The sequence below is a fragment of the Lissotriton vulgaris genome, chromosome 12 (assembly GCF_964263255.1).
Source record: "Lissotriton vulgaris chromosome 12, aLisVul1.2, whole genome shotgun sequence".
In the NCBI taxonomy this organism is placed as follows: domain Eukaryota; kingdom Metazoa; phylum Chordata; class Amphibia; order Caudata; family Salamandridae; genus Lissotriton; species Lissotriton vulgaris.
In genome coordinates this window covers 725267348-725411526 of record NC_141700.1, presented here as the reverse complement: position 1 = coordinate 725411526, position 144179 = coordinate 725267348, and the positions used below count along the sequence as shown (strand labels likewise).

The 144179-nt window shown below is 44.7% G+C and overlaps 1 protein-coding gene across 2 annotated transcripts; it reads left to right on the top strand.

Moving 5' to 3' along the window:
• Positions 1-32715: 32715 nt before the first annotated feature.
• Positions 32716-142347, top strand: LOC147678388 (beta-galactoside alpha-2,6-sialyltransferase 1-like). 2 transcript variants are annotated; one of them, XM_086945984.1, is made up of 7 exons: positions 32716-32954; positions 76521-76618; positions 88828-89678; positions 90411-90508; positions 112789-112890; positions 113891-114065; positions 121364-121856. In XM_086945984.1, exons 3-7 carry the CDS (start codon positions 88865-88867, stop codon positions 121366-121368), a joined length of 1194 nt encoding a protein of 397 aa, XP_086802110.1. In that variant the 5' UTR covers positions 32716-32954; positions 76521-76618; positions 88828-88864; the 3' UTR covers positions 121369-121856. The 2 variants fall into 2 exon arrangements, with proteins under 2 accessions (XP_086802110.1, XP_086802109.1); XM_086945983.1 differs by lacking the exon at positions 121364-121856 and adding an exon at positions 141575-142347 and having other exon boundaries at positions 32824-32954.
• The last annotated feature ends 1832 nt before the right edge of the window (positions 142348-144179 follow it).

The window sequence follows — 144179 nt, the reverse complement described above, 5'->3', positions numbered from 1 at the left end:
TTTGCATTGCTGTATTTTGTATTGGTATTTCAAACTTTGTAATTCTTTCTTGTTGTAATTCTTACTTGTCCGCGTTCTATTCCCGACGGCGCTGCTGTCCCTGTAGCCCCAACCCCTTCCTCAGCCAATCCCGCCTCCCAGCTGATCTCCCTCCCCCCTCTCCTTCTTAATGGCGGCCGCTGAGGGGGAGCGCGAGTAAGTCCCCTCACCCTGGTCGAGGACACACTCTCTCCCCAGCAGCTCCGCGCCAAGTTCTCTGCCGCTGAGCTTCCTCTCCCCCTCCTGTGAGGGTTCGAGTCTTGCCTGCTCCTCCGTTGCTCCCTTGCTGACTTCCACTGCCTGGATCGAATTCTTCTATCCCTTCCTGGGTATTGCTGCTTTTGTATTTTGCATTGCTGTATTTTGTATTGGTACTTCAGCCTTTGTAGTTCTTACTTGTAATTCTTACTTGTCCGTGTTCTTTTCCCGCCGCCGCTGCTGCCCCTGTTGTCCGACCCCCTCCTCAGCCTTCTTCACCGAAACCTGGAACAACGCCACCTCCGGCACTGGCATCGCCACTGCCACTACTAACGGATACATGATCCAGAGGAAAGACTGTCCCCACCACCCAGGCGAAGGACTCGCCATCGCACATAAGACCTCCCTTCGACTCTCCACCTCCAGCACGAGTGACCCCCACTCCAAAACAGAACAACCCCCACTTCCAGATCCAGACCAACCCCAGGACTACACTACGCGGAACCCTCGCCTACAGACCCCTAGGACCCCGCACCCATTCCGCAACCACCATCACCGACCTTGTTGCACCCCACGCCATTACCTCCACAGACTAAATTCTTCTCGGAGACCTCAACTTTCACCTCGACAAACGCAGTGACCCCGACTCCACTACCCTCCTCAAAAACCTCGCCAACCTCAGACTGAAGCAGCTCGTCACCACCCCCACTCACAGAGCAGGACACACCCTCAACCCCATCTTTGCAGGGGGGTCAAACGTCCACTTCAGCCACACCTCACGGCCCCTCTGGACGGACCACTACTGCATACACTTCACCTTCCACACCTCCACCACACCCAACCCGCCCCGCGCCTGCCACGAAAAAACTGGAGCAAGGTCACAGAGGAGCACCTCAACACCACACTCCTCCTAGACCCACCCTGTGCCGTGATGAATACCAACTCCGCAGCCAAGGAATTTCATCGCTGGATCTCCAGCTGCACCGACAAGCTCGCACCCCTCTGCCACCCTGGCAAACAACGCCCCCTGAAAGCAGCCTGGTTCACCACCTAACTCCAAGAAGTCAGGCAATCCTGCAGAGGCCTCGAGAAAACCTGGTGGAACCGCAAAACCATGGAAGACTTCAACATCTACAGTAACACCCTGAAATACTACCACCAACGCATAAGAAACACCAAGCGGGCCTTCATCAAGAACAGGATACACACCAACGCAACCAACGCCAAAGAACTTTTCAACGTCCTACAGCAATTCACCAAACCCCCCAGCGAAACCACGGACATCACCCCCTCCCAGGAACTCTGCAACCAGCTCAGCGCCTACTTCCATCTGAAAATCAAGGCCCTCTACGACAACTTCAGCGAAATGGCGCCGAACACCACGTCCCACCCACCACCGATGGAGAGCCGTCCATCACTACCTGGAATCCTGCCACCATCGAACTCACCTTAGCAGCCATGAGGAACACCCACTCAGGAGCCCCCACGGACCCCTGCCATTAACACATCTACAACAGGGCAGCCGCCACGATCGCACCCAAACTAGGATGGACCATCAACGACTCCTTTGAATCCGGCACTTTTCCTGATGACAGGAAGCGGGCGAAAGTCAAACCCCTCCTCAAGAAGCCCACGGCTGACGTGACAGACCTGAAGAACTACTGGCCTATCTCCTTTCTCCCCTTCCCGGCCAAAGTCATGAGAGACTCGTGAACACCCAACTGACCTCCTTCATCGAGGAAAACGCCATCCTGTACGCCTCCCAATCCGGTTTCCAAAGAAACCACAGCACCGAGACCGCCCTCCTCGCCGTCACCGACGACATATGCATGCTACTCGACCAGGGTCACACCGCGGCCTTCATCCTACTAGAGCTTTCGGCCGCTTTCAACACCATCTCACACACCGCATCCTAGCTGCCAGAATTGACAGCGCCGGGATACGAGGAACCGCCCTCTCCTGGATCCACTCCTTCCTCTCCAGCAGAACCCAAAAGGATAAGACTCCCCACTTTCATCTCCAAACCCACAGAGATCAACTGCGGAGTACCCCAAGGATCATCACACAGCCCCCATGCTCTTCAACATCTACATGGCCCCCCTCGCCGCCATCAACCGACAGCACAGGCTCAGCATAGTATCTTACACTGATGACACACAGCTCATTCTCTCCCTCACGAGGAACACAGAAGCTACCAAACTCTGTTTCCAGGAAGGAATGAAGGACGTCGCCAACTGGATAAAAACAGCTGCCTAAAACTCAACTCAGAGAAGACTGAAGCCCTCATCCTCGAACCTTCCACCTCCGGACAACACCTGGTGGCCCTCTGCCCTCAGGAGCCCGCCCACTCCAACAGACCACGCATGCAACCTCGCCATCAGCCTGGAGTCCTCCCTCACCATGACCCGCCAGATCAACTCCATCGCCTCCACCAGCTTCAACTGCTTACGGGTCCTTCGCAAGACCTTCAAATGGATACCCCCCGAATGCAGGAAAACCGTCACCAATGCACTCAAAACCAGCAGACTGGACTACGGCAATGCCCTCTACGCAGGAATCAACAATACTCACCTACACAAACTCCAAACCATCCAAAACGAGTCAGGGAGACTTGTCCTCGGAACCCCACGGCATGAACACATGTTCCAACACCTACGAGACCTCCACTGGCTCCCCATCGAAAAGAGAGTAACCTTCAAGCAGCTCTCCCATGCCTACAAATCACCTCAACGAGAGAGTCTCCTTCCATGCACCCAGGAGGAACCTCAGCTCCGCCGACCTTGCACTCACAGACCCACGCTGGATTCACAAAGCCCGAGCTGGAGGAAGAGCTTTCTTCTACGTCATAGCCAAAGCCTGAAACGAGCTACCAGTTAACATCAGACACTCGCCCACCCTGCACACCTTCAGGAGGAACCTCAAGACATGGCTCTTCGCCTGAACCGGAGCTGCACCCCCCCTCCCCCCAGCCCTTGGGACCCTCACGGGTGAGTAGCACGCTTTATAAACTCCCTGATTGATCGATTGATTGATTGATTGAATTGATGGAGCCAGATAAGTACTTTACTCACTGGAACTCCTAGTTTTACAGTTATATATCATAATAGTTGTTAATACATCAAGCTTTGTGATGGAACGTTTTACCGAGCAGACAGCTCACATTTCTTTTGAACAAGCCACTGCTCATGGCTAGCATCCTTTTTATATTAGTTGGGCCCGGGCTGTTCTGGCCAAAAGGTCACGTCTGTGTACCGTAATGTCGGATATCAACCCATCCAGGTTATCGCTACTTTTTTGGTGTGTTTTGTGAGCACGTTTCCAAGCACCCCTTAGGGACGGAGGCCCTTATTATCATTTTCACAATCCTGAAAAGAATTAGTATCTCTGTTGCTGTGCAATAAAAGTTCTCCCTGACCTATGACCCAGCCATATGCAAATCAGTCTTCACCCTGTTCCCCATAGGAACAGTCCAGCCCGCAACTGCCTGGCCTGGTCCTCCCTGGACCGGAAAACAAGCATCCTTGGACCAGTTTAAGGATATCACCCCTCATAAGCCAGGCTAGCTTGAATCCAGCTTCATAGTGAGCTCGAGACCTGTATCTGGACATACTCTTCCTACTTAGGTCGACTATAGCAACATAAAATGAAGATGTATTGAATGCTGAACATTGTCAAACATGCACCACTAGTCACAGATCTGGGTTAAATCTATCATTTTGTCGAGCACCATGCCACCCCAGTTCAGACTCAGCCATATAAAAATCAGCCTTGACCCTGCTCCACATGGCAACAGTCCAGCCCAAATTGCCAGGTCAGGCCATCCCTAGAAAGTAAAACAAGCATCCTGGGAATGGTTTCTGGGTATCACCTCTCATCACCCAGGCTAGCTTGAATTCAGGATAGTGAGAACGGGACCCATGACTGGGCACACCCTTACCACTTAGGGAAACTATAGAAACACAAAAAACTGATGGATCATTGCTGAACATTGTCAAACATTCACCCAGAGTCACAGATCTGGATAAATCCATCATTTGTTTGCTCACCATGCCCCCGAATTTGGACCCAGCCATATGCAAATCAGTCTTGACCCTGCTCCCGGATCTCTGTACTTGGGATGAAAATGTTCCAATGTTCAGCATTCCGTCCATCTACTTTTGTGTTGCCTCCTTGATCTGAAGTCTGTGGTCTTAGCCCTCCAGGCTCCTGTCCTCCTCTCCACTGGCTCCTGGATCTGGTCCTCTTTGGTCTGTCTACTTGGGTCTGCTACTCCTAAGTCTAGTTGTCCTCGTCCCTCTGGTTCTCTTCAGGGCGTACAGGTCGTCATAGCCCTGCTCGTCGTTAGAGTCCAGGGCATTATATTCCTTCTACTTCGGGTCAATCTGTTCCTTCTGGCCCTCACCCACTGAGTCCAAATCCCCTTGCTCCACATCCTCCAGGCCCTCCTAATCCTTCTCACCCTGGCCCTGGTATATTTAGTGCTATTATTTTCTGTCCTGTTTGTCATCTTCTATTTGTTTCTGGTCCCCTCTGGCATTGGCAACTCTGCTCCTCATAAATTAGGTCTCTCTTGGTCTCGTCCTTCTTGTCCTGGTCCTCTTGGCTCTGGTCATCCTAACCCCTCTAGTGATTCACCTCTTGGCCCTTATTCTCCTACTTTTCATCCTCCTACTGCTACCTTCAGCAACCACTCTACACAATACCTTTGATCAGGTCAGCCTCCCGGCCTGTAACACAGATTGTTAATATTTATTTTTTTGGGCTCCCGATTTCTTTTTCTGAGACAGCACATCAACATCCGAAATGAATGCCCAGTAGAGATAGGACCTTACACTTCTTAACATATTAAAATTAAAAAATAATACATTACCTGTATGCACTGTGCAGATGATCATAATGTCAGTCAGGTTGAAGGGGGCATTTATGACATGGGACCAATACGCATCAATGCCCTAAACCTACTCTGCTGGGTGAATAATATGAAAAAGTGTGTTTATTTATATGCAGCAGAGTCAACTCCTCCTGTGAATTACTTACCTGTCTCCTGATTTCACTTCTCCTTTTTTACAGAAGCCCCATTACAGTGCCTCACTCAATTTACCTCCTGCAAGTGCCCCAAAGCACTGTCACCCAAAACACCAATCGCCTAATATACGTGTTCCTCCCCCTGGAACCCAGATACCACCTATAGTATCTGTATGCATTCCCTGTTTGCTGCTGCTTGATGAATGCTACTGTGTTTCCAGATTTGAAATACTAAAACAAATGCAATCCCCCTTAGACAGAAGCCTATAGCTAACACAAGACCTTCCATTAGAAGCCTAAAAAGAGCCCAGCCCTCGAAAATCACCAAAAGGTACATCATGAACACTAACACGAGTAACAAGTAAATAACACATTTATGAAACATGCTTTAAAACCCTACTCAGTATTCTTTGTTGGCAGGTAAATACTCCCCAACTGAAGCACAAAATATATGTGTGCCAAATCTTGAAGCTTATTTTTAATTTCTGTCTTATTTGAATATTAAAATAATATAAATGTTTTTATTCAAAATAAATGTAGTTTTTTCATCTGTGAACAGCTTAGCTTAATTCATGCACTTACTGTTTTACAAACTATTGTACATTTGTATATGCACTTACTTTCAAATACTTCACACATGTTGCATTCCCAATTTGCGTCCCCATTTCAAGATGGCCACCACACTACCAATGCTAGGTGTCACTTTTACTTTATGAACGGCTAAATAAAGACTTCCTTCATACTATTTATCTGGTTGCTGGTCAAATTGTATATCTCTCTACTATTTACTCTACGGGTGGCTAAACAACAAATATTATGTACTATCTTTCCGGCCACTCGGTAAATGGCAGAGATTCTTATACTATTTGCCGGTGGCAGGTAAACAGACATTTCATTTAATTGCATGAGTAATCCGAGCTAGCAAGTGGTGGCTACCGTGGCAGAGTTTCCCCAGCTGCTTTATGGGCCGGAGCGGGAACAAAATAGCTAGGACATTGCTTGTGATAGTGGTGGGAAATGGAGATAGACTGGCTGCCGGTATTACTTAGCATCCCCTCAGTGGGATAGCAAGTTTTCTGGAGTAGGGTATGTTATTCTAATCTACGCCATCCTTTTATGGGGATTTCTAAGAAGGATTTCACAGTTTCTTTTTCTGTCTTTTTATAATACCAGCTAAATATGGCTGCCTCGCAGCTATTACCATGGTATATTGGCAGAGAAACTTGATCCAAGGCACCTGGTTAAGAGCGTGTTTTCATGGATTACTCTATGCAGAAAAAGTGGCATGGATAGCATCCTTAGGCAGCAGGCAAGCCTGGAGTGCCCATCCCATGTCATTGCATGTCCTGTGATAGAAGTGCTCAGTATCAGTTTCATGCCCAGCCCCCTAATCTTCCATCCACACCTTAGTTTCCTACTGATGTCTTCTTGTGGCTGGAGACTGCTGTATGGCACACCCCTTGCATTAAGCAAGGGGGGCGTCGCTTACTTTCATGTTTTTTTTTTAAACTTTATTTTTCAATTTTGCAAAAATACAAGGTAAAAAACTCCCCCCCCCAAGGCACCGTTAAAAACATTTGTATACAGATCGACAGACTCATTATGGCTAAGCATGGGCGTAAAATCCGTTCCGCTCGCGGATTTTGCGGATTTTCGGTAAATCCGCAATCCGCGAGATTCGCCAATTTCCCGCAAAATCCGCAAATCCGCGAGCAGCGGATTTTATGGCTTGCTCGCACTGTTCGCGTGAGTTCGCGGCTTCCCAGTTCAACTTCGCGCCCCGCGAATAAGCGCTAAATTGCAGAAATACGATCTTAGCAAAACTGAAACTACTTACCAGGTTCAAAAGTTCAAGCTCATCATTAGTAGCCATTTCCTGTAGTGCTTCCTGAGGGGCCCCTCCAGAGTTCAGTTGCCTACTTGCAACTATTATGTGACCCTGCTCTGACCCTCAGATTAGTTACACAAAGGTCCTGAATTACAGCTAAGGCAGACAAGCAGGAGCCAGGCTGGAAGTTCAAATCCAGTGACACATTAATCAGCCCCTAATTCATTATTGCATTATTGTCAGTTGGGGCAGGGCAGGTGTTGTAACTAATTTTGCAACAATGAAAGCACTTAGCAAGTGCAAAAGATCACTAATCAGGAAGCACTAAGGAAGCAGGTGCCAGCTAAAAAAATTCGCGGATTTTGCGGATTGCGAGTTCGCAAATCCGCAAAATTCGCGAACGCGAGATTCGCAAAATTCGCCCATGCTTAATTATGGCACATCACGGATTAGGACAACATCTGAAAGCACGTAAGCTCATGTGGTACAGCATAATAGCAAGCAGATAACAAATAACATTGTAAGGAACACAGGCCAGTCCCAGCTCCATGCACTGTTCGGGTAACCCCTCAGCCTCCGATTCTTGCGCTGAAAATAATTCGCCACTAGTCCCCTCAGAGTCACTGTGTGACGAGTGCCCTTCCATAGCCAATCCTGTCATACACATGGTTCGCCACGCCAGCAGGTCTTCTTGCAGTTTTACATCTCTTCTAGTATTCTGCATGTGTGTTTCCTCTGCAAGTGTCCATTCCCTCACATCCTTAAGCCATGTGTCTAGATCGGGGGACTTACTTTCATGTTGAAAAGGTTTCACTTCCCTTCCCTTATTAGATGCATGTGGAGCTCCCGCAACAAAACACAACTTGCACGTGAAAAACGTTACATCTAATAATCCCCAGCTAACATAGTGGTCTTTTCTTTCTCTGTCACCTTTCTCTCTGAAGCCCTTCTCCTTCAGAAGGGCCCTCTTCAAAGTAAAGAAGACTGTGAGCTGAAAAGAAAGCCTGCCTGACGCCTGATGGGACACTCTACAAGCAAAGGCAGACTGGATGAAGACAAGAACCCCTCAGACCACACAGACGCAGTCTGCAAGCGAAGAGGACTGGGAGCAGGCAAGAAACCATCAGATCTATCAGACGCAGTCTACAAACAAAGATGAACTGGGAGCAGGCAAAAAGTCTATAAGTGACTATGGACTGGGAACAGGTAAGAAACCAACCCTCAGATATCAAAGCAGTCTGCAAACGAAACTGAACTGAGAGCAGGCAAGAAACCCTCAGATAGGCCATGAGCCAGGACCCCAAATTTAGGTCATTGGTACCACTCGAGAGGATGGGTTCTAACATGATTTTTTTGCAAGGATTGGATGCCTAGTGATGGAAAATATATGATAGCAAGTCATCACTCTTTGCCTTTAGCCTGACATTATTGGATTAGCAACCATAGCTGAAAAATAATTATGGTTTTAATATTTTTAATAAATAGCATAGAAATTCATCATAATACGTGGAAAAATAAATCTAATTCCACCAGGTTAGTTAAATTCAATGTTATTTAAAAATAATTATGATTATTAATTGTAATAATAACAATACAGGCCTTACAATAAAAACAATACAACTTAACTGTATTCCTCATATATTAATATATATTATATGCATCATTTTCAGTTACAATTTCAAATAATAATAGTTGTTACATCTTACTTAGGCTATGTATGTCATGAGTGAACATAAACACAATGTTATCGTTCACCATCATCATCTTCTTCTGAATAGGTGCAATTATTCTCTGTTTCTGCTTGATTTTCACAGGCGGGAAGTCTGCACATGTCAGTGCACTTGAGGTCATGTAGACAGAAGACACATGTTGGAAGTTTGCAGTTCCTAATGCAGTTGCAAGCTATTAGATCTAACACAGCCTATGGTGCTGGCTGCCCCTCCCTTGCGTCTACTACTAGTTGCTCTGCTCCCTTGTGTTTTTCCAACTTCCACCCTCTCCCAATTGGACCAGGTATCTGTGGATCATTCAGAAGACATCTCTTGCTAATAACAGGTTGGTAATTTGCATGTTCGGCATGTTTCTTCAGATAGTCCATTCAAGGTGGAAGTTGGTGACTGTCTATCTCACTCTTCTTTGTGCAGAATAGGTGGTAGCTCAAGTCATTCATGTGATGAACCGAAAATTTTATGCAAACAGCATACACAAGAATTGCTCCAATGTGTCTATTAGTTTTTCAGAGAGATCCCATTTGTCTCTGAGCTGTGTATGTCTTCTGGCAGACAGGATTTTGAATGCACATACATTTCCCGCAATTGCGCTTACTGTGTCAAATTTTGTAAACGTAGGGAGACTTATCATTGCTCGACAAACTTTATCAGCAAAAGTTGAAGCTATTTTCCCAAAGTCAAAGACTCTTATGCGTATTTTCGTACCACATTTCAAAAAAATGTTGCCTTGATTCTGTCATGGAATCCCAAACACATAATAAACACATTGGTGTCATCTGAGCTTATCACTACTGCCTCATAGCCCTCATTAGCAGTGTGTGCAGCATCTTCTTCTTTGTGTGTACTGTTGAGATCGGTACTTTGTGGCTCTCTTCAGATGTGATTTTGTAGAATTTATCTTCAGCCTTCATGAACATTGTTTTGTTCTCAAGTTTTACTAAATACTCTGGTTTCCTATATTTGTTAACTAGAAATGTGATGAGAGCTGTTTTATTCCTTACGTGGCTTAGGAATTTCCTCTACTGTCTGACAATCTGGGAAGGTGAGATGCGCTGTAACTGGTGCCCGAGGTAGTCCCCTGTGATTGTCCTTTTGCGCTTCCAAATAAAACGTCTCATTGTATGTATCAAACATAACATCGATTCTTTGACTTCTATTTCCTTCCCACAAAGTCATGGACAAGACAGACATAGCCACCTCACCAAATGTCTGGGATTATGTGGAGGCTGTCACCGAACTTTGAGTCCAATTTTCTTCTAATTTGTTTCTTGGTTGAATAAGCTATTCCCTGTATTCCTCTGCATGTCATGAGGGTTTCAAGCCTTTTAGTAAGAGTCTTTGGGCCAGATTTAGGAGCCCTAATACCGGTCGGAAACGGCCAATTTCGGCCGTTTCCGACCGGTATTAGGCTTTTCAGATGTAGGGGGCCTACCGAATCGGTAATTTTACTGATTCGGTAAATATACAGATTCGGTAAAATACTGAATCGATATATTTACCGAATCGGTAAATCCATATGTAGCTGACACTCCTAAGAGTGCCACAGGCCCTTAAGAGTCGGTATTTTACCACACAATCCTATTTTGTGGTAAAATACCGAATTCAGGTGTGCATGCACATCTGTGCATGCACACCTGTGCCATGTGACACACAGACATGCCCTTAGGGCATGTATGTGTGCCACATGTCATACAAACATGTACTTGGGGTGCTAGAGGGTGTCAAAGTGACACCCCTTGCACCCTTGCAGGATTCGGTATTTACCGATTTGGTAAATACCGAATCGGTATTTCCCATTGATTCCTATGGGCTTCAAGGCCCATAGGAATCAATGGGCAATACCGATTCGGTATTTACCGAATAGGTAAATACAGAATCTTACAGATTCGGTATTCTTAAATTCGGAATTACCTAAATCTGCCCCCTTCCCATTTACAGACTCTTAAATACCGATTCCGTAAAATTCGGTATTTAAGAGTCTGTAAATGGGAATTACCCACATCTAGCCCTTTGTACTTAATGCATCTTTGTTAGGAATAATCACAGTTCTAATGTATTGAAATAGCTCATCTTATGCTACATCTCATATTTTTGTAGTGATCATCGGTTTGAATGCTAGGTGCATGATCTTCCTCCTTTGCTTTAACCCTTGTGTAGTTCCTATAACAAGATGCATGATAATGGGCTTCTGCAGCCACTATGCCCCTCCTACAAACTGCAAAGATCTTTGAATCACAATTAATGGTTGCACACTCTCAAAGCCTTTTGTCAACTCTAAGCTCTGTGGCATTGAATAATTTCTCATGCCATGATGTTCCCTTGTAACATCTTATCTTTCCACAAAATATACATTCTTCAGCATACACATTTGACTTTAATTATGTTCTTCTGTTTAAGCATTTACACGTACACTCACTCATTCCAGCATCATCACTGACTCTTGCTTCAGCTTTTCGCTTAATAGTCTTTAAATCTCTCTTCATAGTAAACAGGCTCCTGCACTTCCTGTGGTAAAATACTTGGGGAACCATGTTGCCACCCACATTTCTCGCAATGCTTAACAGTGGAATGTGATTCCTTACTTGAGCTGCCTCTAACAAAGTTATCCATGATGAGTAGCCCTGCGGGCTTGTCAGTTTAATTCCATGTTGGAAATTTGACCATAAAGGAATGATGCACTGGGGATTCAAGGGAAAGGGTGTGCTTGTTTCAATCTTCCTCGTGGTGCTGCACGGTCATTTAGCACAAGCTCTGAAAAAAGACATTATTTAAAACATTTCTAAATTTGCACTACTGGAGTACCTCTAATTGTATTGTTGAGCATGGCAAGGCAGATCCATCTTCACTGAAGCTTCTAATATTTGAAGAGCTGGGGAGACCTATATATAGAGATACAGAATTGCATACTACTATGTTGACAGGCCTGGGATCCTATGACTTGCCTGACCTACAGGCGCTGGGGCAAATAAGCTGTTTTGTCCCCAAAAATCTTTTTTGCAATGCGTTTACTACCAAGCAGTGGATCTCAGATCAGTAACAAGCTGTAAAATACAACCATACAGACTTAGTAATTGACACTTATACTGCACAGAAGCAAGAATATTTAGGTCTAACTCTCCCTGGCCATGTAAAAAGAAAATTTCTAAGATTCAGAATATTTTACATTCCGATCTGGGAGTTCGAAGGGAAATGGAACCCGGTTCTTAAAAGCAGTACAGCCTGTCGTCTCTGTAGCTCTACAGTTGAATCTCTTATACACATTATATGTATCTGCCCAAAACTGTTGTTTTTACGGAATATATAGTTAGGCTCCCTGTTTAAAATGTTTAAAATAAGATCAACGACCAGGCCCGGCCCGTGCAGGGCGTTATACCGGGGCGGTGACGTCAGGCGGGGGAGGGGCAGGGTGGGGGGTTGTAAAATGCGGGATATGGACCATTACAGGAAAGTAACGGAAAAAAAAATACAACGAATTTCGTTGCCTGCGCTGCATCACATTTGGCCTGTCAACAACGGATGCTGTTTAATACTGTTTAAGGCTGAGGGAAGGCAGTGCAATAATAATGATGAAAACTTTTTAGATCAGACCCATGAAGCATTTTCTGCGAAATTGTCTGTATACAATGTGACGCAAGACAGATTTTATTCAACAGAGCATTGGAACTTTATTTAGAGACAAAGGAGCAGCTGCACAATTGCAATGAATTGTGTGCAGTTTTGCACATGGGGCACGTTAGCACTTTAGTATATTAGTGAAAGTAAAAGACTGATCTACAAAAAGATCAGTAATGTAGTGGCAGATGTTTGAACAATATATGTCAATTACTGTAAAAGTTGGAATACAAACTGCATTTAATTGTAGGAGGTGTATGTACTGAATCTGTTTGCTGGAAGCAAGATGCATTTACCTTGCACATTTGGCACATAACTTTCTTATTATAAGGTAATAGGCTGAACTAAAGATGATGGTAATGCAGTTGAATAATGTATGTAGATCATTGCATAAGTCGGGAACAGATAGAATCTTATACTTTGAAGTGTTTATACTGAACTTGATTGTTGTAAGTTAGACTTGTAAGTTTTAATTGCAGAATTTCTTATACTAGTAGATACTTTTTATACTATTAGATAATGCTATGTTTTACATTTTTATTGTAATCAATTGAGTAATACAATAAACTCTTTTTACTACTAATAGAAATTATGAAAAAATGTCCATTTACATCAAGGTATCTTGGTAGTGGATGGGTAACACACTTATTTGAACCCATCCCCCAAGTGGTACCGATAATATGGTTGGATCAAGGCCTAAGACCTGTCATAAGTAGTTTACAAGTGACTATGGACAAGGAGCAGGTAAGAAACCCTCAGACATCTCAGAAGCAGTCTCAAGCATAGATGAACAGGGAGCAAGCAAGAAACCAGCAGACCTCTCAGAAGCAGTCTACAATCAAAGATTAACAGAGAGAAAACAAGAAACCATTAGATCACTCAGAAGCATTCATCAACTGAAGATGGACCAGGAGTAGGGAAGAAACCCTCAGACTCCAAAGAAGCAGGCTACAAGCAAAATGGAACTTGGAGCAGGCAAGAAACCTTAAGAGCTCACAGAAACACTCTACAAGCAAATGCAGACTGTGAGCTGGTAAAAACCCTGAGACCTCAGACATGCAGAAGGAATAGGAAGAGCAGTGACCAAACCCTGAGAGCTCAGAGTGTCTCTTTACAGGGGAAGACAGACTGTGAACGGGTAAGAAGTACTGTGGTGTCACAATTGCACTCAATTAGTGAACGCGGACTGGGAGCAGGTGCCCTCTCCTTTCTGTAATGCTACTGCTAGGATATTAAAGCTTTTCACCAAAGATTGTGTGGTGTATGTGCATAGATTGGAGAACCTGACCTTACGGGCCAGGCGGCGCAGGGCAAGCCTAAGATCTCCGGGTTCACCTGCTTTGGCAGACAGAGACTCGTGACACTCTGTTAGGCGTAGAAAAACAGATTTATTAGCTGCAGCTAAGCACAGTGGTCCTGTAAGTACACAAACTGGTAGGTTATAATTAGACTGCCACTTCATTCCGTGGCGCACAGAGTATTATAGTACACAAGTTTACAATGCCAACTCCCAAAACATACAAAACTGACAAAGAGGAATAGTTCGAAAACAAGTTATCGAATGTCTAAAACACACCCTCCTTTCAGACCCTGTGTGCTCTCCTCCCTTCAAGTTAATCAACACTAGTGCCCGTAATTCAATTTGCAGGTGGTAGAACATGTTGAATACTACAAAGGACAGTCTATGTAACAAGAGAACACACGAAGAGAATAGCGAAGGCCAGTTAAATAAGATAAAGTCAAGAAGAATGGTGGGTCCAAAACAGTGGAGTAAGACATGGATTAATCAGTCTAGACATGGATTTACGAAACTCTGGAGACCCTGACATCGCTTTCATAAACATAGGCAGAAGTTATTCTTTAACAGGAAGGACCCGTAGCAGCTGCAAAAGCAAAAACATTGCGTTCACCACGTCCGCCGTCCTGCCTGAGTGAGGCAACACAAAATGGCGGTTAAATACAAAATAGCGGTGGGACACGAAGCGAAGTCGAAAACCACGTAACCTCAAGATTCTTGCCCTTAATGCCAGATTCGTAGTTGCAAAAGTATTTTTATTGTTGAATTTCGTTTTTTTAGCTCGATCCTGCAGGCAACGCATATGCACTGCTGTCGTTGGTGACCTATTATATCTAAAAAAAAAAAAAAACTTTTAGCCCAACCATCCGTTGGCATGATTATCACTTCTCTTAACTGCCTTCTAATTCGGCAGCATGTCCCAGGCATCAATTCCTGCATCACTTCCATTCTTCTGTGTGGCGCATGGACAAAATACAAAATGATGTCTCTTAATTAGTGTCCGTCCACTGATCATGCTGTGATCGAGGTACAATTTCTTCTTTATTTCACATTTTATAGCGCAAACTCGACTTGACATGACCCGAAGGTATTACAGCGGTTTACATGAGCACAAGTTACATTACACAAGGTCACACTCAATTTGTTTAAAGTGTGGTGTTGGGGGCAGAGTTCAGGGACATCATAGTTGACAGCAATTGTGCAAGGATGACCCCTTGTGTGTGCTTTTGCTTTGTCCTTCTCTCCAAGCCACTCCTCTTTGCTCCACTCTAATCCACTCCACTCTAGTCAACTCCTCTCCAACCCACTTTAATCCACTCTATTCCATTGGACTCTATGCCACTACAATCCACTCCAGTACACTCCAAACCACTGTAATCCAATCCCCTTCAATCCACTCCAATCCACACCACTCTAATCCGCTCCACTTCACTCTAATCTGCTCCACTCAGCTCCACTCCAATCCAATCTAATTCACTTTAATTCACTCCAATCCTATCCACTCCACTCTAATCTTCTCCACTCTAATCTACACCAGTCCAATCCACTGTAATCCACTCCAAATTAAATCCACTCTAATACACTCCACTCTAATCCAATCCACACTACTGTAATACACTCACTCTAATTCAATCCACTCCAACCCAATCCACTCCACTTGAATCAAATCCATTCCACTCCACACCACTGTAATCCACTCCAATCCACTCCAATTCACTCCACTCTGCTTTCATCCACTCCAATCTGCGTCTGTCCATTCTAGTCCACTTTAATCCACTCCACTCTAATTTACTCCAATGTTATCCGCTACACTTTAATCCACTCCAGTCCACTCCACTCGAATCCACTCCACTCTAGTCCACTCCACTCAAATCCACTTCAATCCAGTCCACTGTAATCCACTGCACTCCCCTCCAATACACCTTAATCCACCCCTCTCTTTTCCATTGCCATTGCACTATTGCACTCTAATTCACTTCAATCCACTGCAATCCAGTTAAATCCAATCCAATCCCCTCCAATCCACACCACTCCACTTTGACCTAATCTACTCTACTCCAATCCACACCACTCTAATCCCCTCCTCTTCAATCTAATATTTGCCATTCCAATCCACTCTAATCCTCTCCAGTCTAATCTGCACCACTCCAATCCACTATAATTCACACCACTCTAATCCACTCCACACGAATCCAATCCACTCTAGTCAACTTTACTCCACTCCAATCCACTCCAATCCACCCCAATCAACTCTAATCTACTCCACTCCAATCCACTCCACTCTAATCAACTCCAATCCACTCCACCCAAATCAACTCTAATCCACTCTAATTTACTCCAATCCACTCCATGCCACTCTAATCCACTGCAATCCACTCTAATACACTCCACTCTACTTTACTCCGCTCCAACCCACTCCACTCTAATTCACTCCCCTCTAATCCACTCCACTCTAATCCACTCTAATTCACTCCACTCTAATCCACTCTAATCCACTCCATTCTAATCCACTCCAATCGACTCTTTCCACTCTAATCCACTTCAATCCACTCCAATTCACTCAAATATATTTCACTCTAATCCACTAATCCACTCCACTGTAATCCACTCCATTCTAATCCACTCCATTCTAATCTACTCCAATCGACTCATTCCACTCTAATCCACTTCAATCCACTCCAATTCACTCAAATACATTTCACTCTAATCCACTCTACTGTAATCCACCTCACTCCAATCTACTCCAATCCATTCTAATTCACTCCAATCCATTTAAATCCACTCTAATCAACTCCATGCCACTCCACTTCACTCTAAGCCACTTTATTCTACGGCACTTCACTATACGACACTCAACTTTATGTCACTACACTCTACTCCACTTTACACCACTCTACTTCACTCTGTTACTCCACTCTATGACACTCCACTCCACTCTACGACACTCCACTTTACGACAGTCTATGGCACTCTACATGACTCCACTGTACTCCGCTGAACTAACTTTGGGACATGCTGAACAGCAGCCCCATTGGTGTTCAACAAGGCTAAAACACATTGCCAAAGCCAACAGTTCTTGCATTGATGAGACCTCTTGGCTGTGCTAGTGCCTCTTTCCCACTGAGTCTGGAGGAACACATTTCTCTGGATTAACCAAGGTCTTTTCTGTCAATTTTGCCAGCACAGAGTTCAGTTTCATAGCATGGGCAAAGCCCTCTCATCACCTTTGAACATATCCACCTCCAGCATGAACCTTAGTGCTATACGATGATCTGCATCTTTCCATTCCCTCAGACTCATTGAGCAAATCTTTTCCTGTGAAGGAAGCACAGGACCTGATGGCGAATCATACTGTAGAAAAGGCGAATGAGATTCCCCATGCAGAACATCCATGGCAGGGAAATGCAGGTTCTTTCTTAAATGGGAATACATTTGGTCCATCTCCTCTCTCCATATATATTTCCCTTCATAAAATAGACCTGCCTCTTCTGAAGAGGAGAAACAGGAACAGTTATAATTATCACCTTTTCAAGGATGGTCGTCTTTTCTCCTTTTCTTCTACCTTTCTGACTCCAAACCCTTAGAGTCAGCTCCCTCTATGAGGTGTTGAACCTCTCATTGAAAACTGCAGGAATCTTGTAGGTGGGGATCTCCTGGATCGACTGCGCCTCTGTCGCCCCCTCAACATAAGAAAACATCTCCTGCCGCCTTAACTTTTCTCCTCCATGGCTTTTACACAAATAAGACTTCAAACAGAACCTTCTTGTTCAAAGAGCTCCTGTATCATCGCGCGGCACAAAATGTGGAGTCCCATAGGCGGTTACAATTAACCAATCCTCAGGGTATTCCGAAATAAATGTCCCTCTTGGATTGGACACACACATTTACTGTCTTCACACTGCGTGATTGACATACCCTCATACATGTACCGCTCTCCTACCTGGACTAATGTTGGCGTTCCAGATTCCTCCAACACTTCTTTCCCCAAGAGTCCTTCTTGGAACTATAGCACAGCCTTGATGCCGCTGCACCATCCAATCAGCTAAGGCAGAGACAAGGATGCAACCTACATGTGCCATATTGATAAAAATAAAAATAAAAAATACAAATAAAAATAAAAATAGGACTGGGGTCTGCACCCTTTAAACAAGGCTAGCTATGAATGCTGGGTTGGTGTTGGCTTAGAGTAGTACATGTTGTCACTGAGTGGTTTTTAGGTTGAGCCTAGAGGTAGCGCGCATGCGCTGCTATGCGTGAACATGCCGAAACATGCCCAACGCTTTTTCATTGGTTGCTTGGTCTGCCTTTACAAATTCCATTGCTTTTGTTGGTGAATAGTGTATATTTGGCCCACCTTGTGGCTGTTTTGTTACCGCCCTGGCTACTGCCCTGGCTACAAGTATCCTTTCGTTAGTGGCCATATGTTTTCTTTGCGAGTACTACTTTTTTTTTCTTTCCGCCCGCTCCTCGCTTCCCGCCGGCACACTACACTGCTTCATGTTCACTTAATCTCCCTGTGCCTTCACCCCCCACAACACCTTCAACCCCTTGCTGCTTGTTTGGTTAATGTCGTACACACAAAACTCAGGTAGCTCCTCTTTCATCATTTACTAGGTTGCTTTTTCAGAATTGGCATTTACAGGGATCAAACGCGGCTATTTATAGGCTTGTTTCATGTTTTTAACTGACTGTGCCACCTGTGATCGTTTGTTCGTCTTTTAGACTTTATTAGTTTTCCCTTCGCTAGCTACAGGGAGTTTTTTTAATTTGTTTAGAAATGCCTCTTCTCTGTTCAATCATTTAATAAAAATTCACTGTTTTATGGGCATTTCAACACAGACAGTTAATGGAGACTTAGGGCCAGATGTACGACAAGCAAAATTGTGCCTTGCAAATTGCAACTCATTTGCAAGTCGCAATTTGCGAGGCTCGATATGCCATGTACAACAGTGTGGAACACACTGTTTGCGATTTCCAATGGAGTAGCAAATCGCGAGGTTTATTAATATTAATACTAATAAGCCTCTCCCAATTTGTGAGCCCATTGGGAATGACAGGCCCTCCCAGGTATGGTGGCCTGCTGGGCTCAGCAGACCACCATGTCTGGGACTGCTTTTAAATAAAACAGTTTTTTTTTTAATGCAGCCTGTTTTCCTTTAAGGAATGTTTCATTTTTTAAGGGCAGGTAGTGGTCCCTGGGGCCACTGCCTGCCCTTAAAAAATATTTCCAGACACAGTCACAAAGTGGAAGGGGTCCCCTGAGGTCCCCTTCCAAATTGCTACTGCATTACCGCCCTCTTGAAGAGGGTGGTAATTTGGGAGTGTTTTGCGACCGCAATTGTGGTCACAAAACATTCATACATTGAATTGCAGACGCTATTAGGAAGGGAAAGTCCCTTCCTAATAGTGACTCGCAATTCCTAAATAGTGAATCGCAAATAAATTGCGGCTCACTATTTAGGAATTGCACACAGGGCCATTTTGCATGCGCAAACAAGTCGCAAACCCGTTTGCGCATGCAATTTAGGGTTGCACATCTGGCCCTTACTCCCATGGCTTTCGGTGTGTTTTTCTTTTTTCATTTTCGTTTAGATACATATGCCCCTTTACCTTCTCACGTACTTTTTCTATTTTCATGGTAAGTGATCATGTTGGCTACGTTTACAAGAAACATGTGATTTGGCATTCAAACCTTTACTTCCCTAAAACGAGGTGCGAGGTGCAAGCTTACAGCACACCATTGCGGACACGGTTAGTGGATTTGGGCTAAATATATCTTTGTCATGCACCAATTATATGGGGTGATCTCATAGCTTGAGAGTTTGTCATGATTGTTCATTCACACTCGAAGCGTGTTAGGCTGTGACCTTTTAAATTCATACAGGGAATCGTGTTAGCAATCTCTTTGTTTTCGCTGTTTTGAACTCTTTTTTTCATTAAGTGTAGGACACACCGACACCTCATACCAACACTTCGACACTTCCTGTATTTCTGGAGTTGTATTTTTCCATTCACCTGTGGCTATATATATATATATCTTTTTAACATTCAATAATGAGCAGAGCCCTCAAGGGAAGTTGCCACATAATTTTCTTATATGCTCTATTATCTTAATCTAGCCATGCTTCATGTGTAGGTCAGGTGCACATTGAGGGAGCAGAAAAGCAACTTCTCTTTCCAGAACGTTATGTTTTTCTGTGCCCCCTCTTAAAAAAAAGTCACTACCTCACAGAGCGCATCCACATATATTGAAATTCTGCAATATTTGCAATGGTAAATGGTTAATGTGCTGCATGGCACAACACTTATAAGGTCCCAAAGACGAGGCCTATTGGCTATGACAATGCTTCTTTGTTTTCTGGAAAGTGGAGTGCTTTTGAACTGTGTTGGATGTGTGTGCATTGTTTTGGGTACTATTTTCCTTTGGGATTTGAGATTGTTTCTCAATACAAATTTTATAGAGCTCAGCTGGGATGGAATCTTCCCCCGAGGCTTTCCCCAAGGGTACGGTAAGAATGGCTTGCCGTATCTCTAGCTCAGTAATATCATCCGATAAATGTGCTAAGCCAGGCATATTGGATTTTTCTTTAATATTATTTTCCAAATATTCTAAGATGTCTGATGCGGAAGGATGGCTCTCAGGACTTTTCTTTTTAATAACTCAAGCAATTGTGGTAACCGGGAAAGCACCAAAATCTTGGAATATTGCGAAAATGATCTTCTTTCTTAAAAACGACAAGCCAGCAGAGGAGTGTGGGTCATATAGACCCACTTCGTTGATAAAAACAGATGCTAAAGTCTTTGCCAAGATTCTGGCAAATAGGCTAATCCCGATTATCCCAGAAATTGTTAATGTGCAAAAACATGGCTTTGTTTTAGGTAGGGATACAACAACTCACATCAACACTGCTATTACGGCTTTTGATATAACTGAGACAGAAACCTCCCCACTCGGCATGATCTTATTATATGCCGAAAAGGCTTTTCACTGAGTGGGGTGGGCCTATCTTTGGTCTGTGCTGTCTTTTATTGGCTTCAGGGGTAAAACTGTTAGCTGGATTTGGGCTTTATATGGCCAACCCACAGCAAAAAATAGCTACGCTGGCTTGTCATCTTCCAGTTTTGCAATTTCTCGGGGCACTCGGCAGGGGTGCCCGTTGTCACCATTACTTTTTGCTCTTTCTATGGAGCCATTTCTTTCAGCACTTCAGGCCCAGCCATTTCGCTCTGGGCTACAATATCTAAAAATTACCGCATATGCGGATGATATTGCGATATATTCCACCGATGTCGCAATGGCTTTGGAGGGAATTATGATCGAAGCCGGAAGATTTGGTAATATTTCTGGCTATAACCTCAATGTGAACAAAACCCAAATAGTGGTTAATTATAAGCCTCTGGCTGTAGTTCAAGGTATCTGTAGGGCCGCTAAATATTTAGGGGTGAAAATGTCATAAAAAATCAGGGACATAATTCATATTAACTATGATGTGCTGGTCAAATCGACTGAGATATTATTTAAAAAATGGCATAAACTCCCCATAAATATTATTAGCCGAATTAACTTGATTAAGATGAAAATCCTCCCAAAATTTCTTTATTTATTTCGTTCTATTCCTTTGGCACTGAGGGCCCAATGTAGGTCGCCAAATACCGGTCGGTAACGGCCGATTTCGGCCGTTACCGACCGGTATTTGGCTTTTGACATGTAGGTGGCTCGGAATTTACAGAATCGGTATATTTACTGATTCGGTAAATTTACCGCTTCAGTATTTTTCCGAATCTGTAAATATACCGGTTCTGTAAATCCATATGTAAGTGGCACAGTTTGCAGTGCCACATGCCCTTAGGAATTTCTAATTTACCACCCAATCCTATAGGGTGGTAAAATACCGAATTCCAGTGTACATGCACATCTGTGCATGTACACCTATGCCATGTGACACACAGACATGCCCTTATGGCATGTATGTGTGCCACATGGCACACAAGCCTGCAATTGGGGTGCTACAGGGTGTCAAAGTGACACCCCGTTCCCCCTGCCAGGATTCGGTATTTACCGTTTCGGTAAATACCGAATCAGTATTTCCCATTGATTTCTATGGCCTTCAAGGCCCATAGGAATCAATGGGAAATACCGATTCGGTATTTACCGAATCGGTAAATACCAAATCTTACAGAATCGGTAATTGTAAAATAAAAATTACCTACATCTGCCTACTTCCAATTTACCTACTCTTAAATACCGAATTGGTATGATTCGGTATTTAGGAGTAGGTACATCGAAATTACCTACATCGGGCTCTTAATAATGTTTTTTTCAAGAAGCTCGACGGAATTTTAAGCAGCTTTATCTGGGGTTACCGGAAAGTCTGCAAGTCTCTGTCAGCACTTAAAGGATCCCGGACTCAGGCGGACTTAATTTCCCAGACTTCAAACTGTATTTTTGGTCCACGTTTACTGGCCGCCTCCGTTCCTTGCTTAGCTCGGACTCGCAAATTTTTTTCCATACCCTTATGTTGAATTTAGATGCTAGAATGTTTTTGTTCAGATTAAATGACCCAAATTATTACATACGAGTTAAATTCAAGACTGCACGAGACATAGCTAAAATTTGGTTTAATATTTTGGTTTTTTGTAAAACCTCCGTTTTTCACTCAAGACTACGACTCTGGAGTAATCCGGGACTCCCTGGGATATTTAACGATGGCCGGGCTAATGTTTGGTCTACTTGCGGTATCATAGTACTAGGCGATCTTTATGGGACTAATGGTTTTTTAGATTTTGAGGCACTAAAGAACATATATCATCTGACCGAACCCATGAGGTATAAATACATTCAAATACACGACTTTTTGATACGTCGGATGAAAGTTCTAACGATTTCAGATTCGGACATTTGGGAATGCCTATACTCGTCTACAACGAAATCAGCAATAAGTGCTGGGTATAGTTGTTTAACTTCTTATATAAAACAAGACTGTTCCAAATTAGCAGAGAAGTGGAGCTCTAAATTGGGTTTATCAATCTATCCAGATCAGATTGCCCACTCTCTGACAAGAATTAATAATTTGGTACAATCGGCAAGCTTAAGACTGCAACAATTTAAAACCTCTTGTTTAATATATCATACCCCGGAAGTGATTCTTAAATGGGCCCCAAATGCTTTGTATAATGAACGTACTAAATGTCCTAAATGTGACACCGTTGGAGCCAATATAGTACATATGTTATAAAACAACACAAATCAAAACCTATCATTTGGTGTACTTAGATTCTGGAACTTGATTACTCAGATGTGTACAACACTATGTCTAATATATTATAACATAGTTCCCAGTTGGAGGGTGCACCCAGAGGCATGCATGGCCCACTCCCGAACCACTAGGCCCAATGTGCCCCGGGTGACACATGCCACTATTCCCTTAAGAGGTCACAGCGGAAATCAAAAAATTAAATAATTACAACGCCCAGTACAACGATGTTTGTTTATCTGCAGGAAAGGTCACCTTCCTGCACAATAAGCAATTAATGGTGTTTTGCTGTCTCTAAGTGTGCTGCACACATGGAAAGAGCAAAAACTGGATGAAAATAAACTTCTATCCTCGTTGTGCAAGGGTAAAAGGGGAACACCCACCACAACACCTATTGCCTGTCCGCTTCACGCTAAGTATAGCCTGAAAGGATGCCTTTTTCACAAGGCGACGTTAAGTGACTTAACGCCGCCTTGTGAATAAGGCAAAGCCCCTATCGCCACCACACTGTCAAGATAAAGTGATGCTGTGGTGGCAATATGGGGCAATGTGTCCCTTAATTTGTAGTCACAATATAATCATGTGTTGTTGCAAGGTTGTCTCATACTCCACAATCCTGCATTGGTCATGTGTTGTGAGTCAGAAAGTCACTTCACATCCCTTCATGTAGGCAACATGAACCGAGACATGAATGTAATAGTTTCAAATTTGTATGTAGATGACTTCAATAGTGAACATGACTCAGGTGCCACCTCATGACTGATAAATACTCATTTTTCTTGTGTCACAGCAGGACGACCACTATTCACTCAAGGTGACATTGATGCCTTCTGGGACCCCCAAGCTACTGGTGAGTGCCTTAGTCCATGTATGTTGCTTGCCAAAAAGAGATTGATTTTGATGACTGTCCGGTATGTTGTGAAACACACTCTGGGTGTGCATGACATGGATATCACCTCTACCATGACGAGGCATCATCATGAGAAGACTTTGGGTTATAAATATGATGAAGTGATGGAGTGCAGCTTTAGCCTTCTTGGCTTAACGCTGCGCATCCCAAGTTCGGAAATGCACCCCTGCACCATACTTATAACACTACAGCTCAGTTCAGTACTTGGCCCTGCACTGGTGCAAAAATAGCTGCCTCCTGACAATGCACTGGTAGCAAACTGACGTGTATTATGGTTTGAGATAATTGAAGCGTCTTGAATTGATCGTGCCTTCCCACAACATTAAAGTAAAGATATGAATCAAAACCATTAAATTTTTCACAAAGAATCTGTCCCTCTCTGACCATGGAGCCTGCGGGCCCTTCATTGTTATTTTTCTCCACCACATGCCCTGGTGGACTTAGGGTGCCCCCCACGGTCCTCCTGATGAAGACCCTTCTGTAAGATCCAGAATTCCCTACACAAACCTTGGGCCGAAACGTCGACAGCTCTATGTTTTATTTACCAAATATAGATACAGCGATAGACTCACCGTGGCTTTTCAAACATTATAGTTGTGTAAATAATTTAGCCTTGGTTAAGGCTGGATGGGCCTTTTATGTTTTGGATGTTTATACTGTTCACTGCCCTCCCTCTCTCACTTACCCTCACTTTTGCACATTGTTGCGCAATTCCCCTCCTTCCCCTTTGGGGCACATCTGCACAATTTTATTGACAAATGTGCTGCCTTTTAAAAATGACAATATTTGTTCAACCATGATTGAATATGTTCAACAGGATAAGCATTGATTGTGATTTGTTTAACAGGTGAAGTTGATCTTCATTTGATATTGTTTTTCCACTGGGACCAACCCCTTTTTTGTACCGTATCCTACCCAGGTCCCAGTGATGTGTCTGGTCAACCCCATTGTTTTGTAACTCCTGACAATGTAGGAACTCTTGCCCCATTGTGCAAGGGTGCCTGCGTTGGTGATAGGCAGCTAAATATGGTACTGTTTTCTTGGGAAACTGTTGGGTGCCCCTGAATATGGCACATTCCTTGCTTCCGTGCATTTTCTACACATTGGAGCAGATTGTGAACCAATTTTAAATGACATCTCCTACACCAGTCTTCTCAAAGGGTGCCCCCATACATACATTCTTTGAATTTGATGTTCCGTACCACAGTATCCATTGGGTCCATTCTTCAACTTTGCAATTGAGGCTGTTACATGTTTGTGCTTCTACAGACATTAATACTGTGTGAAGTTGTTACACCATGTACCTGCAATGCGCGTAGTGCTGTGTAGTCAACTGCAACTTCTTTTTCACCTCCCTAAGGGAACATGGCTTCTTAGTACTGTAGCATGTGTACACGGGAGCATTATACATGTACATTAGTACATGTTGTATGGCTACAGAAAAAATAACCATGGTGTAGGCTGTGGTGACTCTATGAGTATGTGAATCTCGGGAAGTTCCTGTCGCACTTTCACCCTGCCCATAAGGGCAAATTGTATATGTTACTTCAGCTGGTGCATCTGTGTTTAACAGTGTACATAGAGCAGGGGTCTCCAAACCGGTCTTGGAGGGCCGGATCCATGGCAGATTTTTTGGACATCCCCATTGAGATACATGTAGTTATTTTAAAAATCTGGCATGGATACGGCCCTCTAGGAACGGTTTGGAGACCTCTGACATAGAGACAACAATATGTTGCAGGGATGTTGGTGATGTGTATGACCAGACATGGAATCCATGTAAACACTGGCATAATGTAGCAGTCACTGAGGATCAGAGCATTGGTGCGACTCTTATCAGTGGCAAGTATCATTACAATAAGGCAGCCTCATACACAAGATGGGATCTGGTGTGCGAGACAATGTTGGATAAGTGGTCTAACCCATACCTACATCTGGCTGGAATAATAAGTAAATACAAGGTTGATACATTGTGATGTGCCCAACAACACTTTCAACCACTGCTCCCTTTCTTCCAATGTACACAATATATTACATTTTGGGTCAGATGTAGGTAGCCCAATACCGGTCGGTAAAGACCGAAATTACCGAATTTCGGCCATTACCGACCGGTATTAGGCTATTGAGATGTAGGTGGCTACAATTCAGATTCAGTAATTTAGCGAATTGGTAATTTAAGGAATCAGTAAATTACTGATTCCTTAAAATACTGAATCAGTAAATTACTGAATCTGAAATGTAGGGAGCACTCAAATGAGTGCATTGCATAGTTTAAGATTCAGTGTTTACCACCAAATAAAAGTTGGTGATAAATATTGAAAACCTTTGAAAAAGCAAATTTGTGCTTTTTCAGAAGTGCCATGTGTCAGACATACATGCCCTTAAGGCATGTATGTGTGCCACATGTGCACCCATGCACTATTCAGGGTTGCAACATTAACACCCTGCCACCCTTGAGAATGTTCCCCCTTTTACCGATTCGGTATTTACCGAATCGGTAACACTGAATGGCTTCCCATTCATTCCTATGGGCCTCCAGGCCCATAGGAATGAATGGGAATTACCGGATTGGTAAATGCCAAATCAGTAATACCGAATATTACCGATTCGGTAAAATATACCGAATACTTACCTACATACCATTTACCGTTTTTGAAATACCGAATCAGTAAAATTCGGTATTTTAGAATCGGTAAATGGAACTTACCTACATCTGGCCCATAGCGTTTGAAATAGTTGTGACATAAGAGTACTCAGATGCTTAAAGTAGATGTATACAGCATGAGTCCTTGCTGTGTAGCTGTGGAGATGCATCCAAATATGTAGGGGTTGGAGAATGTATGATTTGGGTGACTGTTGTGTAAGAGTAACACGTTGGTGCTTAGTGGCCTGCCACTATTACAACCAGTGCATCCTATGTCTTTGGGTAAATGTCATGCCCTGGGTCTGCAAAGGACCTGTAAATCAGTCTTCTTGGGTGCATTCCCCTGGTAGACTCTCTCTGAGTTTGTTTCAATGTCATCATTCAACTTAGCTAACCTTCCACTGATGCTCTTGGACCCTGCCAATGCTATGTGCCATACCATACATTACCATGACGGTATAAATGTCAGGTTGTGAAAAGAGTTTTGCTTAACATGTGACTTGCCAGATGATGCTTGAAGTAGCAAACAGATGATAAGAGTGTAAAGTTCCTGTTGTTGTGCACTTGAGTGTGGAAGATACTTGCTGGACCTTAGTCCTGGTTCTTATATCTTATCATGTGTGTCTTTCATTACAGACACCATGTCACCGGAGGCAGCCAGGATATTTAAGCAGTGTAAGGACCGATACAAGCATATCCGCTGAGTTGCAAAGGGGTACCATGCAATGGAGAAGAGGTACAATGAGGAGAGGGCAACAGGACGGTAGAAAGCCATTCCCCAGGGTGCCCCAAGACCCACAAACCAGAGTGGTGTGCTGCCTGCCGCTTGGAGGTACCAGAGTGACAGTGAAAACCTTCCCAACACTTCGGGCATATAATATGTAACCCCACAATCAGTGCCATCTGCAGGTCAACAACATGCAGCACCTGCCCCACCTGACACACAAACGTCAGCTCCTCAACCGGCTGCACCAGCACCTCCCGCCCTGCCAACTACAGCTACTCAACCAGCTGCAACAACAACACCTGCCCCACCAACTGCTGCTGCCCAACTGGCTGCAGGAGCACCACCGGCCACACGGAGACAGGCTACCCCTCATACCATAGGGTTCTGCAGGTTATTGTTGGACCTAAATGTTAGGGTGGCATCAGTTGAAAGAGACATGGCGGAGGTGTTAACCCACCTTCCTTTTCCATTGGGTGGGGGGTTAATGTTTTTGTACTTGTTTGATAAAAAATAAAGACAAAAAATATATATATGTTTAGGAAATATGTTTAGTTACTGTATGTTTAGGTTAAGTTGTCTTTCTCCTGTCTCCACATGTACCTTAAGGGGGGAAGGAGGGTTGATATTTCATATATGTTGTTATGTGTATAAGTTAAGCTAAGGTATGTAGGTTAGTGTTTAGTATAATTAGCATAAGTTAGAATAGTGTAGGTCAGGATAGTTTTTTACATGTAGGTTTAGCATAGGTACCTAATTTGGCGCCCGAACAGGTACCCCCCCCCCCTTCCCCACTCGCCGGTGGTGCACCGCAGCCCTTGACCCTTTCTGCAGCTGTGACGGAACCAGTGCACTCCTGTAGGTAATGTAGGCATTGAGATCTCACGGCATTGTTTCCCTGATGTAGGGCTATTGGGTGGTACTTAGTTGCCTGTGTCTTGAACTATGTAAATCACTACATTTGACTCTCCCAACTAAATAAGTTAATCACAGTTTGACATTTTTTGACATTGCACTTTGGGTTGGACTGGTTTGTGTATATACTTTGATGAGACATTGACAGTTCATCAATGTAGTGTACCACTATTTATTTAGGTCAATGTATGTGAGCCATTTGTGCATATTTACAACTACAGTGGTGTAGGCCAGCATTAGGGCAAGAAGGCTAACACTGCGTTCTCTCACTATGGAAGCACAGGCTATGCCGTAGTTTTGACATGTACTGCATTTGGATGTGTGTAATATATTGATGCATAGTGCAAAATGCAGGCACATTTGCACCATAATGCAAGTGTGCCTGCGTATGGGAGATGTTGGATCATCCATTGTGAGGTGCCTCTTCCTGCACAGACACTCATGGCGTTTTGCTGCCTGGATGTATCCAGAAAAATACTGCACAACTATGTAAATAAACAAACAAACATTTTATTTACACTGCATTTTTCCTCGTTCTACAACATTTGTACTTCATGCATTTGGTGAAGGATCTTTCTTAAAATGTGTTTCGGCTGGACACCCATCGTCCACCACATTGACACTAAGTATAGAGTCCAAGTGTGCCTCGTTAGCAAGGCAAGGTTAAGCCACTTCAAGTGGCTCTACACTGAAATGATCAGTGATCCAAGGCCCTATCAACAATGAACATTGGGAAAAGTGACGTTCCAGTGGCAATGCTACCTTTGAAATTTGACCCATTGCGTCATTCACACATGTTCTGTCATCTCACTGCCTATCAGGGACACAGACTCAGCAGGCACCATTTTCAGGAATCTCCTCTGTATTTGTTGAATATTATCTTAATTATTTGAATGCAGAGTGACATATTCTTTTTGGTCCTGAAGAATGCCCAATATAAAAGCGTTCCTTTTATCTGTCCTACTTTCCTCCCTCAGTTCCCCCATCATCTTCGGCTCTGATGAAATGTTTTCCTTCTGACTTTGACCTGAAATATGTATCTGATTTTCTCTCCCTGTAGGAATCTTTCTCTTAGCCTGCCTGGAAATAAATCAGTCTATCTATCTATCTATCTATCTATCTATCTATCTATCTATCTATCTATCTATCTATCTATCTATCTATCTGCCTGCCTGCTGCCTGCCTGCCTGCCTACCTGTCTATTTTACTCTCTGACTGTCTGTCCTGCTTCTTGTTTATCTGTCTTTTGGTTTGTCCATCCACCTGCCCCTCTGTGTCTGTCATACATATATGTGTGTGACAGGGTGTATACAGATGTCCTCTGATTATCCTTGCCTGCCGCTCACTCCTGTTTACCTAATTCTATCTCCCTTGTACCCCACCTCACAGCCCCTCAATTATATTGTCCTTCCTCTCCTCCTCATTTCCTCTTCTAAGGTCTCCTCCTTCATAACGTAACATCTTCTCCCCATCATTTTGCCTCCTTCCCACTAGTAATAGATTCTCGTGCATGAAGGATTCTCACGGTTTCACCCAGGCACTCTCACCTGCTCACCTCGCCATACGCACCCTGAGTGATGCAGGCCCCGTCTCCTACCTCCGCCACCTCTCTTGCTCTATAACTCCCCACAGCATGTACCACCTCAGTGATGGAGCTCTTCTACCATGGGTGAATCGTACTTGAGGGCGAGATGGGCATTGCCCTGCCATCATGGAGAGGAGGAATGAGATTATAGCAGCGGACCCTACGATGCCGCACCTAAAACCCAGTTCCAAAAAGTCTGTAAAGTTTTGTGCCGCCAACCCCGAAGTCAGCTGCTAATTGGCGTCGCTGTGCTTTCCAGATCAAAAAGTACTTTGTTTGGTTTTCTATGGGGCGCACCAGGAAAAAGTCCAGAAAGATAGTTGCTGTGTATGTAGAAAAGTTCTTTATTTATTATTGTTCATTTTTTTAAAAGTAATCACCGTGCACTTTACAAATAAATCAGCCAACGCGTTTCACTCCCTACCAGGGAGTTTCTTCAGGGCGACTAAAATTTTCACAGGAAGCGCACGCATGGATCCTCTAGATTTATAGACCGAGTTTGTGTTTCTTGTTCCTGACGGTTGAATTTTCTACTTGTCCTTGGAATTGAATATAGGGGGATTCGTTTTCGTTTTTGGAGTTTTAAAAGTCTTCAAACAGACCTGATGGTAGGGACAATATGGAATCCCCTATTAGTGATGTCTCACGTTCCGGTGCTTAGAATTTCTGGTAAGGGAAGTCGGGTCGCTTCCTCCTCCCACAGTCGTTTGTAGGTTCCAAAGTCGTGAACCTGGAGAGGTTTCTTCGGTCGTCTCGCCGCAACGGCATGGATAGTCCCAAGCAAGGAAAGTAGAGCCCTGCAAATGTCCCTCTATGAAGGCACAAGCCAGGTCAGTGACATCACAGTGACGGGCGAGGCTAGGTTCAGCAGTGATGAATCGGTTTCCATTTGGGCTTTTACTGATGTGGCCCAGGGTGGGGTTAGCATACCACCTTTCAAGCAAAGGGCCAGGGTGAGGCAGACCGAGCAGGTGGTGACCAGCTTAGTGAGGGCTCCGCCTCCTCCACTATCACCCACCGTTGGTTTCCATTTTAAAGCTAAAAGTGGCAGGCTGCGGAAAGAGACCGGCATTCTGATCCTTGGTTTCTATTTTATTTAGTTAGAATTATTGAAGATCAAGCGCGTTGTCGGTTGAGAAACAGGTCTTCCTCTTTCCCCAGCTCAGCCGATTCTATTGAGTGGTTTTATTATTACGTTATTTACTTCCCAAACTGTCTCCTCTGAACAGGCAAGTGTCTTCATCGTGCACTGCTAGTTCAGTAAAAGTAAACCGTCCGAGACTTCAGCAACAACAACCGACAGTTGATTGACGTTTTGTTGTTGCTGCAGTCCCGTACTTTGAATGAAAAACATGCACACACGTTTCTAGCAGGGGCATAGTTTCGGGGGGCTGTTTGGGGTGTTAATACCCCCCAATAAATGCAGTGCTTAATTTGTAAAATATTAAGTACCAGGGCTCGGACCAGGAGGCCCTGCAGCATGCACCACCCTTTGCCCTTGTCATCGCTGCCAAAACAGCTACTAACCATCTCTCTCGCATGTAAATGCGACAATCAGATTTTTCCAGGTCCCCAAAGCTAAAGGAATGGCTGGGGAGGCAGGTATGAGCCATTTTAATGTATATTGTATTCCTAAACAACCATTGTTCTGCTCATCTCTAAATTAGTTGAGCAGCGCCACCATGTGGTGGACTGCTCTAAGTATGGTGTTGACAATTAGGTGCAGGTGCCAAGCACAGGATACCAATTAAGTGCTGGTGCCGAGCACCAGAAAGCACCGGCTCAAATTAAGCACCGAACAAGTGTATTCTCTAGTAAATAATTGAGTGCAGGTGCTTTCAGTTGGGTATGGTGAGGTGGCTGTCGGATTTAACCTAGGATTTTTACATTCACACACAAACAGACAAAATATACATACATACACTCGCTGTCCTCTCTGTTTTGAAGTTCTTATAACTGTTGGTTATTTTACAACATATTGTCTTTCAAGTAACCCTAACAATCCGCACTGCTTTCCCTTCCCACTGCCCCTTAAGCCCCCTCATGTTTTGCTTCTCAAATAATCTATTTTACCAGAATATGCCAGGGTTATTGTTGAAAGGGAAGGTCACCCCCCCCCCCCACTCCTCTCCACACATTAATGAGGGAAATATAGGCTGCAACTGTTTTTACCAAGCTTACTGTTTTCATCAAGTTAGGCAGATGTGGAAACATGAAATCAGGTGCCTAGCTTCGGGGGTGGGAGGGTGTTTGGGGTGTTACACCCCTTAATGTATTTTCTGTTGAATGGGTGGGTAGAGGTGCTTTAAGTCTGGTATGGTGAGGTGACTGTTGGATTTGACCTGGGATTTTTACATACACACAGACAGAAACGCACACACACTCTTTCTCACCTCTTTGTTTTGAAAGTCCTCAAAAATGTTGTTTACATTGCAAATGAATGGTTTACTCTCCCTTAGTTCTTCTAACAATCCACCTTTCTCTCCCATTCCATTGCCACTTAAGCCCATCTTCTGCGCCCTGCTTGTTTTATAAGGTATATATTAACATGATGTGTTGAAAAATCTGACTCTCATCCCCACCCCCCCCCCCCCACATCCCCCCTACCCCGTCCACCATCTCACTACCCCGAAAGCGCAGCTGCATTTCTGTTTTTCAGTCCTAAATGAGAAATCCGAGCACAGATAAAAACAGATTCTGAAAAGATGTGCATGTTTTCCGCTTGAAGTACATCTTGAAGCTCTGGCCCTACCACCTTCAAATTTCACCAGCCGCCACCTCATCACCTCCCTCATCCTTATCGCCCTGCCTCACTGGTCCTCGCTCCATCCTTGCCTCCCGTAGTCCTCCTCTCTGCATTGATACCGCTGGTCACGTGACGATGCTGCGGTGGCTGCTTCCTGCTCCTCCCAGCATCTGATGTTCCTTATTCTCGGCCCCGTCTGCTGTTTAGCATTCCCCGACCGTCTCTCTCTCTCACACACACCCTCGGGCCGTCTCTCCTCCCCGGCTTCTCTCGGTGTCCTCGCGGCACCCGTCAGCACAGCTCTTATCTTCCGCCCCGCCCACAGCCCCATTGGCTGCCGATGCCTTGTGATTGATTCCCTGAGCACCTCGTCTGCGTCACTCACTCAGCAGCATGCCCCCTCAGGAATTCGTCTGCTGGCAATACGGGAGTCGGGCGCTGGGGCAGGTGAGTGAGTACACGCGCGAGCCCCTGCTCTTCCCTGGCCCCCGTCCGCGCACTCCCCTTGGTCCGCGTCCCCTCTCCATCCCGACCCGCGCTTCCTTGACCACGAGTTCACCTTCCTTTGTCCTTCATCTCTGCGTTTACGTCTCGCGCACCTCGCAGAGCATTAATTAGCCTCTCTATTGTGTGAATGGGCTGGCGTTGCTGCAGCCGCGCTGCACCTGTTCGTGTGTTTTATGGATATCTTGCATTGACACCGCTGTGCTGCACCTGTTCTGTGTGTTTTAAAGGGATCTTGCATTGATACAGCTGTGCTGCACCTGTTCTGTGTGATTTAAGGGGTTCTTGCATTGCTGCAGCTGTGCTGTACCTGTTCTTGTGTTTTATGGATATCTTGCATTGCTGCAGCTGTGATGCACCTATTTTGTGTGTTTTGAGTATATCTTGAATTGACACAGCTGTGCTGCACCTGTTCTTTGTGTTTTAAGGGAAGCTTGCGTTGCTGCAGCCATGTTGTACTTGCTCTTTGTTTTAAGGGCTTCTTGTATTGCTGCAGCCATACTGCACCTATTCTGTGTGTTTTAAAGGGATCTTGCATTGACACAGCTGTGCTGCACCTGTTCTTTGTGTTTTAATGGAAGCTTGCATTGCTGCAGCTGTGCTGCACCTGTTCTGTGTGTTTTAAGGATATCTAGCTTTGACACAGCTGTGCTGCACCTGTTCTGTGTGTTTTAAGGGCTTCTTGCGTTGCTGCAGCCATGCCACACCTGTTCTGTGTGTTTTAAAGGGATCTTGCATTGACACAGCTGTGCTGCACCTGTTCTGTGTGTTTTAAGGCTATCTTGCATTGAGACAGCTGTGCTGCACCTGTTCTGTGTGTTTTAAGGCTATCTTGCATTGATACAGCTGTGCTGCACCTGTTCTGTGTGTTTTAAGGCTATCTTGCATTGATACAGCTGTGCTGCACCTGTTCTGTGTGTTTTAAGGGCTTCTTGCGTTGCTGCAGCTGTGCTGCACCTGTTCTGTGTGTTTTAAGGCTATCTTGCATTGATACAGCTGTGCTGCACCTGTTCTGTGTGTTTTAAGGCTATCTTGCATTGATACAGCTGTGCTGCACCTGTTCTGTGTGTTTTAAGGGCTTCTTGCGTTGCTGCAGCTGTGCTGCACCTGTTCTGTGTGTTTTAAGGCTATCTTGCATTGATACAGCTGTGCTGCACCTGTTCTGTGTGTTTTAAGGGCTTCTTGCGTTGCTGCAGCCATGCTGTACTTGCTCTTTGTTTTGAGGGCATCTCGTATTGCTGCAGCCATGCCACACCTGTGCTGTGTGTTTTAAGGATATCTTGCATTGATACAGCTGTGCTGCACCTGTTCTGTGTGTTTTAAGGGCTTCCTGCGTTGCTGCAGCTGTGATGTATCTGTTCTTTGTATTTTAAGGGAAGCTTGTATTGCTGCAGCCATGCCACACCTGTTCTGTGTGTTTTAAAGGGATCTTGCATTGACACAGCTGTGCTGCACCTGTTCTGTGTGTTTTAAGGCTATCTTGCATTGAGACAGCTGTGCTGCACCTGTTCTGTGTGTTTTAAGGCTATCTTGCATTGATACAGCTGTGCTGCACCTGTTCTGTGTGTTTTAAGGCTATCTTGCATTGATACAGCTGTGCTGCACCTGTTCTGTGTGTTTTAAGGGCTTCTTGCGTTGCTGCAGCTGTGCTGCACCTGTTCTGTGTGTTTTAAGGCTATCTTGCATTGATACAGCTGTGCTGCACCTGTTCTGTGTGTTTTAAGGGCTTCTTGCGTTGCTGCAGCCATGCTGTACTTGCTCTTTGTTTTGAGGGCATCTCGTATTGCTGCAGCCATGCCACACCTGTGCTGTGTGTTTTAAGGATATCTTGCATTGATACAGCTGTGCTGCACCTGTTCTGTGTGTTTTAAGGGCTTCCTGCGTTGCTGCAGCTGTGATGTATCTGTTCTTTGTATTTTAAGGGAAGCTTGTATTGCTACAGCCATGCCACACCTGTTCTGTGTGTTTTAAAGGGATCTTGCATTGACACAGCTGTGCTGCACCTGTTCTGTGTGTTTTAAGGCTATCTTGCATTGAGACAGCTGTGCTGCACCTGTTCTGTGTGTTTTAAGGCTATCTTGCATTGATACAGCTGTGCTGCACCTGTTCTGTGTGTTTTAAGGCTATCTTGCATTGATACAGCTGTGCTGCACCTGTTCTGTGTGTTTTAAGGGCTTCTTGCGTTGCTGCAGCTGTGCTGCACCTGTTCTGTGTGTTTTAAGGCTATCTTGCATTGATACAGCTGTGCTGCACCTGTTCTGTGTGTTTTAAGGGCTTCTTGCGTTGCTGCAGCCATGCTGTACTTGCTCTTTGTTTTGAGGGCATCTCGTATTGCTGCAGCCATGCGACACCTGTTCTGTGTGTTTTAAGGATATCTTGCATTGATACAGCTGTGCTGCACCTGTTCTGTGTGTTTTAAGGGCTTCCTGCGTTGCTGCAGCTGTGATGTATCTGTTCTTTGTATTTTAAGGGAAGCTTGTATTGCTGCAGCCATGCTGTACCTGTTTTGTGTGTTTTAAGGGCTTCTTGCGTTGCTGCAGCTGTGATGTATCTGTTCTTTGTATTTTAAGGGAAGCTTGTATTGCTGCAGCCATGCTGTACCTGTTTTGTGTGTTTTAAGGGCTTCTTGCGTTGCTGCAGCCATGCTGTACTTGCTCTTTCTTTTAATGGTATCTTGTATTGCTGCAGCCATACCACACCTGTTCTGTGTGTTTTAAGGATATCTTGCATTGATACAGCTGTGCTGCACCTGTTCTGTGTGTTTTAAGGGCTTCCTGCGTTGCTGCAGCTGTGATGTATCTGTTCTTTGTATTTTAAGGGAAGCTTGTATTGCTGCAGCCATGCTGTACCTGTTTTGTGTGTTTTAAGGGCTTCTTGCGTTGCTGCAGCCATGCTGTACTTGCTCTTTGTTTTAAGGGCATCTTGTATTCCTGCAGCCATGCCACACCTGTTCTATGTGTTTTAAGGATATCTTGCATTGATACAGCTGTGCTGCACCTGTTGAGTGTGATTTAAGGGCTTCTTGCTTTGCTGCAGTCACGCAGTCCCTGTTCTGTGTGTTTTAAGGGCTTCTTGCATTGCTGCCGCTATGCGGTACCTGTTCTTGGCATTTTAAAGGAAGCTTGCATTGCTGCAACTGTGATACACCTGTTCTTTGTGTTTTAAGGGTTTCTTGCATTGCTGCAACTGTGATGTGCCTGTTCTTTGTGTTTTAAGGGTTTCTTGCATTGCTGCAGCTGTGATACACCTGTTCTTTGTGTTTTAAGGGTTTCTTGCATTGCTGCAACTGTGATGTGCCTGTTCTTTGTGTTTTAAGGGTTTCTTGCATTGCTGCAGCTGTGATACACCTGTTCTTTGTGTTTTAAGGGTTTCTTGCATTGCTGCAACTGTGATGTGCCTGTTCTTTGTGTTTTAAGGGTTTCTTGCATTGCTGCAGCTATGCAGTACCCGTTCTTGGTGTTTTAAAGGAAGCTTGCATTGTTGCATCTGTGATGTGTCTGTTCATTGTGTTTTAAGGGTTTCTTGCATTTATGCAGCAATGCTGTACCTGTTCTTTATGTTTTAAGGGAAGCTTGCATTGCTGCCGCTGTGATGTATCTGTTCTTTGTATTTTAAGGGTTTCTTGCATTGCTGCAGCTATGCGGTACCTGTTCTTTGTGTTTTAAAGGAAGTTTGCATTGCTGCAGCTGTGATGCACCTGTTCTTTGTGTTTTAAGGGTTTCTCACATTGTTGCAGCTATGCTGTACCCGTTGTTTGTGTTTTAAAGGAAGCTTGCACTGCTGCAGCTGTGATACACCTGTTCTTTGTGTTCAAGGAAAGCTTGCATTACTGTAGCTGTAATGCACCTGTTCTTTGTGTTTTAAGGGTTTCTTGCATTGCTGCAGCTGTGATACACCTGTTCTTTGTGTTTTAAGGGTTTCAAGCATTGCTGCAGCCATACTGCAACTGTTCTGTGTGTTTAACGGAAGCTTGAATTGCGGCAAACCCTGCTGTGTCTATTGTGCATTTCTGAGGTATGTCTGCACTGCTTCTGCCTGGAGTCCGTACCTTCTTCGTTTCTTTGAAGAATGCTCACAAGGCTGCTAGTCTTACTACAGAGGCAAGCTTGCATTGTTGATGGCTGATGTGCACCGGTTATGTACACAAGATTACATGCCACACTGAAACGACTCTTGCAGTACATGTGCGTGAAAGGGAAGCTTGCATTGCGAAAGCCCTGCCCAGCTGTTTTGTACTGACTGCCCTGATACACGTCTTTCGCTCTGGCGTCCCCTCCCCACTTGTTTTGTGCATGAGGGAAGCTTGCATTGCTGCTGTTTATGGCTCACAGGGTTGTAAAGGCAGACAGCTGTACTGTTGACCATACTGTCCCTACTTTACCTCTGAAGTATGCTCACACTGCTGCGAGTCTTACCACAGAGGCAAGCTTGCATTGTTGATGGCTGCTGTGCGCCCGTTATATACACATGATTGATGCTTACCCTGACACAACTCTTGCAGTACATGTGTGTGAAAGGGAATCTTGCATTGCTGATGGCCATTTCTACTTTTTTGTGCTGGTGTGCCCGCCTGACCTGTTTAGCGCTGGCGTCGCTAGCACTCCTGTTTTGTACACGAGGGAAGCTTGCATTGCGGCTGCTTATGGCTCACATGTTTGTGGAGGGCCTGCAGATATACTGTTGTCCGTACTGTACCTACTTTACCTTTGAGGAAGCTTGCACTGCCGCTGCTTACGGCTCACATGTTTGTGGAGGGCAGGCAGCTATACTGTTGTCCATACTGTACCTACTTTACCTTTGAAGGAAGCTTGTATTGCCGCTGCTTATGGCTCACATGTGTGTGGAGGACAGGCATCTGTACTGTTGTCCATACTGTACCTACTTTACCTTTGAGGAAGCTTGCACTGCCGCTGCTTACGGCTCACATGTTTGTGGAGGGAAGGCAGCTATACTGTTGTCCGTACTGTACCTACTTTACCTTTGAAGGAAGCTTGCACTGCTGCTGTTAATGGCTCACATGTGTGTGGAGGGCAGGCAGCTGTACTGTTGCCCATACTGTACCTAAATTGTTACCCATACTGTACCTTCTTTACCTTTGAAGGAAGCTTGCATTGCAGCTGCTTACAGCTCGCATGTCTGTGGAGGGCAGGCAGCTCTACTGTTGCCAGTACTGTACCTACTTTTCCTGTGAAGTAAGCTTGCACTGCAGCTCCTTACAGCTCACATGTGTTTGGAGGGCAGGTAGCTCTACTGTTGTCCGTACTGTACCTTCTTTACCTTTGAAGGAAGCTTGCACTGCTGTTGCTTACTGCTCACATGTTGGTGGAGGGCAGGCAACTTTACTGTTGCCCGTTCTGTGCCTACTTTACCTCTGAAGGAAGCTTGCACTGCTGCTGCTTACGGCTCACATGTTTGTGGAGGACAGGCAGCTCTACTGTTGCCCACACTACCTACGTTACCTCTGAAGGAAGCTTGCATTGCAGCTGCTTATGGCTCACATGTATGTGGAGGGCAGGCAGCTTTACTGTTGCCCCTACTATACCTACTTTAACTTTGAAAGAAGCTTGCATTGCTGCTGCTTACGCCTCACATGTATGTGGAGGGCAGGCAGCTCTACTGTTGTCCATGCTGTACCTACTTTACCTTTGAAGGAAGCTTGCATTGCTGCTGCTTACGCCTCACATGTATGTGGAGGGCAGGCATCTCTACTGTTGTCCATACTATACCTACTTTACCTTTGAAGGAAGCTTGCATTGCCGCTGCTTAGGGGTCACATGTGTGTGGAGGGCAGGCAGCTGTACTGTTGCCCATACTGTACACATACTGTTGCCCATAGTGTACCTACTTTACCTCTGAAAGAAGCTTGCACTGCAGCTGCTTACGGCTCACATGTTTGTGGAGGGCAGTCAGCTCTAATGTTGTCCGTACTGTACCTTTGAAGGAAGCTTGCATTGACGCTGCTTATGGCTCACGTGTGTGGAGGCAGGCAGCTCTACTGTTGGCCATACTGTACCTACTTTACCTTTGAAGGAAGCTTGCATTGATGCTGCTTATGGCTCACATGTGTGGAGGCAGGCAGCTCTACTGTTGGCCATTCTGTCCCTACTTTATTTTTAGGTTGAGTCCAGCATTGCTGCATGCATTCAGTATTCAGTATAGCGTGGAAGCTCCGCCTTCTCTCCGCCCATCTTTTTCATTGGCTTGTGTATTAAATGCTGCCTTCCAATTGGTTGTAGGCTTGGGAGTCTCTCCTTATGCGGGCCATGTCTCCGCCTTCTCTCCGCCCATCTTTTTCATTGGCTTGTGTATTAAATGCTGCCTTCCAATTGGTTGTAGGCTTGTGAGTCTCTCCTTATGCGGGCCATGTCGTCATTTGTGTCCTTCCATGGCTACTAGCCCCTTTACTGCACAGACTACTTTCTTACCGTGCCCTCCCTCATGCCTTCTTTCTTCCTCATGAGTAAACAAACTTTGGTAGGTTATTGTGCATGGAATTCAATATCTTATGATAACAGCCCTGTGTGCTGCGGAGGAAGCACCCACAAACATACAACGAGGAGGTATAAAAGTCTAGATTTAGAAAAATTACTTATGAAGGTTGGCCATCCCATACTGGATATCTGTGGGTATTACACTGTGGAAAATCCAGCACTAACCTGTCCTCATCTCACGTACGGAGTTTCACTCAGACGGAGGAGCTTGCAGAGTCCTGTACACGTCTTCACTGCACCCAGAGGCCCGAGCGGAGCTGAGCAGAGCAGAGCGCTGCCGCCTTGCCGAGAGCCGTGCAGAGAATGGCGAGAGGAGAACGCGGCCCAAGACTGCGCAGGGCGGGGTGTGGGAGGAAGCTGCGGGCAGTGTGGCAGCGTGTGAGCAGTGCCGCCGCCGCACCGAGCCGCACTGAGCCACGCTGAGAGCAGATGCAGGCCAAGGCAAGGCAAGGCGGGGCACAAGTAGAAGCAGCAGGCAGCGTTTGAGCCGACGAGTAAAGCCCCAGTCACCAAACCATAAAACCACCAAGCCCTCAGCCATCACCCGTTATCGTCACTACCAAAACCGCTGATGCCGCAGTGGGGGCGAACGTGGCTGCAGGTGAGGCGGGGCGGGGGTGAGTTACGAGTGAGTTGCGAGCTGCAAACAACGTGCGGGTGCCACCATCAACGCGGAGTGAGAACTGGCGTGCTTCTTGGGAGCTGTGCTAAGTCGAGCAGGACAGAGTAGGGTCGAGTGGGGTTGAGTGGAAGGCGCCCCTCCACACACCCCACCCCCTCAGCCTTCTCCCTTCAGCCCCATATTCAGTCTTCCTTTTCAGCTTTCCTATTAACAAGCATCATCTGCACCCCCCAATGGATCATGTAGGCTGGATGAGTGGAGCAGTTTAAGCCCCCTAAAACCCCACTACTGTCCTACCCCACAACAAAAGTGAAGAGAGTCATCTTAAGTTTTACTTTGAGAGAGAGCCAGTGACTCCGATCTGGCCGTGCCCACTTGCAAAGAAGGTGGAGGTCCCCTGTGCAGCTAGTAGTCAGCCGCCTGTTGGAGGTAGCGCAAAATTGGCTATAGGGAGCGGAGTTGGAAGAGCAGAGGAGTTGAGTGGAGGGGTTGAGCAGGGTCCAGTCGCACAGGTCAGTGCTCTCCTGCTCCCCCGCTTTCGACACACCACATCCACCAACCAAAAACAGAGTGGAGTTTGGCTGTAGTCCACTGAGGCCAACACCCTCATTATATAAGACCCAAGGTGAGATCCTTTATTCACAAGGAAGCCACAAAATTAAAAGAAGGGAAAGCAGCTACACTAAGCTACAGTTATATCACAATGCGGTCTGGAAGGCTTAAGAAAGAAACCACAAAAACCCTTAAGAAGCCGAACAAAGATCTCACAGACCCGCTTGGGGAATCGAAGGTGGTGCAACCCCCCTCCCAGGCGCTATCACCACTTCTTCCACAGCATCATGATTACAAACCTGGCCCCTAAGGCCATTTTACAAAGACGGAAATAATAACCTCAACAGTGCCTTCCACCCAAAATCATAATATGCAGGACGAAACAATTAATGATGCAAAACAGAGGACCCTCAGAGATTATTTTAAGAAATATGGAGCCAAAGTTCAAACTCCAACCAACCCCAATGAAACATCATCTTCATTAGTTCAGCCCCCTCAAATTCTTCCAAACATTGATCTAGTTCAGATTAAAGTGCAGGCCCTGATTCACCAACAGCTTCATAATCAGGTTACCATCACATCCCCAGACAGTCACCCAACAAGGGATGAACCCTGTACGCCAGAAAAAAAGAGGTTAAAATCAGTTACTCAATCTGGAGACATGTCTCCCACTTTACAACAAGTTCATCAACTAAATAAGGATCCATGATCATCGCCAATATCAATCTCAAGCGGCGACGCTCCCCCCAACACTAGATTACCCTCGCAGCAGGAAATTAACTCACACATTGACAACTCAGTCTCTACTGGAAATAAAATAAATTCTATTCCTCAAGCAGCACAGTGGACCAGGACCACTCCGGGTACCATCGAACTGCTAACACAAACGATGCAACCTGTCTTGGTCCACCATGAATCACCTAAAGCAAAGTCAGGAGAACTAATGATCACTCCCTCTCGGACTTTTCAAAACCAAATCAAATAAAACAAAAGATGAGACTGAAGGTCATGACTCCACAGCGTTTAAACCCACTGCCGTCTGGCCCCAGCTGCTTTTACAAAATCTACAATCTGCAGTATCGGCATTAAATTACCACTTGGATAAACTCGATTTACAATTTGACCTTTTAAATACACTAGCAGTATATACAGCAGGGATTGACAACAAATTGGAAGGCTTGAATGCCTTAAGTACAAAAGCACAATCCAAAGTCAACTTGACCCAAGCGATATGCTGCTGCTCACCAATCATCGATAGCCTGTCCACACTTCCGCAGTTCCTTGCCATCATGGTCCTGACAGTAAAAAAGGAAATTACCATCCGGTTTGCAAGATACACCACATCACTCACGCTCACTCACAAACAATGCAATCACCCAGAAAGTTAATGACCAAAGCATAAACCATAATAAAAGCAGCAACGGTAACAAAGCTTTACCAGCAAAAACTGACACCCGACTGACCAATGTCTTAGCAGTAGTACCGTCTCCTGATAACCAAGTGGCTCCTAAGGAGTTCAGTATCTTTCAAACCGCCAAACCAAACAATATCACGTTAAAAACAGAAACATTGTTTACGACTGAGACAAAGCAAGACACCGACACCGGAGACGTGGACCTGAGGTCGTGACTAATGAATAAACCTCTTCAAAACCAACATTCATACAAAAGGGAAAGGAGGAGAGTAAGGAAAAATGCAATAAACGCAGTACAGTGACCGAAAATACGACTAGTGCCCCCCCTATGTCGAAAAGGACAACACGCAACGTGGCTCATTAATTTCTGCTAGTTCTGATAGCATCTTTTCACCATCACAAAATTAATCTTCACAAGTAACCACAGAGTCAAACAGTAAGACGCTATCATCACCTGTCCACAGCAAAAACCATAAGGATTCATCCATGGCCAAGGGTGAGGTCTTAGTAAAGTCCCCAAATCATTTGATTTTAGATGAGTCAGGAAGACCCATCAAGTCGGAAACAATGCCTCACACGGTTAAGATCGGACCTGAAGACCCGACAGCTTCAACAAATATGGCAAATTTACCAAGAGAAAACAAAAACAGGGAAAAGATAGATCAGCATGAGGATGAGTATAGGTTAATACGCAATGAGAATTTCCAAATAACACTATTCTAGACCCAGGACACAGTACAAACGGGCAAACATCTCCCTAATATAGAGGACAACCAACCTCAAGAAGAACAAGTGGGAAACAAGAAACTATCACATCATACCCAAAGAAGAATCGATCTACCCCAGACAATAGATAAAAATAATCATAAGACCCCTGGTCAGGTCTCCACATTAATACAGCTAAAAACTAAATTGTTATTTATTCCTGAATATCACACTCAAGGACCACATGACATCCTAAATAGAGGGAACATTTTGAATCTCTTTAAAAACATCCCTGAACTGCGTCATATTGAAACCAATTATATAATTTCGTTCGAAATTCAAACCCATTGGAAGAAATCAATTCACCATACCAAGGTTAATCACCTTTTCAACTATAGTAATCAAGGGGAAGGTTCTACTAATGTCCGATTTACTTAACACATGGAGAATTAAAACAGTTCAACAAGCTGTACCACAGTACCCATTGGTCCTCGCAAAATCCCCGGCTTCATTATATCAACCAGGACCACCATTGTTCTCAATACTAAAATCTGCCAAAGGCCGATCCCCAGGAAGGTCCATATGCCCTGAAACAGAGGAGGTCAAAATAACAGCGTCTGACTGGGCCTTGCTGCCAGCGGCCCTGGACAGGGAAATTATAATTGAACTGGTATTCAACCCGGCCTTTCAGTATGCTCATGGAACATCAACGGTCTCACTCCGAAACTTCAATCCACCGATGTGATAAAGTTCTTAACAAATCATGAGGTCATACTATTGCAGGAAACATGGTCCCTGGTCAGTCTTCCAATAGAAGGATACCTGGAATATGGAGTCCCTGCTCAGAGGTTGCATAAATCTGGCCGACCAAGTGGCGGTCTTTCAATCTACATTTCCATTTCAGCCAAGCTAAACTTTAATATTGCCCAATTGACATTCAAGGAAGATTGGATTTCCCACATAAGGCTAGATAGCCCCAAACAAGAAAAAAAAGCTGGTCCACTGGCCAAGCTTCCGGTAATGGCCCAACAACTCAACGCTGCCACCAGTTTGGTACAATTTATCTTCCTTGGGGTCGATATTGGAATCCATAGCACTTGAGGATCACTGCATGGTGCTAGGGGATTTCAATTTCCATCTTGAAAAGGCCAGCGATGTTGATACAGCTTGTCTCTTATCAGACATGGAAACGTTAGGGTTGCATCAACTTATATCTGCCCCCACCCACGAGGCCGGTCATACCCTTGACGGCATATTTACCAATCTGGAGACATTACACATCCTAGATCTCCTTCCTATGCCATGGACCGACCATCATGTCATATCAAGCAAGTTAGCCATTCCCGATACCCCCAAGACGCGAGTGGTTAACCATGCCCCTAAACAGGTGAGGGCTTGGAAAGATCTACACCCGGAGACACTTAATACTCTCCTGGTAAGAATATCGCCTCTGTTGTCCGACGATCCGAGTGTCGCCACAGATCAGTTTCATAACTGGCTCAGTCAGGCCACACAGGAGCTAGTGCCACTAAAATCTGTTTCCCAGAATCGAGCCTCTCCCAGTGCCCCCTGGTTCTCTGATGAACTCAAAAAGCAGAAACAAACTAACAAACAAAGAGAAAGACATTGGCGAAAGCACTATGACCCCGAGAGTAAAGTGCTATATAAAGAGTCACTCACTCAGTACAAACATATGATTGCGGAGGCAAAAAAAACTTACTATGCCGAACAAATAGACAAGGCAAAAAACTCATGTAAGGAGCTATTTGATATAACTAAGCTTTTATCAGGTGGTACGCAGGATCTCACACCCCCCCTTCACAACATCTCTGTGATGCCCTATCTGATTTTTTCTTCAAGAAAGTCAATGATATCTTCCAGGCATTCTCCCTAAACACTAACATCGACCCTCATTCCCCTCCTTTCACACCGCGGGATAACACACTCACACGCTTTGCTGACCTCACTATGGACCAGACGCAGAGCCTCATTTCAAGGATTAAATCAGGGTCAGCACTGGATCCTTTCCCGCTTAAAGTGCTTACACCAGTTATGGACACGCTGATTCCGGTCATTACACAGGTCTGTAATGCTGTGTTTAGATCGGGCATTTTCCCTGCCTCACTAAAACACACTTTGGTTAAACCCCTACTAAAAAATTCAATCTTAACAAAGATGAACTAAAAAACTATCGGCCGATAGCTAGTCTCCCCTTCCTGGCCAAGGTCATAGAAAAAGGTATGAACCAACAATTGTCGGAGTTTGTTGAGCGGCATCAGTTGCTCGACAATACTCAGTTCGGTTTTCGCAAATGTCATGGCACGGAAACCGCCCTCCTAAAAGCGGCAGATGATATACGAGCCATACGAGATCAGGGGGGGACAGCAGTCTTGGTCCTGCTGGATCTCTCTGCGGCCTTCGACACGGTCGACCACAAGATCTTGGCCGACCGTGTCGAACGATTAGGGGTCCAGGAAACAGCGCTGGACCTACTTGTATCATTTTTGGCTAACAGAACGCAGGCGGTATCCCTTGGACCATACCAATCTCCTAAGGTGTCCTTGCCGTGTGGGGTCCCCCAAGGCTCGTCCCTAAGTCCGACGCTCTTCAACATATACGTGTCGGACCTTGCTAGTGTCATCAAAGCATTTGGGATGAGCCTGACCTCCTACGCCAACGACACCCAACTGGTATTGGCCATTAAAGGGGATGGGGATGAAGTGGCCAAGTTATTCACCAGGGGAATGGTGGCCATAGGTGACTGGATGGCCACGAATTGTCTCAAACTTAATTCAGATAAAACTGAAGTGGTCATCTTCGGTCACCTTTCTCCGGCCTGGTCACCAGAATGGTGGCCAACATCGTTTGGAACTCCCCCCAGCCCAGCTCTTAAAGTCAGAAATCTGGGTATCACTTTTGATGCAGGTCTAAATTTCATGGCACACGCTAACAAGACTGCGGCGACTGCTCATATGAAACTCAGAATGATCAGGAAATTACTACCATACCTACCGGACACTGCTGGGAGAACTCTGGTCAGCTCACTAGTCCTGTCCGCACTGGACTATTGTAATGCTCTATTCCTAAATGCACAATCCCGGGTGACTAACAAGATGCAGTCAATTCAAAATGCTGCCGCCCGGATGCTGGCGGGACTTCCCAAGTTTGCATCGGTCTCAAACACTATCAGGGAACTTCACTGGCTTCCGATACGTAGCCGTATCAAATTTAAATCATTGTGTATTCTTTACAAGGCACTCAATAACCAAGGCCCCCACTTCCTTAAACATAATCTTCATCACTACACCCCAACCCGTTCCCTTCGCTCCTCTCACCACAATCACCTAGTAGTGCCTCGTACTAGAACAGTCACTTGGGGTGACAGGCGCTTTCTGGTCGCCGCCCCCAAACTCTGGAACACCCTCCCTCTACACATTAGGACCAGCCCTTCCCTGTTCATATTTCGCAAACAACTTAAGACCTGGTTATTTGACCAATAGCTCCACTTTTTGTTAGGTCTTCCAAAATACTGATCCATCCCTTAAGTCAGCGCCGAGACGCCTACGGGTATTCGCCGCGCTCAATAAATGTCATTAAATAAAATAAATTAAATAAATAAATAAATATGTAGGTTCTCCAAAGAAAAAAGTTGAATTAAACATAAGGACGCTACTGGCAACAAATACTAAATCCTCACTCCAGCCTGCAGAACCACCCCAACATTCATTTACAACATTGGGAATTATCGTAGAAAAAAAGAGTTCGAATCATAACTGAGGGTCGCTCAGATGAAGCCCCAGTGCCAAATGGCCTACCCGAATCTTTGTTCAAACAAGATACAGAATTTTGGGCCCATCAATTGGCACCCCCCTTTTCCTACTGCTGGACCAACCCGGTATTACCAGAATCGTGGCGCGGTGCCATCATACACCCAATCAATAAAGGAGGCAAGAGATCAGACCCCAAAAATTATAGGATGATCACTCTACTAGACGTAGAATCAAAATACTATGCCAAACTGCTCCTTCAAGATTTGGTGTCTTGGGCAACAAAAGAACATCTAGTACCTTTTAACCAGACAAGATTTGTGCAAAAATCAGGCACCATAACAAATTTGCTTGCAATATCTGTCCTGTTGGACAAAGCGGCTTCCTCAGGATCGTTAATGCACGGCTGCTTCGTGGACTTTAAGGCCGCCTTTGACCGTGTACCCCGAAGCCTATGATGGCTCAAAATGCGGAAATGGGGGATTCCACCAATGCTTCTATGAGCCATAATTGCGCTTCACACCACCACATGGATCCGCATAAAACTTGGGGTTGGATCATACACCTCCAGGAAAATACAAACATCACGCATAGTAAAACAAGGTTGTGTGTTGGCGCCCCTTCTCTTCAATCTCTCCATTTCCGAACTGTCTGAGTCACTTGACGAAGTTAATTCTCATCCACCAAAACTCGCCGGGCTAAGAGTTAGTAATCTGTTGTACGCGGATGATTTAGTCCAGGCTGGCTTGCAGAAACCACCGGAAACAAACTGGAATTGAACTTAACAAAGACAATGGCAATCACCTTTGGGTCAAGGAAACACCGAGGCGGTGGTTGGCTATACAACCGTAAAAGTGTGATAGAGGCGTCTCATTTAAGTATCTGGGGGTCCACATGGAGAGAAGGGGCTCATTCTCTAAACATAGGGATAAGGTAGAAGCCAAAGCTTTGACAATCCAGGTGGCATTTAAGACCCTTGCCAGGCAACTGTCTGGTCCAAGCCTGACCCCACTCATAACTGTTATGAAGGCAAAAATGATCAACTTCCTCACCTCCAGCCAGGAGATCATGCAAGGGAAGGACAACAGCCTTGTGAATAAAATAACAACAAGAATATTCAAACAAGTGTTGAGCCTTCCGAAATCTTCATCCCCTGCTCAAATACCTCTCGAGGTTGGCTTCAAGACCATCAAGCAGTAGGGGCCGGAGCATTCATCAGGCTGTGCAATAAGTTGCGCACCTCCAGAAAAGGAAGCCTGGAGGCCCTCCTGTGGCAGGAGATCTCAGCCGGTCAACTTGGTAGATCATACTGGCGGTATCTACATGACGCTCTAAAACTCCTGGAATCAGAAATCTTGAGCTCGAATCCGCCGCAGCAGGCACTCAAAATTCACATCAAAAGGAACGTCCGCCTTTGGTCCTTCCATTCGGATAGAGCCTAACTGGCCCAACGTAAGCATGCCTGGACAATTGTATCATGGTTCAAGCCAGGGATTATGGCCCCATATTTGTCATGTACTTACTCTGTGCTGTGGAACAAAAGATTCATGGCCCTCAGAATGGGCAAATGGCCATTCTTGTATCATTTGCTGAGCTGGCAACGTGTAAACGCCAATGTAATGTGCAGGGGGTGCGGGAGTAGCAAGGAAACAATTGAGCATGTGGCATGTCTCTGTCCTACATTACTCGGAGACCGAAAGATCTTGTTAAAGAGCGAATGGAATAAACTTGGCACTCGCACGTGCCGTCAAGCTATCCTTGCATCAATGAACCCGGACAATTCACTGCTCAACATCCGGTTCACTAAGTTTATGACAATAGCAGCAAGAAGATTTATAATCAGAGAGAGCGAGCAAGCAAACAATGGTCAACCATAAAAGGGAGGATTAAGTTATCTGCTCCATTAAACATGAGTTTACCATGTCCTTCTTTACACGGATCATTTCACTAATGGAACCGCGCTACCAGTGGTATTAAGCTCTAACTTCTAATGCCCTGGGTCTTGTTCTGTGGCCTTAGCAGACGTTAAACCAGAAGGGCCAATCACGGCTCCTAACTGTTTTTTAATCGTCTACTATGAAGTTGTATTGTCTAGATGAAGTTAATATGTTATTATATCAACAAACAGAGATTTTTAGGTCCTTTTAAATTATTTATAGATGAACTTTATTTTTCAAGTCACTGTGACGATACAGACTAAGTGGACGCTTCAGGGAAGATTCTTAAAAAAGAAAAAAAAAACTTTTTGGGGGGAATCTAAAACACAGTACCGAGATAAAACACGTGTCTCTTGCACCATGTGTAAATATTTTAGCAATATCGATACTCATTTTTATTATTATTGATGCATGTTTACCATTGTAATGATTTTTATTAAACAAGTAATAAAGTTTCACACTTGTGGTAGCTTCCCTTCAACATTACTTACACCTTCTTCCTAAAAAGAAACATTGGGACATGGAAAAATACCAGCATTACATCAATTGCAGGGCAGGTGTGCTATGGTGAATGCAAATTAAACAAATTACGAGCCCGCCAGACTGGTTGTGCTGTACTTCTGGTAAAAAACACGTGGGACTGCAAAACCTACAGAAAGAACTATGAACAAGCTGAACTTCAGTGTAATTCGGAATTGAAACGTCTGATTCCCTTAGGACCAATGCTAATTTGGCATACCAGAGCGAGAAAACTAAGGGCACAGTTAAGGACAGCTGCTTCCGGCAGGAAACAACGCGGGGAGCGAGTCACTCCCTTCCTCTGATAAGACCCACCTCTTTCAGCCACATAGGGTATAGCACCCTGCCTGCAACATGGCTCAGTAAAACACATTGGCATTGATAATGCCAATAACTCCCACTTTGTGTAGAACTTGTGCGCTGGCCTCATTTAACCCCTTGGCCGTGGCGGTATTTCCGCCGCGGCGCTGGAGGGGGGGGGGGTTTCGGGGTGCGTCGCGCCGCCATGCTGGTGACGGAACCACTCCGTCACCAGCCACGGGCGCGCTTTGCTTGTGACGGAGTGGTTCCGTCACTGCCCCGCCCGCTCAATGGAACGCTCAGCGCAGGCACGGAATTAATGCCGCACAGGTGCGGTGGCCGGGTTGTGACGGATCCACTCCGTCATTAGCACAGCGCGTCCGTGGCTGGTGACGGAGTGGTTCCGTCACCAGCATCAAGGGGTTAATTCAATCTGAATAAAGATGCAGGTCGGCCCTATGAGTGATACTTTATTTTAAGATTCATGAATCATTTTTTTCCAAATTAATAAACTGTAATCCATCCGTAAAAGTGCCGAGAGAGATTTAAATGCGGGATGTCTTGGGTTAATTGTACGCCCATTTGTGGCTCCTATTTAAGGCTGGGCGGAGGTTGGCACAATTGCCTCACCTTGCCCATTGTAGCAGAAACAAAGGACGCGAGAGCGGCGCGTGCCCCGCGGGTGCCCTTTGTCGTTCCCTCGAGGAAGGCTTTGAAGAGGGGACGCCCGTCGAGACAGACGAAGGTAAACTCGAGACATGGGTTTATTTGATCAATAAAACAGGCGGCATGCAGCGAGGCATATTGGGGCTGCATTGTGTGGAAAGGGCACACAAAAAGAAACGGAGGGCCTAGTCTGACGGTAGTTTAATATGAAGGACACTGCAGATTCATGAAGGGGAGAAAGGGAAACCCGCCTACCAACTTGTGTCCTAAAGCAGAGCAGAGTGGCAGAGAGGAGCATTGGGTTATTTTACAGTGTTTTTTACCAACATGAGTCTTCGCACAGAAGCTGCGATTAGATACTCTGGGGCAGATTTACAAGCCTAGTCGTGCCACTTTTGCGTCACTTTTAACATTGAGAAAGTGACGCAAAAGTGGCGCAAGGGGATTGTAAATCTCCCCCTCTGTGTGGCAAGACCTTGAAAGCAGAGCATTAAAGGATGGTAGCACACAGAGATCATTAGAAGGCGGGGGGGGGGGGGGGGGGGGGTGTAGTGGCTTCGGCACCAGTATCTGAATGTGGACTGTTTGGTGGCACGTGGCCAATGTGTTTGTGGCACTACTGATTGGATGTTGCTTGAGATACACGTTTCCTTGTGTTGTGATACAAAATTTGGACAAATGTGTATATCAGCAGATGAGATGCTTCCTGTGCCTGCCCCCCCCCCCCCTCGCCCCCAATTCAACATTCAACCCTCCAAGTTCTAGCTGAGTCCATTGTACAATTATGGAATATGTTGCATCTCAGATGTGACCTCTTCTCACACTTCTTCGACCAGAAAATACTTCTCCGAGAGACTTTTTTTGCGCGAACCAGCCTCTCACTGGTACTTTATATTACATTGTTATGCCAGGCGTATTGTTCGCTTAAAAACAGGAATGCCAACGTGTGTGCATTGATGTGGAACTTGGAGAAATCACACGAATTTCGCGTAAGGTGTTGTAGTCAGAGGAAGCAACCATCATTCTGCCGACCTGTGTGAGACATTGGCTGCTGCACTGTTCCCTCCCATGGCTGCCACGGCCTCGAGGGAGCTGTGCCAAGGCGGGAGAATGTTTTGCTCGTTTGGTGGACGTCGGCTGCCTGGCAGTGCAGTCCCACCACCCTCTTGTTGTTGTCTCAGAGGTTCTGAAGGGCGGCCGAGTGAAATCACTGGGTGACAGAAAGCCCAGGCCACAGGGAATACATATCCAGCGCCCCTCGGCACTGTGAGGTGTTATGATGATTGTTTATTTTTTTACGTACAGCTTCTATGGTGTTGCAGAACCTACCACAAAAAAACTCTCATATCAAAATAATAATAAGGATCAACTTAGATTTTTACAAACGCCAGCTGTAGGTTTCCCATCAATGAAATATTTAGCTAAGGACAAGCCCTTAGACCAAGACATCGGAAAGGAAAACATAGCCTGTAGAGAGATCCGGTACCCCTCCATTCCGGATCTTTGTTCCTGCTTTATATTTTATAGTGTTATGGGATTCTTTGCACCACCATTCTCACCCCCAGCTCTTCCAGTAACTGACCTACTCATGATCCTCAGCATAAGTGCTTCTCTTTTACAGCAATCCATTCCTAAAAAGGCAAAGATAAGGCACACCTAAACAAGCATTTGCAATGCAATAGGTCTTGCATGTACACCAGTTTGAGCTATTGACCTTTTAAATGACAATGCCTTTTATTTTTGTTTTCGTTTTTAAAACATAAATAAAAGCATTGTCATTTACACTGCCAAAAGCTTAAACTCTTGTATTCCGAACACGTAGGTATTCTATGTATCTGCAGTGATGGTCATCTCACACTTATTTCTGCAGGGCTGGTGATCTCACTCCTATATCTGCAGTGGTAGAGATCTCACACATATATCTGCAGTGATGGTGATCTCACACCCATATCTGCAGTGATAATGATCTAACACCAATATCTGCAGTGATGGTGATCTCACACCAATATCTGCAGTGATAGAGATCTCACACCTATATCTGCAGTGATAGAGATCTCACACCTATATCTGCGATGATAGTGATCTCACACCAATATCTCCAGTGATTGTGATCTCACACCAATATCTGCAGTGATGGTGATTTCACACCAGTATCTGCAGTGATGGTGATCTCACACCCATATCTGCAGTGATAGAGATCTCACACCTATATCTGCAGTGATAGAGATCTCACACCTATATCTGCGATGATAGTGATCTCACACCAATATCTCCAGTGATTGTGATCTCACACCAATATCTGCAGTGATGGTGATCTCACACCTATATCTGCAGAGATAGAGATCTCACACCTATATCTGCGATGACTGTGATCTCACACCAATATCTGCAGTGATGGTGCTCTCACACCGATATCTGCAGTGATGGTGATCTCACACCAATATCTGCAGTGATTGTGATCTCACACCAATATCTAACGAGATAGAAATCTGACACCTATATCTGCAGTGATAGTGATCTCACACCAATATCTACAGTGATAGTGAGCTCACACCTATATCTGTGATGATGGTGATCTCACACCAATATCTACAGTGATGGTGATCTCACACCAATATCTGCAGTGATGGTGATCTCACACCAATATCTGCAGTGATTGTGATTTCACACAAATATCTACAGTCATAGAGATCTCACACCTATATTTGCAGTGATCTCACACCAATATCTACAGTGATAGTGATCTCACACCTATATTTGCAATGATAGTAATCTCACACCAATATCTGCAGTGATGGTGATCTTGCACCAATATCTACAGTAATAGATATCTCACACCTATGTCTGCAGTGATAGTGATCTCAAACCATATTTGCAGTGATGGGGATTTCACACCTATATATGCAGTGACATTGATCTCATGCATATATCTGCAGTGATTGTGATCTCACACCAATATCTGCAGTGATGGTGATCTCACACACATATCTGCAGTGATGGTAATCTCACACCAATATCTGCAGTGATGGCGATCTCACACCAATATCTGCAGTGATTGTGATCTCACACCAATATCTGCAGTGATGGTGATCTCACACCAATATCTGCAGTGATGGTGATCTCACACCATTATCTACAGTGATGGTGATCTCACACCAATATCTGCAGTGATTGTGATCTCACACCAATATCTACAGTGATAGAGATCTCACACCTATATCTGCAGTGATAGTGATCTCACACCAATATCTACAGTGATAGTAATCTCGCACCTATGTCTGCGATGATAGTGATCTCAGACCAATATTTCCAGCGATGATGATCTCACACCAATATCTGCAGTGATGGTGATCTCACACCAATATCTGCAGTGATAGTGATCTCACACCAATATCTGCAGTCATGGTGATCTCACACCAATATCTGCAGGGATAGTGATCTCACACCAATATCTACAGTGATAGTAATCTCGCACCTATATCTGCGATGATAGTGATCTCACATCAATATTTCCAGTGATGATGATGTCACACCAATATCTGCAGTGATGGTGATCTCAGACCAATATCTGTAGTGATTGTGATTTCACACCAATATCTACAGTCATAGAGATCTCACACCTATATTTGCAGTGATCTCACACCAATATCTACAGTGATAGTGATCTCACACCTATATTTGCAGTGATAGTAATCTCACACCAATATCTGCAGTGATGGTGATCTTGCACCAATATCTACAGTAATAGATATCTCACACCTATATCTGCAGTGATGGTGATCTCACATCAATATCTGCAGTGATGGTGATCTCACACCATTATCTGCAGTGATGGTGATCTCACACCAATATCTGCAGTGATTGTGATCTCACACCAATATCTACAGTGATAGAGATCTCACACCAATATCTACAGTGATAGTAATCTCGCACCTATATCTGCGATGATAGTGATCTCAGACCAATATTTCCAGCGATGATGATCTCACACCAATATCTGCAGTGATGGTGATCTCACACCAATATCTGCAGTGATAGTGATCTCACACCAATATCTGCAGTCATGGTGATCTCACACCAATATCTGCAGTGATAGTGATCTCACACCAATATCTACAGTGATAGTAATCTCGCACCTATATCTGCGATGATAGTGATCTCACATCAATATTTCCAGTGATGATGATGTCACACCAATATCTGCAGTGATGGTGATCTCAGACCAATATCTGTAGTGATAGTGATCTCACACCAATATCTACAGTGATAGAGATCTCACACCTATATCTGCAGTGATAGTGAACTCACACCAATATCTACAGTGATAGTAATCTCGCACCTATATCTGCGATGATAGTGATCTCACACCAATATTTCCAATTATTGTGATCTTACACCAATATCTGCAGTGATTGTGATCTCACACAAATATCTGCAGTGATGGTGATCTCACACCAATATCTGCAGTGATGGTGATCTCACACCTATATCTGCAGTGATTTTGATCTCACACCAATATCTACAGTGATAGAGATTTCACACCTATATCTGCAGTGATAGTGATCTTACACCAATATCTACAGTGATAGAGATTTCACACCTATATCTGCGATGATAGTGATCTAAGACCAATATCTGCAGTGATGGTGATCTCAAACCAATATATGCAGTGATGGTGATCTTACACCTATATATCTGCAATGATTGTGATCTCACACCAATATCTGCAGTGATGGTGATCTCACACCAATATCTGCAGTGATGTGATCTTGCACCAATATCTACAGTAATAGTGATCTAACACCTATATCTGCAATGATAGTGATCTCACACCAATATCTGCAGTGATGGTGATCTTGCACCAATACCTACAGTGATAGTGATCTCACACCTATATCTGCGATGATAGTGATCTAACACAATATCTGCAGTGATGGTGATCTCACACCAATAATTGCAGTGATGGTGATCCCACACCAATATCTGCAGTGATGGTGATCTCCCACCAATATCTGCAGTGATTGTGATCTCACACCAATATCTGCAGTGATTGTGATCTCACACCTATATCCGCAGTGATAGTGATCTCATACCAATATCTACAGTTATAGAGATCTCACACCTATATCTGCAGTGATAGTGATCTCACACCTATATCTGCGATGATGGTGATTTCACACCTATATGTGCAGTGACGTTGATCTCATACCTATATCTGCAGTAATAGTGTAGTAGTAAAATTACTTTATTTGATTTGGTTTAAATCATAAAAAGATCGGCTTAACCGCTAAAACACATAAACACATAGCACGTAAAATTCATGAGCAAAGTACAAATTGGTTAATAAGTTCTCATTTAAAATTTGTGATAACCCCCCCTTTTTTTCCTTTCTTGTTAAAAGATAAACACGCTGTATTGTAATAGTGAGTCTAGCTGTGAGATATCTAAATCTTGTCCTGGCGTCGGGCTAATTGTCTGAACTTTTTCACATTACTTGCTTCGCCAGTTCAAGATCGCTGTCTCTCTTTTCTAGTTCATTTGCAGCTAAACTCAAAAACTGTAATGCTTTACACGCCAATTGCACTGTTGACCCTCCTAAACATTTTATTACTGTGGATCTACAAGTCCTTATCTGTTCCTTTTTCATTAACAGCCGCAAAAGTTATTTCTGTTTAGATGATAATGCCAGGCAAATACAGAGTAAGTGGAGCACTGATTCATCTCCTTGTCCGCAGAGGCAAAAGTCTGCTGAGAGCCAGGTGTGTTTCCATTTTGGGGTTAGATCTTTAGTTGGGTACACTCCCAGTCTCAGTAAGATCAGTTGCTGCTTCCTTCGATTTTCAAAATGTTCCGAAAGGTATGGGTGAGGCTTTAACAGTTTGTATGTTGGCAACATAATCCATGCATTGATTTTCATAGTCAATGAAGCTTTGTCCTGTTAATGAGACATTTGATTGATTGTTTGGTTAACTATTTGTTTAAACTCCCAGTAGGATGGTGTTGTGTACCAAGATTCCTCTAACTTCAAGGCCTCAATCGATTGGTTTAGGAATGAATAAACTGAGTTACTCGATTTGGATTCCTTTTTGACCTCCAGCCAACAATAATATGCCAGAGAGTCTTCCTCAGCTGCCTGCATTCTCCAATAATATTTAACCAGCGCTCCTTGTCTTGTCATGATCTATTTTTTTAACCCAAATTCTAGTCTAATCCGGGCTTGAGAAGTATGGCGTGGGATTTTAAAGAGGTTTTTAAAGAGACTGGTTTGGGCGACGTTCAATGATGTTGCGTCCTTTTTGTTTAGGAGTTCTGAACCGTAAGTAATTGAAGGTAAATATTTGGCTGCCACTACCTTTATGAAGTGGGACGTTGAACAGTCACTGAGTTTTTTTTGCAAGGTTTTGAATGCAAATAATAGCTGTTTGGCTTTTGTTTTCCACTGTTCTTGGTGTTGCTTGTAGTTAAGGTGGTGATCCAAAATTAATCCCAGATATTTATATGTTCCCTCCTGGTCCAAACTATTGCTGTTGATCATCCAAATTATTTTTTATTTTTTCATGCAGACTCGAAAAACACATAACCTTTGTTTTTTTAAAGTTTATGTGTAGTTGGTTTGAGGCTGTGTATTCTACTAGTTTGTTTATCAGCCGTTGGAGGCCACAAGGTGTTTGGGATAGCAGCACAATGTCATTGGCGTATTGCAAATTTGCTATTCTCACATTCCCCAGTTTTGGGGGGTCACCTAATGTCGAACGTAAGTTGGTGTCTAGATCGGCTGTATATATATTAAATAAACAGGGGGCTAGAACGCACCCCTGTTTTAGCCATTGGTAGTGGTGATTTCGTTTATTAAGGTTCAACCATCTCCCATTGTTATTTGAACCCATGTTTTTGAGTAGAGGTTAATTATTGCATTCAGTAAGTTTGTGGGTACTCCCCAGGATTCCAGTTTTGCCCACAAAGCTCGTCTGGGGACCTTGTCGAAGGCTGCCTTGAGATCCACGAAGCATGCATATAGAACTTTTGAATTGGCAATGGATTGATTGGCCAAAAGAGTTACGGCGGATATGTTTGTTAGAGTGCCCATTCCAGCTAAGAAGCCTGTCTGTGTGTTGTGGATCAATTTGTTGTTGTCTACCCAATCCTCTAGGTCTTTCAGCAAGTTTTCAGCGTAGCTTTTTGCTTCAACGTCAATGAGGGCTATTAGCCTATAATCTGAGGGATTTGCACGAGCCCCTGATTTGAAAATTTAATGTAATATGCTTCCTCACCAAGAGTCAGGAATGGTGTGAGATTCCAAAATATGCGCGAACAGTGTTGGTAGATGGTTAGACCAAAATGTTACGTCTTTTTTTAATAGGGCGTTGGGCAAACCGTTTGGTCCTGGGGCCCCGTCGGATCTCTGTTTTTTTATAGCATTCTGTACTAGTTTTTGTGTAATCTGAATGTTGGCGATTGATTGATCTGACCCTGGTGTTTCAGGAGGGTGTCGCTGAGATTTGCCTTCAGTTTGTTTGAGGTTTGGATTACTGTGATGTTTCAGATTCAGTTTACGTGTCGTGAGATCTAGGGCCTGTGAGGTTAATTTTGGTATCTCAGCCGTCCTCTGTTCTCTGATGGGCATGTCACTAGAGGTACTTCCATTGAATCGTGTCGCCTTCCATGTTTCGTTTTCGGAGATGACTCTGGAGGCTTTCTGAGGATTATATGTTGCTTCTATAGGAGCTCTCCATGCGTGCTCAGTTATATTGGAGTGGTAGTGCCGATTTTTCCCGTTAAATAAGACATTCATTTGGGACCAGAACTCCTTGGAGTTTTGTTGTCGGCTGACATGAAGCATTTTTATCCAAAACTGCTCATTGTATATACGTTTTTCTGCCCAAATCTCTTTTTTTAGTTCGTTTTCCATTTGTTTGTTTATGGTCAGGGCCTCCCGGGAGGGTTGTTGTCCGTAAGTTCGCATCTGTCTCAGAGCTTTGTTTAGTTTTTTTTTTATCCTTAAAGCGTAAGTGTACCATTCTGACCCGTTGATCCTGGCAGGTTTTTGGTTTTTAGAACTGTGTGAAAACTCTCTGTTCACGGTGTTGATAAGAGTCTCCCAAACCTCTATCCCTAATGGGTCTGCGTCTGTGACAGCCAAGAAAGCTGAGCTAAGCTCCATGATTTCGTCTACGGTATCATCGTTCCATGTTAGCCAGTTTAATTTGTACAATTGAGTGAATTGGGTCAGGGCGCTCGTTGGCCGGGGCTTTTCTCTGAAGTTAGTTAGTGTAAAGGATTGAGGATAGTGATCATTTTCTACTCTGTCTATTATTTGAAAGTTTGTGATGAAGGGGAATAATTCTGGGTCTACTAAGGTAAAATCTATTGTTTCTCCTGATTTAGCCGTCACTCTTGTAAAAGCTGCCAGGCTGTCTTGGGGCCTCGACCATTTAAAGTATATAGTAATTGTTTGTCTAATAGTGCAGCGCATTTCTTGCCCGAGGTATCACATCTGGATGTTTTGTCATTTCTGACACTTATACCTTTTGGTAAGTTTTTTTCTTGGGTTTGCATCAAGTTTATGTTAAAATCCCGGGACAATATTATATTGGCGTATGGGTATATTAACTTTAGGGTTTTAATAGCAGCTACCAATTGTCGGATATCTCTCCCCTTATATTTGTAAGCTGGGTGTATGCAGATGCTCAAAATTAACAATGTGCAGGTGATGGAGACAGTGAGTTTGATACATTGCATCCAGCTCGAGTCTAAGTCGATGTTTTCTTCTTCCCATGATATATCTGTAGAGATGTATGTTGATACACCACCCTTAGCTCTTCCATGTGCTGACTCCTTTGTGGCTAGATTTAAGTGTTCTTTATAACCTACAATTGGGGTGTATGTTGTCTGCCAAGTTTCTTGTAATAGTATATAGTACTATAGGATGAAGTCAGCAAAATCTATTTTTTATGAGTTTTTAGGTCTCGCCTGTCGATGCGCATGCGCATCGAGCAAGCGAGAGTATTGGCACTTATCCACTCTTTATCCGCACTGCAAGGAATCGTGGCGATTCCTTGCAGTGCCCGTGACTTTTAAGCTCAATGCGCATGCGCATTGAGCTTAAAAGCGCGTGCACGTCCGTCTTTGTTTACCCGCTCCGCCCCCTCCCCTTCCCGCCGTCTCGCATTTCCCCTGTCGCATTTCTCCTCCCCCCTCCCCTCTCTTCCCTCCGTCTTGTTTATTGTACCCGCTCCGCCCCCTCCCCTTCCCGCCGTGTCGCATTTCTCCTCCCCCCTCCCCTCTCTTCCTTCCGTCTTGTTGTGTTTGCAGCAAGAAGCTTCTTCCTGAGCGTTCAAAGTAGCGGTTTGTCCGTGGGTGTCAGAGGTATATTTTTCTTATGCGTTATCTTTGATTACATGTAATGTATGCCACTCTTGTTCCATCCCTCCCAGCCCATACCTATTAGTCTATCCAGTCAGGCTTACTGCATCATCTCCAACTCACTGTTTCAATCTCCTCACTCTAACCTCATCTGTCTCTGTGGCTCGCGCACTGTCAATCACTCGACCTCATCATCTGTATCACACCATCATCCAACATATCACTCTCTAGCCCTCACTCCCTAATCCTCACCCCCAGTAATGCAAGCAGGATGCCCGGGAACCCTTGGTACTGCAGCCGCCCGGGGTCTCACTGAAGTCACACTAAGGTTCCAGCTCTACAGCCTCATGGGCGCTACCACTCACTACTGCCACACATTGCTCTACAGTCCATCAACACAATGGATTCCACGCTCGCTGATGCGACAATGTGCTCAACAGTACTGAAACCTCACTGGCTCCACATCAACTGACAACACAGTACACGCTCACCGCCCGCCCCCCCCTCACAGGCTCAACAATCACTGAGACCAAACTCCGCCTTCCTGAGTATGACATCTCATTGTTTCCCACTTTACGGACTGACTCACGGCCTGAGCTCCATCTAGTATGGCTTCCCCAGGGACCGCGCACTCACTGACTGCCAATCTGAGCTCACTCCAGCACCACAGCCTCATTGCCTCCTAAGTCCTGACACCAACCTGAGTATTTCCAAGTACTACAGCTTCATGGGCCCCCTACTCACCAACACCAAGCGCGTTGCTCTACAGTATTAAGCTATCATGGGTCCCAGAGTCATTGAGCCGAAGCTCAGCTTTAGGTGCTACAACCTCATGTGACCCGCGCTCACTAATGTCAAATTGATATTGGCACTGCATCCAATCCTGCCTTGTACTACAGGCTTGTGGACCCCAGCATACCACCTCCATTGGAAGCCCTGAAATGCCGCTCCTCTTGGGGGGACCGCCCATCACTTACCTCACTTACAAGTAGCGGTTTGTCCGTGGGTGTCAGAGGTATATTTTTCTTATGCGTTATCTTTGATTACATGTAATGTATGCCACCTGTCTTTGGATTGAGTGTGGGCCTTGTTAATTTGGTGTTTTCGTTTGTGTGTGGGCGGTAGGCATTGTTTTGAGTCATTAAGGCCAATCACTTCATTCCTTTGACTTTTGAACCTGGGATCATCTTCTATCTCTTGTTGAACTCCGGCCCTGGAGTTACCTACCACATTCTGTTGCATTCTGGGTGTTGTATTCCCGATTCACGTAGCCTTTGACATGTCACTCTGCACCAGCGGTTTGTTCGAATACACTTTGTTGTTGGCTCACATGGCCCTGTGGACTCACGTCAGTATCCAAGCATCGCATTCCATGTTGCGGTACTTGCCCACTGGGGCTGCCTGTATTTTTTTTAATGTGACGAGGCTATCGAGCTGTACGTCACGTGGGAAACTTCCCTGAATGCTGCGCACGATGCACGTGATAGGAATTGCATTTGGCTGCTTTAATGTAGCCCGGCACCATGTAATGCAATGTTTGGATATTGACACGAGTTTGCGCGAGCCGTGAACGGGAGGATTTTCTCTATGCCCTCTGATTCAGTGAGCCTCATGGCGGCAATTGATTCTTATGTATAATGTCTTCATTTTTCTTACATGTTTTATATATGGAATGATGAACATTTTTGTTTCGAGTGTTTGTTTGTTTTATTTTCGGATTTATACTTAAAACGGATGGACACGAGAAGAACGATGTTTTCTATGTCTATACCTTGCTGGGTATTTACTTTCTATTGTGATTGTTACCTTGAGAAAGGATCAATCCTGCAGAACCCCCCCCCCCCCCCCTCCCCCCCCCCACCCCCCCACCCTGTAGAAAAACAATTCGCCGGGCCCCCCTCAAAATATTTCACAATTATGTTATTGTAGTGGTCGGACATACGAGGGCAAAGTTGAACGTAAATAAATAAATATATGCAGTCGTATGTCGAGCTCCACTACCCCTCAACCACCTCACCGCCCCACACCGTTACCGCTGCGAGCCGCCACTAAGAAGACTATCATCAAAAGAATCTGCAGAGTCTGCTGCATTATTATAGAAGCATTTCCTCATGCGTTTTTGAGCAGGGCACAACAAATAGTGGAGCAGATATGAGTTTGTTTTGTCCTACTTTTTGAGCCTGGGACATAACACGATCACTGGCTGCCGCTACTACACTGTTACAATACTTGGCATTTAAGGTACATAAAATCGCCTAGCGTTTTGGTAACATAGGTCATGGTGTAGGGACCCAACAAATATATCTTTTTTAAACACACCTTGTGTGCTAAGGAATTGGAGTAGCAAAGTTTCAACTGGCTAAGTGTGGCCCAAGTCATAATGATCTCTCATGCCAGAGGATTTGGCATTGTAGCGTAGCGTTGATTAGATCTATAGTTCGCAATCATGCACCATTTTCTGCTTATCCTTAAAGCCCCTCCGTGCTTACTGCAGTGTGTGCCTGTGAAGCAGTTTGGCCTTTGCTTTGAAGCGTTTCAGAGCTTCCAGCAATCACCCTCACCCCCTCACCCCCCCCCACCCTCAACCCCTCACCCTCACACCCTCAACTCTTCACCCTCAACCTCTCACTCACCCTCACTCATCCTCAACACCTCAGCCTCACCCTCACTCACCCTCACTCACCCTCACTCACCCTCAACCCCTCACACTCACTCACCCTCACTCACCCTCAACTCCTCACCCACCCTCACTCACCCTCACTCACCCTCACCCACACTCACCCTCCCTCAACCCCTCACCCTCACTCACCCTCACCCACACTCACCCTCCCTCAACCCCTCACCCTCACTCACCCTCAACCCCTCACCCTCACCCTCAAACCTTCACCCTCAACCCCTCACTCACCCTCACTCTCACTCACCCTCACTCAGCCTCAACTACTCTCACTCACCCTCAACCCCTCACCCTAACTCACCCTCACTCACCCTCAACACCTCACTCACCCTCACCCACCCTCAACACCTCACCCTCAACCTCAACCCCTCACCCTCAACCCCTCACCCTCACTCACCCTCACTCACCCTCACTCACCCTCACTCTCACTCACCCTCAACCCCTCACCCTCACTCACCCTCACTCACCCTCAACCCCTCACCCTCACTTACCCTCACCCACCCTCACCCTCACCCTCACTCACCCTCAACCCCTCACCCTCACACAGTCCAATAGGTCTCAGACCATTTCAGTTAGAGCTTTAAGAAATGTTTATGGCTTTTTTTATTTTTAATTCTTTAAGCATTGGCTACAGGAAACAAAAATGCTAAACATTTACAAAAAAAAACCATAAACAATTCTAAAAGCACTAACTCTAATGGTGCGAGACCTATTGCATTTCCAATGCTTGTTATTCATGCTGCTCCTTGTTGTGTATTTAGGGGTCTCCAATGCTGTTTATCCTCTTTTGTGTCCATTTCTGGGTGTGAAATTGTAATTGTGATTTGTCTTATGAATTGGGCGTCCACCTTTGTTTGATCCAGGTTCTCTGGGCCTTTCGCTCCTTTTAATACACCCTCTATACAATGGGGGTATTGTAGGGGGCTCGGGTAACGAGGAGATTCCACTTTTTTTAGTTCTATCCACCATGCTGCAAATACTTCCTTGTGCCTCTAGATCTGTTCAATAACTGAGTCATTTATCCAGATGTCTATTGTTATTTCGGCCCCTATTTGGTTGATGTTAGGTTTAAGTTCGATTCTTTCCAAGTCACTGGATGTAATATGTCTGAAGGCAGGTAGAGATTTGAGTAGCCTTATTATTGCTCTTCGATTTAGAATATCGTGAATTCCTCTCGATTTATAATGTGGGATCAATTCTATTTGGCTTTGGGTAGTAAATGATTGTGTTTTGTTACAGTCGATCAGGCTCCCTTCTGATACTAATATTGGATCTTGATGATGTATTTCAACATGTTGGATAAGTTTGACTTGGCCCTGTTGTGTGTTTTTGTGTTTTTACTGGGCTCTCTGGGTCTCTGGGACTGTAATTTAATTTAATTATTGCGATTTCTCTCCTGTGTGGCTCCTTTGCTACGTTTTGCATGTCTACTTCGTTTGTCTTTATCTTTGAGTTCTGTAAGGTTTGGATTGTGTCTGATTTTGTGATTTCTTTGCTTTTGGCATTATTTTTTTCCTTCTCTGCAGAGGACTTAAATATGTTGTATATTTTGCTTGTCGACGGGGTTCCCTGTGTTTTTTTTTCCCATTGTAGTTTCTTGAGGCCGCGGCGTCTTTTATTACCTGGTTGTTATGATCCGGCATGCTGATTATATATCTATTACTTTCATCGCTATTGTCTTGTCTTTCCTGGGTGGATATCAGTAATAGTTGTGGAGTGACTTTTTTTGATTTGCTATTCCTTGCTTTCCTCAAGCGTTTTCGTTCCCTTTTTGAGAGGGGTATTTTCAAGCTTTTTTGTTCCTTGCTTTGTGCAACTTCATTCGGTAAGTTACTTCGACTATGAATTGATGATGAGTCTTCTAAATTCAGCTCTTCCTCTGGACGTTCAGACTCTTTCTCGACGGCTGGTAAATTACGGTCTTGGGCCCGATTCACAGAACTAACTTAAGACAAAATCCTAACCTTACTACTTTTGGTATTCACAGAAGTTAGGATCCTAACTTAAGTCTGTCTTAAGTCTGTCTTAAGTCTGTCTTAAGACAAATTTAAGACAAAATCCTAACTTCTGTGAATACCAAAAGTAGTAAGGTTAGGATTTTGTCTTAAGCTAGTTCTGTGAATCGGGCCCATAGTATTTATGTTAGGGCTATCCTCATTAATTCTAATGCAGTAATAGTGTTTAAAGCTGCTTTTGATTAGAACCCCGGCACCACTTTTGTTACAAATTAAGCCCTATAAAAGCGTCTGTAACAAAACCACCTGCTGCTAATAGAATGTGTGGAAGAGTGCAGCTACCTAAGCAAACGTGCCTTGTATACAAAGTTTTCTTTAGAATAATTAGACCAACGAGTCGTGATAGTTTATAGCTTTTGTGCAGGTAAACGTGAAATTATTTTCAAATAATCACAAGGTAACTTCTGAACAAAAAACAGGAATTACAAGATGCCTAAAACATGAAAGCAGACATTTAATGTAGGCCACCGACTATGCACAAGCAAATTATTTCAATGGCATTTACAAAGCACTGCAAAAGTCAGGAAAAGTAAACAGTATTCCCAGTAGGTCTTGCATTTAATGATGACGCAATACACATTTACGTAGCACTCGTGAGCTTATTCCTGACCCTGATGCAGGTTTGCGACAGGCACAAAGTTCTCTTTTGCATTAGGAGTGTTCTCCAATCTCCATAACTGTCTTTTAACATACAGCTGAAGACCCCTTTCCATTCTTTGTAGCATGCCTGGCTTGGAGGCCTTGCAGCATTTTGTGGAATAAACGGAGTGCATCTTTTATTTGTCGCCTGACGTTTGACTGACTCTGCCCCAGCAGAACGGCCTTTGAAAGCCACCAGCCTGTTTAGTTATGGGCCAGTCCACTTCTGCTTGTGTGTTTCATACATTATACTAACACACATATTTTGAAAGGTGACAGGGACAAAAGAGACAGTGTGGGTGCAAGAGCACAAGTAGGGTACAGGTGCACCACCTGCCGTGTCCAATGTACATAAAGTGGCTCAGTCGCTTGCAGCACCCCTGCTCTGCGTACAGTTTCAAGTTTTATTATCAAGTTTCAAGTTTATTTTATTTATGATTTCGGAACTCAGGTGAGATCCACATACAAATTTAAACAATTAAATACATTTACATACAATCATTGGTCAAATACAAAATAGCAATTTACATTTCCGACCTTTTAATATAAGACTAAATGCGTACAGGTTCCTTTGCTCGCTCGGCCGGCTCACTACTCCATTTAGAGGAAGCACAGAGAAAACACATTTTACACAGCGCTTGCAAATAGCCACAGAGAGGGATAGCTCAGCGGGTTAGCTAAATGCAGCAGAGATGCAAAATAGTGCAGGGACAACTCAGTTCATAATCCTCCTGTGACAAAAAAGGAATAGGGGTTTTTCAGACGCATACTACATATAACATGTGACAAAATACAATTTTATTTGTGGCGTGGCCTGTACAGCTCTTCAGGGCTTTGTAAGGGAGCTTAGAAAGGTATTTACCACACCTGAACCAAATGTAATAAAATTGGTAAAAGGTGGCTCCACAAAATGTGGCTTTGGGGAGAGGTGGTTTTGCAAATGCCCCCCTTTATCTAATATAGACGGCATCCCAACTGTGGAATAAGGTCTTGACCTAGGACCCAAATACCTCAATACGCGCCTGACCTTTTACACCCCCACCCGCCAACTACGATCGTCCAATCAAGCCCTCGCCACGATTCCACGTATCCGTAAAACAACCATGGGAGGAAGATCTTTCTCCTACCTGGCGGCCAAAACCTGGAACTCTCTCCCCACCCACCTCCGCCTTACACAGAACCACCTCTCCTTCAGAAAACAACTAAAAACTTGGCTATTTGATAAGTAACAACCCCCCCCCCCCTCAAACGCCTTGAGACCCTCCGGGTGAGTAGTGCGCTATCCAAATTTTAACTTGACTTGACTTAGAAAGACGCCAAGAGAGGAACAACAGGAAAATAGAAGTGAAGTTTAGAATTAGAAGTTAATATGTCGCATGAATGAGAACAATAGCACATACTTACAGCAGGTGGATGTGCAATTGTAAAGCTTAAAAAAACAGCACAGGTGATGCAAGGCAAGAGCGCACTCAGTGTGTATTTTGTTTTTGTGCTGAGGAATACGCCCAAAAGTTTAAACAGAAGGAGAATAGCACCATAATAGTGCATCTTGGCCACTTGTGGGTAAAGCTGCATACACTGTGTGAAGTTGCTAAATGATGAAAACACAGGCACTTGTTTTTTTCTTACAAATTTACCACTAAAAAGGCAACTGCAGCTACACGCCTAAAGCCACACAAAATAACAGTAGAACCATTAAAAAAAAACGAATGGTTTTGTTTGCAATACGCTTTACACTTTGTTTTAAAATATATTCGCTTACACGTAGGTTTTGTAACTGTACTAATATATTTTAATGTATTGGCATTTGTGCAGAAAACAAAGGGAGACTGAAAGTTTGCTATAGTGTGAAACATTAGCATGTTTTCACCACTTGCGAAAGGAAACCAGGACAAGCAAATTAAGTGTGAATAAGCCTTGTAGTAAAGATTGTAATCTTTTGGGCTGCCGCATCTGGGAGATGCAAATCAGCAAACAGTAGGATGCTAAGCTTGTAAAACAAACTGTAGGTCACTGCTGAAGTAAGGACTAAGAGGAAAATAAATAAATAGTTATGGAAAACGAAATGAAAACTTGTTGCTGAAAATTAAAGTTACACAAGCAATGGTCAAAGCGGGAATGATAAACAGGAGTAGCAAGGAGTGAGAGGTAACTAAGGATTAGGGAATTGATCATGTATACCTGCATATTGTTGAGAAGTGACCAATACTGGGTTGTTGAAAGAGGATAAAAAAGCCCAATTGAAGCCAGATTAGCGTGATGACCACTGACTAGATGAATGTATTTGTGTTATGTAATAGTATCTCGAATTGATAGCCTGAAATATGTCCGAACAGCATTCGTGAAACAATCTGTGGAGAATTCCCTACGAGAGCTGTTGTTGTAACGTGTTTTTTATGTCAATGAATGTTTTGCTAGTTAAGAGATGGAGAAGCTCAAATATCCACTCGCTTCAGTCTCGTAACCTTTAACATATATATTTTTATCAAAGTTTGATCATTGTTAACTAAAATATAATTATGTGAATCAATTTATTTCCTTTAAATAACTCAAACACATTATCTTGTGTTTAATGATGACGCAAAAACATTTGCATCGCTCTTGTGAGCTTATTCCTCAACCTGATGCAGGTTCGCACCATGTACAAAGCTCTCCTCACAAATTAACTGTAAGATTGTAAAGTTCCTGCTTGCATTTGAAAAACGTCTGAAAGCAAACTAATCTCTTAAAACTGTATTGCATTATTCTGATATTTTATCCTCTTTGTCCCTTTTTAGTTTTATCTGAGTTAGAATTTTTTCTTGTTGATTTTATATATCTATTTTAATTACTCTTATATCTAAACATTGTTTTAGAACTGCAAAGGAAATGCCTCCCTGCTGCCCCTCCCACGCTCCGCCCCCTCCACCATCCATATATGACTAATGCATCAGCGCGCAGCGTTCACGCGCAGTGTTTCGCGCCCCAGTTGCGCCGAAGGTGCGCCAAAGGTAAGCCAGTCTACACCCGTCCGCGCCTGGACCGCGCCCAGCGCCAGACACCCTGATCCACGCATTGCCCAGCCCTCCCGCATTACATACGACGCCACCACCCTCATAGCCCTAAACCCCGGCCGTCACCCCAACTGCGCCCAAGCCGCTCCTGGACTCACCCATGGACCCTTCTCATGTAACTCCTGCAAGTTCGACGGCACCAAGAACAACTCCTCATCCACGAACACACGACAGCTAGCTGATTCCAACCACCTAAAATGCATCCTGCTCAACACCCGCTCAATCCACAGACACGCCATCGACCTCTGGAACCTACATGACACCACCTCTCCCGACGTCGCCTTCCTAACAGAAACGTGGATGAACGCCTCATCAGCCCCAGACATCACCATTGCCATCCCGGAAGAATACAAGATCATCCGTAAGGACCGCACCGACCAAACAGGAGGAGGCATCGCTATCATCCACAAGAACTCCATCCGCATCTCAACCAGCTCAGACATCAACCTTACCAGCGCCGAACACCTTCACTTCCAGATCCACACCGATCCCAAAACCACACTCAGAGGCACCCTACTCTACCGACCTCCAGGATCCCGCGCACAATTCAGCGACGACATCACCGACTTTATCACCCCACACGCCCTCCCCTCCGAGGAAACATTCTACTGGGAGACCTCAACTTTCACCTGGAAAATAGCAATGACAACAACGCCACCACCCTTCTGGACAATCTCGCCAACCTCGGACTCAAACAACTTGTTAATACCCCCACCCACATCGCAGGTCACACACTCGACCCTATCTTCACCTCCAGCAAACATGTCTCCTTCAGTCACACCACAGTTCTCCATTGGACGGACCACAGCTGCGTTCACTTTACCTACAACAAGACCACAACTCACAACCATCCTCAACCTACTCTACGAAGAAACTGGAACAAAATCACCATCGACCAGATCTCCTCATCACTGCTTCAAAATCCCCTTGTCCACTCCTCAAACACCGACCAAGCAGCCATTATCCTCACCCAATGGCTATCCAACAGCGCCGACATCCTTGCACCGTTGAAAAAACGTCAAACCAAACTAGGCAGCAAAATCGCCTCCTGGTTCAACGATGATCTTAAGAAATCGAAGAAACTCTGTCGCTCCCTCGAGAAGGCCTGGAAAAAAGACCCAAACACCAGCACCAGGGACGCCTTCAAAAACGCCACCTGCACTCACCACCAACTGATCCGGACTGCAAAGAAAGCCGCATTCAGAAACCGACTAGATAACAACGCCCACAACAGCAAGGAATTATTCAATATCGTCAAAGAGTTTACCAACCCCTCAGCCAACTCAAACGACATCACCCCCTCTCAAGCCCTTTGCGACTCCCTAGCTTCGTTCTTCCACAACAAAATCGCAGACATCCACAACAGCTTCGACAACCAATCCGGAGACCAACCCACCCAACCCTCTGCAGGACCTTCACCCCCTTGAACACCCTTAATGACTGGAACCCAATCTCCACTGAAGACACCATCCGCCTGATGAACTCCATCCACTCAGGATCCCCCACAGACCCATGCCCTCACCACATCTTCAACAAAGCTGACTCCATCATAGCACCACACCTCCGAGACGTCATCAACTGCTCCCTCAACTCCGCCACCTTCCCAGAAAGTGGGAAACACGCCGAACTTAGCGCCCTTCTGAAAAAACCCACAGCTGACCCCACCGAACTCAAAAACTACAGACCCATCTCGCTCCTTCCATTCCCAGCCAAAGTCATCGAGAAAGCTGTCAACAACCAACTCGCCGCCTTCCTCGAAACCAACAAATCCCTCAACCCCTCACAGTCCGGCTTCCGAGCCAAACACAGCACGGAGACCGCCCTCATCGCCGCAACAGACGACATTCGAACTCTACTGGACATTGGAGACACAGTCGCCCTCATCCTCTTCGACCTTTCCGCAGCCTTCAAAACAGTCTGCCATAGCACCCTTCTACAGCGCCTCAGAAACCTCGGAATCCAAGGAAAAGCACTGGAATGGATCACCTCGTTCCTCACCGGAAGAACCCAGAGAGTCCGCCTCCCACCATTCAAGTCAGAGGCCACTGAAGTCATCTGCGGCATACCACAAGGATCCTCACTCAGCCCCACCCTCTTCAATGTATACATGAGCCCCCTCGCAACCATCGCACGCCAACACAACCTCAACATCATCTCCTACGCTGATGACACCCAACTGATCCTCTCACTCACCAAAGACCCTAACACCGCCAAAACCAACCTACATGAAGGAATGAAAGAAGTAGCCGAGTGGATGAAGCATAGCCGTCTGAAACTTAACTCAGACAAAACAGAAGTCCTTATCTTAGGAACCTCCCCCTCCACCTGGGATGACTCCTGGTGGCCAGAGGCCCTTGGAAAAGCACCCATCCCGACGGATCACGCACGGAACCTGGGCGTCATCCTAGACTCCTCACTCTCGATGTCCAGACAGGTCAGCGCCGTCTCATCTTCTTGCTTCAATATTCTTCGCATGCTCAAAAAAACATTTCGCTGGATCCCCACCGAAACCAGAAAAACGGTCACCCATGCACTGGTCACAAGCCGCCTGGACTACGGAAACACCCTTTACGCCGGTACCACCGCAAAACTCCAGAAAAAACTACAACGCATCCAAAACGCATCAGCCAGACTCATACTAGACATTCCGCGTACAGACCACATCTCCAGTCACCTGAAAAAACTCCACTGGCTCCCCGTCAATAAGAGGATTACTTTCCGCCTCCTAACCCACGCACACAAAGCACTTTACGAACTTGGACCCGATTGCCTCAACACACGACTCTCCTTCTACACCCCCTCCCGCCAGCTACGCTCCTCCAACCAAGCCCTTGCTACCGTACCTCGCATCAATAAAACCACCATGGGAGGTAGATCCTTCTCCTACCTGGCTGCTAAAACCTGGAACTCACTCCCCACTCACCTTCGTCTCACTCAGAACCACCCAGCATTCAGAAAGCAACTTAAAACTTGGATATTTGATAAGTAATTCCCCTCCCTTCCTCAAGCGCCTTGAGACCCTCTGGGTATGTAGCGCGCTATATAAATCCTTTGACTTTGACTTTGACTTTATGGTTTTAATTAACTAAACAATAAAGTTTAAATCATTAAATCAAATCTCTCCTTTGCATTAGGAGAATGTTCTACAATCTCCTCAACTGTCTTTTAATATACAGATGAAGACCCATTTCATTCTATATAGCATGGGTGACTTGAAGGCCTTATGGCGTTTTGTGGAGCAAAAGGAGTGCATCTTTTATTTGTCTCCTGATGTTTGACTGACTCTGCCCCAGAAGAACAGCCTTTGAAAGCCACCAGCCTGTTTATTTATGGGCCAGTCCACTTCTGCTTGTGTGTGTGGAAATCGGGTAATGCTAGTCCCCCCTCCCTCTTTGTGTGCCGGAGTAATCTATACAGTAGAAGGGCTTGTTCCTTCTGCCAAATAAATCAGATGCTCAGGGTTTTTTTTTAACATTTTTTTTATTATTATTTTTATATACTGTATACACTCATCAATATTGTTGCAGGGTGATCCACAATTGGCATACCTCATTAGTACATTGTTATAAATGTGATTGCCCTCTTGCTGGATAGATTTTGATAGAGAAGGAGAAGCATAGAAAAAAGTCTCGACCAACATCTATGGGCAATGCTTAAACAGGTATCAATACTTTGGTAGCATCGACATCTTAAGTGCATGTAATCTCCCCATCCATGAAAGAACCATTGGTGACCAACCTTAAGATCACTCTTCAGTTGTTGGAGGAGGGTAGGAAAGTTTGCCTGATATAATGCTAATAATTTAGGCATGATTTTTATTCCTAGGTAAGTGATCTCTTTCTACGCCTCCTGAAAGGGCGTACCCTCTACTATCCTAGCCATTTCCATCTCAGGCAGGGTCAGGTTCAGCAGCTCAGATTTTCTAATATTGATGCGAAAGCCCGCTAGTGCTTCAAAGGTTTAAGCCCTAGCTGTAAGGCTTCTTATGAGGTCTGCAGTACGGTGAGGGTAAGCAGGACGTCGTCAGCAAAGAGAGAGATGTTATATTCTACATTACTGAACAAAATGCCCCTAATCGCTGGTGTAGTTTGTGTTTTCACAGCTAGGGGTTCTATACTTAAGGCGAAAAGTAACAGGGAGAAGGGGCACCCCTGCCTAGTCCCTCTACCTACCTTAAAATATCTGCATTGCACTCCATTGTCTGTAACCTTTGATTCGGGCGCCACATAGTTTGCTCCCATCATTGCAATAAAGGTTTCCAAAAGCCAAATCTTTTCAATATATGAAACATAAATGCCCAGTCCAATCGATCATACTCCTTTTTGGCATCAAGCCCCAATAGGACTGCCAGAATATGCCTCTTAGTGGATAGGGATTCCTCAATCAGGTCAGGTGGAGCACTGTCCTGATGTTATCATGAATTTGCCTGCCCTTGATCAATCCCAACTGATTCGGGTGGATCAGGTCTCGCATCAGATCTTCTAATTGCGTGGCTAAGATTTTCGATTATAACTTAGCATCTAGATTGAGGAGGGGTATTGGTCTACATCAACTGCAAATTTAAATATACTTTCCGGGTTTGGATATTACTGATACCAGAGCCTTGCACATTGAGTGCGTGACCGCTTGCTCAATTGCTATGTGGTTAAAGAGAAGAGTCCAATGGTGGTCCATTCAGCAAAAAATGTTTTATCAAAATGGACCATCAGACCATACGAACCCGGTGATTTATGAAGTTTCAGGCCCCGTATTTCCTGGTGCACTTCATCTTCAGTGATCGGTTCACCCAAGTATTCATTCTGATCTGCTGATACCTGAGGAAGATCTATTGAGTGGAAAAACTGAGTCGTGCTGTTGCATCTGCTTGGTCCGCGGTATACAAGCTTTCATAAAAGGCCCTGAAATCCTCTGCATTCCCTTCCTCTGAGCCAGCCAGCTCTCCATATCTCCAATTTATTCCACCTATATATTCTTTCTCTTACTTGACCCTTCATTGTCTCAGCAAGTGTGTCCCCACCTTGTTGCCATGCTCAAACAAGGTCTGCTCAAATATCAGCAATGTGTATTCAGGTCTATTGGTATAGATTGCACTCAGCTTTCCCTTCCAGCATGGTGACTTGCCATTGGAGAGCTAATGATGGATGTTAGATCTGGAGGTCTCTAGTTGGCAATGGTATCCACCTTTGTCCAAATAGGGACCCTTACTTCTCAGTCAGGATAAGGGGATTACACTCCTATATAACCCCTGCTCAGCCCCTTGGTAGCTTGGCACGAGCAGACAGGCTTATCTCAGAGTCATTGTGTTAAGCATTTGTGAATATACACAGTAATACAGTGATAACACTACAGATGGACACAACACAGGTTTTACAAAAATAAGTATTCTTTATATAGACTTAATGCAAGACCACAAACGACAACAATCCACAATACTATACTTAAAGTTGGCTTAAAGATGATAAAATGCGACAAAGTTCTCAACAAAGTACCTGGATGCGTAACGCAAAGTGAACAAAAGGCTCACAAAAGGGGAGATGCGTTGGTTCCATGACCCGGGGGAAAGGATGCTTCGTGCCTCAATGCATGCGCAGAGTAGGGAATGCGTTGTGATCCTTACCGGTGTGGAGGTGATGCGTAGATTCTCGGCCTGCGGGCCCATTGCGATGCGCAAGATGGTGCCGTGATGCGATGCGATGATCCGGTTGTGATGGGAGAAGATGGAGCCCTTGATGTGATGATGCGATGACGATGACAAGGCGTAGATGCCCTGGTAGCCTTGCGACGACTATGTACTTTGGAGCCACGACAGGCCCTGCGACACGCTCCTCCAGCGATGCGATGGTGACTCTCTGGATGGCGTCACGCTTCTCTGGTGATGCGACAGCAGGCAGCTTCGACGAAGGCACGCTTCCAGGGAGATGCTTCTCCAGTGATGCGACGATTTCAGCTGCGGCGGTGACACGCTTCCTCTCGATGCTTCGTGCTTCCAGCTCCCAGCGACACGCAAATGTCTGTAGATAGAATTCCCAGCAAGGAAATTCACAGGGGGAGCTGGTAGTGAAGTCTTTTGTCCCTGAGACTTTAGCAGGAGGCAAGCACAAATTCAAGCCCTTGGAGAATATTCTGTAAGATGATGAAAGTCCTTAAAAAGTTCCTTCTCCTTTCCTTGGCAATGAAGAAATCTCTACCATCTCATGGAGAGGGCATCCGAACTCCGGCACTTCCCTTTCTTTTTGCCGCTGCAAAACTCCGGCAGAGCAGCCACCATGCGAAGTCAGGCAGGCTCCCTCCTTGCTGTCCGGGGCCTCCAGCGTCACACTGGGCATCCCCAACTTCTCTTCCTTGAGCTTCCCAGGGCCATCTCTTTCCCCTCCACTCATAGGAAACCCCGGTGAGTTGCCCAACCAGTCTCCAGGGGCCCCACAGCTCATCCAAGAGGGTCGGCACGTCTGCCTAACTTGCCACACTCACTGTGCTGACACTGCTGAGACGTCCATGCTCCGTCCAATCCCTGCTACTCCGACCACCACGCCGGTGTCTCAACCAGTGTTTCTGAGGCCTCAGGAGTCTGCTCTTGTGCATCCTTAACCTCGGATCGTTGCCATTTTGCCTCTGACCACGAAGGCAACAATCCGATGTCATCCCCAGCTTTTTCCTCGCGATATCACTTTCTGCTGCAGCACTAGCTGGGGACAGTCAGCGGGATCATCACAGTATCAGAATTAGCCCAATTTGGGTATCTGGCTTGTCGTCTGTAGTTGGTGGTGGCAGATCCTCCGTGGAATAATCCACTTGGCCAGTGGCGGCTCGCAAAGGTAACGCTGTGGGGTGGTGAGGCGGGGCCGGGCTGGGTGGGGGGATAGTGGAGTCTGACATACTACAGTAGGTGAACGTTAATAAATAAATAAATATCTCCTGTCGTATGTCGGACTCCACTACCCTACCCCCCACCCAGCTCCGCCCTCCCTGACTCACCACCCCACAGCATTACATTGCAAGCCGCCACTGCACTCGGCCTTTTTGGCTGGCCACGCACCCAACACATTCCTTTTTAAAGACATCTTGCAACAAACATGTAAAAATGTGATAAATTCTCGACCTAGATCCCCAGAAATTATATTCATGAAAATGTAGAAGCATTACATCTTAGTGTATCATATATTATTGTTTTGAAAATTATTTTCTAAAAGTGTTCGTTTTATAAAATGAACATAGAAGGTTAATGCTTCCTCTCTGCCAATCGTGAACTAAGAGGCAAATTGGTTGTCATGTGGACCCCATTGGGTTGCATAGTTTGTTATCATACATGGAAAACGTTCTTGTTTTTTAGAATCAAACACAAGAGAAGGTTTTGTCCTGAACCAATGTATTTCACAGTATTCCTTCATGTGATAATGAAGAAAGATGAGGCAAATTAAAATAAAACAATTGCATAGGATCACACAGTCTGATCAAGTGGGGAAGCAGGGATTGATCACAGGTTTTCTGGTTTCACATCGGGAAATTTCATTTCATTCCAATTCAATATTCAGCTTACTTCTTTTTTATACTTGACTCTCCTAAGGTAGCGATAGCAAGCAGTAAAGGCTCACTTGAAGGAGCAGTAGAGGGATGGGGATTCAGATAAACCATGACACAGTACCGTCAAGTCTATGAGATGAGAGGCTTCATTTAGAGAGCAGTATGGAATGAAACCCTCAAAGTATCTCTGTGGGTTCACTGTCCATCCCATGTACAGGCTTCACTTTGAATACACCTACTTTATACCTTCTCCCTCGCCCTACCCCCCCCCCCCAGCTGGCATCAGCTCAGCCCTCGTGCACACCTCAGACTATACGTTTTGACCCCTAGGAAAATTTTGTGAGCGCCCATCCTCTATTAGGTCTACCATCTACATGGAACTCAAGCAGAATCCCATGGCTAAAATTCAATTATCAGTGCTCACAGTGAAATGGAGAAGGACATTTGATGGCCTTAGTTCAGATATTTTCCCAAAAATGTGGAGTTTGGGCAATGCCCCCTAATAATAATAATAATAATAAAACATTTATTAAGCGCCTGGCTGCACAAAACTGTGTATCCCCGCGCTAACTGCAAGTACAAACCAATCGAGAGGAGCAGAGTCCGAGATTCGGCATAGGGATTACTATTTAGGGAACAGATGAGTTTTTAATTTTGCTCTGAATCTCATTTCGGAGGGCTCCATCCACAAGTGGAATGGCAGAGCATTCCAGTACTTAGTGGCCAAATAGCGGAAGGACTTTCCTCCCATTTTAGCTTTTGTGATGCGAGGGATTTTAAATAGCATCATGCCCGACGATCTCAGATCTCTTGTCGGACGGTGAATAGTGATAAGACTTTTCAGGTAGCCGGGGCCTCTATTCTGGGCAATACGGTGGGCAAAGCAGAGGGTCTTAAATATAATTCTCTCTTTGATAGGAAGCCAATGGAGCTTGACTAGCGCATTTTTGGTGGAGGCTTTTCTAGGGAGACCAAGCACCAGTCGTGCTGCTGAATTCTGAATTCCCTAGCTGTATTACACTTTATGTTTGCTAGCCTTGGCTATATTCCTGCCAGAACATTATGGCTAATAACAGTTTCGAAGAATATGGGAGTTTTGCATGTTCATATTTCCTACAAAGCCCTTCATCACATGGAACATCTTAATGTAATTTACAGTTTGACTATTTTTTTAAAATCATCGTTTTCCTGTCACTATTTAGTAAGTTTTAAATAAGAGTCTAGTTTGCATCTATCAGTATTGCTGATTTATAACCTCTTTTCCCTCTCAGGTATGACTCCTGAATATTATCTCCAAAATATTGGTTGACCTTAACATAATGGTGGAAATATCATCATTGCCAAAATATCATGGGACAGAATAGAGAGGGTAAGTATATAATTTTGTATGTTTCTGAATAATATTCATGTTTACAATACAGTGTTGTCAAATTTAATGGTATATAATATTCTGTCATTTGCCATTCTCTTAAAAACGTGCACCACAGAGTCACTGGCCTTTAAAGGATGCAAATGTCTCTCCTTCTCGATTCTCCTTTCTTCAAACTTCACCCTATCAGGCCTCTTAATTTACCGGCCACCAGGTCCTTATGGGGAATTCCAGAAGAACTGCCCCAAAGTACTGACCAGTCTTTTACTAAAAAAAAGCCACATCACTGTATTGGTGGACTTGAATTTACACTTAGAAAACAAGAGCCTTCCAAGCACAAAAAGTCTCCTGTCCGATTTGGAAAGCATACATCTGACCCAGCTAGTAACAACGGTCGCGCACAACAAGGGACATACTCTAGACATGGTAATCAATATTGATCCAGACATGAAGGTGGCCACGCCAATACCGGTTCCCTGGTCGGACCACCACTTCATTCCGGGTGAGATAAGGAAGCCAGGAAGGGAGAGCAGGGAGGTTTCTGCCATGGAAATAAAAAGGAAAAGGTACTGGGCCAAGATTTATCAGCTAGAATGGGTGGACGTCTTAACCAACTTGCCAAATGTAGACACAGGAAAGCCAGGATCAGCCGAAGAGGGGTACTCAAGATGGGAATCATGGATTAATCAATCTCTGGACCTCATGGCCCATAACTGCACTAAAGCTTAAAACCAGAACTAGAGCTGAAGGATGGTTTAACTCCCAGCTTCTAGAACTAAAGAAGCAACGTAGAAGGCTTAAAAGGGAGTGGAGAAAAACCTATGATCCTTCAATGAAATCTGAATATAAAAAAGCGATTAGGAACTATCATGATAATATCAAAGTGAGCCAATCGAAGTTCATTAAGTAAAAAAAATATAGGGCTCGGAACTCCTCAAAGGAACTGTTCCAAGTAATTAAGTCATTAACTAATCCAAACTCTGACACTGGTCCTACTGAAACGTCGGAGGAGAGATGTAATGACCTGGCCACATACTTCCTCTCCAAAGTAACGAACATATACAGTAGCGTTAACAATAAGGGAGACACTGATTCAGAGAGCGAAGAAGATTTCAAAATAGCCCTCCCACAGCAGGTGATCACCAATTTCCCACCTATTGAACAGCACGAGATAGAAGCTCTGATGGAGAAGGTGAAGTCCGGCTCACCTCTGGACCCAGCCCCTCCACAAATGCTCAGAACAGTAGCACCCATCATTATATCAAATCGAATGAGGGTGTTGAATCAATCTCTAGAGCTGGGCGAAGTCCCAGGGGCTTGGAAACATGCAGTGATAAAGCCCCTGTTTTAAAAAACCAATGCAGATAGAGGGCAACTGAGGAACTTCAATCCGATCTCCCAGCTACCATTTGTAGGCAAGTTGTTAGAAAAATACGTCAACATAAACTTGTCTGATTTTCTTGAGAGCAACCAGTGCCTCCACCAAACTCAGAAGGGTTGTAGAGCACAATACAGCACAGCACGGAATCCGCTTTGCTGGTAGTGGTAGAAGATCTGAGACAATCACTAGACCAGGGGAAATCTGCAGTGCTCCTCTTGTTGGATTTGAGCGCTACATTCGATACGTGGGACCCTCAAATACTTTGCAGAAAGCTAGAAAGTTTTGGGATACAGGGCAGGGCACTCAAATGGTTGTCGTCATTCCTGAATAAAAGAACTTTCTAAGTACAAGATACTTCTACTCTCTCGAAAACCATGAGGCTAAAGTGCGGCGTACCACAGGGATCAGCATTGAACCCAATCCTTTTTAACGTGTACATGGAGCCCCTGGCCAAGATTGTGCAATAATTTGATATATCCATGACCTCGTGCGCTGACAATACACAACTGGTGATCTCTCTGGACCCGAAAAACTGCAGAGATGGAGAGAAAATGTCCTCCTGCTTGATAAGAGTCAAAGAGTGGATGGCGGAAAGCTGCCTAAACCTGAATGGGGAGAAAACTCAGATATATCTTGGAAATAAATCGATACTTAGGCCCATTTTAGACTGGCCAGCTTGCTTAGGTAAGGCACCAATACCTACAAACATAATAAAAAGCCTATGTTTTTGGCTAGAATCTGACCTATGTATGGTGACACAGGCCAGGAAGGTAGCCGCAACCTGTTTCGGACTACTGAGAAGCCTATGGAAAATCCTAGAAAGGTTGCCAATACACCTCAGGAAGATGGTGGTCCATTCTCTGGTCACCTCTCGACTAGATTATGGAAATTCACTGTTCATGGGGGCACCTAAATACTTTACGTGCAGACTGCGGATAGTATAGAATGCAGCTGCCAGACTGCTCTAAAATGTTCCCACACTGGAATCAGTAAAAAGGCATTTAGTGGACCTCAACTGGCTACCGATAGAATCATAAAATGCAAGGTCCTGGTCATTATGCACAGAGCAAGCCGCAATAAAGGTGCGGAAAAAATCAGGAAGTTAATATCCCCTTAGACTCCAAACAGGCGGCCAGGGTCCAGTACTAAAGACCGCCTAACACAAACAAAGGTCAGGCGGGAAACATGGGGCAGAAGAGCCTTCTCCCATCTGGCTCCCAAACTCTGGAACTCTATTCCAATGGATTTTAGAAGGATAGACAGTGAACTACAATTTTGAAAGCAAATCAAGACCTGGTTCTTCAAGCAATACCTCTAAGTCACCGGCACATATTCAGTTACTAATCATATAGCGCTGGGAAGCCTCATGGTAGCCATGCGCTCTATAAATTTCCACTAATAATAATAATACAAAATCTTAAAATATTCATCACATATCTTGGGTCTCCAGGCAGAAGCGGTATGACAAACCACTGGCAGGAACATACTTATAAATAACTTTGGGGACATAGGGTCATTGCCTCATTGAAGTGCCTATTGTCATATTTCTGAAACAAGGGCTAAAACAGCTGCTTTCAGAGTCTCTTATCTGCCAAATCACATGTACATAAGCTAGAAGAGTTCTTAGTTGTGTCCCAATATTTCACATGCTCAAGAAAAAGTAATATTCCCAGTGTAAACTTCACATTAAGGGCTCTCCTGGACGCAGGCTGTACCAAATCCAAATACAGTTCTAAGATCTTTGAGGCTTTCAGCTTCAAATCAAATAATAGCTAACAATCAATTGTGATGGAGCTTTGGCAAGAAAACATTCAAATTGTTCAAAAGTTTTCTTATAAATTTTGAGACTGGACTAGTTAATTAGATTAGACATTATCCAGTAGTCCGTGCATCATATTGCTTTCAAATGAACTGGCTATTGAAGCATGACACATAACTGAGTTAAAGTTTTTGTGCAACATCATGTCAAGCTTACAGGGATTATAACATTGTTTTGACTATCTATCTGTCTGTCTGTCTGTCTATCTGTCTATCTGCCTATATATATATATATATATATATATATATATATATATATATATATATATATATATATATATATATATATATATATATATATATATATATATATATATATATATACATATTTAAGAAAAAGTTCCCAAAGCAGAGGAGACGCACTCGCTTTCAAACCACCTTTATTACAAGTGGTGGAGGCACAACATGTGAGTTCCTTCAATATAACCAATCAAGGAATGTATGACGTTACATCACATACATTCATAACGCATACCATCACAACGCAACTTTTACAACGCAAGATCCATTACAACGCATGCTATTATAACGCATGCCATTACAACGCAGATGCTATTACAACGCATGCCATTACAACATAAGTATAGGTAAGTATATAATTTTATTAATACTAATTTAATTTTAATTTATTTACAATTTTTTAAAATAATTTATTTAACCTAATTTTTTATTTTATTTAATAAAATGTAATTTACTATTCTAACTCCAATGGGGTGTAATAGTAGAGTAAGTGTTGGTTAGCGTAGGGGTTACAATTAAAATCCTAACTCCAGGAGGGTGTAATAGTAGGGTAAGTGCTGGATAGTGTAGGGGTTAAAATTACTATTCTAACTCCAGGGGGGTGTAGTAGTAGGGTAAGTGCTGGATAGTGTAGTGGTTAAAATTACTATTCTAACTCCAGGGCAGTGTAATAGTAGGGTAAGTGTTGGATAGAGTAGGGGTTAAAATAACTATTCTAACTCCAAGGCGTTTAATTAAAAAAAAAAATCAAGTTAAAATATTAACATTTTTAATAATAAACTAAATTATAATTATTTTAAGAAAATTAATTTAAAATTAACTTATTATTTTAATTAAATACTTACCCATACTTACATTGTAATGGCATGCTTTGTAATAGCATCTGCGTTGTAATGGATCTTGCGTTGTAAAAGTTTTGTTGTAATGGTAGTGTGTTGTAAAAGTTGCGTTGTTATGGTTGTTTCCCCAATCAAGTCCTGACGTGTTTCGGGCCAATAGCTCCCTTGTTCACTGGTAGGTTACTGCAGCCTCAGATGCTCAGGACACACCTTTTCTCCAAGTGGTGCATTCTGGGTGTCCTGCCCCATTTTGTTCCGTGCTGCTCAAGTTCTCCTAGCCCCAGCATGGGCCATTTAAACCCACCGCAGCATCTCCAATTACCCTGCTGATAACGTTTAAAAGCTCTGTGTGAGTCAGTCCTGACGCACTCTGGACTGTGGGGGTCACGTACAACCTTATTGAGGCACAATGACCGTTATATTGATGAGTTCTACAGATGTATTATCCGTTCTGATCCTATGATTATTGTTACACATGATCATTTTATTTCGGAGTCAGCTGTCCCATCGGGTTTATTATTACCCTTTGAGGATATCTAATGAACAGTACGGACTGGGACACAGCCTCATGCAAGTACTTACAGAAGGCATTGACTTGAGGTCTATGGAACATATGACATTTTGATTGGTATTTCCGACTCTTCATGTATTATTTGTAATGATCTAACATTTTGTTGTACTCAAGATTTTGATAGAGAGGATTTTCCCTTGTCTTATCAAGAATTCTCTGGGGTTTAATCACCCGTTCTCTATATCAAGATCAAGTGAAGATTCTTTGTATCTTGGATTATTGTGACCTACCTAGACCAACGACTCCGTATATTTATAGATCGCACAATACAATATATAAGCCCTGACGAAATACCATCAGTACGAAACGTGTTGGCTGATGCTGAAGTGTTTTTTAAAAAAAGGAGATTCCGAACAATAAAGTATTTCCGAAGACTTCTGGAGACCAATTGAACTTTATTTAAATTCTTTGTGCACCGTCTTTTTTGGATAAAACAATATATACATATATATTTTTTTTTTTGCACAGTATTTTAAAAAGGGTTTTAACCTATTTATAAGGTTTTAGCAATTGGCATATCCTAAAGACTGATAGTGTGATTGGAGGTGATATTCCACCTGCTCCCCTCATCACTTTCAGAAGGGGACGATCAATAAAAGATGATTTGGTGCAGAGTCATTTGCAAGCAGAGAACAAGAAATATGGGACCCTAAGGGAGCTTAGGGGTTTCTATCCCTGCAGCAAATGCAAGGCTTGTGTAAACAGCAAATGAACATTGACTTATGAAGTAGCTGGGCTACCTAGACCGAGACCTATTTTAAAATATCTCACATGTCAGACCAACTATGTGGTGTATTGCCTACAGTGCCCGTGTGGCCTTCACTACATAGGCAGTACAATTAACGCTGTGAAACTAAGAATATTAGAACACATGAGGGCAATTGCTAAAGGTGATATGAATTACCCGGTAGCGAGGCATTTTGTTGAGAAGCATAACAGCAATAGGGATCTATTGCGTTATTTTGGTCCTGATCAGGTACCAGCACAAATCAGAGGTGGAGACAGAGTCAGGAAGCTCAGAAGGCTGGAATCTAGGTATATAATTGATTTGGGAACAATGACACCGAATGGACTAAACATGTGTGAGGAAATGTTGGTCCATCTAGGAGATTGAAAAATAGAACCTTAGCGTTGCATGTTTGAAGCTATTGAGAGTTTGTCTGTCATATGAATTGTATAATTACTGTTGTCTCACATAGGAGGGGTAAGCCGATACAAGGCTCAACTATGGTCTCGCAACATAAACTTGCCAAAACACGGCATTATAACTATTATTACAGGTCAATGATTGTTAAGGTTATTGAGTAATTAACAATCATTAGAAAAAATATTGTTAATGTGTATCTGTAACAATGATAAAGTTTGATTTTACAGTGTTAAGATGGCGGCCAAAACAAATGCCCGAGTCCCTCCTTAATTTTGTTGACACACCGACATCATGTTTTTTTTGTAACAACCAATAGCTTAAAAGAGAATGTTTCAATGGCGGCTTTTATGAAATATGAGACTAAGCCATAGGCGAAACGCGTCTATTTCATGTTTGCGTCCACAGACTTTTTGAAAATAAACCCATTTGCTGCAGTAAGCCCTGTGAGTGCCTTTTCCTATTTTAAATGGTGGGAAAACGAGCGTGATGTATACGCGGCTGCAGTGCCTCGTTTAAGGCACCCGTTCTTTAAATGCGCGTGAGGAGGTGCAAGCGGAGCAAAAAAATTTATATATAAATATATATATATTACCTACTGGCGGTCGCCACTAGGTAGTTATAGTTAGGACCTATTTTCCATAGGAAATCCGCAACATTCTACTCCCAATAACTTTGGCGCTGATTGACGAATATTCACATAATTTTAGAAACTTATGGCCAGCTCTGGTCGGCTCCAATCCTGTAAGTTTCACGGTGATTCATCAAGCGGGGGCCGAGAAATAATGGGGGTCCCAAAACGTGTTTTCCCCATGTAATTTTCCATAGGAAACTTTAGCCGCGGCTACAGCCCGAACTGCTGAACGGAATTACACCAAACTTGGCAAAGAGGTAGCCCTTGGTTCAGAAAGGTGCCTTTTTGTTAAATGGTGTAAATCCGTTCAGTAGTTGCTGAGAAACTCAAAAGTAAAAACACATATATATCTATGGTCCGACGCGGTAGCTATTACCGTTGTGCGGAGGGCGTGGAAGGGAGAGCCAAGCACTTCCGCTCTGCAGGGGTTAGCGCTCTAGTTGCCGGGCAAGACCTGCTACAAAGGTCGCGTGGTGCAGCGGCCGCACAGCGGTGAAGGTGGACAGCCGCAGAGTACCCCGACCCACTGGCGGTACGGCCTGATAAGGCGTCTTTTTATTATTTTTGCCCTGACGCTCAGCGAACTCACGCAGCGAATGCGCCACGGGTGTGCCAAAGGCCATATGCTCCCGTCCGCAGCCGTTTGGGGCCCGGGGCCAAAACCCATGCAGGTTTTGGACAAGGATTGTATTAGATCTCCAAACAGCTACACGCGTTTTGCCCCACTCTTGGTGAGCCGTGTAGGCACAGTATAATGGCAGGGAGTAAAAGCAGGAAGTGCAGCCACTGCCCTTTTATGGCGAACTCTATGGTAAAGGACAAGGTGGCAGGTCAGCTACTTAGCCTCTCCTTGATAAATTGTAGGTCCCTGAGGAAACACAGTGGATACCTGCGACTACCTGTTAGAGGGTCAGGCAGATGTGCTATTCCTCACAGAGACATGGTTAGATGAGGATTCAGCTCCTGAAATAATCGAGGCCCTCCCAAGTGGCTATGGGATTACCAGAGTGGATAGACCCTCCGGTAGGTGAGGGGGAATGCAATTATTCATAATCATGCTATCCAGAGCTCCCTTGAGCTGGCAGACATCGTAGATAGCGAGGCAGGTCATTTCTCTATTACGACAGCTACCAACTACATCATTAAAGGGCTTATGGTGTATAGACCTCCTGGACCCTTTACACGGTTTGCCCCTAGTTTGATTGAGTTCCTAATCCAACCAGCACTACGTTATGAGAAACGACTAGGCTGGGTGACATGAATCTTCACTTTGATGACACACTCAACTCCGGGGCTCAAGAGATTTGCCAGGAATTGGCAGCCTTACAGCTGACACCAAAATCAGAACTCCCCACACATCAATTAGGCCACTTACTACCCTATTTTCGCTAATTGGGGAGCTTTAGAAATGTAGCCCCTGCTCCTGGTTGTATGGTCGGATCATTTTTTGATCTCTTTTAAGGTAAGAATGCCCTTACCAAATGTACAGGAGAAACTCGAGATAAAATAAAATACAGGAAGTGGGCTGGCTTCTCACAAGGGAATTTTAACAGGGCCCTTTTACAGGGAGGGCTACCAGGTGGCTTAGATGTTGATTCTGCCTGTGAAGCCTTGGCCAGGCGGATCACGGAGGCATTAGATAGTAATGCACCCTGGTCGTCGAAAGCGTCAGGGAGAGGACACAAATCTGCTCCCTGGTTTAGGGACGAACTTAGAACGTCAAAATCAGCATGCAAACGCCTGGAAAGGCGGTGGAGAAGAGACTTTTCGGCTCAGGTGAAGAGTGAATATAAAGCCAGTCTAAAGAGCTATTGTGCACTAATTAGAAAGTCTCGGGAAAGGATTGAGACAGTGGAGAACTTGTCTAAAGAGCTGTTCATGGTCTACAAAGAGATATCCTTCTTGGCAAAAATTGAAGCGCCTACTATAGGCTCAGTGGAGTAATGCAATCGGGTGGCTGATTTTTTCACGGAGAAGGTGGAGAAGATTTACTCCACCTTCCCGGTCTCTGTTGATAAACCTGTCAACATAGTGGAGACAGAACACCTTGCTAAATTTAACGTCCCCCCTATCTGACACCCTTAATAAGATAGCCATCAGCATTAAATCAGGCTCACCCAGGGATCCCACTTCCCACAAGGTGCTTAGAGGGAGTATTGAGATTCTCGAGCCCTGCCAACTAGCCCACCAGGTGCTTCCAGTAAGCACCACTGCGCTGCGTTGCAGAGAGGTGGTGCAGGCCTTTCCCCTTTTTACACCTCTCTGCAATGGCGCTTACTGGACGTACCTAGTGGGCTAATTTAAAACGGCCACAGGGTGTGTTTACACAGTGGAGAATGGAGGGGGCGGGGCCTGAGGTGACGTGTGCAAACATGCCCTATGGCGCTTTTTAAGTTGAGGAAATAATTCCCCTTCAATCCTGAGGGACGATGGGGGCTAACTTGCCCACCAGGTGCTTCCAGTAAGCACCACTGCGCTGCGTTGCAGAGAGGTTGTCCGGGCCCTTCCACATTTTTACACCTCCCAGCAACGCAGCTCTGTGGCGCTTACTGGAAGTACCTGGGAGGCTAGTTGGAAACCAGGGACCCTCAGAATTCAAATGAACTTAATCTCCCAACTTAAAATGATTTTGCAACAAGGCTTCTTTCTGCTCTTCTGTTTGTTATTTCTGCACATTTTTCTTCTTCCTGCACTTTTCTTCGTCTTTGATGACTTCTGTTGCTTCTTTCTGCATTTCTTTTTTTCTTTCTGTGCGTTTTTTCTTCTTTCTTCACATGTCCTACCTCTGTAGGCATAGTTAGAAATTAGCGTTTAAAAAAAACCTTTGAAATTCACTGAAAAAACCATAGGTTTCAGGGGCGTTATAGTTAGCTGAACATTTCACTCGTACAAAACCATTGAAATTCCCCTGTTATAGTTAGTTCGGCTAACTATAACTTGTGCGCCAGCAATGCACTGCTGATGACATCACATATTACATCACTCATGACATGGTCAGTGACATCACTCATGACACCACTCATGACATCTCAAATGACATCACTGATGACATCATCCTTGTGATAGAGTGGCAGACCTCCTCTCACCCTAATATAACCTTTGATACACACACTCAAAAATAGAAACTAACATTTTCAAAACAATGGACATACCAATACCATTTACAACACACTTATTTAGTAATTCCAAGATCTACACACACAACCACTCATTCACCAACATTCCTATACAGTCACTCATACATGTACTCACTCGTCATATGTACTCATACACCTATACATCCTGTTACACACTGACACTCATCCATAGAGTTACTCACACACATAGTCACCCATGCTAATCAAGACTCAAACATCTATTTACTTGCATATACAGTTATACACACACCACCACACTTACTTCTACGGAAACTTATACATACTTACTCTTATGAACAATTTTCAGAAAAACACACATTCACTGGTGATGTCATCAGTGATGTCATTTGAGATGTCATCAGTGATGTCATGAGTGATGTCACTGACCATGTCATGAGTGATGTAATATGTGACGTCACCTGCAGTGCATTGCGGGCACGTGAGTTATAGTTAGCTGAACTAACTATAATGGGGGAATTTCAATGGTTTTGTATGAGGGAAATGTCCAGCTAACTATAACGCCCCTGAAACCTATGGTTTTTTCAGGGAATTTCTAAGGTTTTTTAAATGATAATTCTTAACTATAACGTGCCTGAAACCTATGTTTTTTTCAGTGAATATATATATATATATATATATATATATATATATATAGATAGATAGATAGATAGATAGATAGATAGATAGATAGATAGATAGATAGATAGATAGATAGATAGATAGATACCCTAGTGGTTGTCTCTACGCTCTACTGTATAGTTATAGTTAGGACCATGCTTACATAGGGAAAGCATTTTTTGGTTTACTTTTAACTTTAGCGATGTGTGTCTACCCTACCCAAGCCTTGTAGAGGCACCAGGGGCTCTGGGGGCACATTCAATATTAGGGTAGGAGTGAGTATGACCCCCTCCTGAGGCTTATACAAGTTCTGGGGACCCTATTCCCCAGAACCGTATTCATGTCCGAAAGTAACAATCCCTTGTGCACTCACCATGCACTGCTAATTACCTCACATAATACATCTCTCATTGCATGATCTACGATATCATTGATGACATCACTGCAACATCTGAAATGACATCATTGATGACAACACTGTGCATGGCCGGACACAAGTTATAGTTACTTGAGATAAATATAACTGGTGAATTTAAGGGGATTTGTTTGTTTAAAATGGGATGTTTAAACTGACATTTCCACCTAACTATAACGTCCCATTAGACTTTGTTTTTGCCAGTGAATAAATATGTATTCAACACTGCTACATAGTCAGTCTTGTGTCAATCAATCAATCAGGATTCATATGGCATGGCTAATCACCCGTGAGGGTATCTAGATACTGGGAAACCTTCTGCTAGGGAGGGATCCGTTGAGCAACCAGGGTTTGTGCCCTTTCCTGAATTCCAGTAGGGAGGATAAAGTCTGGAGGTGGGTGAGGGTGAAAAACTTCAATTCCCGCTCATCCATGCCTTCCGAGTCAAGGCTTTTTTCATACTATAATGTATACTTTGCTGCCAATGAAGTATCTGGTGTATGTGTGTGTGTGTGTACAGGCACACGTGGTAATTCTTTTCTTCCCATATTTTGTGAGCAATCAATGTCACTCACTGCTAGGGAGAGACGAGAGTCCTCACGCTACATAATGAGATCTTGATGCCCCTTACCTTTACAGTGGACATTTGCTCTTCAGGGTGACTCCTGGCGACAGGGACATCATTCTGGCTCCTGAAGCCCCTGCTGTGCAGGGGTACCTCAACCATTTAGGAGGCCCTAAACGTTTGAAGGCGGGGTCCCAATCTGCCCAAGGCCAATGAAAACTTGCGAGATATGGGTGACTTGTACCCCTCATCATATTCTGGAGAGAGGCCCAATATTTTTGTGTAATGTCATTGGCTAGTGGTATCTTAGGGTGAGAACTTGAGGTCCTTTCCATTCAAGAAGAAACCCTTCTAATTGTTTAATTTGAAAATTATCTCTTGACATCTTAGTCCTGTGTGAATGATTGCTGTCCCTGCTATCCATACCTTGTACCCCTGATCTTACTCATATCCATAGTAAAATGTCCTCTACAGACCTATAAACCTACAGACATCAAATGTATCCATCAGTAAAACACCACACCATTTCAGCAGGCCTATCTGCTCTTCCCATGCAAAAGATGATTGCAGCCACAAAGTCCTCTTCCTTCGAATTTAACCTCCAGACCTAGTACATGATTGCAACCTGTCGTAGAGTATGATGCCAAATAAATGTAGATACATCCGCCTTAGTGAGCCTTGAGGTTTCTTACTTTTGGGAAAGTCCCTTATTCTAGTGTTGAGTGCATTAGATTCCTTACTCTTGAGTGACTTCTTGTAGTCTCTTACAGTTGAATTATTTGAGGCTAAGCACTGAATGGCAGAGCCTCTAAGGTCCACTACTACTAATTTATTCTTTTGTCAACAGGTTTCTCAAGGGCCTCTGACTTGCATCTTTTTCAGCAATGGATCTACTAAGATGGTTCCTGAGTGCTCCACGGCGGGCCAGCCGTGGATGCGTCTGTGTCACCTTTTCCTGTTTGTGCCTGGCTGTCCTGTACTTGGTGTGTTTGGAGACAGGACTCATGCTCCAGGATAGCGTGATGAGGAAAGTCCACCAACGGCACCACATCGAGCCAGTGGCAAACCCCATAATGAAGATCCTGCGCAACAGCATCCACACTGCATCTGGAGGCAACTTAAGTGTCGCTTCTGCCAGTGGACCTATTCATGTCCTTTCAAATGTGACCTCTGCACCCGAGCATCACTACCCTGCAGCTCCTGAGAAAAAGACAAGTAAACCTGCTGTTAGTTGGTGGGTTGGCTTGTCTCATGGAGTATCTCATTTTTTCCATGCCCTAAAAAGTGTTTTGTCAGGGTCGCAACATGAACCAGTAAGGCCCAGCTACTGGCACAATGCCCCCAGGAGGTCCTCCCACTGGGCAGTGTGGGACGATAAAATGTCATCCAACCAATTGAACAAACGTTTGCAGAAGGTCTTTCTCAACTACAGAGCTATGAACAAGTACAACGTAGTGCAGGGGGATCGCAGGTGGGGAGGTAACAGAGACCAGCCTACTGGGCATGAGCTGCTTTGCATGCTAAGAGAAAGAGCAAGTGTGGAGACACTCCAGTCACACCAAGGACCACTCGACACAGTGGAGTGGGCTAAATACCTCCCTGTCCAAAACCTCTCAGAAGAGTTGGGTCACCTGAAGAATTGTGCTGTGGTCTCATCAGCTGGGTCCATCCAGAGGTCCAGTCTGGGCAAGGAAATAGGTAAGATGTGCAGTTGAGTACTGGAATCCCCTATGGATGCTCCCAATTGTGTGAACAGGTCTGGGCCAACAGCTGCATGAAACCTAATATTTTGCAATCAGAAAACTCAATCTAGGTTTAACTCCAAAGTCAAAAAGTATGCTTCTGGTTTGATCCCTCTGTCTTGCAGAGTTAAATGCAAAAACTGTCCTGCAGGTGTATCTTTACCCCCATGTTCCTGCAGTTAATATTCCACCTACATATTGTAAACTGATCTCCTGTTTATAGGGACGCTGGTAAAGCGAATCCATGAAGAACAGATGCAAAAGGCTAGAACATCCAAAAGGGAAACAGTGTTCTAGCACAACATAGAAGATTTATTATTGACCTGCACTTTTATCAGCTCCACAATATTGACTACCAACATATCGTCACGATAGGAAATCTATACTTCTCTATGTATGGGATTTGTACAGTCCCTAGTAATGGCAGAGCTGCAGTGTGAAGCACAATAAAAAGATAACAACAATAATAATAATAATAACAAATTTATTATTACAAATATCATTCTTAGTAATACTACTGTCATCATTGTTTACTAGTACTTATCTTGGGTCCCCAATTTGAACGCTCTTTACCCTCCCATGGATATGACAAGTGTGATTCTAAAAGTGCTCTATTTAGAGAAATGTCATAATCTTGCCTCCCCATTTACCATCCTGCTTTCCTTTCAATCCCACCCCACCATTCCAGATGCCCATGATGCAGTTTTGAGGTTTAACAGCGCCACCGTGCTCCGATATGCAGACGATGTGGGAACAAAGACGACTCTCCGTTTAATCAACTCCCAGGTAAAGTGGCATGGCCACTAAAATGTCAGAAGAAGAACTACAAGTCATGTCATGCTGTATTCAGGTAACTCCTACTTTATCATAAAGCTTTATGTGGCTGTGGGAAAAAAACAACAGGCAGCGATAAAGAGACGTTTTAACCCCTCCTGTGCTCAAGACGAGCTCAGCTCGTCATGAGGCCCACTGCTCGTGTGCTCATGACGAGCTGAGCTCGTCATGACCACACCCGTTTCTATTATGGTCCAGCACATTAGGCAAATATCTCAAGCAGCCAAGGTGTTAAGGCATAGGCAAAGTAGGCTCTGGCCCAGGACCCCAACCTTTATAGGGGCCACATTGTTAACATATTTGGTGCGTCGGATGGCCGTGAGCCGTCTGACACACCAGTGCTCATCTGCATCGGACGGCTCCCGGCCGTCCGCGCACATGCTCTGGCGCGAGCACGAGAGGGATTTCCTTTTCACCCCAAAAGTCTCTGGAGCTGTGAAAGGGCTTCTACAGCTCCAGAGGCTGTCTCTTTGGCTTCTGTACAATGATGATCAGCGCGCATGTTGCGCTGACGTCATTGCACAGAAACCGAAACTTAAATGAGCTGATAGGCTCATTTCAGTTTCACTTTCTACGTGCTCAGGGGCTATCTCAGCCCCCAAAACACGTAGAAAGGCAGGAGAGGTATCATTGGAAAGGGAGAATCTCTCCTCCCCCACCTGAGGAGGACGCTCCCCAAGCAGGAATCCACCCACTGGACACAAGGGAGGGGGGTGCGGCCCCTGGGCACTGGCCTTTGCTCCCCCAAAATAATTTGAGGAAATTCAGTCTTTCTGCCCACTAAATGCAGAGGATTCTTTTTTATATTGAATTTAGGGGTGGGGAGGGGCTGCCCGAGATGGGCATGTAATTACCCCCACCCCCGCAATATTACACAGTCTTTCTGCCCCCCAGGACGCAGATGGAGGCAGAAAGCCCACTAGATGCCAGGGATTCTTTTTTATAGTCAATTTAGGGGTGGGGGCAGCCCGAGATGGGCTTGCAATGCCGCCACCCCACAAAATTTCTTAGAATTTTTGTCCACCGTGGGAGGCAGATGGGGACAGTAGCCCTGATCTGCCCTCTGGGGGAGCAGAAAGCCCACTAGATGCCAGGGTTTTTAAAAAAAAATGTATTTAGGGATGGGGGCTGCCCGAGATGAGCATGCAAAATTCCACAGTCTTTCTACAACCAGGGAGGCAGATGGGGGCAATAGCCCACGATTTACCCCCCCGGGGGAGTGGGGTCAGAAAGCCCACTAGATGCCAGGGATTATTTTTTATAATGAAATGGGAGCTACCCAGACGGGCATGCCAATGCTCCACCCCGCAATAATACACATTCTTTCTGCCCCCCCAGGAGGCATATGGGAGCAATAGCCCCCAATATCCATCCTGGGGCGTTAGAAAGCCCACTATATTCCAGGGATTATATTTTATATTCCTTTTAGGGGTGGGGAGCCCAAGATGGACAAGCCAATGTTCCCACCCCGCAATATTACAGTCTTCCTGCCCATACTGAGAGGCAGATGAGGGCAATAGCCCCCAAGCTGCCCTCTCAGGGGGGGCAGAAAGCCCATTAGATGCCAGGGATGTGTTTTTATTGTATTTAGGTTATGGGTGGGGGCTGCCCCACAAAATTCCACAGTCTTTCTGTCCCCCTGGGAGGCTGATGGGGAAATAGCCCCCGATCTGCCCCCGAGGGATCAGAAAGCACACTAGGCACCAGGGATTTTTTTTAAATGTATATAGGGGGGCTGCCCAAAATGGGTGTGTCAATGCCCCCACCCCTCCCCAAAACCCCACAGTCTTTCTGCGCCCCCAGGAGGCAGATGAGGGCAATAGCCCACTAGGCACAGGGATTGGTTTTCTTTCATACAGAGAGGCTAAGCCTGCCCAAAATGGCACGCCTATGCTTCCGCCCCCTCCCCCCCCAAAAAAATTGCCACAGCCTTTCTGCCTCCCCTGCAAAGCATATGTGGGAAAAATCTACCCGGGGGGCAGAAAGCCCACTAGGCACCAGGGATTTTGCTGTTTTTATATGTAGGGGGTGGGGGCTGCCGAGAAAGGACATGCTAATGACCCCACCATTGAAAATGGCTTTCTGTCACCCTGGAAGGCAGATTGGGGCAATGCCCTTCATCTGCCCCCCTAACAGGGGGCAGAAAGCCCACTAGGCACCAGGGATATGTTTATGGGTCGCCAGTGAGAGGCCCCATAGGCAAGGGTCGCTCCCTTTTTTAGGGCCCACATTGTGGCTGTTTCAGTGATATCTTTATTCTCATTTGCACCCAAGCGGGGCAGAAAACCACTAGAAACGAGGTGTGTGTGTAAACTGGAGTTTGGCTCATGGTCTGCGTGTACTGACCTTTGACTGGCATTTTGCTGGTGGTGTGTGTGAACCTGCACTTGGCTAATGGTGTGGGTGGACTCGCGCTTGATGACGGTGTGTGTAGATTGGTGCTTGCCTGGTGGTGTGCGTGGAGTGGCGCTTGGCTGGCGGTGTATGTGGACTGGTGCTTGGTTGGCTGAGTGCATTGATGGTGTTTGGCTGCAGGACCGGACTGGCAGTAGCAGGCACCGGGTGTTTCACCGGTGGGCCAGAGGCGTTGGGGCCGGTTACCTGGCTGTGGGGGTCTGTTTTGTCAGTAGGGGCCGGTTTTGCGGCAGTGCTGCTATATTGGGCACCAATAACAAAAGCAGGAGTGGTGCCTTTTACTAGCACGCCTCACTCTCCCAGGGGCGGTCAAGCAGCCATCTCCCAGGGCTGGTTGCTGTTCCCATTCAGGCCCTGCTTGGCTAGCAGAGTGTAGGGATGACGCTTGCCTGGCGGAGTGCATGGGTAGCGCTTGGCTGGCCGTGTGCATGGATATTGTTTGGCTGACTGTGTGCGTTGATAGCATTTGGCTGGTGGTGTACATGGATAGCACTTGGCTGGCTATGTGTATGGATAGTGCCTGGCTGGCAATGTGCATGGATGGCGCCTGGCTTGCGAAGTGTGTGGATGGCGCTTGGCTGGTTATGTGTGTGGATGGCCCTTGGCTGGTGGAGTGCATGGATGGTGGTGTGTGTGTACAGACACTTGGATGGCGGTGTGGCTTGCATGGATCCACCAGCGTTTTCTTACCCAGAATCCCCCGCAAACCTCAAATTTACTTACAAAGTCACATTTTCCTTACATTTCTGTGTGGGAACAGAGTGAAGCAGATATTGTGCCATGGAGACACAGACACTTGGGACAGGGTCACACAGACATGCCTCCATGGGAATATAGGAATAGGCCCTCAACAGTAACACACAAACACTATACAGACAGACATGTAGAATGGCATGGGGGGACAGACAATACACTGTGCTATGGAGACACAAACACACTATTAGGTCAGGAAACCATTGAGGCAAGGATACACTGACAATGGACTTGGGAGAGGTTGCCACGAACACTTTGACGAGGAGACACTAAAATGGACAGCAGGACAGTGAGCTGTGCCCACTGACCCTAAAAAAGAAAGATGGTGACAAAGGTTTCATGAAATGGGACATGGAGGTTGGTTCAGGAAGAAACAGACACTGGGAAAGACAAAAATGACAAAGGACATTTAGACACAGACTGGAACATTGTGAAACGGAGACATAGGTATGGGCACTAGCACAGAAAAGTGCAGAGAAGCAGACCTGGGACAGGGAGATTTAAACCCAGATACTGTGAAAGGAAAGAAAAGCACAAGGACACTGGACAGACACTGCTACAGGGAAACAATGATATGGACACTTGTTTAGGGAAACACAGCAAATAGGAAAAGGTAACACAGATGCTGGATAGTAACACTGATTCTGGACTGAGATGAGAAGACACAGACATGGACATCAGGGGTTAGACAGCATGGACAACAGGAGGTAAAACACTGTGAAATGGAGACTCTGATACTGGGATGTTGAGACACAAAAAACAACTACCCAGATTTGAAAGATGAAGAACTTTACCATATAATAGAAAAAGGTGTCCAAAACTGTGGGACAGGAAGCCACTGGAACAGAGCACTCTGAACACAAGACAAGGAGACACACACACTGGTAGAAGAAAACATGCAGAGAGGTATTGGAAAGAAAAATAGTGATATAGATCCTGGGACAGGTAACGATGTAAACTGCAAATAATGGATGGGGACACACTGTTGCGGAGAGACACGTTAACTGGCACAGGTAGAGACTCATAAATTGGCACCTGGGATTGGAGGTATGGTCTGGACTCTGGAACTGCTAGACAGGTCACAGGGACACAGTGACTATCTCATGGAGACATGAACTTAAGTATTGCTTTAACTGGCAATAGTTGCTGCCTCTAGGCCGAGTCCTCTCCAAGTGTCAAGGCAGTTGCAGCCACCAGGCCAGCTTGGGATTCCCAACTTTGGTGACACTTTATTCTTCCTGTTGGTTCCACTGGCGGCAGCACCTGTTGCTCAGCACATGGCAGGCTGCCAGGTCAGCTCTGGTAGTGCACTTTGGTGCAGTGTTTGTTGCAAGTTCTTAAATACTGCACAGAGCAATCCAGGTACCTCTTCTGAGCATGGGGCTCTCCGTGATCTTTCTCTTAAGTTTGGAAGCTTGTTCTGGGTGCACCTTATGCCAGAAAAACAATGAATATCTCCTTCCTGGATAGTTTTCTACCTGCTGGGTCAGGCACAGTCCTTGCCTCTCTCATTATGCAGGAAGCTCTAGGTTTCTTCAGGCAGATCCTCAGTGCCCCATGCCGAAAGGGGAGACTTCAGGTGATGTTCCCTCACCACTGGGAGACTAGCTGTAAGGCAGACACCAGCTCTGTTTACAACAACTCTTCGAGTACACTGTAGAACGCTCCCTTGATTGGTCCAAAAGAACTTCTCACTGGTACCAAGTGGAGGGATTTGGATCCCACTTTTATACAAATTTACCAGACTGGGGATATAGATTGACCGTTACTGCCGTCAGAACGGGTTTAGTGTGCTTCTGTTTCCTCCCTAGGCTTCTCTCCAGACACAGCCTTTGTTTAAAATGATGCTTCTCACAGCAGTTAGCACTGGGGTAGAGTCTACACAGGAGCACCCACTGCATGGGCACAATAAAGTGTAAAATCTGTGCACCTGACTGTCACCAGCTTTCCTGAAGCTGTATTCTGATGGATACTTCTATCCGCTGATTTCTCACCTTAGACTACTCCCTGAGAGCTGCCGGGGGTGCAGTGTGGCTGTGCAATTGCTCAGTATCACACCTGGCATGATAGAGTGGAGCACATATAAGTGCCAGCCCTGTGCCTTTTGGTACCTTTCAGATACAGTTCCAGAGTTCCACTTCCAAATTTGTAGGCCTTATAACAATTTCTAAAACATTAAAAACCAGTGTGTATGTAAAGATATTACCCCACCCAGACTAGACAGGCTTCAGGCCATGCTGTGATTGCAAAAAACAGATGTCGGTCACAGGCTCGCATGAGGTGTGCCTCTGGTGTTTGTCTTGAGGAACAACTCAAAGTCATGCAACAAGTCCACACTCATTCGCTGAAGGTGATCGAAGACTGGAAGGCAATGCTGTATGTTGCTGAACATAAGAAGAAGTTGAGACCCTCACTAAGTCCCTCTCCTGCTCCAGGCTGAGGGCACAGCCTGGGCCACGCCCCCAGGGCTGCTCTCGTGAGAGGTCTACCTCATGGTCAAAGTTTCCTGTGAAGTTCAAATCAAAGTTTAAATTCAAGATTAAAATAGCAAAGCCAGACCTGACTCAATCCTGCCACTCCCTGTCCAAGAAGAAGGCATGGGGGAATGGGGGTCGCAATGTTAGTTGGTCTCCTTTGGGTACCCCCAAGAATGAAGCCCATCCACCAGCTGATCCTTGTGTGCCCAACTTTCCCAGGCCACTGGCAACGCCGCAGCAAATCAAGACCATCACAGAGGCCATGCTGCAGATCTTTGGTGCTTTTCCAGCTCCATCTATCATGTCTTCATGCACCAGGAGCCGTAGGAGCATCAACTCGAGTTACCACCATCATGGCCTTCCCCTGTGCTGGCTGACCTGGTAGAACCTGTTCCGTGTCCTATACTGATTCTGTACAGATGTCTACTCAAAAGCCTGGTCCTGCATCAGGTTCTCACTCAGTATTTTATTGGAGGCTGGGCAACATCTGGATCCATCGCAGCATGGATTCCGGGCTGGTCACAGTACAGAATCGGCCCTGATTAAGTCGTCAGAAGACATCAGAACAGTGATGGATGCAGGAGGCAGAGCCGCCTTAATCCTGTTGGACCTGTCCGCTGCCTTTGATACGGTCCACCACAGGCTATTGGTGGACCGTCTAGGGGCCTGTGGGATTCAGGGTCAAGCTCTTAAGATATTGAATGCTTCCTTTCCAACAGGAGCCAGGTGGTGGCTCTAGGAGATCTAGAGTCTGACCCGTTTGTGCTCCCATGTGGGGTACCTCAGGGGTCATCCCTGAGTCCGACTCTTTTTAACGTATATGTCTCCACCCTAGCCCCAGTTATTAGATCATTTGGTTTTAACTTAACATCATACGCGGACGACACGCAGATTGTGGTGTCGCTGCTACCCAGGGGAGAGGAAGCCACGGCAGACAGGTTTAAAGACTGCATGCGTGCGGTCAGCAGCTGGATGACTGGGAACTGCCTAAAGCTGAATTCATCAAAGACAGAAGTTCTCCTGTTTGGGGCCAGAGAGAATTTCTGGACCCCAAGATGGTGGCCGGAGGAAATGGGTGTCACTCCCTCCCAAGTTGCTAAGGTCAAAAACCTCGGGATCCTGATGGATGATACACTGTCATTTAGGCCTCAAGTAAATGTGCTGTCCTCTGCAACCCACTACGTTCTGAAAACAGTACGCAAAGTCTTACCTTTTCTCCCAGATGAGTGCAGGAAGACAGTGGTGACGGGACTGATTATGTCCCGCCTGGATTACTGTAACAGCTTGCTGCTTAATGCTCAACAATGGCTGCTTAATAAACTTCAAATCCTGCAGAACGCGGCAGCCCGCCTGATTACGGGTACACCGAAATTTGCCTCGGTTGCCTAGGATCTGGTGAAATGACACTGGCTACCTGTGCGCAAAATAATTACATTCAAAGCGCTTTGTGTAGTATTTAAGGCACTCAAAGGAGTAGGCCCTCATTGTATGACCCAGCTCTTCCAGTAATACAAACCAGCAAGATCACTTAGATCAGCCGACCAGGAGATGATTGTGGTTCCGAGAGTCAGGGAAGCCCGCTGAGGGGGGGGGGGGGGGGGGGGGGGAGGAGTTTCTCCCTGGGAGTAGCAAAAGCCTGGAACGCCCTCCCTGCCAATGGTCCTCAGACTGGCACCGGATCTGATGTCCTTTCAGAGGGCCTTGAAAACATGGCTTTTTAAACAATAAGTTTCAGGTTAAGCCAAGGAGTGGTCAGTCAGCGCCAGGACACCGTCTGGTAACAGTGAGCTTTAAAAATGTGACTAATAAAAAAAAAAATAATAATAAATCTATCCTCAGATTCCTCACCACCTTCCCACTTATTTGGAGTGGCCTCCGTTTAACATCTAAAAAGATCCCAAGTTAGGAATCTGGAAACTGGTACCAATGATTATATCATGCACCATGTCCAAGGGAGTGAACTGAAGCAAACAGGAATCTCACAATAATACGCAGGTGTGGCACATACATGCTGCTCCCCTCTGACATGTCAGTGGCAGTATGGAACCACAGCACCACCTAACGGTGTGTTGGAGCATTGCTGAGAATGCTTCTGGTTCCAGTCTGGCCTTGGGAATTATTTTAAGAAGCTGAATTTGTGGTTAGGTAAAGTTTTCACCAGAAAGAGTGTCAAGTAAGGTGAATAACTTGTTCTTCAGGGATAGACAAAAGGACAGGTCTGGCCTAGAAACTTCCTTCTCTTGTACAACAGGAACTGCAGTCCTACCCCTCACCCCTATCATCGAACAAATGAAAACGTTAAGCAAGAACTAATTATCACCCCTTGCCAAAAAAGGGCCCAATTAAGTGTTAGGCAGGAGCCAACCTGTCATTACATCTGCCTCCCTGGCGGAACACGACCTGCCATATTTAGAGATCGCCATCAAGTTTTGTATTGAAAAACAATAAACTAATTATCTTCAATATCGAGGAAGTTTCATCCTGGATTTAGAGGTCATTTTTTTCTGTCCTGTACTACAAGATTTTTCCTGGCGATGATGGACAGGAAAAAACAGACTACCAGCTCTAAATAGGGGAGTGTTCTGATGCCTTCCTCCAAAAAGCCTCACTACATTGGCCTATCAGAGCAAGCTTTCCATGGCAGAGCCATCACAGGAACCACTGCTGAAAATGTGCCAGTCTCCCTGACTCAAAATGGAGTAGGTTGTGCAAGGGTTTGAAGTACAGGGTACCCCAAACTATAAATCGATCCCAAAGCCGTCAGGCAATTTCCAAAGAAAGTCCTGTCTCCAACCTTCTAACTTCTGTGTCTGGGGTTCATCCCTCCAGACACAGGACTAAAAGCAATACAGTCCCTCTGTCTGTGGAGGTGATCCTCACCGTCCATCTCATGCCATATTGAACCAGGGGTATTTAAAATGGGCACATAGCATGTGTATTTGTAAAGCACATGTTCACACCCCAACAGGGGATCTTGGCACTGATTAACATATTTTTATTGTTACCCAACTCAATGTTACTCCTTTTGTCTAGCTCAGAAAGAATGAGTGGTCCTGACAGGATTTGGACCTGTGCCCATGAGGTCGAACACAGGCCCCTGGAGCGGGTGCATTAGTCCACTGAGCCACCAGACCCGGCTTAGACACACCCACAGGCACAAGAATATGTTAAAACACTGGCGATTCCTTGACATGACAAGGCACTGGCACAGAAATTGACCCACATCCACAAATATAGAGAGTTGCCACTGCCTACCTACGAGAAAAACAGAATATGCTAAAGGCGTGGCCGGAATCAGTGTGATATTTCTGGAATCTCATCAAATCCGACTCTGCTGAGTTATAACCTATTGGGCGCGATAACTACAACCCTATTAAGATTTTTTTCAGAAAAATGTGGGATTTTGTGCTTATTGTTCCAAAATCGTTATGTTCTGGTAAATAATGGGCTTTCCTCCCCCGATAAATATAGGTAGGTTTGACCTGTCGACATTTATCACAAAATGTTTAATTGCGATCTACATAGTGACAGACTACATTCGTCCAATCAAGCCCTCGCCGCAATACCACGCATCCAAAGATCCACCATGGGGGGAAGATCCTTCTCCTACTTAGCGGCCAAGACCTGGAATTCTCTCAACACCTACCTCCGCCCCACACAGAACCACCTCTTCTTCAGAAAACAACAAAAAACTTGGATATTCGATAAGTAAAGTACCCCCCTCCCTCAAGCACCTTGACACCCTATGGGTGAGTAGTGCGCTATACAAATTTTAAACTTGAACTTGAGGTTATTTTTAATGACAGGCTGAGCCACCTTGTGTAGAAACATACAAAGCAAAGTGAGGATGTCTACGAGGGCACCTAGTGGTAATCCAGATGGAAATAATGCCAAGAATGTCCATGTGCGAGCACTACACAAGAGCAGTAAGTGCGCACTGATGGGAGCAAACAGTGGGCAAACTATGATTTGATCCACTAAAACACAACAGCATTGGCAAAGCCAACAGGTCTTGCGTTTGTGACCTATTGGCTTTGCCAATGGTTTTTAGCCACACTTCTCTGCATCCCTGAAAAAAGCCTTTGATGTGAATGGTGTGTCATTTTGTGGGCACGTGCACCACACCTCCAAAATAACACTGATTTCTTTTTAGTTACCAATCCGCATTGAATTCATTACTAAAAATAAAAATATGTAACTTGCACAGCTTTTTTTAACAGCAAGTGCTGGGTGGGGGTCATTCAAAGCCCCCGGGGGACGGGGTGTCAGCCAAAGCAACATGGAGAGGGCGAGAAATGTTTGGGAAAGCAAAAGCAACACAGAAGAAGGTGGAGCAGTGTAAGGCAGCATGGGGGGGGGGGGGTGACTGGAGAGACGGGTAAGCAACAGAAAGCAACACAGAAGGTGCAGGGAGGTAACGGGGAGAAACAGACCGACAAGCACAACATGGAGGGTGGTGGGGAGAAGCTCTCTGCAGCAGACAGCAAAACAGGGAGATAAGTAAGCAGTAGAAGCAGCTATGCCAGCCAAGCAAAGCGATGTATAGAGGCAATGCTCCATGGGAGGGACAAACTCAAGACTGACAAGCTGGGACACCAATTAGAAGCAGCCAAGTGAGAGTGATGAGCAAAGCCAAGAAAGCAGTGGGTGAGCTCCAACCCCTCTATGTTGTTTGTAAACCACACTATGCCTCTCAACAGGCCTAAGAAGGACCATTCACGTTCTAGGTTGCCTACATGGCCTGCAGCATGTGGGTTTTGGGTATGAAAGCTCAAACAGCCAATCCTTGTGAATGAGAGAGCTATACAGAAGAACGGTACGACGACAGTGGTATGTCACACATACCAGCTGACATAAATATTGTGTCCAAAATATAACTTACAAAGAGATAGTCCCATTGTGTGTAGATTTTCTATCATTAACTCCAACACAACGCTATTTGTGTTAACGATACATATGTTAGATGATATTCTGACAACCGTATTCTGGTATCATACCGGTAATACAAATTCTATGGCTCAGCAAGTCAACAGTCTATACTGTAGTAGAAGATTTATTTTTTAATTCTATGATATTTATTGACTTTTAACAAATAGAAAAGGGAACATCTGTTATGAATTTAAGGTTCTGTGAATTTAAATGTTTGATGTAATTGAATTAGACATTGCCATGTGGTATGAATAGGAAAGATAAATTAATAGCTTTCTTACACTATTACTTAGAATAAATTGCAAATTATTTATATGCAACATAATTACTACTTTGCAATTTTTAGAGGAAAAATTATCACAGCCAAACACTAGGCTATATAAATATACGAGAAATAATCCACATGCATAGCGGAACACCAAGCTGCAACAGTCTGAATTGGTTATAACAGTGACATGATGAACATGGCATTAAAAAGAACAAATGTACACCCAGATTTATTTACTGTCGCTCAGCAATGGGTGGTTCGAATAGGAAACAATTGTGCAGTGTCGTGTTTACTGAGTTTGCGTCATAACGATGCAGAAGGCGCGCAAAAAATGCACACTTGGGTGAAGCTAAACACTAGGGGCCTCATTTATGAAAGCCTTGCGCCACCGGTGCGTCACTTTTTCCCATGTTAAAAGTGACGCACCGGCGGCGCAAGGCCTTAATAAATAAAGCCCTAGGGGGCTTATTTACAAGTCGCTTGCGCCAACGGCACCTTGCTTTTTCCCATATAAAAAGTGACACACCGGCAGTGCCTTGATTTATGGTGCATGGTAAATGTAAGTGAGTAGTGTTCAGTCTGTGTTTTGTACTCTAGGCAGCCCCCATCCCTCCCTCCCCGCCCCCAGTCCGAATCTGAAAGTGCACTAAGCCACCTAAAGAGAAACCAAAGGTGTATTTTTGTGGAAATTAAACGTTAGGCACGGAGGTCTAACCTGTCCTTGCTTTGCACCTATTTTCAGGTGACACCAGGATTGTTCCCAAATCGAGGCCTCACTACTGTGCGTGTCTATAGTGCATCAGACTTTGCACGGAAGCCTAGGAGTGTTCGTACTCTGCTGGTCCCATACGGAGCCTCAGCGCTGCGCGATGACGTCGCATTTTACGCAATACCAGTGGCAGAGTGCTCGATCCAACTTTCATGGGAAATATTTATTTTGAAACCAGAACTTTTAAGCCACACAGGGCAGCAGGATTCATATATGGGGTAGTCCTAGTAACTTCCAGGCAGAAGTATGGTGTGCCCACACTCACAAAACGGAGAAAACAATAGGTGGCCGCCTACTGAAACAAGTTTTAGAGGGAAATGAGACAACTCATTGATGTTAGAACTACAGGTTATAGTTTATTACTCACTGAATGCCCATCGAATTAGAAACCCCATCAGCTAAGTGACCTGATACCACTGATAGCAAAGACCAGCTGTTGGAGAGCAGAGTGTGGAGCTCAAGACATGAAGATGAATCTTGCTGCAGGGACTGAGCTCCTAGCAGGATGTCTCCCATTTAATGGTATGAAGACCATAGAGAAGAGACAAAAATGCTGTGTTCTGCAGCAGAATGAATGAATGAATTAATTAATGAATTAATTACATTTCCGAAGAGCAAGCTGGTCCCCCAAAAGGGGTCATCATTGAGCTGGAAATTGAACAGTGAGCAGAAAAGAATGAATGAAGAGTGTTTAAAAAGCCATGTGTCCAGACTTTTCCTGAAAGACCTGTAGGTTGGTGACAGCCTAAGAGAGAGGAAGAGGATTCCACCCCATATCACTTCTGTAGGCAATGGAGTGCCACCGAAACCCCTTCTCCGAATCCCAGGAACCTGCAAGAGGATGGTGCAGGGCGAGTGCAGGCCCATACAGGGACACCTTCCTTCTGAGATAGGCAGGACATTCATAATTACCAACAACCCTGTAAATCAGGCAGAGACCGTGCCAAATTAAACCCTGTGGAGGCCCCTGTGCAGTTGAACTGTAATGGTCCCTCCTTGGAAATTATCTCCTAATACGTTTTTAATTTTACCAACCAACAATTTTATTAAACCAATTTTATTACAAAAAACTAAACATTAACAAAATATTAATGATATTAAACAAAAAATATGTTTTTATAATAAACCATCAAAACTTTCAATATTCCCTTTCTTCAATTGGTTCGGGGTGAAAACATTTTAAGAAACCTTGATTGTCATTTTCTTTCAAGATCAAATCAATATTATTTTGATATGATGTAGCAGGGTCCCAAAAAGGATGGGGGGCTCAAAGTGTAGTGCCTACCTTGCCTATTTTGTAGTCTTGAAGTGGGCATAGAGCTTTAAAGATGCATCTATGCTGGACCAGCAGACAGTGTCAGCTAGGAAGGAGATGTCTGACCGACATCTGCTGTGAAAGATTAAGAATTACATAAACTGCAGGGTTCTGAACCATCTGCAACCTGCTCAGAAGAAAAGCAGGAAGACCCAGATACAGGGAATTAGTGTAGTCTAGGCCGAAGTTGATTAAGGCCTGAACAGCTGTTCCATGTGCAGATAAGGGAGGACTTTGTGATTAGACCGTAAAAGAGGTCAGTGAAAGTGAGACTGGAATCAAACAACACACCCAGATTTGTAGTGCGGATAGCAGGAGGCAGGGGCGTAACGCAAGCCCCTGCAGGCCCAGCCGCGTGGGGGTCCCTCCAACCCTTCAGGGTCCCCCAAAACCTTCTGCGGCCCCTCTCTGCCCCAAGACCGATGAATACCTGTGTGATATGGGAGACACAAGGGCACCTCTTCACATTTTACAGAGGGGCCCCATAATTTTGCGTTGGGCCACTGGTAGGAGTAGGTAAAGGTAATACATAGTTTGGCTACTAGTTAGAGTACTAGTTAAGAGAGGTGGCTCTTTAAAGGAGAATCTCTGTCTTATCAGAGTTCTGCTTAAAAAATTGTAATTCATCCACTCAGCTGCCACCCTCACACAGGCTGTGAAATGTTTTTGGCTGTCCTCCAAGAGTTCAGGAATGGAGGATACGCAAGAATCTTAAAACCTGGCTATTTTAATCTGTATACAGCCCATGTTCTCTCTAACTTTTAGACTCAGCAAGCGCTCTGAGACCGAACGGTGACATATGCGCTATACAAAAATAAATACAATACAATACAATACAATAATCTGAGTATCATCAGCATATGACACACTGCAGAATCCATAATTTCTAAACAAAGTAACAAGGGGAGCTATATATATGTTAAATAGAATGGGACTAAGGTGTGATCCCTGAGGAGCACCGCAGGGCAAAATAAAATGACCTAAATGAATGGAAGGGGGACAAGAGCACATAATTAGATCACTCACAAAAGATTAATTAAACCCCTTCCAGGTGGGGCTAATTCCCCCGCGGTGCGGGTGGGGGGGAGGCGCCACGTGCGGCACTGCGGTGTTCGTGACGAGCCCAGCTCGTCATGCTGCACAGTGGAGCTGTGCTCATGACGCACTGAACTTTTCACGACTCTGCCCACTCCTTTAGAACGCCCGCACAGGCGGGGAATTAGCCCAGCGTGGGCCGGCCGTGGCAGTTGTGTCGAGCTGAGCTCGTCATGAGCACAGCTCCACTGTGCTTCATGACGAGCTGAACTCGACATGAGCATGCAAGGGGTTAACCAAACGCCAGACCAGAGACCCCTAAATCCATAAGTCCCTTCATGAGCACTGAGTCATAGACTGTGCCAAATGCGGGAGAGCGGTCAAGAAGGACCGGGGAGTCCGACCCATCCGGGTCCAAGAGGATTCTGTAGTCCTCTACTACGGCTTGCAGCATGGTCTCACTGCAATGAAAAGAACAGAAACCAGATTGAGGAGGTTATGTACAAGGAAGTGGAGGGTAGAGACGTTAGCCTTCCTGGCTTAAAGCCTCTCTTCTCCACTTCTGAAATGCAAGGCTGCACCATATTTACAAGAATGTGGTGCAGCCTTGCCTTTCCACCCTGCAATGGCGCTAAATTTAGCAAATTAGCACCAACGCAGGGACCCTTGCACTAGAGTGCAAGGGTGTCTGGGTGTATGTGAGGATTGTTTATGTGTAGGAAGGTGTTCCTCCCTGAACGTAAACAATCCTGGAAATGCCATTCTGTCACTTTCATAAATGCTGCTGCATGCAGCACATATGAAAGTGACAACATTGCATTTTATTTAATGTTTGTTTATGTACAGGAAGGGACACCTTCTGGTACATAAACAAACCATGGCATTTTGCTTTTTCTATGCGTGCTGCACAATGTAGCACACATGGAAAGGGCACAAACGAGGAGAAATAATGCATTTCTCCTTGTTTCACCAATTACGACAACTTTTTACCTGGTCTTAATTTTAGCGCTGCCTCCTGTGTGCCCCACCCTTGTACATGGGGGCAGTGTCAAAATGAATTGACCCACACCCCAAAGCCTGGAATGACACCTGGTGGCCCCCCGCCCCCACGGGCCATGCATGCAACCTCGGAATCATCCTGGACTCCAAACTCAAAATGGACCTCCAGGTCAATGCCATCACCTACTCCTGCTACCACACCCTCCACCTACTGCGAAAGACCTTCAACTGGATCCCCCACGAACACAGGAAACCATTACAAACGCCCTCATCAGTAGCAGACTGGACTACGGCAATGCACTCTATGCCGGGATCAACAAGAAATTTACCCGCAAACTCCAGAATGTCCACAATGCAGCCGCTAGACTGGTCCTCAACCTACCGCATCACTGCCATATCAGCCAACACCTAGGGACTTTACACCGGCTCCCCACTGAGAAGAGAATCACCTTCAAGCTTCTCACCCATGCACACAAGGCCCTCCACAACACCGGACCTGCCAATCTAAACCACCGCCTCATGTTCCATGTGCCCCAACTTTCTCTCTGCTTGGCCCAGCTCTCCCTCACGACGGTACCTCGGATCAAGAAAACCAGAGTAGGAGGTTGCTCCTTCTCCCTCCTTGCAACTCCCTTCCCCTCCACCTCCACAGACCACATCTCTCCTTAAATTCTTAAAGGACCTCAAGACCTAGCTCTCGGATGGAACTCAGTGATGCTTCAGATTGCTGTGGACCCCCCTCTCCCTCCCCCACAAGCATCAGAGCCATGAGACCTGCCCCACGTGAGTGTTTTGCGCTCCACAAGCCCTTGATTGATTGATTTTTGCAGTTGAACACCCACCGCAACACCCATTCCTTTCACGGTAACCATAGCATGAAAGGGGCCCATATGTACAATGCAGCGTTAAGCCACGTTAAGTGCCTTAACACTGGCATAAGGCGCAGCCCCTAGCTTCAACACAACGTAAATATAGGTGACGTTGTTGTGGTGCAAGGAGCTTGAACATATGCCCCTGAGTCTCATCCAGGAGCTAGTTGTCTTCCAGATCAGCTGTTACATATCTTTCTATTAAATTGGTCTGAAATGGCAATAGCGAGATAGGTCTAAAATTATAGAGAATTTTTGGGCCTATGGAGGATATTTTGGGAACGGCAATTAGAAAAGCATGCTTCCACGTGATAAGAACTTCTGCCTCCCTGAGGGATGTCTTGCTAATTTTCCGAAGCTTTGGAACCATGAGATCTTTGGCCAGAGATAATATTTGTGGTTGTCAGTAGCAAGGAAAGTACTCAGCTGTACTTTAGCTTTGGGGTACAAGGATCAGCAGGTGTGCCAGACAGCCGGTAGTCAGTGAAATACTCATCTCGGTAGCAGTCATCAGATCGAATTCTTCCACTAAATTGAAAGAGTCAAAAAGTTATGTTGCAGCTTGATAACCTCAGTATCAATATGTTGAGGACGGTTCCGGTGTCAACCAAGAGAGGATATGTTGAGCCACTGCTGTCAAAGTCAAGGATCAATCTTATAACATCAGTAACGAGGCTATTGCCGATAGAGCATATCTTCATAACTTAGGAAGAAGATGCAAGAGAGCTGCTGCCTGATCCCCTCTTATTTATTCTCTGTATTATATGGTGTTATAAGGTTTGCAAAAAGTCCAACTACTATTTTATTGCAGGCTTCCAGGATTGCTCAAAGATATTGAAATGGTCAACGAAGTGTCTGTAGATGGTGTTTCTGGACCAAGCTTCGCAAAGCCTTTAAAGTGCCAGGCAGTCTAGGAGTGGGGTAGGCAGACTCGATAGCAGGTTCTGCCCCTGTCCCCTTTTTATGTTGGGTGGCAAGGGCCTTTGATACAGTGGAGATGCTCACCAGGACCATCCACTGTGGTCCACACCTTGAGCCTGGACATGCATTGAGTGGGACCCACATCATGGTCAGAATGTCTTCCGGCTTTCTCGGTCTCTCAGGCGTCTTTCTTTGAAACTGGAAAGGGTAAAATGAATGTTGCAACCTCCAGAAACTGAAGTCTTTCTGAAAAATGTATGGTGATCTTGCTCACCATCGATTTGGCCTTCTACTGAGATGTACTAATTTGATCATTTGCAAGTCATGAGGGAGCATTGGTGGTCCGCTTTCACATGAAGGGTAAAGTGGAATTGTGGCTACAAAGAGTTTGGTTCATCAACAAGTTTTGTTCCTTTTCCATGATGGACTGGTAGAGTATATGCTTGGCAATTGTCACACTTGTTAGTATCCCTGAGTAAAAGTATACCTGATAAGCCTTTGGCGATGTCTCAGATCCCTACTGGCACGGTGGAAAAGATGTTGCTGCCGATTCCTTTGCATACCCACTCAGACCAATATCTTCAGGTGATCATGCATGAGTATTCTTGGTTCCCTGAGGTTGTACCACTTCCTAGTACTGGCACTGATATTGTAATACCAGCTCTGAAGCACATATTCACAACAAATAAAGCTCCAGAGTTTCTAAAATCAGAAAATTGGCCTCCATTCAGTTGGAAAACGTTATGTATTTGTGCTAAGTTCATGACCACCTGGCACGGAAAAGTAACCTCAAGTGAATGGTTTGGTTGAGTGTTTCATGGTCACATGGAAGGATGGGTACACCTACCTGGAATCCCAGATCTAGTGTGTTATGCCGTACTCTAGGGGAACATTTGTAACACTCCTCACAGTATTACTGGTTCCTGCTGAACTGATGTTTGAGAGAAAGGTAAGTGTGTTCAACAACAGTTGATGGAAAGGGAAGACATGGCACCTATATTCGTCTCCCGCAGCGGGAGACGAATATAGGTAATCGGCATTTCCGCCATGAAGGAACTAATATGTTTGAGTAGTGGGGAACCTTCTCCCGCCCTCCGATGCAAAAAGACTCCTGAATAGTAGTCTTTTTTACTCTTTTTTCTAACTCACCCATTGAGGTTAGAGTCTTTTTCACCATTTAGCGATTTTTGCTAAATAGGGTTACAGCGAACGAGGATTGGATGTGCCTTTTAGGGGGGATATACCGTCCAGTTCCCTGTTTAAATCGATCCTGATGAAAACCTGGTATATACCACCTATGGTTGAAACATGTAGACCAGCACACATATAAGAGATACTCCCGGCCTTAATATACCCTCACAGTATCTCGCCCCACCCTTTTAACATTGTCCAGTTACTTGTAAATAAAATTTATCTTCTCACTAAGTTAAACCAGGACAATTTTTAAAATACTTTTTTTTTCTGCACTTACACTCACAACCAGCTCCACTGTAATTCAGGTGTTGAAGCACACCCTGGTGACGCTAGGCCGCCAGGGTGGACCCCGATGATGAAGCATGTCACCACTAGGCTGGTGAGTGAGGGGTTTTTAACAAAAGGATAAACTCTTTCCTTCTGTCAGTTGACCACCTCATTAGGAATCTCTTTTGACCTTCCAATGATGGTACTCCTCTTTTTGTTTGTTGAATCTTCCTGCTTTCCCAACAATCAGCAAGGATGATTTTCTGATTAATGTGAAGTCGGGTTCTCCTAATGATATCTGTCCACACAGAATTATTCTTCATATTGCCCTAAAATAGCTATTTTTTTACTTAATCACTCCCTTAATCATGGCACGGTACCTAATACTTTCAAAGGGGCTATTGTGGTCCCTCTTCAAAAGAAATTGGGTGAGGATCCCCTCACCTTGAAAAACTACCGGCCTATTTCATTACAAAGGGGCAGATTTATGATGCCCTTGCGCCGCAATTGCGTCACTTTATTTGACGCAACTGTGGTGCAAACAATGCGCCCTATTTACAACGTGACGCATCTAGGAGATGCGTCACGTTGCAAAGCCCTGCGCCATAAGGAGGTGTTCCTGCGCAGGGGGGGGCGTTCCTGCGCAGGAACGCCTCCTGAAAGTGGCTGAGTGAAATCTATGAGATTTCACTCAGTCACTTTCAGGCCAATGCTGCGTCAAAACCCTGCGCCTGCTTGAAGCAGGCGTAGGTCTTGATGCAGCATTGTGTAGATGGGGCACCCCCGAGCCTTGCTGGAGCTGCGTCGCGCTTGCGACGCAACTCCAGCAATGCGCCACATTTCCGGCACAGATGCGACATGCATCTGTGCCGTTTTTGCACCATGGTGCGCCGCATTATAAATGCGGCGCACCATGGGTGGCGGAGCTGTGGCGCACTGTGGCGCACGTTAACTGGCGCATCCCTGGGGATGCGCCAGTTAACATAAATCTGCCCCTATGTTTTTTGGTGAAGGTGTTGGAAGCGCATGTGGCCAGACACCTTTGTTCCTTTCTGGAGGAGTCTAAATTCTTTGACCCCCAGCAAGCAGGCTTTCGTTCTGCCCATTCAACTGAAACAGTCATCCTCTCAGTCAGTGATGACATGCGGGAGGAGACAGGCAGAGGTAATACACTAGCGCTAGTCCTTCCAGATGTGTCTGTGGCGTTTGATACAGTCGACTATGAGATTTTAGTCGACTGTGTCAGAGCCGCAGGCCTTCAGTATGCAACATTGGTCTGGATTACATCTTTTCTGAAGGATCGTTCACAGTCTGTCTGGCTATCCCCCTTAAGTTCTCTCAAGGTACAGCTTACTTGTGGAGTTCCTCAGTGATCTTTGTTGTCTCCACGTCTCTTTAGTCTGTATATTCGACCCTTGGTGCACTCATTGAAAGAGATGCAAGTCAGAGTTTATAATGATGCTGATGATTTGCAGTTACTATTCTCCATCAATCACTCTCCTGAATCCATGGTGTTCTTTCAGAACAATATGTTATTTATAAGAAATTGGATAAATAGCAACTATTTAAAGTTTAACTCTGATAGGACTTAGATTGTCATCACTCACAACAAACAGGGTCTGTGGAATCCGTCTTTCTGGCCTCTATTGATGGGCGACCCTCCTAAGCACAAGAATTCTGTTAAGATTCTTGGAATTATCATTGATAAGAATTTATTGTTGAAACCCCATTTGGGAGCAGTCACCTCTGCCTGCTTCAATCAACTCTGAATAATAAAGAATATTGACATCTTTTCTGTTTTTAATTCTCTAATTCAGATTGTGAAGGCTTTGGTAATCTCAAGATTTAATTATGCCAATTCCCTCTATCTTGCCCCCTAAAGGACTTAATCAGAGATTGCAGTTTGTTTAAAGTCAGGCAGCAAGGCTCATTTGTCAACAGCCTAGACGCAGCCACTTTACACCTCTATTGAAAAGTTTCTACTGGTTACCTGTGGAATAACGCTCAATTTTTAAGTCTTATGTTTACATCCCTGAATGGAACATGTCCCATCTTTTTATCGTCTCGAGTCAAAACATATGTACCTAACTTTAATCTCAGGTCTAGGCACAAAGACTTCCTCAGAATTCTCCCTTCCAAATGGAAGAGAATAGATGGGTATAGATTTGCTGTGTTGGCACCCCGGATTTGGAATTCCACACCCTCAGGGATTGGATCTACCATGAATTACATGCATTTCCACTAACTCTTGAAGACTTGGCTCTTTTGACAAGCCTATGATTGCATTTTCTCTAGCCGTATGCAGTCTTCTACAGTCCTACACAAACTAATGATGGACGGAATGCAGAATAAATCATACATTCTCCCACAGTCCAGAGATCTGGGTTAAATCCATTTTTCTTTTGCTCACCATGCCACCCCAGTTTAGACCCAGCCATATGCAAATCAGTCTTAGTCCAAACCGAACTGAAAAAGCCAAGTCCTCCCTGGACCAGAAACAAGCCCCCTGGGACCGGTTTCTGGGTATTACCCCATATCAGCTAGGCTAGCTTGAATCCAGTGACACAGTGAGCAAGGAACCTACATCTGGGCATACCCATCCCACTTAGGGTGAAAAGTGCTACGCAAAACACATGATGGACGGAATGCTGAATAAATCATACATTCACCCCCAGCCAAGAGATCTGGGTTAAATCCGTTGTTCTTTTGCTCACCATGTCACCCCAGTTTAGACTCAGCCATATGCAAATCAGTCTTGACCCTGTGCCTCATGGGAACAGTCCAGACCGAACTGCCAAGCCAGGTCCTCCTTGGACTGGAAACAAGCATCCTGGGACAGGTTCCTGGGTATTACCCTTCATCAGCCAGGCTAGCTTGAATCCAGTGGCACAGTGAGCAAGGGTCTTCTACAGTCCAGCACCAATGAACCTCCCTAGTAAAGGAGCGCTTTATAAAACTCATATAACATAACATCACTGATACTGGGCACTTTAGGGCTTAATACTGAAGCATCCAGGTCTGAGCCCATCAGTGATACACCCCCTAGTCATGGAGAGAAGGCTCACAGAAGTCTTTTTTAGGCTGAGGAGGTAATGCCCTCCGCTGTGAAATCTTAAACCTGGCAAATTTCATCTCAGGCAGCCAGGCACCCGCTCATTTAGCGCATTTACAGTGCCTGGCTTCCTGAGCCGAACATGAAGAATGTCTGTCAGGCTTACATTTGCTCATCCTCACAGACACTCTTCTTGCAGAGAAAAAAGTTGGAGGGAGGCCCTTAACTATGGGCCGCGGATGGTTCAAGTCAGGCAGGATGTAGCGTTGTCACGCAACTCTCTCTCTCGCTCGCTCTCTCTCTCTCTTTCTCACTCTCTCTCTCTCTGCTCAGCAGTGACACCAGTTCTGCTGGAGAGGCAGGGCCTCATTCTCCATGTGATCAAAGATGAGATAACCATGAAAAGTAGGAAATGCCCAACTTGTCTGCTCCTATGAGATCCTTCTAATTTGATCAGAAAAACTGTTCTAGTCTTGTTAAACATATGCAGTAAAGTTCTGTTTCACTTCACCAGCACTTGATTTCCATGTTTGCTTCTACAAAGACATGAGCCTGGTAAATATACTGTTTTCTGTCGAAATTGGCAACAATTTGGAATTTCCTGGGCTCAGAACAGCACCATTTGGCGAGAGAACGTCAGAATACTAACTCTGTCCAGGATGGGAAGGTACTGTAAAATAGTGGAAAGTAGGAGCTTATGCATCTTGTGTTGCTTGTGCCAATCTATTGGATTCTCTACACTCAAAAGTGTGCTTTCACACACATGCACATACATATAGATATGCATGCATGCAGACACGCAGACAGATCCATGTTTGCACTCACACAGATTCAGACAATTACCCATAATAATGCCCTGTTCTTGATCTACACTATTGTCCTATGAACATCAGTAGCTGCACTCTATAGTTGATCATATGTCACGCTCCCTTAATATGGACCCTGATGCACTGTGTAATTCATTGGCAGGTGATGGCGTCTGAGAGCCACAGGTTCCTAGACAATCCTCTCTATGCGGCTGGAATTCTGGTGGCTTGGGATCCTGCACCCTACTCTGCAAACCTCAATGAGGTAAGTGGCCTTGCCTAACCTGCTGTTTAAACCATTATAGGACTTTCATGCTGCAAACAAACACTGTGGTCTAGGCTTTAGTCTTGTTTTCTTGTAGGTAGCTGGAATAACAGGCCAGGTAAAACAAAACATTTTGGATGAAATGCTTAAATTAATCTCAGCCACTTGTAATTACTCTGGGCCACATTTTAAATCATTGTATTGGTCACTTGTGCCATAATAGACAAGGACCAGCCCTATGCACACAGTCTGAGCTCCACCCCAGAATGGAAGTAGTACTCAAACTGCTAGGCCATGGCCCATCTGAACAGAAATGTCAGCAACTCCAGACAGGCTTCAGGCTTGTTAGTAGTGAAGAGCATTTTAAGTCCCATGGCACAGTGAACTATGGCGCCCACGTCTGGGCATACCAAACAAACTTAGAGTACTCACTAAAAAGAAAATAAAGAGAGGAATGGAGGTGCTTGAATTAATCTCAGTCACTGCTTTGTGAAGCTGTGCTACTGCAATAGGAAAAAGCAATGACTCTCAGGCCTCGTATGCATTGGGGGAGACATTCAGGGAATTCAGAACTGGTATAGCATTGAGCCCCAACACTGCAACAGTAGTGAGTGTGGTATGTAGACTTTTTCACTACCTACACTGCAGCACCTAATTAAGCAGCTCTGCAGCTAGAGCTGCCAAAATGGCAGTGGGAAGGGTGGGAAGTGGAGCAGGGGTACAGAGGGAGCCCTCCGTTAAAAATAAAAATAAACAACAATCACTGTGATGCAAACACTGGCGATGAAAGTGTGTTATATTTGCTCCGCAGAGAAATATCCACAAATCAGCACTCAGCTATAGGTTCTGAAATGAACGTTGAGTGGGTTATGGGTATCACGGGCAAAAGAGTTGCACTTTTAGCCACCAGATACAATACAGTGCCATTTGCTGCCAACTGCAGAGGGTGAGGTGGATGATAAGATGCTTCAGACCCTTTCTTGTCCTTTTTGCCCATCAGTGGTTTAAGAAACCAGATTACCCAATCTTCACGCGATACAAGGAATACAGACAGAAGCATCCGAACCAACCATTCTACATCCTACACCCCCAGGTCCAATGGCGGTTGTGGGATATCATCCAGGAGAACGCGGCTGAGCGTATCCAACGGAACCCACCTTCATCAGGATTTTTGGGTGAGAACAGATAGAACAATGCAGGTCAACGCTCATCTGTGATGGCATTGAGGCGTCTTGGGTCTGGGAAGGGCATTATGGGAGTCCCAGCATATGAAGAGATGGCTGTCTCTTGGAGAGTTGAGTGTCTCAAGCCTATGAGTAGAGATGGACATCTTGTATGAGTTGGACAGCGTATGTGCTTATCTCAGACCAAAGGGGGGAGAGTAGCAGCTTGGGCCTGCAAGACCAAATGGGGGCAACTTCACATCCTGGTACTATGAGTTGAGAACAGCATTTTAGACATATTTATGGGTTGCCCATGATTACGGGAAGGGGTGGAGGGAGCTGGTGTCCAAGGCTTAAGGAGTGAAGTTCAGAGTCTCATGTCATTATAAAGTTCAGCATCTCAAATGTATGGTGGAGTTGGCTTTGTTCCACTCTACTGGGTCAATGTCAACTTTCAATGGCCGGGAAGAGTTGGGTCCTAAGGCATTTCTGATCAATGCGCCCAATTTTGTTAGCAAGTGGGCACCTCATGAAAATTGGATAAGATGAGCATGTATGAACCTACGGGGAAGCTGGCATAGTGAAGCATATCACAGTCTATGTTCAGAGTTCTGCCGCTTAGGTCTTTGAAGTGATGGGTATCTTAGGCATATGGACACAGGATGTCTTTTACCCACAGGAGTCTAGGAAGGATGCAGCCCAAAACAATGGCGTAGTCGGGCATTAAATCCATTTTGTGGAGTTTGGCATCTAGTGTAATCTCTGGCCTATCGATGAGCAGGTCACAGGGACAGACTGTCACACAAGTATGTTCTGCCACCTCTGATACTGCTCTTTGGGTGTGGTGGTGGTCCGCTGTACCGACTACTTCGATTCAGCTTTTGCCCTGGGTAGAGGGGCACACTTGAACTGTCCCACAGATGCTGTTCCTGCTCTGTGTGTGTGTGGAAAATGACTGAATTGCCTATGGGACATGTATCTACTTTGTGTGTACGAGAAATGGCTGAATGGATCACTGGCATATCGTTAGAACAAACAATATTGTGTCCAAAAATATTGTGCCAAGTACATACATTTCAATTTTTTTGTTTTCCTATACTTAACGCAAGTACAAAAGAATATTGTTTTAAAAAACATACACAAAATAGTATATATATATATATATATATATATATTTATATATATATATATATATATATATATATATATATATATATATATATATATATATATATATATATATATATATATATATATATATATATATATATATATTTCAAATTTCAAGTTCCAGTAAAGCGATCATTCTGAGTTTGTACTAGAAATATAGATATAGTTTAAATAGTAAATTTTGGATATTTTAGTATATAACTTTAATATAATGTGCACTAGAGCTATGGATGAAAGCCGTTTGCGCTTTTTGGCACGTGGTTATTCAGCTAATACGGTCACTAGGGCCATGGAACGAGCCAATAATCTGATCAGGGCAGAGATTCTAGTGCCCAAATCTAAGAATGATGTTGAGTCAGATACAGTACCCAAAGATAGCTCTAGAGTCGTGGTTACTTACAACCAGCAACATAGGGAAATCAGGCGGATCTTCAGCCGCAACTGGAACCTAGTGACGGGGGACCCCGTCATTGGGGGTTCAGTGGGCAGAAGGCCAGAGTTTTCCTTTAGGAAATCTACCTCCATGTCAGACAGGCTAGTGAAAAATCATTTGGAACCCCTAACATCTAAGACCTTTATGAATTTGAGGAAAGGGTTTCTGAAATGTTCCAGCTGTAAAGCCTGTAAAAATGGATGCAATACAACACGATATCTCATTCCTTTCAAGGAAGATCCAGTTCTGATAACTAAACAGTTATCTTGCAAAACGGAGTTTGCCGTTTATGTGCTGCAGTGCCCCTGTGAACTCAGGTATGTAGGGAGTACCCGGCTGCCGGTTCACAGGAGAATACTGCATCACTTGAGGGCAATCACCAATAAAGATCAAGCCTACCCTGTGGCACGCCATTTTCAGGCGGTACACCGGAGTGATCCCAAACATCTTGTCTATTTTGTTATAGATTGTGTGCCACCCCTGAACAGAGGGGGTAACAGGGATGGGCTGCTCAGGGTACTCAAAACTAGGTACATCTTAGAACTCAACAGTCGTGCCCCTGGAGGTCTTAACGCCAGTGAGGACCTATACACTTGTTTGTAGTTCATTTCAAGAAAAGAAGGTGTGCCTATACCATAGCTGGACTTAATCATACTGTTTAGTTACTAGAGTAGACTGTTCCAAATTCATAAATTGCAAAATTTACAGTCATTGGTATTGTTTTGCATTTTTAGGTTGCTGCCGTGTATTTACATCTGTCAGGTTGATAAATATGAAATAGGGAGGGGCTCTTCCCTTTTTAAAAAAACTGAGATACTTGCACTCAATCACTTTCAATATATTCTTTATTTGCAATTTTTGCGATGATGGCTGCTCCTTGTTACAAGTTGGGATTTAGATATTTTCAAATTTGTGTGTTTACATATGGTCTTTTGTTTACATACAGCACATGACACTTTACTGGAAATTCCCACTAGGGATATATTCTTTGAACGTTTTTTCAAAAAGGGTTAGTGAAACATTGTCCTCTTGTAAATCATGAAATTTAACAATGGTTTTAAACGAATTAATATTTATATATTTATATGTATATATTTATGAAGTTTTTTGTACATGTTATTTATTTGTGTATTTGCACATGTATATACTTCAGTTTATTTACCCACTATGGGTTATATTCAAGATGGAACAGGATTATACAAAATAACGATAGTCCTTCTGTTGTTTCCATGTACCCTTTTGAAAGAATGCTATGTTTGAAATGTGGTGGTTACAATTTAGTCCACCGTTTGTGTCTATGACTAAATGGATAAAATCCCATGTAACTTTGCGATCACATCATGTGATCAAGACAGTGGATACTGTCGAAACGCGTAATGGCGGGCATGCTGAGCGAGATTTGAGCTGAAATAAAATCACACTTGTTTGGCACCAGTTCTGGGTTCCTCTCTTCGTTTGTCCATAGCTGTGCAGGATTTCGCAGTTTTTGTGGATTTGGGACGAGTTCGCTTGAATATATATATATATATATATATATATATATATATATATATATATATATATATATATATATATATATATTTCAAATTTCAAGTTCCAGTAAAGCGATCATTCTGAGTTTGTACTAGAAATATAGATATAGTTTAAATAGTAAATTTTGGATATTTTAGTATATAACTTTAATATAATGTACATAAAGTACATTTTGCTAATAATAAATACTATATAAAAATGTATAATTATATAAACACAAGCACACACACACATATTTATGTGTGTGTAAATGTATATATATAGATATAAAGACCATTATTATTAAAAATATATATTTTACATTATATCAAATGTTTAATATATGTTTATGTGAAATGTTATAAAAACATATATATTATATATATATAAATAAGCCCAGACAGCCTCGCAAGCCCTTCCGGCATTCTCGGAGTGAATTGTAATACGGAGCAGAGGCTGACCCCCTGTATGGAAACCGGCATAAGACTGCGGATCTGAGCGGTAAAACGGATGCGCAGTGACAGCTGGAACCAGGGAACATCCCGCTAACTACAGCTGACCGGCGTCGGAGGCGAAGCAACTATTGTCACTTACACTCGTCTGTCCCGGTGTGGGCAGAACAGCCAGGTGATCGGCAGCAGCACGCTTCGGTGATTCCGATCGTGACTTGAGTGACGGCATGCCAGCATGCAAATAAACATCTAGGCAGCAAAGCATTTACCGCCAACGACCTCAGGGGTAGGAGCACCATTGAACATTACTATTTTGGTAAAACGGATTGAAAACGGTGCATCAAGTGCGGAAGCAAAAAGTTAACCAACAAAATGGCAACAGGATTAGAAGCTCGGAGAAAGCAAACTGCGGACAAGCTCTTCTTTGCGCAAGGAGTGACATCCACCAACTCCAATTCACCCCCACCTGGTCTCTCGGAGAAAATCAACCTTCAAGGCTTATTTATAACTCTTGAAAGATTATACAAAAAGGAGTTATCCAAGTGGTGGGAGGCGGAATCGCTTCAAAGATATATTGATGTTAAACGGGTCCCACGTGGACTGCGTATATTTACGATTTCCACCTACGAAAACCCAGACGAAGAAATGCTTGATGAATGGCAAAATAATTCCGCAGCCTGTTCTATGACCATGATGCAGATCCTTGTTAAATATGCGATCAAGGACCGTGCCAAACTGGTCGTTGAAATAGATAAAACATTGGAGGAAATAAGCAAAATCATCAGCAAGGAAGCCTTGGAGGAACATATGACCAACTTGATGAAAAAAGTTGACAAGTGGGAAGAGGAAATAACAGCTAAAAAACAGCGAAAGTTTCTAAGAGACTACAAGGATTATCAGGCGGGAAGAACACTGACATTTCATCGTAAATATGATCATCTCTTCGAAAAGAGGGACAAATCTAATGCCCCGCAGACAGGAGTCCCTACACCTACTGAAGATATAACGGAGAGCGATGTGTCAGATGGAAATTTGTCAGATGCGTCCACATCAGCAATCAATCAAGAAGCCACACCCAGACATCAAAAGAAATCGAATAATTTTTTATTGCAATTCCAAGTCATGAGCCAAAACCGGACAGAACATCATCAGGATGGAGGGGCTCAGAGAGGACGCGGGCGAGGAACCAGAGGAAAAACCAGAGGAACAGGCAAGCAAAACGGAGGAGGAACAAACGAAAGAAGAACTCCCATGGGAATGGATACCAGGAGCCGCACTCAGAAAGTATGACAGTGGTGAATTTATCTGAGAGACCACTCTCTAAAGCAGAAGAAGAGACGCTAGCACTTGGTTTATCCTTTTGTCCTTCATCCAATTTGAACTATGCCCAAACTAGGATTGACCTCTTCCTGTTCTCCCGCAAACTCAAGTTGAAGAAATGGTTCAACACTGCAGTACGAAATCCACGAAACGTGAGTAATTCCGACATTATAAGTACTATTGATGTAGGTGATATTGACTTACTGAATGAAATATATCCCACCCAAGACAGATTGGAAATGACTTCTGATCAAACTCCTGACTGGGAAGGATGGGTAGATGATATGAGTGGAAATCCTGGCAGTACTTTCAAGTCAAAGTCGATTTTCCTCCCCAATGTCCAAAGTGAAGCAATTGACATTTTTGAGAGAGGTGTCTTAAAAGACCTGAAAAACATAAGATATGTTAAGACACCATGGGACAAGAAGAACCTAACCGAATCACAAGCAAATGCACTTATGGATTTGAAAAATGATTCTAGCATTGTCATCCGACAATCGGATAAGGGTGGCAATGTGGTCATTCAGGACAAACAGAAGTATATAGCTGAAGGTCAGAGACAGTTGAGTGATAAGAATTGTTATTCCAGAAGCAATATGACTGAAGTATTGGGATCTTATATCAAGTATAGAAGCCTACTAACAGACTGGTTAGATAGAGGATTACTAGAGGAGGGTGAATATAAATACCTGTATTGCGCCCACCCCAGAATCCCTGTCTTATACTTACTCCCAAAACTTCATAAAAGCATGGCAGACCCTCCGGGAAGACCTATAGTCTCCTCAATAGGATCCCTGTTGGAGAACACTTCCAGGTTTATTGATTTTTTCTTAAGACCATACGTTGTTGCATTGCCCTCTTACCTAAAAGATACAACACACTTCTTGACGGTAATTGATGGGGTACACTGGGAGAAAGATTTTCTTCTGGTCTCACTGGACGTTAGCAGTCTGTACACATGCATAAAACATGAGCTTGGGCTAGAAGCCATCCAGCATTTCTTTAAAACGAGATCTATCACCTACTACCATCACTCGCAAATGCTGTTAAAAATGATCGAAGTCTGTTTGACCAACAATTTCTTTTTTTTTGATGAGGACATCTATAGACAGTCACAGGGTACGGCCATGGGAACCTGCTTCGCCCCCAGCTACGCGAATCTTTTCATGGGCTGGTGGGAGGAGCGGGTTGCCATGGAGATGGCCGAATTTTCCAACATTACCCTGTGGCTGCGCTATATTGATGACATTTTTTTCATTTGGAGGGGCACAGAAGAGGAAGCAGCATCCTTTGTAGCCAAGTTGAACAACAACAATTTAAATCTACAATTCACCAGCAACATCAGTAATAAATCTATAGAATTTCTTGATGTTATGGTTGAGGTAAAGGATGGGATAATTACATCCAAACTGTACCGGAAAAGCACAGCCGGGAACAGTATCCTGTATGCTGACAGCAACCACCCCTCCAATTTGATACGCAGTATCCCCTATGGGGAACTGCTGCGGGCAAAAAGAAACTGTAGCGATGACTCATCTTTTGAAATTGAACAAGATATCATGTGTAAAAGATTCCTTGAAAGAGGTTATAGTAAAAATATCATCAACAAAGCTAAACTCAGGGTTAAATCTTTACAAAGGAATGACCTACTGTATCCAAAAGTGCAAGAGAATAAAGATGAGGACACTGTGAGATTTATAACCACTTTTTCAGGGCAGGCAAATATTGTAAGACACATTTTAAAAAAACACTGGCATGTGTTGTTAACGGACACTCACTTAAGTACTAATCTGAGTAGCAATCCTCAAATTACTTTTAAAAAGAGTAAGAGCTTAAAAGATGAACTAAGCCACAACCATGTAAGATCAAGGGATGTGTCCAACAGTAGAAGACCGGCTGGTTTTCGCTGTTGTAAAAAATGTAAGGCTTGCAAGAACAGCACAGATTGCCAGACTCTGCCTATACCCAATCACAATAGAGATTTTGTGATAAGAAAGAATCTGACTTGCACCACCACATACTGTATATATGTACTCATCTGTCCTTGTCAGAAATGGTATATAGGCAGTACGAAACATGAGGCAAAAAAGAGGGTGCTGGAGCACTTAAGGGCCATCAGAAATAAGACCAAGCAGTACCCTGTTTCTCGTCACTTTGCAGAATTTCACTACAGTGATGAGAATCAAGTGCGATTGGTGGTTATTGACAGTGTCGATTTGGGTATGAGAGGTGGGAATCGAGAATTGTCAATGCGCAAACTAGAATCGAGATACATTGTTGAGCTCGAAAGTCTTGCCCCTAATGGGCTGAATATTAGTGAGGAGCTGGCAATTCATTTACATGAATGATTGATATATTTTTTGGTCTGAATACAGTTTGCTACAAAAGTATTTATGTCATGTTTTTAATCTTTTTTATTGCAGACTGATTATGGGCACTATCACTTATAAGGACAACTGATGGTTAGAAGATCAAGGCCTAGAGTTTCAGGAACATGTAACTAATATGCTGGAATGTAGATGACATACGATCTGTTAACTAGCCCACTGGGGCGAGACCTCAATTTTCTGCTAGCCCACTTGGGCGAGACTGTGAAAGACATAAACATTGCTAAATATCCAAAATGCAGCAGGATTTATTCCGCTTTTCCTTGCAGTATTATCACTCATTGGATACAATATGCAGATACTATAAGTTAACAGTGTCATTGACCAGTACATGTTAGAGTGCATAGTAGCATGCTGAATTTGCATGTTATAAGATGGCCGCCACAGTTGATGACTAAAATCACGTGAGGTGTTGTTTATTTGAATGTATTTAAACATGGTGTCACTTTGTAACTACGAGCGTGATCAAGGGTTCATCCCCGAAACGCGTCGTTTTTCCTGTTGCTGAAATTAAATTTATGCTGAAGCACTTGAGGTGTCCGAGTGGTTCTTTGGATACGAGGAGAACCTTAGGAGTGGATATATATATATATGTATATATCATAACAAAGATTAACAAATCAATTACAAACATTATAATAAAATATAAAAGATTTCAAATCCCGTAAAAAACATTTACTTAAAAAATTATACATATATGTACACACACACCTGTGAGGGAGCTGTGGAAAATGTATATATATATATATAACTATATATGATATCAATATATACACATATATATAGATACACACACATATGTATATACACACACACATACATATATATATATATATTCACTGAAAAAACCATAGGTTTCACACCAGTTATAGTTAGGAATTAGCATTTAAAAAACCTATTAAATTCACTGACAAAACCAGTTATAGTTAGCTGGAAATTTTACTGACATAAAACCATTGAAATTCCCACGTTATAGTTAGTTGGACTCACTATAACTTGCGTGCCTGCAATGCACTGCTGATGACGTCACATATTACATCACTCATGACATGGTCAGTGACATCACTCATGACATCACTGATGACACCATCCAGTGAATGTGTGTCTTTCTGAAAAATAAATTTGTTTTATATATGTATTTGTAAAGGTCGATGGAAGAATAAATGTTTAAAAAAGTGTGTAAATGAATGTTTTTTAAAAAAAAAATTGGTTGGTTAACTGGCTTATTAAGTGTATCTTAGTGAATACATATATTAGCGAGTATTGTGTAAATATTTAAATGTTTGTATCAGTGTTTCTCTTTGTGTATAAGTGGCTGCAGGGGTTGGTGACTGACTCACTGTTTGTATGTGTTTTGAAGACAGCATATGTGCAGGACTGTATGGGTGGACGAGTGTGTATATGTGTGTGTTAGTGAGTGAATGACTGTCTCACTAGTGTCTTCATTAGTAACGACATATGTTTTAATCTAGTATATGTGAGTATTGATGTATATAAGTGAGTATAGTATAGTATAGTATATATAGTGAGAGATTGTAGGAGTTCCTGTTTAAATAAGTATGTGTTTCTATAAGTGATTGTTTAAGAGAGTAAGTATGTGTAAGTTTCCTTAGAAGTAAGGTGGTAGTGTGTGTATAAATGTATATGCAAATAAATGGATGTTCAATAGTTTATGTGCATGTATGAGTATGTGTGTGAGTAACTTTTGGATGACTGCTGATGTGTAACAGGATGTATAGGTGTATCACTACATATGATGAGTGAGTATATATATGAGTGACTATATAGAACTGTTGGTGAATGAGTGGATGAGTATATAGATGGTGGAATTACCGAATTGGTTGTTGTTACTGGTTTGGGTATCTCCATTTTTTTGAAAATGTTTGTTTCTATTTTTGAATATGTGTTTCAAGCGTTACATTACACTGAAATTAGGTCTGTCACTCTGTCACAAGGATGGTGTCATCAGTGATGTCATGAGTGATGTCACTGACCATGTCATGAGTGATGTAATATGTGACGTCATCAGCAGTGTATTGCAGGCGCGCAAGTTATAGTGAGTCCAACTAACTATAACGTGGGAATTTCAATGGTTTTATGTCAGTAAAATTTCCAGCTAACTATAACTGGTTTTGTCAGTGAATTTAATAGGTTTTTTAAATGCTAATTCCTAACTATAACTGGTGTGAAACCTATGGTTTTTTCAGTGAATTTCAAAGGTTTTTTAAATGCTAATTCCTAACTATAACTGGTGTGAAACCTATGGTTTTTTCAGTGAATTTCAAAGGTTTTTTTAATGCTAATTCCTAACTATATAAGACCTGAAAGCCCACCAGGAATCTCCAGTATGCGCCAGGGGACTGCATTGCAGAGAGGTGTAATGAAGCCACAACCCTTTTTACACCTCTCTGCAACGCAGCCCCCGTGCATGTTTGAAGAGGGGAAACTAATTCCCCTTGCATACTGGGGGCCCCTGGGGGCCAATTAGCCCACCTGGAACCTCCAGTATGCGCCTGGGGCTGCATTGCAGAGGTGTAATGAGACTATGCCCCTTGTTACACCTCTCTGCAACGCAGCCCACTGCCGCGTTTGCAGAGGGGGAACTAATTCCCCTTGCATACTGGGGGTCCCTGGGGTCAACTAGTCCACCAGGAGCCTCCAGTATGCGCGAGGGAGCTGCATTGCAGAGAAGTGTAATGAGGCCACACCCTTGTTACACCTCTCTGCAATGCAGGCCACTGGCGCGTTTGCAGAGGGAGGACTAATTCCCCTTGCATACTGGGGGTCCCTGGATCATATCTGCCCAAACACCGATATTCCGAACGATTGTAAATGACTTTTCTTGAGAAACATTTGGATTTGGATTATCATGTCCTATACTTTGGAATTTTTGAAAGACTGACTTTGAGGATGCTATAAATTACTCAAGTCTGCCCGAATTGTGTGGGTAAAATTGATACCTAGTCACTTTTAATGAGAATATACTTATGTCTCGTCTAACATTTGGAAGAAATATCTAGTTATATGACAACGGGATACCGACATAACTTGAAGGAAATAAGAACGCCCTGAAGAAGTTCTGTTGTACAGAACGAAACGTTTCGGCTGGCTGTGGTACATAAACTTAAGGAAAATAAAAGCATTTGAATATACACCAAGATTCAGCGCTTCAATAAGTACTCTAAGTGATATGATTTGATTGGACTCATTGTGAAAGTGGTGCTGTGCCAAACTTTGGAATATTCTCCACTACTCTCTACTACTTACTCTCTCCTACTCTCTACTACTCACTCTCTACTGCTCTCTACTACTCACTCTACTACTTACTCTCTACTACTCTCTACTACTCACTCTCTACTACTCACTCTCTACTACTCTCTACTACTCACTCTACTATTCACTCTACTACTCTCTACTACTCACTCTGCTACTCTCTCTACTGCTCTCTACTACTCTCTACTACTCACTCTCTACTCTCTATTACTCACTCTCTACTCTCTACCTCTCTCTTCTTCTCTCTCTACTAATCTCTACCTCTCTACCGCTACCTCTCTACCTCTCTACCTCTACACCTCTACCTCTCTACCTCTCTCTACACGCACACATATAGACATATATGCATATATATATGTGCATATGCATTTATATATATGTATGTGTATGTATAAAAAACAACAACTAAACATTTTTTTTTCTAAACAGCTACTTTTAAAACTGTCATTCTTTTTCCCCATGGTACGCTCCCCGGTGCGCGTACCGGGCGCTCCCCCCGCGAAAATAAAAAAAAAAAATTTTTTTTTTTTGCCCCGCGGGGCCCTTTTATGGCCCCCACATCAAACCTAGGGGGTCAAGGGGGGGTCTACTCTGCCCCCTTATGGTCATTTCCCTCTTTGTTTTGGCCACCTCTCGTGTCTCGATCCTACCGAGACACAAGATGGCGGCCGCTCCGGACTGTTTAGAATGTTTACAGACACCCCAGAGCCAATCAGCTTTCTGCGCGCAAGTCGCGTGGCGCGCCCGGTGCGCGTACCGGTGCGCGTACCGGAGCGCTGCTATAGATATATATATTTTTTTGAACCTTAATTACTCAAAATCCACTGGAGCACATATCTTGAGACATAGCAAAGGCACATCGGGCTACCAGTCCCTACAATTTTGCCAAGTTTGGTGGAAATCCATTCAGCCGTTCGGGCTAAAAGTGAAATCGACCGCCCTATGGAAATTAACATGGGGAAAACGCGTTTTGGGACCCCCCTTTTATCTCGGCCCCCGCTTGACGAATCCCCCCCAAACTTTCAGGGAAGGACCGGAACGCCGCGAGGCCATTTTGAGGAAATTTTCAGGCAGATTCGTCAACCGGCGCCAAAGTTATTCCAAATAGAATTTTGAGATTTAACATTGAAAAAAATCCTAACTATAACTACCTACTGGCGACCTGGTATATATATATACAAATAATTTAGAAGTAATAAATATACTAATAATACATATTTTTAAACAATATTAGAAAAAGTCTAACAATAATAGATATACTATTCCCACTCCATCCTGTGCAACATTAGGGAACGTGCTGAACTTTGGAGGGGTAAAATATACCATCCGACGCTAGTCTGTACAACTGTAGGGAAAACATTGTACTTCAGAGGTGTAAAATTTACCATTCTGACTCCAGTCTGTGCAACAGTAGGAAAAGTGTTGGACTTCAAAGGAATTAAATTGACCACTCCCACTTCCATATAGGCTAAATTAGGGAAAACATTGGACTTTGGAAGCATCAAATTTACTATTCCCACTCCAGTTTGTGAGAAGCGATATTTTTTAACAACTTTATTATTGAGAACGGTATTAACAAGAACAATATTCTTGAAAACGATATTACTTACTTTAAAAAATCGATATTCTTAACAACAATATTTCTGCATCACAATATTTTCTGTTACACTAAATTTGGCAGGAAGCTGGATCAGCGGCGGCTGGTGACTTTCGAAAGTGATGAGGCGTTTAGCTTCTTTCCATCTTTCACGGCACGAGCAAAGCAGACATGCAGTCCCAAGGTCTGAGCTGCATAATGTAAAAGTGGAAATCCTCTGACCAATTCCGGCTTCCCCACTTCACCAAACCCGTTTGATCCTATGCAAATATTTTATTTTGCCAAGTCTCATTTTTCTTCATTATCACATATGAGTGCGCCTTAAAATCTGCAAGTTTAGGATATGCTCTGTACAAAGATATCCTGCTTGATTTCACAGAATATAATGCTGCTTAAGGTATAATAAACTAGCCCACATATATGGTGTACAAAAACTCACTAACAGCATTGTTGTTAGGGTGAGGACACATGAATGTTTCTAAATTCATATTTAAAAAAATTATTTTTAACAACAGCAGGCACACACATATTGCTTGCCTGACATTCACTGGAGAGGGGACAGGGAGTCCTTTCCTATTGAATGTGTGGTGCAGCAAGAATAAAAGCTACTGGCAGACATAATCCCAACAAACACCCCAGGGACTAACAAACACCCCTGCAGCCCCCGCGGTGCGGTGCAGGGTGGCCCCACTCTCTTCAGTAAATGAAGGGGGCCTGGCCCCCTCAGCTCTTCGGTGAGAGCTGTGAGAGAGGCTTGCACTAAAGCAAGCCTCTCTCCCTCTAAAGCAGGTGCAGGCAGAGGGGAGAAGGGTGCAAGGTAGAGAAGGGTGCAAGGCAGAGGGGGAGAAGGGTGCAAGGCAGAGATGGGAAGGGTGCAAGGCAGAGAGGAGAAGGGTGCACGGCAGAGAGGAGAAAGGTGCAAGGCAGAGGGGGGAAGGGTGCAAGGCAGAGAGGAGAAGGGTGCAAGGCAGAGGGGAGAAGGGTGCAAGGCAGAGGGGAGAAGGGTGCAAGGCAGAGGGGAGAATGGTACAAGGTAGAAAAGGGTGCAAGGTGGAGGGGGAGAAGTGTGCAAGGGGGCGAGAAGGGTGCAAGGGGAGGGCGAGAAGGGTGCAAGGCAGAGGGGAGATGGGTGCAAGGGGGATGGTGATGAAGTTAAAAATGTGCCCCCCCCGAAACATTTCTGCGGACGCCCATGGCCATGGCAACACACACTACTTTGTGAGAGAGAGTGGCAGAGAATTGAGAGAGAGTGGAGTGAGAGAGAGAGTGGATAGAGAGAGAGTGGAGAGAGAGAGAGAGTAGAGAGATAGAGAGTAGAGAGAGAGGGTGGAGAGAGAGAGGGTGGAGAGAGAATGGAGAGAGAGTGGAGAGAGTGAGTGGAGGGAGAGAGTGGAGAGAGACAGTGGAGCGAGAGAGTGGAGAGAGAGTAGAAAGAGAGTGGAGAGAGAGTGAGAGAGAGTGAGAGAGAGTGGAGAGAGAGTAGAGAGAGTAGAGAGAGTGGAGCGAGAAAGTGGAGAGAGACAGTGGAGAGAAAGAGTGGAGAGAGAGTGGAGGGAGACAGTGGAGAGAGAGTGGAGAGAGAGAGAGTGGGTAGAGAGAGTAGAGCGAGTGGAGAGAGAGACAGTGGAGAGAGAGTAGAGAGAGAGTAGAGATAGATTAGAGGGAGAGAGTGCAGACAGAGTAGAGAGAGACAGTGGAGAGAGAGAGTGGAGAGAGAGTGGAAAGAGAGTGGAGAGAGAGTGGAGAGAGAGTGGAAAGAGAGTGAGAGAGTAGAGAGGGTAGAGAGAGTGGAGAGACAGTGTAGAGAGACAGCAGAGAGAGACAGTGGAAAGAGAGAGAGTGGAGAGAGAGTAGAGAGAGAGAGTGGAGAGAAAGTGGAGATAGACAGTGGAGGGAGAGAGTGGAGAGGCAGTGGAGAGAGTGAGCGAGAGAGTGGAGAGAGAGAGGTTGGAGAGAGAGAGTGGGGAGAGACAGTGGGGAGAGAGTGGAGAGAGAGTGGAGAGCGAGAGTGGAGAGAGAAAGAGTGGAGAGAGAGTAGAGAGAGAGAGAAGAGAGAGAGAGTGGAAGGAGAGAGAGAGAGTGGAGAGAGAGAGAGGAGAGAGAGAGAGAGAGAGAGAGAGAGAGAGAGAGAGAGAGAGAGAAAGTGGAGAGAGAGAGGGAGTGGGGAAAGAGAGAGTGGAGGGAGACAGTGGAGAGAGAGTGGAAACAGAGTGGAGAGAGATTGAGAGAGTGGAGAGAGAGACAGTGGAGGGAGACACAGTAGAGAGAGACAGTGGAGAGAAAGTGGTGAGAGAGACAGTGGAGAGAGAGTGGAGAGAGAGACTGTGGAGATAAAGTGGGTAGAGTTGGGAGAGAGAATGGAGAGAGAGAGAGAGAGAGAGAGAGAGAGGAGAGAGAGTAGAGACTGGCTGATTCAGAGACTGAATACTGACTGACAGAGAGACTGACTGGCTGAGAAACTGACAGAGAGAGAGAGAGACTGACTGACTGAGAGAGACTGACTGACTGACAGAAAGAGAGAAGGAGCAGTGGATGCACTTTTGTCAAAACTGAACGTTGAGTGGGCCCGATGTTGTATATCATGTCAGGAGTCTGCATCAGGGAACCCACCTAAAATTGGGCAGACTTCCCCGGCCTGTTGATGGCAGGGACCCTGTAATGAATGGACCACCACATATCATAGCCTGCTGGCAGACTAAGCCCAACCTTTGACTCCACCATCCAGTGTTACTTATAATGGCTGCATTGGTGACAGTGGCGTAACAACAGTCCTGCATTCCCTGCAGTATGGCGGGTCGCTGGCCTGAGAGCTCCAGACTGGCACGGAGGATGGGAGGGGGGCCCCCTCAAGTTTCGTTACGCCACTGGCACACCCCCTTACTCAGATAAGTCAAAAGAAGCCTAAAAAGGCGCATGGATGTTTCTTTATTTGCGCCTGCCTCTTTTGCAGTTGCAGCTTAGTCTGGGAGTCTGAGGATGACAACCACGAAGACCAGAGTCACACTGGCAGCCATGTGAGTGCAGCATTTCCGGTTCCTCCATGCTCCTAGCTCCATTCACTGCCCGCAGCCGCCATGCCGGGGCCAATCTCCATCCCTTCTACTCCTCAAGAAGCCAGATCCCCTGCTCTCCTCGACCCTCTCCCCACATGCCTGGCATACAACATTGTTCTGAATAAAAAAAAAAAAAACAATCCCATCAATGTAAATGGGAAACGTGAATGTGAATTAATTTTCAGAAACAGTGAACGATCAAAGATTACAGCTCAATACATTTCCATGTTAAAGAGGTGTCATGAAAAGTTAAATGAGATTAATGGCTCACTCAGGAAGCCTTACAGGTTCTGAAGAAAAAAGGGTTTCGTAAAAGTGTTGCAGCTGAAAAAAACAGTAGTTTTGCATTTTTTGCCTCTGCTCTGATGGTACACTGCTCGGCTGTAACATTTCTGAAGAATTGACAATCACTTTAGAGCTGATTGCAGCAAATTGCAATTTAATTTGTGGCTTCCACGTCTTGGATTCTGAGTAAATATTGGCCTATTATTTATGGCGCGGCCACTTAATGTCTTTATTCTCTCCAGACTGAGCAAGGGATTTAATTTCCTCAAATTTTCTTCCTCACATTAATGAAATAAAATTAGTCAAAGCCAGAAATAGGCCCGCTGGGCCTCCACCCTGCTCGGGGGGTGGGAGGGGGGCTAGGAAAGGGGGCACTGTATCTGTCAGATGGACAGGACGCCGCTTGGCATGTGATCTAAGGTGACTCGAAGGTCCAATAAAACATGTGCTCTTTATTTTCGGCGCGCTGCCCTCTGTCTGTCGGTCTTATAGGCCTTATGGACAGCTCGTGCCCACAGATCACTTCCCACCTGGTGGCAAGGCTGCAGCTGTCTACTTTCTCAAGAAGGGGGAAGAGCCCTTGAGTCTGGCGGGGTCACGGAGGCAGCTGCTGACTGGGATAAACTCCTAGCGGCTGGAAGTGTCAGCACAGGCTGGTGTGTGCCTCAAGCCCTCAGGGATGAGCGGGTTGGGCCGAAGGGAAGGAAAGGGAGTTAAGGAACAGATGGTGGTTCAGGATGACGTCCTACAGTGTGCTCCTAACCTACCCTGGAGCTGCTCTTATGTTGTTTTCAGCATGAGAAAGACAAGATTGGTTTGAGCAGGCTAAACCAGCGCTCCTTTTGAGCCTAGGTGCCTGTAATCCGAGGCTGGTTAACAGGTCTGGGATTCAGTGACGGCTGGTGACATTTGAAAGTGGTGAGGCATAAAATAATTGTCGTACTGCACTGTGGCGAGTGAGCGAGCAGATCAACCTGGGCAGGGTTCGAGGGTTTCCCCCCCGCCCCCCGAGAAAATTATGAAAAAAGAGTGGATAAATAGTGCATTTTCATGCAAATTACAGAAATTAAAGTAATAATAATACATTTAAATGACCTAACGCATGAAGTCAAGTTGCAATAAAGTAATTAGAAGTAGCAATGAGAAGTAGACCTTAAAACATGTAAAATAAATTACAGCATGGGTTTTAGTGAAATATAAGATATAATATAATGACTTTCTCAAGTAAATGTGCTGGAGATTAGACTCTCAAAAGAGCTCCTAGGCTGCTGCTCAGTGCCTATGGCCTCATTACTGACAGTGCATCGCAAAGTGACAGGGCAAAGTTTGACCAAATGATTTTTTTAAAAAGGAGACATTTCTCATTAATATTGATTAATATTGATTAATATTGATATTGATTTGCAAGATTTGCAGACCAGGGGTATCATGTGGAGTCCATATTATGGGATCAGTGTCTCTGCTGTGCTTAATTTTTGCCAGTGGTTGCAGGTGGTGGGCACTGGATTTATTTGTGGGGACTGCAACTTATTATTCATCAACAGGCGTATCCAGATTCAGAGCAAGGGTGATAAAGTCAGAAAAGGGAGAAAGACAGAAGTAAAGGAAGGTAAGAAAAGAGAGACAAGGAGATAAAGCAGGGATGCAAAAGAAACTAACGAGTGAGTTAAACAGACAGGAAGTACTGGGTGGTGGAAGGGAGAGACCTTAAGTGGAATCAAGAATATGCAGCACTTGTAGTGGGCAACCCTAGCATGTGGGATAGCTGGCAGCAGGTTTCTACAGGAACTTTTGTTTGTTTGTTTGTTTTTGCACTTATATAGCGCAAACTCAACCAGACGCTATCAGGGCGCTTTACATGATTACCAATTGCATTACAGACTGACATATTCATTTTGAGATTAAGAGAGTTGTCTAGAATCCCAGGAGACTTCGGCCAGACTCAACCTGGAGCCATGTTAAATCTGATCTTTCCCAACCTCAAATAGAAACAGACTTTCAATATAATTGCTGCCAGGCCTCACCACTGAGGCCTCATATAGAGAGGCAACACAATTTATGCTAGAATTGGAGCAATGTCACATGTTTTTGAAGTTGTAGGTGATATATACATTTTTGAACTCTTTCAGAGGTTCCACTGACCTACCACAGTTTGTAAACATTAACAATCACAATCACGCTCAATGAAACACATTAGGTAATAGTTTAATTTACTATCCAACACCTTCCCTACTATCCATGGGGACTGGAGTTGGAATAGTAGATTAAACTATTCACTATCCAGCACCCCCCAACGCAAGTCGTTGTAACGACTTGCGTTGAAAAACCTGAGTTGTAAAGGCATGCGTGGTAAAAGCATGCGTTGTAACAACGTACATCCGGGTGCACATGCCCCCTCTCTGAGGCTTATAAGGCACCAGAGATCCAATTCTCTGGGGATGGCTCTCGGGAGCCCACGCCCAGGACACAGTAATTTCCCCTGTCCGCAGGACCTCAGGCAGGAAAGGAAGTGTCCTCCCCTCTGGCGGGAGCTTTGTAATTGCTCCCGTCGGGTACCAGCCAACTTTTGTTTCCATGCCTGCGCTTTTGCAGACAGGAAAACTGAGATCTCTCCTGCCCAGCGGGAACAAGCAGAAATACCTCACATGCAGGAGCCAGCGGGGGCTGCAAGGTCCCTGAGGCTCCCCAGCGGCTGCCAAGGATATGTTTTGCGAATGCCCCAGGTGGGCACCGGGGTACCCACTTAGACTGAAAAGACCCCGGGGATGGGGTCTCCGGGTCCTCTTAGGGCTTGGGGAGGAGGCTATACAACACAGGTTTTTGGGGTTGTTTCAATGCAGCCTGATGGCACCCATGTGACATTTTAATAAATTTGCAAGCCATAGCAAGCAGGAGTGGCCCCCGGGAGACCCTCTAGACTCCTGCAGCCATTCCTACAGACCCACTTGGCTCCCAGTCACTGTTAGTACTACCTGTACCCGCTCTCCAACTCTCAGCTCTTCCTGCCCCTTCCACCTGCTCCACAGAACTGTCCCAGTACCTCTCCCTCCCCGTGCCTTTACTTCGCCCCACTAACATGCCTCAGCCCTCACCTTCTGCCTCTTTGAGGTCTCTCTTCATTGTCTCCTGCCCCAGTTAGCCTGCTGCATATTACAGCAATTTACTAACCTATGATGTAAGTGGCACAGGGCCTAAGGAGTAAATTAGCCACACTCTCTCTTTCTCCTGCATGCTCTCACTATCTTTCTTTCCTTTCTCTTTCTCTTTCTCTGCTCTCTCTCTTCCTCGCAAGCTCTTCCCCTCACTCTCTTACTCTCTGGTGCTCTCTCGCACACCCTTTCTCTCTCTCTCACACAGACTATTTCTTTTTCTCCCTCTTACTCTCGTATGCTCTCTTTCTCACTTTCTTCCTCTCTCTTTCTCACATGCTCTTTCTCTCTCTTGCGTTTCTCTCTCTTTCACATACACTCCTCTCTTATTCTCTCCCTTACTCTGTGCTCTCTCTCATGCTTTCTCTCGCATGCCTTTTCTCTCATGCTGTTTTTCTCTCTCACTCTTGTTCTCTCTCGTTCACACCTTTCTCTTTTTCACACACACACACACTCCTATCTTACTCTGTCTCTCTCTTACTCTCTGGTGCACTCACTCACTCTCATGCATTTTCTCTCTCTCTCATGTTCTTTCTATTTTTCTCTTATGCCCTTTCTCTCCTACACCTCTTCTCTCTCTCAAACACACTCCTCTATTACTCTCTCATACTCTTTTGTTCTCTTACATGCTTTCTCTCTCTCATGGCTTTATTCTCTCTTACTCTCTTGTGCTCTCTGGTGCTTTCTCTCTCTCATGGCTTTATTCTCTCTTACTCTCTTGTGCTCTCTGGTGCTTTCTCTCCCTCTCGTGGTTTTTCTCTCTCTTATTTTCTCTCTGATGCTCTTTTTCCATCACACTCTTTTTCTCTCTTACTCTCTTGTGCTCACACATGCTTTCTCTCTCATGCATGCCTTTTTCTTCTCTCATGGTCGTTCTCTCTCTTGCTCTCTCTCTCACACTCTTTCTTTCTCTCTCCCTGGTGCACTATGGCATGTTATTTTTCTCTTTCCCAGGTGCACTATGGCATGCTTTCTTTCTCTCACGATCTTCTCTTTCCCTTTCTCTCTCATGCGATTTCTCTCATACCATTTCTCTCTCTCTCTCTCTCTCGTTTTCTCTCTCCTGCTCTCTCCCTCGCTGTCATGTTCTTTCTCTCTCTACTGCTCTCTGAATCCCTCTAATGCTCTTTCTCCCTCTCGCTCTCTTACTCTCTAGTGCCCGCTCCCTCATGCTGTCTCTCGTGCTTTCTCTCTCTCTCTCTCTCTCTCCCTCTCTCTCTTTCTTGCTCTATCTCTCTCACACCTTTTCTCTCACAAAATCCTACTCTCTAACTTTCTCTTTTAATCTCGTGTGCTTCAACTCATGCTCTCTCTCCCTATCCCTTTTATCTCTCTCATGCTGTTTCTCTCTCTTTCACTCCCCGATTCTCTCTCTCTCGTTTCCTTTTGTGCACTTTCTGGTAGTCTCTCACATTCTCTTCCTCTCTCTCTTTCATGACCTTTCCTTCTTTCTCAGTCTTACTCTCTTGTGCTCTCTCTCTCTCGTGCTCTCTCTCTCATCCCTTATCTCTCACTTATGTTATCTCAATCTCTCATATTCTCTCTCTATGTCACTCTTTGTCTCTCTCTTGCACTTTCAGGTGCACCCTCGCATGCTCTTCCTCTCTTTTTCATGACCTTTCCCTCTTTCTCTCTCTTGCTCTTTCACACACCCTGTCTTCTCTCTCTCTCTCTCTCTCTCTCTCTCTCTCGAGCTGCAGAAAGACCAGCATGAACAGCAGTTTGCACTACACTTCGCCACTTGCGGAACTTTGTGGAGTTTTTTTGTAACTTCGCTTAGTTCCGTGTAGCGAAACTCTGCGAACTACGCCCAGGTTTAGGTATAGAACAGTACAATTTAAGGTAAATTACTGGTTATTAAAGAGTGCTAATAACTTCTCTAACTCCCTTACACAATCTACAGGCCCTAAACATTCATTTCTGTGACTCACGTGTCGATGCACTGAGTTATCATACTGGGATTCAACCCTGTGACTTAGAGGTAGACTAGCGCTCTACAGTCGGCACATTGACCCATTGAGCCTCATTACAACTATTAAAGCCTGTAACAAACAACATACACACAGATCTCACTAGTGCTAAGTGACTAGTTTTTATACCCTGAGACTCACACGCTACTGTCCTCTTCGCTTCTTTATTTAGTTTTAAACTTCTAGGGCAGCAGCTGGTTGTGACACTGCTCTGGGTGGTTGTTGTTGTTTACTGATGCATGTGCTTGTTTGTTTCTGCATTGGGATGCCAGTTTGCAACAGATGGGAGTAGATAGTTGTCCTTGATGTGACCACTTCTTACTCTGAACTTTGTTGTTGTTTATTGTTGATGTAGAAGATTTGGTAAAGCACCAACCACTGATAGGCAAGGGAAGCTTGCACTTCTAATACCTATGAGATGCTTGCTCTCAGTGGTTTGCACAAGCCACGCGCTCACCCATTCATCAATCCCTCCAGATACTCACTCACAGATTCATGCATTGGTCACTAGCCCAGTCATCCATCTATGCACTCACTTATCCATGCATTCATTCCATCCTTCATTGACCCAACCACAAAAACTAAATGGAAAATAATCGTTTTAGAAACCAGACCTCTTGGCTTTGTCAATGCTTTGAATATGTTACCGCCTGTGGCATTTGCTCCATTATTTGAAGTGGCATTGGCCTGGCATGGACATTGGACAAAAAGGGTCTACATTACCTATATTATTGGACGTAGATCTTATGAAATCTGAACAGATGTAGTTGACATCACTAGTCCCAGGATGGAGCGTGATGAGGTGTTGACTCGCCTTCACAAAGGTTAAGATGAAAAACTGAAATTACACATTTTGTCCCAGTTTTAGAACATATTGAACTGATTTCATAGAGTTATTGTGAAAAACTCCCGATTTGTTATGTGTTTATATTTATGGATGTTACTTAAAACAAGGATGTCGACACTGAGTGTGAGGGGGAAGAGCTGTTGCTCGTCCTGTACAATGTGATTGAGCTGTTTCTGCCTGCTCTGCTCCATTTTCCTGTCCCTGAAGTAGGGTCCCCTTGATCAGTATGGACTGTCATCGGGCGGTAGCTTCGAAATACTTGCACTTCTATATTTTGCCGCTAGATGGCGACCCGGCCTCAATAATAAAAGAACAATCAAGGACTTGAGACGCGTTCTTTTCAGGCTATCTATGACCTAGTTAGAATGGTGGTCGGAGTATTTGGGATAGAGTTGTGTTAGCCAAGAACACTCTGCAGTTCTTCCTGTGTCCGACCAGGCTTAGTCCCTAGAGTTGCATTCAACACGGATGTTGCACTCTCTGGGTTCTCGCACTCATTTCTGGCAGTGGGTCCGCTCCATACACCGTGTACAACTCCCTCTTTGAGCTACACAGACACACTGTAGATGTTCCTACATTCACTGCTTATCAAAGATTTGCTTGCGAGTCCATGGTGGCTGGTGCTAGACAGTGTTTGAGAGTGGCAATTTCCAAAGTTGCCGAGGGTTGATTTCGCCCCGGGCACTCTCTTTCACCATCAGACACGCCCTGCCCCTTTATAGGTCTCGCCTGAGCCAATGCGCTTGCTCATTGCTCCAGCGAGATTATAGTAAGGGGAAAAGAACAGTCTACCAAAACGGCGGATTAGACACAGTTCATGTGACTGTGCGCGTGTGCAGAGCCAGCCACGTCACACACCACCATTTGTCTGTGCCTCGCATCAGACTTCAAAGGCTGCCGCTCCCCCGTCCCCCGCATCAGACTTCAAAGGAATGCGCTCCCGCTCCCCCGCCACCGCCACAGCAATGCCGAGAGCTTGTTTTGCTTGTGTGCTTGCATCTTCCTTCCTTGGCCCTGGGTGTTTTCCGTGTTCTCCCATTCAGTGCCTTCTCGACCCCGTACTTGATTGCTGTCCAAGCTCCAGCTCTCGCTGCCTCTATCATTATACACTCTCCCTGTGTTTTCCTGTTTCCCCTTGCTTTTTCCCGGCTGCATCATTCTGTGCTTTGATAAACTGACCGTGCATTGTAGCACTCAACCCTGTGTGTTCTTAGCTTCAGTCTGTGTGCTGCTGCACCACATCACTCAGGGACACCACCACATCACTCAGGGACACCACCACATCACTCAGGGACACCACCACATCACTCAGGAACACCACAACATCACTCAGGGGCACCACCACATCACTCAGGGACACCACTACATCACTCACAGACATCACCACATCACTCAGGGGCACCACCACATCACCCAGGGACACCACCACATCACTCACAGACACCACCACATCACTCAGGGGCACCACCACATCCCTCAGGGACACCACCACATCACCCAGGAGCACCATCACATCACTCAGGGACACCACTACATCACTCACAGACATCACCACATCACTCAGGGGCACCACCACATCACCCAGGGACACCACCACATCACTCACAGACACCACCACATCACTCAGGGGCACCACCACATCACTCAGGGACACCACCACATCACTCAGGAGCACCACCACATCACTCAGGGACACCACCACATCACTCACATACACCACTACGTAACTCAGGGGCACCACCACATCACTCAGGGACACCACCACATCACTCAGGGAAACCACCACATCACTCAGGGGCACCACCACATCACTCAGGGGCACCACTCACGGGCACTACCACATCACTCAGGGACCCCACCACATCACTCAGGGACACCACCACATCACTCAGGAACACCACCACATCACTCAGGAACACCACCACATCACTCAGGGATACGACCACATCACTCAGGGACATGACCACATCACTCAGGGACACCACCACATCACTCAGGGACACCACCACATCACTCAGTGACACCGCCACATCACTCAGGAACACCACCACATCACTCAGGTACACCACCACATCACTCAGGGGCACCACTCAGGGGCACCACCACATAACTCAGGGACACCACCACATCACTTAGGAACACCACCACATCACTCAGGGACACCACCACATCACTCAGGAACACCACCACATCACTCAGGGACACCACCACATCACTCAGGGACACCACCACATCACTCAGGAACACCACCACATCACCCAGGGACACCACCACATCACTCAGGAACGCCACCATATCACTCAGGGACACCACCACATTACACAGGGACACCACCACATCACTCAGGAATACCATGACATCACTCAGGGACACCACCACATCACTCAGGGGCACCACCACATCACTCAGGGACACCTCCACATCACTCAGGGGCACCACCACATCACTCAGGAACACCACCACATCACTCACAGACAACACGACATCCTCAGGGACACCACCACATCACTCAGGGGCACCACTCATGGGCAACACCACATCACTCAGGGACACCACCACATCACTCAGGGACACCACCACATCACTCAGGAACACCACCACATCACTCAGGGACCTCACCACATCACTCAGGAGCACCACCACATCACTCAGGGACACCACCACATCACTCAGGGACACCACCACATCACTCAGTGACACCGCCACTTCACTCAGGAACACCACCACATCACTCAGGTACACCACCACATCACTCAGGGGCACCACTCATGGGCAACACCACATCACTCAGGGACACCACCACATCACTCAGGGACACCACCACATCACTCAGGAACACCACCACATCACTCAGGGACATCACCACATCACTCAAGAACACCACCACATCACTCAGGGACACCACCACATCACTCGGGAACACGACCACATCACTCAGGGACACCACCACATCACTCAGGAACATCACCACATCACTCGGGTACACCATCACATCACTCAGGGGCACCACCACATCACTCAGGGACACCACCACATCACTCTAATACACCACCACATCACTCTAATACACCACCACTTCACTCAGGGACACCACCACATCACTCAGGAACACCACCACATCACTCGGGGACACCACCACATCACTCGGGACACCACCACATCACTCAGGGACACCACCACACCACTCAGGGACACCACCACATCACTCAGGGACACCGCCACATCACTCGGGTACACCACCACATCACTCAGGAACACCACCACATCACTCAGGGACACCACCACATCACTCAGGGACACCACCACATCACTTGGGGACACCACCACATCACTCTGGGACACCACCACATCACTCTAATACACCACCACATCACTCAGCCCAACCACATCATCACTCAGCACCACAACAGGACTGTCCTTGCTTGCTACCAATAAGCATTGCCATAGCCAATAGGACTCGCATTAGGAAAGTGTAAGCTATTGGCTTTGTGAATAACAATGCTATTAATTTATATATTTTCAAAGCCAACACATATTAAAAAAAATTGTCTTTTACAATACCAATAGCTCACACTTTCCTAATGCGAGACCTATTGCATTGCAAATGCTTGTTTATCTCCCTCTGGCAAGCACTTTTTAGGGTTCACCTGCACAGCGCTGGCGCTGGTGCTGTGATTTTGAAATCTATTGTATTGAATATATCTTAAAAGGGGCAAACACCCGACTTCCCTTCTTATTGGTCTGTGCGCTTGACAATTTTCATGTTCTCCTTTCTATTGGTTGTGGGCGTTCTTTTCCTGTTTTTCGTGTCTCTTAGGCTGCCATGCCGAAGTACTCCAGTGCTCATCCGCTTACTTCGACTGGACTTCTTTTATTTACTTACGGCTACACCGCTTTATCTGCACGCATTTGAAGCTTTCTTGTTGTTGCTTTTTCGCTTTATATCAGCATGCATTTCAAGCATCTATAGCAGGTGTAGTATTTTCTTGTTCTTCATTTTTGAGGTTCCATGAATAAGCAATAACTTCCGCTCCACAGAGCTGTAAAGCTGTAATCCCACCTTTGGCATCTTGCATTTCCCATGACAGAGAGTCTAGTCTGTAGCACACTGGGTTTAATTTGGGAACGAGATCTTGCGTTTTTCCGAGATGAGATGCTTTAAAAACAGTGACACCTTTTCTTTCCTCTGTTTCGCCTGGATCTGCAGGCTGTGAGTGTACCCGTGATTCACCACTGGCTTGGCATCTGAACGGTGTCAGCTGGTAGCTTTAAGCACAAGTGAGAACAGACTCGACATGTTTCCGACTGGACTAGTTATTTTTAAAAACTGTGATTGCACATTTGTAAACTTGCTGAAAATATGCCACATTATCGCTGGAAAAGCAGAGCCCTCGGCCAGGTGTGCAAACTACAGGCTCGCAGACTTGGCAAAAACGCTGTGACTGTGTGCACGTGTGGCGTGTGCGATGAGACAGCTGGCACTAAAGTGTCATGGCCTGTTTTTCTTTTCTTTTAGAATGCCACAGGAACAGTAATTACATGTTCCTTTTGTGAATCCATGCCAATTTTGATCTTGTTTCCCACCACAGGGGGTTTGACTGCATTGTCTTGAAGCTTTTCCATTCATATTCCTTTTACTGATGCCAGCTAAGTGCCAGCCATTTACCGCTATTGTGAGGTGGGACTGTCTACACCCGCCTCTCTTGGTGTGGAGGACCGGTCCCTGATAGACCAAATGCATTCATTTATGCTGCATCCTAGTCTTCTTCAGCTTCTGTTAACATTAAAGGGTCTGTCCTGCTCCTCTTTTTGTCTCTGGTTTTGTATCTGGGCAGTGAATTGAAGTAAAAAAAAAAACAACACATATAAATGAGAGATAATGGGTCTGGCAGATGGGAAGAACACTTAGCAATACAAAGAGACTGATGTGAATTGGAGGAGATTTTTTCCAGGGAACTGGTGCTCACTGCTGAAGCAATAACAGTCACTCACCACCCGCCAACCCCCCTCTGCCATTGACCACACAGCTGCAGTGCACTGCAATGTGATGTGTGCAGGAAGGCAGAAAAACCCGGGGTCCGAGGTCCAAAGGATGCCTCTGCATGGAATGAACACAAACACAATTGAGCATACATCAGCCAGTGCCCTGTAATGGCCACTGTGACTCTCCGCCAGGCGAACACACGCCTAAACCGTACCATACAATGACAAGCATACTGCCGCCAGTGCAGTCCAGCATGTCTCTGCGGTGGATTAATTCAGCCCCGCCTTGAACTATGTCTTAAATAGCATCAAGGGATAGAGCTCACCTCTCCCTCTAAGATTTCCTTATACCCTGTCATCCGCTTTCCATTCACTTGTCCTTTCATGTATCCATCTACGCATCCATCCATCAGTTCTCCCATCCACTTTTTATTCATCCACATTTACATGCTTCCACCATCCCCCATCCACTTGTCGGTATATACATGTATCAATTTATCTGTTTAGCTATTGATCTTTTCACTAGGCCATCACCTATCTTTCCACCAATCAATCACTCATTCTGTTATTCATCGTTCCATTCATCCATCAATCCAGGATTAAGGCCTCATCCCAATAGAGAACATTAATTATTTTTTACAAAAAAAAGAAATTATTAATAATTACATTGTTGAAACCTAATGCATTTGCCAATGCTTGTTTATCATTGCTTTCCCCCTTTTTCACTGTTTTCTGTCTTTCTTTCTCTCCTTCTTTCCCCATTTTGTTTCTGTTTGCTCCCTTGATCAGGGTCAAAGTTGAATTAGAAATAAGAACTGCTCTTTTGATGCGTCTTCTGATTTTGCCAGTTTCTAAAAATTCAAATAAGCATAGTACAAAGCAGAGAAAACATGGCATCTGAAGGTCCCTCTCTCCTCTCTCTCTTGTTGTGGTCTTCATTTTATTGAACCAAAGTAGAAGGGCATTTAATACACCCTTTTCTCTTAGCACAAAGAGACAATTTTGTCGCTTTCAATGCTTGCGCCTACATAGCATAAAATGCAGTAACATACTTAATGCAGTTCTCTAACAGTGCTCTCTCCTTTTTCAGGAATTTTCCTGATGCTCTCCCTTTGTGACGTGGTGCATGTGTACGAGTACCTACCTTCGCGGCGTCAGACGGATCTCTGTCACTACTACGAGAGGTTCCATGATGCGGCCTGCACACTGGGTGCCTACCACCCACTGCTGTTTGAGAAGAACCTGGTGAAACGCCTGAACCAGGGCTCTGATCTGGACATCATCCTACATGGCAAGGTGACTCTTCAAGGCTTCCGCACCCTGAACTGCTCCCAGGTCAGCGTATAGGACCAGTGTTGCTCTGAGAAACCTGATGCAGGGCCTTGAGGACTCTCAACAAGGGAGGCCGAAACAGTGGGATCTCAGGAACCCTGCACTAGAGCCTTGAAGACTTCCAGAAAGGGAGCCAGGAACAATGGGCTATGAGGAACACACTTTATCACCTTGAGGACTTCCAGAGGTGGCGCGAGGAACAAGAAGTTCTGTAGTGCCTTGAGGTCTCTCTCAAGGGGACCCAGAAACAGTGGCACACCAAGGAACCCTCTGCAGCGCCTTGAGGGCTACTATAAGGGGAGCCAGAAGCAATGAACTCTGAGGAACCCACTGCAGAAACTTGAGGACTCTTGCAAAGTGACCCAGAAACAGTGAGACACCAAGAAAGCCTGTGCAGCGCCTTGAGGACACCACTGTCACCTGGACTGGAGGAAGCTGTGCTAGAGGACTTAGACAGTGCTGGTCGAAGCCACCAAATGATTCACTCAGTTAGTAAAAATAAAACTCAGAATCTATCTCAAAGTGGGATATAAAACCTAGAAGATCATTGAGTGAAATAACTCAACTTTCAGTGACTCGAACAAGGTCTTCGAAATATGGTATTTTTTTAATGGACTCCTCTTCTAGGCATTCAGACTGATCACAAGACTTATTCACCTGTCAGTCAGACAGAGCTAATATCAGTCAGTCAAGTTGATCAAAAGTCTAATGTTTGATAGGTCTAAGGACTGGTTTCTGTCCAGCAGGGCCTTGCAATTGAAGTATTTATGTCTGAATGTATATAAGAAATATTCAAACAGAGAGTCATATCAACTACACAACTCACTTGACACAAACAATAATATTCTCTGTCAGTGAGTCCTGCAGGGCCTTCAGAGCAATGTATTCAGCTACTTGTGCCCCCCCTAGCCCATAACTATCAAATAATTCTCATGCTGTTGGCCCCAAATATTAATCTCCCATCAAATCCAAAAGAGGGCCTTATTGAGCTTAGGTGGAAGGGATACTCTGTCAAAAGCGTGGTGGAAGCTCTGTCCATCATATTACAAGTGTATTATAGTCTATGCACTTGTAATACGGCAGAGTGGATAGTCGCCACGTTTTGACAGTGTATCTTCTCTGCCAAACATTAAATACATCTTCAAACTTTGATATTTATAGTCCCTCAGTTCAAAATAATCAGGTGAAATAGTGGCAGCGGGCCAAAAGAGAAAAGTGTGGAAAAAGTGATGGATTGAATGTTTGAATTAATCTCAGCCACTGGTAATCTCTCGGGCCGCATCCCAATCCATCGTTATTTTGCACACTACGGCACCTCCGTTTGGACCTAGTCATGTAATCAAACCAGTCTTGACCCTTCTCCAATGGGAACATTCCAGCCCCAACTGCCAGGCCTGGTCCTCCCTGAACCAGAACACAAGCAACCCAAGACTGGTTCTGACCTAGTTAGCGCTCATCAGCCAGGTACAGCTTGGTTCCAGTGATTCAGTGTGCAAGGGACCCACGTCTGGGCATACTCATCTCACATAGCGCAACTCACTAAAGTGTAGGGAAAAAATGGATGGAAACCTTGAAATAATCTCAGCCACTATGAATCCCTTCGGGAATATGCTCCTTACAAACACATGTTAAGTTACTGTGTCCTATCAGACAACAGGTTTCCAGTTTTGAGGACTCTGTCCCTTTATGCCCTCACACACAGTGCCAGCACTTGTATTTAGAAACTGTAAGTCTCAAATATACCAGGGAAGTGCATAACTCCCTATCCTGCCTTATCAGAGCTGCAGAGATGAACTGAATAAGGGGCCACCTTCCTAAATGGGGGTATATCATGAAGAAAAGAAGATATACCGGTTGTATCAGAGAAGTTCTTCCTTCTGTCTCACATGGAAATACCCTTATCAGGTTGCACACACACTAGACCTTCTTTCTTCTTGCATCGCTAGTCTCAAGAAACCGTCCAAGTTTCCCTCCCATTTTCTCCTATAATGTAAGTAATATAGTTGCTGTGCAATCAGCAGGCTGTAGTCTCCCATCACTTGGGATGAAATCCGAGAGCTATGGGTGTGTGAGTAATACAAAATCCTCAAATTCACCCTGCCCAGAATCCCTATGAAAAGTAAGGATGGAGCAGAGTGAGCTGAGGACATAATCCTTTTTACTAAGAAACAAGTAGGGTCTGGCGTATACCACAGTAAGGCTGCGCCCTATCAAGAAATAAACGAAACAATTTGCCAGTACTGTGAAACGAATGGCTACAATTTACATTTGCAGAGCTCTAAATCGCTCTCTCAAGCTGACCACTTTTTCAGTCAATGAAATTTGAAACAAAAAGGCTTCCAAAAGATGGTTGTTTATTGAAT

Excerpts from the sequence above, each read along its gene's own strand:
- LOC147678388 (XM_086945983.1), top strand. The coding sequence starts at position 88,865 with ATGGATCTACTAAGATGGTTCCTGAGTGCTCCACGGCGGGCCAGCCGT. Across the intron at positions 90,509-112,788 it reads TCCGTTTAATCAACTCCCAG|GTGATGGCGTCTGAGAGCCA; the intron begins GTAAAGTGGCAT and ends ATTCATTGGCAG. Across the intron at positions 114,066-141,574 it reads ACCTTCATCAGGATTTTTGG|GAATTTTCCTGATGCTCTCC; the intron begins GTGAGAACAGAT and ends CTCCTTTTTCAG.